The sequence below is a fragment of the Schistocerca piceifrons genome, chromosome 9 (assembly GCF_021461385.2).
Source record: "Schistocerca piceifrons isolate TAMUIC-IGC-003096 chromosome 9, iqSchPice1.1, whole genome shotgun sequence".
Classification (NCBI taxonomy): domain Eukaryota; kingdom Metazoa; phylum Arthropoda; class Insecta; order Orthoptera; family Acrididae; genus Schistocerca; species Schistocerca piceifrons.
Window position 1 is genome coordinate 97,470,212 of NC_060146.1, and position 144,179 is coordinate 97,614,390.

The window sequence follows — 144,179 nt, forward strand, 5'->3', positions numbered from 1 at the left end:
AGTGGTGGTGTGCAAACATGTAGTGTACGGAGAATTGCCCGAACACTGGACATACCCGCGACACGGTGCGTAAAATCCTACGAAACATCCTTCTATGCTATCCATTCAAAATTACCCATGTGCACGAGTTGCTTCCTGTTGATCTGCCACCAAGAGAGACCTTTGCTTTAGAATTCTTTGCTCGCATGGAAGTGGACAATGACACGCAAATCAGCCAGTGCCACTTCATCCTGTGTGGTGCGGGTTTACGGCATCATTTCTCATAGGGCCATATTTTTTAGAAGATACAGATGCTTCCGCTCCTGTTACCTGTACCGTCACTGGTAAGAACTATGAGTAACCACGTCTTTCCAGCTCTCCAACAGCGTAGATGGGATCGTTTTTATGCAAATTCAGTTAAGAAGCTGCTGAAGCGCCATTTCGGAAATGCTAGAATTATCAGGTGTCATCTCCCTACAGCCTGGCCATCCCGATCACCTGATGTTAATCCGTGTGACTTCTGGCTGTGGGGCTATCTGAAACATGTGTTCATGGTTCCGATTGTAAACTTAGCTGCATTGAAGGCACGCATTGCGCAACACTTTCTGAACGTGATCCCGAAACTCTTCGATCAGTTGTGGTACACGCTATTTCTCGATTTCAACTTGTAGAAAACGGTGGAGAGCACATTGAACATGTTTTGCGCCAATCACACGGACATTAATAATCCGATTTGATTTTGATTGGTGCTTTTTATGCGGTTTTTGACCTCAGGACAATTGAAAACCGATTTTTTCCATCTCATGTTATATGACCTTACCGTGGTGGATGGGCTTACGTAACTAACAGTACCACACCTGTACACCCATGCACACTGAGTGATACAGTTTGTTTAACGTCAAACGTACACCTTAGGCATTGCTGTATGATTCATTTGTCATTTGTAGTCGACCACTATTAAATTATGGTGCTTGCAGCTCCATATATTGCTTTATTTTGTAACTATTTATTTTTCTTCTACCATACATTTTCTCCCTTCTCTGATAACATACCGGTGCAATTTGACGCCACTCTGACCAGTGGAGTTATTTCCACAGTGGTTTGAAAGCTTAACTTTAATTATTATCACACTTCCCTGTGGTACTCCGAATATTACCTTTACATCTGTAGATTTTGTTCCGTTAAGAAGGACATGTTGAGCTCTATCTGCAAGAAAGTCTTCATTCTGTAACCGCCCTGTTAAATTTTTAAAAGCTTAGTCAGTGTCGTAATTTTAAAATGAGAGTTCGTATGGATGTCGCGTGATAAATATTTCGCATGAAGAACCGTTCCGACAGAGGCAATGATCAATTGTAGAAACTAGGTCACTGAATATTAAAAGTAATTTTACTAAGCAATACACCCAACTGACTACCCAAAATAAGAGGGCACGTACATTCGCGAGTGAGTGGTTCAAATAAGAATTAATACTGTGAGAGAAATGGGTTATACGTATAGTTACGTCGGTACACACTCGGTTGTACGCGAATGTACCATCACGATAGAGGAACGTACATTCTAAGTACCATCATTCCCCGTGGACTGGGTAAAAATAATTGTGGTTAAAATGCATTTACTCATCTCAGAAAGAAAATAATCGAACTTAGTAATTAAATGAAAAGAGAGACTGCAGGATCTGAATGTCGCCGCAGATAAGACCTAAATATTAAAATTGACGTACTTCCATTGTTGAGTAGCGCCGTCGTGAAGATCGTCGCCTCCATCTAAATTCTCCATAGTTCGTATGGAGCTGGGATCCATGGTATCGTAAATGAGAAAGTCCCTTTGTTTCAGAAGTTGCTTTCATTATTTAGCACAATATTACTAGTAATTACACAGCACGTCTTACCAACAGGACATGAGAGCAACAAAAGGTAACTATTACCAGAACCAATGAACGAAGAGCGCAAATCCTCTTTTGTCCGTCAGTGTTAAATACTTTTCAAATTAATCTTTGGTATGAGAGTCGAATTATTATGTATACATTTATCAATGAGAAAAAAATTGTTAAGTTCCTTTATATCACCCCCTTGGGCGAATTGTCTCAAGAAATGTCAACTTCTGGGCAATGAACAGTCCTTTCACTCCTTTACACACGTCATTGAAGTGTCTTTTAAGGGATTTCTTATCACCACTTTGCTTACACAGTTTTGGTACTGGCCCTGGCACGTAGCAATGAAAACAGAACATACACGCTAGGGTACACAAAATATACACTAACTTACATAGTATACACAAAAATTACTGCATCGTCCTATACGTCAAATACGTTATTATTACATTACATTATATACAAGTCCATTGTTCAGTTCTTTACGACTGTTCAAAAATTAAAATGGCTCTGAGCACTATGGCACTTAACATCTATGGTCATCAGTCCCCTAGAACTAAAAACTAATTAAACCTAACTAACCTAAGTACACCACACAACACCCAGTCATCACGAGGCAGAGAAAATCCCTGACCCCGCCGGAAATCGAATCCGGGAACCCGGGCGCGGGAAGCGAGAACTCTACCGCCTTCACGACTGTTTGCAGCGTCATTGTTAATGTGTACAAGTAACATTTTCCGTAGCACGTTGAAAACAAAATTACATTTTACAAGTCTTTTCTGTGATTCTACAATTACATTTTTCCTGAAAACAAAAGAAAGAAATTCACAAGAACGTCGCGTATTTTGGAGTGTCGATCCAGGGTATAGTGTTAGCAAGGGTATCTGGAGTGGTAAGTCTGATAAATTCTTCCTCAATCTAGGCGCGCAGTCCGGAACCGCGCGACTGCTACGGTCGCAGGTTCGAATCCTGCCTCGGGCATCAATGTGTGTGATGTCCTTAGGTTAGTTAGGTTTAAGTAGTTCTACGTTCTAGGGGACTGTTGACCAAAGCTGTTAAGTCCCATAGTGCTCAGAGCCATTTGAACCATCTTCCTCAAAATTGTTTATGCTCCCCACTACGTCCCTCTTTTATGCCAGTATCTATTTGATAGCGTCCCAGTATATGTCCTTTATGGCTTTTTATTGTTGTCTCATCACGGGCGAGATAAACATATACCAAATAAAATTCACAGATATTAGTACTTAGTCTAACTTAACCCTAACATATATTATACGTAAACATAGGTATTGTTCTGCCTTAAGTTCAGCGAACAACCAGCCGAAGTGGCCGAGCGGTACTAGACGCTACAGTCTGGAGCCGCGCGACCGCTACAGTTGCAGGTTCGAATCCCGCCTCGAGCATGGATGTGTGCGATGTCCTTAGGTTAGTTAGGTTTAAGCAGTTCTAAGTTGTAGAGGACTGATGACCTCAGAGCCACTCAACGAACGTGGGTGTGGTTTTTATTTCGTAACGTGGGACGTAGATCATGAGCTGTCGTGGTAAGAATTTATGAGGTGGGTCAGGAAATTGTGTCTCTAGATCTCTTTGCACTTTGGTGAGTGTCCATTTGAAGGCAAACTTCGCTTTCCGTTCAAATTGTCCTCCTGCTTCACGCCGTCAGTCAATAATAATAACCACACACGCAACAATGAGTTTGGCAGCACGCTACTCACCGTTTGGCGTCCGGTAGCCGTGCACTCACCTCAGGGTAGCGATGTCGCGCATGCCGGTCAATACATCTTTAAGAAGTGTTTTGTGCAGCGTTCGCAGCATTTGCGAAACTACTGCAACCGCTTTAACTCGTCGTACACATTATATGCGAGAAGGGACCACAGGGCACCTCCCACGTTCACTGCATGAAGGTAAGTACAGCACTTTATTGTTGTTTACCTTGCCAACGGCACACTGTCCTAAAGACAAACACACGTACCGTAGCAGGCTTCCTCGATTCACCAAGACTCCTTTATTTCCAAGCAGAAGGCTCGTGGTATAAAACTTGTTCTCACTTGCCTCCATGCGTATAAATGACTGTCACTGAATAACTCACTGTCACTGAATAACTATACAATGTACCATTCATTTTTACCGTTCAAAAAAACAGTAGCTCATGAGACCACTGGCTACTTTTTAGTAGTTTATGCCCACGTTCGTTATTTGCTCCTGTATTCTCTTTCAAAACTTTATCGGTGTATAAATTGCTCAAAATATTTCATTATACAATTTGGTAGGTGAATGTGTTCTCAGAAAATATATGGCTTTGGTAGTACAGTTCCTGATTGCGATCATATCTTACATCTCACAGGGCATAAGAGAACACATTTTCGAGAACAACAGCACTTCCCTAACTTATGATCGTGCTACAAATACACTTATACATCGAAACGACTAAAAAAATGAATGTACCAAAAGTGCTTCTAGAAATTGTCTCCAAATGAGGCAAAATCTGTGCATTAACCGCCCTCGAGTTACTGTGGGGTGGGATTCCATCTTTATATCACCCAACATTGTAACAACGCATAGTACACATATCAAAAACAAGGAGGATGAAATAATGGTTGAAATGGCTCTGAGCACTATGGGACTCAACATCTGAGGTCATCAGTCCCCTAGAACTTAGAACTACTTAAACCTAACTAACCTAAGGACATCACACACATCCATGCCAGAGGCAGGATTCGAACCTGCGACCGTAGCGGTCACGCGGTTCCAAACAAAATGAAATAAAAACATAAATAAACAAATCACTACACACACTTATATTCACACATTAATAGAAAATTGTCCGCCTCCGGTAGCTGAGTGGTCAGCGCGACAGAATGTCAAACCTAAGGGCACGGGTTCGATTCCCGGTTGGGTCAGAGATTTTCTCTGTTTAAGGACTTAGTGTTGTGTTGTCCTAATCATCATCATTTCATCCCCATCGCCGCGCAAGTCGCCGAAGTGGCATCAAATCAAAACACTTGCACCTGGCGAACGGTCTACCCGACAGGAGGCCGTAGTCACACGACGTTTACAATAGGAAACTAAAATGCTAGGTAATACGAACAAGAGACTGATAATGAAGTTTGGCTGCTGTACGCTGTATTGCTTCCTAAGTCTGTCTGTTTGTACATCTTTTCATGTTCGTGTGTTCATCATTGTATCACTGGTATGTGCACAATTCTTATTTTATATATACTGTTTTATACTGAACGTGATCTTAGTCACTCCCTACTTTACTTCTTCCACAAAATATCTTCAACTCCGATTGGATAAAATATTATAAACGCAAGAGAAAATCAGTGTACGTATTCTCCTAAAGTCAACATAGATTCCTAGTACTTTCATGCCGAAGAAAATCTCTGGTGTTACTGAGCTTCAGGTAGTGTACTTCTCAGTGATGTTAGAAATATTTTATAACGTAGATCGTAAATCGTAGTGCATTAGTGTAACTTAGTTGCTTCTCATCACCAGTTGAAGTCTCGTAGCATCTTGATGAACGCCACCTCTAAAGAATTGTATTTGTTTTGGCATTACCTAATGTCTTTGCCGGTCAGTTTCCTGTAACTTACATCGTACATATTCCTTTCTTTCTTTTTTTTTATTAGTATGAGAGACAGTGTTAAGTTTGCCTCAGATAACGTTTGCAAATCATACCTCAAAAGTGTATTGGCACTCTAACGAGTGTATAAAGTTAAAAAACTGTTTGTGTTTCAGTAAGATCACACTAGTTTTCATTCATAGGTTATATCTTTAGATGCACTTTGCTTAGATTAGCTTGTCATGCGTATGGTATATACCGCGCTGAACTTTCATTAGCAGCCAGAAATCATTTCATCATGGCAGCATTCAAAAAAAATTAATACCGTTTTTCACGATGTAGTCACAGATAATGCCTAGTGGTGTGGATACGTCAGAAAAAAATATTCTCTATCGGGACCATATACTTACGTAGTACCTTACGGAGTCCAATATTTTCTGTATCTTACCCTGTACTTTACAATCTTGATGCACAAGTGGCATAAAAAAACTTACAGCTACTTTGTTCTGAGGTCTGTGCCATTTGTTCGCTCTAGAATCCTTCGTACATAAACTTAAAACTAAAATAGCACTGTGATCATAAACTATTCAGTCAAACCTTGCAAGCACACCCTGTGCTTACATTGTTAGTCATCTATTGATGTGTATATCCTAGCTTGCTTGTGTATTGTGCATACAGTGACTGACAAATGTAAATAATGGTAGTGAAATGCTCTGATTCAGGTAGCTGCATAAAATAGACTTACTTTACCCTGATCGTATTTCTTCTTTTTTCCATAGGTTACTTATTTCACTTGTGTGCATAAATAGATGTGAAATGTGATACTTAAGCTTGGTAGAATTTCTTCAAGTCTCTGTGTGCGTAGAGTCCTTTGATTTTACCTTTGTGAGGATGTGCAAGTAAATAATGTCCGTCGTGCGGAATATGTACAATAATGTACGGACCAGTATACCTTATTTGCCACTTGGCGTTTTTCTTGGCTAAGAGAAGATTTCACATGGGTCTTAAGTAATACTTTTCCTCTAACCACAAATATAGCTGTTTGTCAAAGTGTTTCTTACGGCGTTGAGCTTGTTCTGTATTGGAAATCAATACCTGTCTTACCTTGGATCGCCCCCACGACTATCCGTAATCAACATTGGGGAGCATAATAAGATCACGTTTAGTTTAACGCCCCATTATTAGTGTTTGTAGGTGTTTCGTTTGTCATTTCTATAATATTCACTTCCGACGTGTTGTTCCTCTGTTGCACTTTCCGATCATGATTCTGCCCTGAGTTTATAGGCGTAATATTGTGACTGATAAGATTGATCACTAATTAGGTGCTGCCACTGCATATTTCTTGGGTCTTATCAATATGAGAAAAAATATAAGTTCCTTTATAAATCCAATTGGAAGTCTTCACCGATACCCCGTAAGCTCGTGTTTTTTTTTTTTTTTTTCATTAAACAGCAATGCGGGTCGGTGTCAAATGGCTTACTGAAAACAAGGAACACATCAACCTGAGCACTGTTGCCCACTGCGTTGTGGATCTCATGTAGGAACAGAGCGAGCTGAGCTTCGCAGGATCTCTGTTTGCGAAATCCTCTCTGATTTTTATAGAGGAGATATTCATTTTCCAAGAACGTCATAATACTTGAGCATAAAACATGTTCCATAATTCTACAACAGATTGACGTCAACGATATAGGTCTATAGTTGTGTGGATCTGTCTTACGGCCTTTCTTAAAAACGGAAATCACCTGCGCTTTTTTCCAGTCTTCAGGTACCATTTCGTTGCTCAAGCTATCTACGATAAATTACTGCTAGAAGGGGAACGAGTTCTTTCGCATAATCTTATAGGATCTTATAGGTATCTCATCTGGTCCTGACGCCTTTCCACTACTAAGTGATTGTAGCTGCTTTTCATTTCGGCATCGGTTCTCAATATCTGCCATTTCGAAGTTCGTACGACGATTGAAATGAGGGACAGTGTTACGATTTTTCGCGGTGAAACATCTTCGGAAGACCGAATTCAATATTTCGGCATTCTCTCTGTTATCTTCCGTTTCGTTGCAAATGTGGTCGCTGAGAGAATGAATAGATGATTTTGACCCACCTACTGGTTTTACATACGACCAAAATCTCTTAGGCTTTTTACTCAGGTCGGTTGACGTCTTACTTTCAAAATCATTGAACGCTTCTCTCATTGCTCTCCTTACGCTCATTTCCGCTTCGATCAGCTTTTGTTTGTCAGCTAGGTTTTTACTTCTCTTGAATTTGAGATGAAGTTCTCTTTGTGTACGTAGCGCTTTTCTAACACGGCTATTAAACCATGATGAATTTTCTCCATCCCTTAAAACCTTACCGGGATATACTTGTCTAGAGCATATTGAAGGACACCTTTGAATCATTTTCCGTTTGTTCTCCACATCTTCGTCCTCATCACAGAATATTTGATGCTGACTGCTGAGATATTCTGAAATTTGTATCCCATCCGTCATAGATATTGCCACAGCCTTACGAACACTGATACCTTCCTCTGTCTTAACTGATTCGATACGTTCAGGTCTGTTTGTTGCCAGGAGGTCTAAGACGTCACCCTCACGAGTTGGTTCTCTATCTGCTCAAGGTAATTTTCAGACAAGACATCCAGAACAATGCCAGACGAATCCCTGTCTCTGCCACCAGTTTTGAAGGTATAACACTCCCAATCTATACCTGGTATACCTATTACAACAACCTGATCAGGAAAATTACTAATGCTATTCTGCAAGTTCTGTCTGAAGCGCTCTACAGCTATACTACCTGACACTGGTGGTCTATAAAAGCATCCGATCACCATTTTTGACCGTCCTTTGATAATCAGTTTCAACCAGATTACATCAGATTCCGTATCCGTGATAATTTCGCTAGATTTTGTCGAATTTTTTACTGCAATAAACACACCGCCACCATTGGCGACTAACCTATTCTTACAATAAAAATTCCAATCGAAACTTAGAATTTCGTTGTCATTGACGTCTAGTTTCAACCATCTTTCTGTTCCCAATACTATCTGTGCATTATAACCGTCAGTAAGCGATGCTAATTCTGGGACCTTTCCTTGAATGCTCCTGCAGTTTACTAAAACCATAATAATCTTTTCTATCTCTGATCTGCGAGGACCAAGATTCTCTGAGGTCACTATGGGTGATTTAACAGGCAAATCGTCTTTGATCCCAAGGGAGGAGTTCTGTAACCTTTCATAAGCCACTTAAGGTCCACTCTAGACTACACCTAATGCAAAAGAAACAACTGATTTACTCAAATTGCCTGGACTGGATGATGTGTGCAATGTGTAAATTTTGACCTTGTACTACAGGACAGATACAGTAAACCCATTCTTCCAGTAGGTAGACAAATGATCATGATACCAAGGGCTATCTAAATTACTTAACTCATTATTTCTGTGATCAATAGAACCTGACATATGACGCTCTGCAAAATCTCGTTTTTGCTGGTGGCTTTTTGGAACACATTGATAACGTGTGCTGTTGTGCACCGACCGATGAAATAAATCACAGCAGTAAAAGGAAACCTGTAACAACCAGAGGTAGCACAACCTCGAAAAGAAGAATTTGGGGTAGAGTGTTCAGGAATGAGCAGTTATCCAGAAAGTAAAACCAAAGACGACATGAACTACTTGCTCATGCTGAAGAAGTGACTGTAATATGGGGGCAAGGAAAGGGCAAAAGTCAATGCAGTAAGGTCTAAACGTGAATAATAATAATGACAAAACTGTCTTCAGTCGTTACATGTTTATTGTTACCACTATTTAAAATGAGCTAAGCTACGTTTTCAGCTTTACTGTGTTCGTTCAGGTGAACTGGCTTTCGAACCTTCCACTAATTTAAAAATATAATAACTTTCGTCAAGGAATTCAAAGCTACCATTGGAGAATGACAGCTGATGGGTGTGGCCAAGGTTAGTTTACGGAACCGTAATTTCGCAATACTAAAAGGACCAACGAGCAACAGACAATGTAGTTTTCTACACTTGCACTGACAAGCCAATACGATTCTGATTGCTGACTGGTGGCGTTTTACAAATGAAACACAGTAAGGAAAGTATATGAGAAGAATAGTGACGAACGGGGATTCATTCCATCGATGAAAGCGATGGAATCTTCCCTCCAAAACGTCAACATTCACAACATTCACAACATTCACAACATTCTCTAACCACTGCAGCGCGATTTTTGCCTTGTGACATGAGATAATGAATGTTGACATTTTGGCCAACAAATTCGTTCACTCTGAAGTCGGTGGAACACATATGGGGTGCTATTGGACGCAAGCTCCACACCCACAGAGCACTGGCTCTTAATTTATGGCAATTCGTGACTAGATATTTGGTGCCACGTTGTTGTCGTTGTGATCTTTCTCCTGTAGCACCACTTTTCAAAAGCTCTCACTCCGTTCTCCTCTGAACTGCTTATCTAACAAGTTTCACTTCTGCACAAGGCTACAGTCCAGACAAATACCCTAAAAAAAGACTTCCTAACACTTATCCCTTTCAGACTCACTGATGCAATTGTGTAGATTAAATTTTACTGTCTCTTCGTTGCAACAGAATAATTTCTTTCCTACGTGGAAACCTCATGAACACTTTTGTGAATGTTCAGTCTCTTCATCATGTACAAGCACTGCCAACTATTGGTCTTCACTGTAAAAATCTCAACAACGCACCGTAGTAATGCACAGCAGCTTGTGGCCGCCAGAATACACAGACGTGTTTTGTTACTTGTGTTCTACAGTGTAAATGAATATTATTATTGTTATTTTGCATGGCAATTCTTGAATGATCAGTTTATTTATCAAAGCAGTGAATATTTCAAAATTAGTTATTTTAGTACATAAAAAGAAGAAATGACAAAGTACTTTTTGGAAGTGGGTACATAATTTTGTATAAATCTTGCATCTAAAATGACTGAAAGATCACCTAAGAGCGTTACAGCATAAAGAAAATTTTTCTTCGTCCAGAAGAAATAGAGGTGTGAAAGGTTTAAACTGATATTAGATGTTAATAAACTCCTCTTTTTTTTATAAATACTTCTCTTGCTATTGCCAGTCAACATTTTGTATCCTCTCTATTTCGGCCACCATCAGTTATGTTACGACCCATAGCGCAAAAATTCTTCTACTATTTCTAGCGTCTCATTTCGAAATCTCATTCCCTCACCATTCGACCACATTCCTTTACCCTTGTTTTGCTTTTATTGATGTTAATCTTATATCCTTTCAAGACACTGTGTATTCCGTTGAAATGCTCCTCCAAGCCCACTTCTGTCTCTGGCAGAATTCCGGTGTCATCGTCAAACGGCAGAGATTTCATTCCTTCTCCCTGAACTCTAATTCCCTTCCTGCATATCTCCTTGGTTTGCTTTACTGCTTGCTCGATGTGCAGACTGAATAATATTGGAGATACCTACGATCCTGTCTCACTCCCTTCTGAATCACTGTTTGCCTTTCATGCCCCTCACATCTTACAGATGCGGACGGCTTTCTGTGCAAGTTGTAGATACCATTTCACTCCCTGTATTTTATTCCTACTCTCTTCAAAATTTCAATAGGTCACTTAACGTTGACAAAAGCTTTCTCTAAATCTAGAAATGCTATAAACATAGGTTTTTCTTTCTTCAATCTATCTTCTTGGATAAGTGGTACGATCAGGCATCTGTGTTCCTGTATTTCTCCGAAACCCAAACTGATTTCCCACATTGTTGCCTTATACCAGTTCTTCCACTCTTGTGTAAATAACTAGTGTCAGTATTTTGCATTGATGACCTATTAAACTAATTCATAACTTAAGAGCGACTGCCTTATTTGGAATTGGAATTATTACATTTTTCTTAAGTGTGAGTGAGTGTATTTCCCCAGTATCGTATATCTTGCACACCAGATGCAATAATTTTGTCACAGCTAACTCTCACGCCGGCTGCAGTGGCCGAGCGGTTTTAGGCGCTTCAGTCTGGAACCACGCGACAGTTACGGTCGCATGTTCGAATCTTGCCTCGGGCATGGATGTGTGTGATGTCCTTAGGTTAGTTAGGTTTAATTAGTTCTAAGTTCTAGGGGACTGATGACCTCAGATGTTGAGTCGCATAGTCCTCAGAGCCATTTGAACAATTTTTTTAACTCTCACAAGGGTCTCAGTAATTCTCAGGGAATATGATCTATTGCAGGGACCTTGTTACCTTTCAGTGCTCTGTGAAATACTTCTCACAGTATCATATCTCCCTTATTATCTTCATCTCCTCCTTTTGCTCTCTCTACAACATTGACCTCAAGTTAGTTTCCCTTGTATAGACATTCTATATGTGCCGTCCGCCTTTCATTGTGTCCTTTGCTTAGTACTTGCAAAACTCTTGATATTCACACAGTCGCTTCTATTTTCTTCGAAGGTCTCATCTGTCCCCTAGTTCTGCATACCATTCGTGCTTACCTGTTCTGCACTTTCTGTCAATTCATATTTTACACGTTTGTATTCCCTTGCTGTATTTTTATATTTTCTCCTTTCATCATTTAAACTTAGTTATTCAGGGATTTCTACTCGGTCTTGCTTTTTTACCTATGTGATCGTGTGCTGCCTTTACTATTTCATCTCTGAAAGCTATGCATCCAACTTCAACCGTATTCCTTTCACCTGTTACAGTCCAGTGTTGCCCGATGTTCTCTCTGAAACTTTCCTTCAGCCACATTGTCTGGAAAACTACTAAACAATTATCGAACGCATGTCAAGCACATTCGCAGCTGTATTGTGAAAGGTGGCTACACTGAGTCACAGCGCCAGAGATTGCGCCAAAGAGTTTTATTCCGCCGCCTCCACTGGCAGTCCTAGTTGAGAAGTTGCCGTGGTTAGAGGTTGTTGAGAGGATGTCAATAGCAGTACTAGTTGTGAGCATGTCGTGTGCAGTTGTTCTAATGGGCTAGACACCCGATGCTGTTCGATTGGGGATGTTGTAATAACCACAGTGTATTTTTCGTCAATATATATGAGGTAATAAAAAAAAATTTGTATTTCAAATTTCCTAACTAACAATGTCTCTTGGTCACAGGTTCAGTCAACAATGCATCTGGCTTGTGTTCATGTATTAGAGTGTAATTCTGGTTTCTATGTGCAATCATAGTATTTCTGGTTTTTTTATTACTTCATTGTGAATGGCGTTTTGTCGAAGTGAGGAAGAACCGTGCCAGATGTCTACGTTGAATCACACTTCCACACACAGAACAGTTACACTTGTGCTTTGTTGTTTCGGAGTTTTTTGTTTCGTAGCTTTTATAGTTGCTGGAAATTTCCTTTCATTCTTTGTTGTTATTCCATGCAGTCAGATTGCGGAGTAATACTAGTCAGGGCCAACCGGTTACGAGACTGCGTAGCCTGACAGACAGCTACTAAAATTAAAATTATTTGCATTATATTTAATTAAGCCCCCATGCAATTGCGTTCCAATAGTGGAGGAACACGCTATTAAGCACATGGTAATTATGTTTTGGCTCAGCAATAAATAAATGCATTTGCTATAACAAAGCATTTCTGGGTTATCATCTGAGGCTGATTTCAATTGTTTTGATGGTGGCCAACGGTGGCTAATTGAATTTAATGGCCGGCCAGAGTGGCCGAGCGGTTCTAGGCGCTTCAGTCTGGAACCGCGCGACCGCTACGGTCGCAGGTTCGAATCCTGCCTCGGGCATGGATGTGGGTGATGTCCTTAGGTTAGTTGGGTTTAAGTAGTTCTACGTTCTAGGGGACTGATGACCCCAGAAGTTAAGTCCCAGAGTGCTGAGAGCCATTTCAACCTCTTTTTTCTTTCTTTCTTTTTTTTTTAATTTAATGATGCAAAATATTTTCTGAGATCGTATAAAAGAAATTTGTACAATTCAAAAAATTAACTCTTTCATACCCAGCAGCGAAGAACCTGTCCATAGCTACCAAGGTGTGCGTTTTGTGAGCCAGTCTTTGGTGAGTCTTAGTAGCAGAGAGAACCACCGTTCCCATTTCTGGAGGCTTCATCTTTGCTGAGTTACAGAACTCTATTTAACCCGAAAGAACAGCCACACTGCAATACTCACGTCTGGTGGTCACCATTCTTCACTCAGTCTCTTTCCTGGTGTATTCAACTACAAGTGTCCAACCATTGCTCCAGCCACTCGTCAAACACACACACTATTTGTTCATCCAAGACGTGAGGTCATCACACATATCTTACCAGATGGATCCTCACAGGTTACCTGCGCCCAACAAATGTTCCAACTCTCTGTAAATGTCGCCCAATATGTTCACATAATCCCTCTGATTACACAATAGGTAGAAATTCTCCACAAAGCTTATGTCCTCATGGACTGCCTTCCACACCTGTTCGTTTTTAGGGTTGAGCCTGTACAGGTCACCACCAGCCTCTAGCAGCTCCAGACCTGGGACACTGCCCACATCCTGGCGCTGAAACATGCTGTGGCTACTGTCATCGAGGCAGGCGTTCGTCAGCAAGACGCATGTGACTCTGCCCTTCACCAGTGACTTGCTAATTTCTCTGAAGGAAGTGCAGTACTTGCTGAGACTGAAGTCAGGCCTGGGAGACAGGGTCAGCCACATGCGGCTGGGGATGGTCTTCCTCCCAGAGGATTTGTGTTTGACCTGGACGAGCAGGGCGTGCGCCTCAGAATGTTCCTCGCGTCGCCACACCAGCACCACATCGTCGAACCTGCCTGCATCGCGATTGTTGGGAGACAACTGGAAGAGAAGCCCACGCCTCAGGCAGCGGAGGAGGACCAGGGCCAGCACACGCTTCTCGTACAATGCTCCAAATTCTGTAGTGAGTGCTCCCTTCTTGTACTCCATAGCAGCAGACCTACAACAAGCAGGATGATGATGATGATGATGATGATGATGATGATGACAGAGGTGGTGGTGATGTTGGTTTTAGGGTACTCAAGTGCGAGGGTAGCAGCACCGTTTCTGAATATGAATATACTTATTTAGTACGAAAGTAAGTCAAAAAGTATCTACACAACACCTTTCTAATATATTAGAACACCATTATGAAATCTGCAATGGCACAATTTCGCAACATAGACACCCAACCCTGCCTGCCAACATCTTCTGTCTATCGCTGTATCAGTTTTCCAGTACCTTTAGAAACAAGTTTCTCAGTCGAGCAGCATGGGATGTACTCGCCACTCCCTTCCAAAATCTCTTTCTTCACTGGAGGAGAACTGACAGCCTTTTAAATTAGAGGTGCTGTCTGGGCTCCAACAGGGAGGGCAGCTCCATCAAAAATTTAAAATTAATACCAATAGTTTGGTGTGGGGTTCCTTACAATCTTGCAAGACGAAGACGTAATTATTTTGAATGGACTGCTTGTGCTAAACACATTCACTTTTCAAACTTCGCTCTCCATCAGGACAAACTCCGAGTGGTTCCCAGACAAACGAATCGCACATGAATTAGCATAACCACAAGACTTTTAAAAGAAGTTTTAAAGGACTTTCATATGAGTTAGTATCCAGCGAAAGTCGATTTCTTCCATTCATCATTTCATCCCAAAATTGGCCCCATAAGGCATCAAACATTGTTCCCCTGATATCACTGCTGTGGAAGGACGTACTTGCCCCTTATAATCGCAAAGAACAGTGGAAAAATGTCATTTTCAAAACTGAAGTATATCAGAAGACGGATTCGAACCTTCCTATTATAACACAATGCTCAACGATTTGACACCATTAAGTAATGAAAGTGACGTCTTAAAACAAGTAAGTCAACAAGATATTATAAGAAGCTTGATGAGAACAACGAAGTAAAACAATCGATTCAGTGGTTTGTTAGAAAACATTCGACTTACTCGTATTTGGTTGTAGTTTGATGTATCGATTAAATCCTTCATTCATCCTTTTGAGTGAAACCAGTCTACGGAGACAACTGAAAGGAAATAATTGATTTAGCTAGCTGCTGTTTTATGGCCATTCATTTCTTTTGGGAGAAACCAGAAACCGAATGAAAACAGGGGGTACATTCTGTTGTAGTTATACACATTGACTAAGTTATTCGTTCTTTCTTTTCAAGTGAAACTATTCTGTAGTCTTTCTGTTGGCCACCCGTTAGATTAACTGTTGTTTACCTGTCCATTCTTTTGAGAGCAGTCAGTCTGTGGTACTTTTATTTGTTGAACCAAAGAACTGGTTTACATCGGGCATATCTGTGGTACGAAAACATCTCGGGGGGAGGGTGGGGGGGATGAATGCGGGGGGGGGGGGGGGGGGTACACCAAAGTTAAAATACGACATTGCAGTGCCCGTGGCGTTCAAAATTACGATCCATAGTTCCTTCAGACTTGCATGCATGATCGAAGGAACAGGTGCTGTAGCGACTACAGCCGTTATGAAAACCATCAGCTGTATATGGGAATGATGACAATGAAAATTTATGCAAGACCAGGACTCGAGCCCGAATTTCTCGTTTTATGTGTGTGGTCGCCTTAACTGCTTTAACTATCTGTGTACGACTCATGGTCAGAACCAAACTTCCATATGTTGTCGTTTCTGTCGCAAGTATATATTCATACACACATTATGTACTCCCATACAGGGGAGGACATTTTAATTGAAATTTGCTGCCTGGTATCGGTGGATAAACACACTATTGCGGTGTCTGTGTTGTCAAGAATGGCACATTCCTCCATTGGATATGCATGCATATTCAAGAAGCGATGGTAGAGAAGAGGAATAGAAAGGAATGACGAAGAACGGCAAGATCAAGGCATTTAGCGACAGAGATGTGACATGTGGCGAGAGCTGTAGAACCCCGCCACAAGAAGAAGAAGAAGAAGAAGAAATATTATGAGTGATGGATGAAAACGAGCTAAAAACGATACAAAGAATTTCAAAAATTCAAATCAAAAAGTAGTTGTTCATATATTCTAAGGGCAAATTTACAATGTAGAACCGCTTATCAAACTTTGACGTCAACCGAATATTTGTATGTAACGGCAGAAGTACAAAAAAATAGCTTTTGAGTAAATGAACAAGTGAAACAGTTTAGAACTGTAGCTTTTTTACATCTCTTTGAAATGAGATACATTACTTGTGCCTTAAAATTGTCATAATAATGTAGTAACGAGTACCTGGTGCCCTCGTCGCTATCCAGCCAGTGCTCATGCCACTTCGCTGCTTGCCCACAGCCACTGGAGCCTGCTGGAGACCCCACCTGATCCTCTGGCAGGGGTGTGGTGCACCCATCTGCAACGTCAGTGGCACGACAGAGGCTGCTGCTGCTGTAGCTGCCATTTCCTCTCTTCTCGCGAAGGTACCTCAAAACTCCTACTGTTCTGAAGTTGTGAGGGTCAATGAAAATGGGCACCTGAAAAATAACATCTGTCTTTAGAATATAATCGCAACAAAGTGATAATGTAGTAAGGGCAGTAACTGTTTTGTGCTGTCTGCAGTACTAGGCACCTATGCCTGGGGGCAAGGGGGATCGTGACCAACACCTAATTCTCGGGTAAAGGAGAAGTATTATAGTGTAGTCAGCTGGTTTTCTTTCGAGGAAACGATTTACATATCGGTATTACGGGGGTTTTTAACATAGTCGGAACTGGAACTTTTTTACGGCTATTTAAAGTTACCGTTCACCTTCCAAAATGCGCGTTAAGACAAAAAAAAGTACCACATAGGAACTTTCCGAATGGGATGGAAATGGGTAGTTGTGATGTGTATATATATCCAAACAAGTGATTGCAATTTCAGGGAAATTGGGTGATATATTCAAGAGAAAGATCTTCACAAATTGGGCAAGTCAGTAAATCGTTGGTCCACCTCTGACCCTTATGCAAGCAGCTTCTCGTCGTGGCTTTGGTTGACAGAGTTGTTGTATGCCCTCCTGACGGATACTGTCCCAAGTTCAGTCCAACTGGCGCTTTAGACACTCAAAATCCCGAGTTGGTTCCTTCCAGTAACGCTAATGTTCTCAATTAGGGAGAGATGTGGCGACCTTGTTGGCCATGATAGGGTTTGAAAGGCACGAAGAAAGGCAGTATAAACTCTCGCTGTGTGTGGTTAGTCATTATCTTGCTGAAATGTAAGCCCAGGATAGCTTGCTATGGAGGACAACAAACCTGGTCAAAGAACATCGTCGACATATCGACATACCGCTGTGCTTTAAAGGCAGCTCAGTTGACAACCAAAAAGGTTCCGCTATGAAATGAAATGCCATCCCAGATCATCACTCCCGGTTATTGGGTGACAGTCAGGTTGGTATCTCACCACTGTCTGGGGCGTTCAAATGGTTCAAATGGCTCTAAGCACTATGGGACTTAACATCTGAGGTCATCAGCCGAACTACTTAAACCTAACTAACCTAAGGACATCACACACATCCATGCCCGAAGCAGGATTCGAATCTGTGACCGTAGCAGCAGTGCGGTTCCAGACTGAAATGCCTAGAACCGCTCTGCCGCAGCGGCCGGCGTCTGGAGCGTCTCCGGACACGACTGCGCTGGTCATTGGGAGCAGCAAGGAGGAGGATTCATTACTGAAGACAATTTTACTCCAATCAATGAGATTTCGGGCCAAATGTTGCCGACACCACTGAAAACGGGCTTGTTCACTTGTGGATGTAGAGAGGTTCAAAAATGTTTCACATGGCTTTGAGCACTATGGGACTTAACATCTGTGGTCATCAGTCCCCTAGAACTTAGAACTACTTAAACCTAACTAACACAAGGACATCATACAGATCCATGCCCGAGGCAGGATTCGAACTTGCGACCATAGTGGCCACGCGGTTCCAGACTGAAGCGCCTAGAACCGCACGGCCACACCGGCCTGCTGTAGAGAGGTCAATGGTAGTTGGTGCAAGAGACGCCGTGAACTTAGTCCCCTTTTTGTGAGTGTATTAATGATCTCTGTGGGTACTCAAGCATCTGTTGCATGTATGATGGATGACAATGGTGAACACAGGGCTATGAGTACCTCTTGACGATTGCTTGGTCGACACGTTCTGTCATCTTTCTAGGTCGACCACTTTCTTCCTGGCATTATATTCGACCATAGTTCACTCATTCCTGCAAACGTCGTCGAATAGTGACATCAGTCCCATTCAAATGTCCAGCAAATTACCTATTACTCCAATTGGCTTCTTTGAACTCAACATCCTCTCTGAAACGCAGACATCTGTGCGTATTGCTCATGTATCTGTCTGTGGGGCATAATCACTGTGCATATGAATATACGGAACGAAATTTGGAAAAACTTTATGCCCTGGTATCGACACGACCGTTGTTTACTATCCTTGCCAGCTATGAGGTGAAACTGCTCTGCAACATCACACATCCATCCATCGGCCGCCAAAGTTTATAAATTTGATTTTCTGTCGATACCTTCATGATTTACAATTTGTGACCAACTTTCATAACTCTGTATCGTTTTCTTTTTCTTAAAAGTGTATTAAAAGTACTCCGTACCACCTGGTTATCCCCCCCCCCCCCCTACCCCTACAAAGTAACCCATGGGCACACTACAGTGCTATAACTCAAAAGTAAGTAATAAGTTTGCATAATCTATACACTAAGTGGTTATAGTTAAACTTACCCTACTTAACACGTTATAGGACAGACACTAATTAGCGTACAGGTACCAAACTTGGTAGCAATAATCTCCAGAGAATGAAGTTCACGATTTCCATGCATCACAGCGCCACCGTCCAGTTCCAACTATGGCCACCAGGTGTCATGATCAATCATTGTGATTCACAGTCTCACACACATGACCAGCCGCAGTGCACCTGACATGTCAACATGGTCTTGGACAAAAGGAGCAGGGCATTACTGGTGAAGCTCTGTTATCAAAACAACAGCAATGCTGCAGCTGCACTTCGGGAATATTGCTGGCTGAAAGGATTATGGAAGGGTCTTCTTTATCCACGTGCTGTGTGGAGCATTATGAAGAAGTTTGAATGAACTGGAGAACCGGGCGTCGCTATGGGAAGAGGCCAACGACCGCTTGCACTACAGGTTGTTGATGAAAGCGCTGTTGCTATGGCAGACAAGGCAGCTCAAAACTCCCGATTGTCAGGCAGTACACGTGCTGTTTCACGACAGTTGAACATCCCGTGTTCCACTGTGCGGAAGGCGCTTCGAATCATTCTCAAATGGTGTCCATACAAGATCCATATTGTACAGCAGCTTGCACCTCAGGACGAACAACAGCGTGCTGATGTCGCTCTCCACTTTCGCGTAAGGATTGAAGTTGACGAGGGCTCGCCCTGGACCATCTTATGGACAGACGAAGCTAATTTTTCTCTGACGGATGAGGCGAACACACAGAATTGCCGAGGGTGGGAATCTTCACCACAATTCATTGTGCAGGAAGTTCCTCTGTATGGTGAACGTGTCAGCACATGGTGTGGCTTCACAGCTACGTTCATCATTGGCCCATTCTTTTTTGAAGAGACTGGCGCTACAGGATGAAAGACGTGCAGTGTGACTGGCCAGCGTTACTGCAATATGCTTCTCCAGTATGTCATACCCGCTCTGCACTAGAGAGACGCCTTGAACTCAACAGTTTTCATGCAACATGTGACCCCACCGCACTTCGCTCGTGAAGTTCACCTGCTTTTCCGAAACACAGTTGGAAACGATCGAATTGTCAGCCCGTCGTTTCCAAAAGCTTGATCGGTACCATCACCTGCTCTCACTCCCTGTGACTTCTGGTTGTGGGTCTTATCTGTAGGACAGGGTTTACCAGGGGACCATTCACACATGTGTTGGTCTGAAATGCAGCATATCAAGAGAGGTAGCCACCATACCCACGGACATGCTTCGTTCTGCCGTGCAAAATGCAATCCTGCGCTTTCAGACTCTTCTGGACACTGATCGGCGCCATATTGAACAGCTTTTGTAGCAGTCATGATACTGGTTTGTAATGGCATGATGTACCGTAGCAGCGTATTAAAAGTGTTTCGATTGAATTGATTCTGCACTATTCCTTAACATTAATGCCACCAACTTCGGTGTTTGTAGGGTAATTAGTTTTCATGTTATAACGTGTTAGATATGGAAAGTTCAATTGTAACTATCCGGTATATAAAAAAGAGTGTTCGTTTGATTATTTATCTGTAATTCAAAAAAACTACAGTTTTATTCCGACCTTCATGATATTTTTCGTACTTTATCTTCAAGACAAGAGGACGATCATTTTCAACATAAGATTTCTGACTATAAATATATACATGTGTAATCTATAAAGAGGAAAGATGGTTACCAAAAATCTCTAAAACGTTTTTGGCCGATTTACTTCAAATTTCGTAACGATACTCTAGTGAACATGTGAGCGGACATAGGCTACATATTTTCTCTCCTCCGCCCCCCCCTCTCTCTCTCTCCATATGTATACAAGTTCAGTCAGGAGGTAAGGTACGTGCTTTGACGGGTGATACTACTGGTGATTCTGAATAAAAAGCTTCTAATAAATATATGGCCTTTTCTTAACCGTCTCTGGGTAAACCAATGTAAACAACTAGGAGCAGGAAAGGTGCAGGTGACGGAAAATTAAGATAATTTTATGTTATGGTTTGTTTAATTGTGTACATTTCCTCACAGAAGATGTTCAAACAGTCCATCGTCAAATTCGGTGCATGATGCTGCTCTTGTAGACAGGTGTTGCGTCGACGATCGGAGCTCAGTTTCGCATTCCTTTACCTGGGCACAAGCACGTAAAATACGAGCTAGAAGTTCCTCTCTTGTGTCCACTCTGCGCTTGTACACGTCGCTCTTCAGCCACTCCCATAAACAGTAATCCAATGGGGTAAGATCGGGCGACCTCGGTGGCCAAGCAATGACTCCCCGGTGACAGATCCAACGACCAGGATACGTTGTGTTGAGATACTGTGTCACTGGCCGTACGGAATGTGTAGGAGCTCCGTCATGCTGAAAGTACACATGGGCTCGTGCTGCCACAGGAATATCCTCCACGTATTCAGATAACACATTTTGAAGAAATTCAAGATACCGTGTCCCAGTAAGACAGTTTTCTAAAACAACTGAACCCATGAGTTGGTCATCAATAATACGGCATCACACGTTGACTGAGAAACGTCGTTGAAATTTCGTTTCCACAGTAGTGTGCAAATTTTAATTTGCCCATACATGAAAGTTGCGCGTGTTGCTGATTCCGTTGCGGGTAAATACTGACGTATCAGTGAACTGAATACGTGGAATTAATCGATCGTTGGCAATGATCCATTGACAGAATTCTTGCCGGGCGGCAGCATCATCTTCATGCAGATGTTGTACACTCTGCCGATGAAAGGGATACAGACTGTGCTCGTGTACTGTGCGTATCACTCGTGTCTGTGGAATACCAAGCTGGGCAGCAATTCTTATAGAGCTAGTAGTAGGGTTGCGTTCCACTAATGAAGAATGTTCTCAGCTACATCAAGAGTTTGTTGTACGGGACGTTCAGAGACAATATTTACGCTGGGAAGCGTACCACGCTCACGCAATCAGTGAAACACGCAGCTAAACCTCCTGCTATCTGCTTCGGAAATCGTTGTTGGTATTCTCGCACAGCACCTCTTTAATTCCCATTCCACAAACCATAGACAAACACCATGTCAGCATACTCTGCATGTGTGAAGATCCGTGGCATTTTCACCACACAAAACTGTATTCGTTGTTCGCGTAACAACACTGTAGTTCCTTGCACTACGACAAGCACTGTCGGATTGAGACTTGAGGTAAACAACTGCACCATGCGCAAGTGAAGTCGTACTGACATAGTAAGGACGCCGCTACACGTTTAGCTTTCCTAGTAGTTTTCATTGGTTTACTCGGAAACGATTACGAAAAGGGCATATGTTTATTAGGAGTTTTTTTGTTCAGAATCATCACTTGTACACCCCTCAAAGCATGTACCTTTTCTCCTGACTCACTCTGCATATACACACATCAAAAAAAGTTTTGAATCACCTCGGTTCCGAGAGTTCCGGAACCTGTACAGAAAATTGGAATAGAGACCCACATAAACATCATTGCATGCCTGTGGCATACTATCCACAAGTTCATCAAAGCACTTTTGGTCCAGATTGTCCCACTCCTCAACGGCGATTCGGCGTAGATCCCTCAGAGTGGTTGGTGGGTCACGTCATCCATAAACAGCCCTTTCCAATCTTTGCCAGGCATGTTCGATAGGGTTCATGTCTGGAGAACATGCCGGCCACTTTACTCGAGCGATGTCGTTATCCTAAAGGAAGTTATTCAGAAGATATTCAGGATGGGGGCGCGAATTGTTGCTCATGAAGAGTAATGCCTCACCAATATGCTGCCGATATGGTTGCACTATCGGTCGGAGGACGGCATTCACGTATTGTACAGCCGTTACGGCACCTTGCATGACCACCAGCGGCGTTTGTCGGCCCCACATAATGCCACCCCAAAACAGCAGGGAACCTCCACCTTGCTGCACTCACTGGACAGTGTGTTTAAGGCGTTCTGCCTGACCAGATTCCCTCCAAACACATCTCCGACGATAGTCTGGTTAAAGGCATATGCGACAGTCATCAGTGAAGATAACGTGATGCCAATCCTGAGCGGTCCATTCGGCACTACACAGCACTACGTGGTGTCGTGGTTGCAAAGATGGACCTCGCCATGGATGTCGGGAGTGCAGTTGCGCATCATGCAGCCTACTGCACAAAGTTTGAGTTGTAACACGAGTCACGTGGCTGCGCGAATAGCATTATTCAACTTGGTAGCATTGCTGTCAGGGTTCCTCCGAGCTATAATCCGTAGATCCACTGCAGTAGTAACCCCTGGGCGGCATGAGCGAGGAATGTCATCGACAGTTACTGTCTCTCTGTATCTCCTCCAAGTCTGAACAACATCGCTATGGTTCAGTCTGAGATGCCTCGACGCTTCCCTTGTTGAGAGCCCTTCCTGGCACAATAGTAACAATACGGACGCGATCGAACTTCGGTATTGACCATATAGGCATGGTTGAACTACAGACAAGACGAGCCGTGTACCTGCTTCCTGGTGGAATAACTGGAACTGATCGGCTGTCAGACCCCCTACATCTAATAGGCGCTGCTCATGCAAGGTTGTTTACATCTCTGGACAGGTTTAGTAACATCTCTGAATAGCCAACAGGACTGTGTTGTGATACAATATCAATAGTCAACGTCTATCTTCAGGAGAACGGGGGTGACGCAAAACTTTTTTTGATCTGCCAATTTACTTCAAATTTCTACATGCAGGTGAGATACATAATCTGATGATCACTCAACATGGCACAAGGCCAATCACTTTGTGTGGTAGTGATAACCGCACACGTATGAAGCCATCTCAAAGGACATTCTGAGGATGATTCCACATCGAAAATGATCATACTCCTTCAGCGCAGCACGACTTCAATATTCGCTCCTGCCAAGTTGTTCGAGGTGCCTGCAGGCAGACAACCCCTCGACACACCTTCTGTTTCATGTGCTTGCCTATAGGCGCCTAGGAATACTTGACAGGTTGAAACTTCCTGGCAGATTAAAACTGTGTGCCGGACCGAGACTCGGACTCGGGGCTTTGCCTTTAGCGGGCAAGTGCTCTACCATCTGAGCTACCCAAGCACGACTCACACCCCGTCTACACAGCTTTACTTCTGCCAGTACCTCATCTCCTACCTTCCTGCGAGTTCGAATCTCAGTCCGGCACACAGTTTTATTCTTCCAGGAAGTTTCATATCAGCGCACAGTCCGCTGCAAAGTGAAAATCTCATTCTGGATACTTGTTTCAGTACAGTTTCACGTTTAACGTTCTCGGTAAAAGATGGTAGGTGGATGTCACGAATGGTTTTCCTGAACCGAAGAGTCTTAGAGGAACCCTTTGCCACTTTGTTCACATGTGTGTCAATATTGCACCCCCTCATCACCAAGCTACAGGAGGATGCGAAACAGGAGGTTTAAAAATCATAAGCACCTTCTGCTGCTTCGAGTCACGTTCAGATTCCATCGAATGGTACTGAGGGGTCCCTAGTGGTACCAACCTCTAAACGAGAGTAAAATTGCCGATCGCGCTGCATGTCGAATGAATGCAATCACGTTCATTAGAGGTGCCACCCCCAGTGTCCTCAGGGAAGGCTTGAAACGTCGAAGGTTGTCAGTAGTGTCGAAGGCTGCGAATAACTTCGTCCTGTTGCTCATCGCATTGTGAACTGTACTTGTCCACAACGAAATGTGTGGATATCAACGCCCCAGGGAAAATGGTGGTTGCTTTTATGCAACCCCCCCCCCCCCGCCCCCTCCGTAGCCCTTCCGTGTGGATCCTGAGCGGCCGTGCGTGTGAAACGTTTTCCTCGGGCACCCGTAACCAAACCACGCGACTTCAACGCTGGCGTCGCGGTTCTGACCTCCACAGCAGAGGCGACAAGAGAAGTGGTGAAATGTGGGTAAGAGGGGTTACGACGACCTTCCCATCGTGTGACACGTCGACGGCGGCGTTGGGAAGAGTTGTAGTGAAATTTGGTGCCAATGTGACACCATTAACCCACCTTACACCTCACATGAAGTTCTGAGCTTTGGCCTTTTCTTCGCACGTGTCGACACGTTGCTGTTTGAAACGCCGCAAGGCAAAGGCTGTCATCGCAGGGCGCGACGCTTTTGCACCGTTGCCACGGAATTTTGTTGGCACCTTTTAGCCGAATTTCAACCCCGCCTCCGTAGCGCAGCGGTAGTGTTACCGCCTACAGCGCAAGGGGGCCCGGGTTCGATTCCCAGCAAGGGGATGGGTGTTTTATGTCCTTCACCATCATTTTCGTCATCACTGACACGCAAGTCGCCGAAATGGTGTCAACTACAAAGACTTGCAATACGGCGGCCGAACACCGAAGGGGATACCCCGGCCAATAAATGCCATACGCTCATCTCATTTTCAACCCTTTGCATCGCAATTGGGGATAACTGCGGAATAAGGGGATTTCGAAAAAAATAATCCTATAATTCTGTTGCGCAGCGCGCAATATTAGCTAGAGACCTTACCACTTGTAAATAGTTAGGTTAGTAAAAGCTAATTACAGTCCATTCGTCAGTATATTGTACACTATATTAGGCAACCTTCAATATCATTTTAAGACGGTCATTATTACTGTGGAATATGAAATATTGCGCAATATGAGACCCTACCACTTGTAAATAGTTAGGTCAGTAATAGCTAATTACAGTCCATTCGTCAGTATATTGTACACTATATTAGGCAACCTTCAATATCATCTTAAGACGGTCATTATTACTGTGCAATATGAAATATTGCGCAATATGATCGCCAGTCTATGGGCCACTTGAGGTACGTTTCACATGTCGCGTAGATGAGCTAAAGAGAGATTCCGTTGGCTAATTATGTGATTGTCTTGCAGTAATCGTATTAATTCAGTTAAGGACTTGGTGCGTCAACATTGATTGTTAGATCCACAGTAAAACAGTAGGTATTTCTAGGCAACCAGCGAATTCTCATGATCATATGTGCTTCTTCGACACTCTGGAGTCATTCATTGTGAGCTTAGAAGGGTTTCACTTACTGGCTAAGATAGTACATTTTTTCAGTGGATGGCTTTAGTCGTATCGAAAAAGTGACTCTTGTCGTATCGGGATACGTGACTGAATGCGAGTTCATTTCATCAGATAAAAAAATGGAAATGTCGTGTGGCTAGGGCCTCCCGTCGGGTAGACCGTTCGCCTGGTGCAGGTCTTTCGATTTGACGCCACTTCGGCGATCTGCGTGTCGATGGGGATGAAATGATGATGATTAGGACAACACAACACCCAGTCCCTGAGCGGAGAAAATTTCCGACCCAGCCGGGAATCGAACCCGGGCCCTCAGGATTGACAGTCTGTCACGCTGACCTCTTTTTTTTTTTTTTTTTTTTTTTTTTTTTTTTTTTTTTTTTTTTTTTTTTTTTTTAGGTCAGGGGGCAGAGTGGGCAGGGGTCGTACTTGGAGGCCTGGCCACGGTGTCCCCGTCCCCTGACAGGATAAGGGAGAGGCAGCAGGAAGGAAACATTGATATTGTAATTTTTTTGTTTTTTTTTTAGTAACAATAATATTTTATTTATTCATTTAATTTTAATGTCCCAAAAGAAAAATCATATCTAAAAAAGAAGGGAAATAAATATAGGGCCGAAGTGACATCCTCGTCACCTCACTGGGAGTAAATCCTATCCCTCGATCCAACGTAAACCTGGGACTCCCCACCGCTTCGGGGGGTTATGAAACATGCTGCCTAGAAAGTTCGCAAAATGCGTTTTATATTTAGAGTGGCGTCTGATGATTTCGTGTTGTTCTAGTAGATAATGCCAATAGTCCATGACCGATATCAAGGTCCGCGAGAGCACGTAGTGTGATGCGTGTCCTCCAATCCATCGGATTGCCGATGTTTTGTGTGAGGGGAAAAAGACAGGGTCAGGGAAAAATAAAGCGTCCGTCGTGATCGTGGATTCGTCGGTGCGTCGGAGGAGGGCCATGATGCGTTGCGTCAGCCGCCAAACATCCTTTGCCTCACCGCACTGCAGAGAATGTTCGTCGGTGTCCTGCATGCCACATATAAGGCAGAGCGGGGAATCTACCATGCGAATGTCGTACAATCGTTGGCGGTTGACTGTCTTGCGGTTGATTAGTGTATACCATGACGATCGCGCTGCTGTGGTGAGGAGAGGTGTGTGGACAGCTCGCCAAATCTGTCGCCAGTTTCGTGTTGGGTATTTAAGTTCGACAACATTGCTGCCATGATGACGCCGCAAGTATCGATATATCTCACGGGTAGTGGGGATTCTGGTAGAAGGTATCTGTAACTGAACATAACTAAAATCAACAAAAAATCGCGCGACGTGAGAAAACGAGGGCGAGATGGTGCCTACTGCTACCGGTGGTTCAAAGGACGTGGGAAGAAGCACATCCAGGATGGCCGACGTGATGGCGTGTTGCCGCTGGTTCCAAGTTCGTAGCGTCGCTCGCAGGTATAGAGCTAGAGCCTTGTTCCGCACATCCGTGAGGTTAAGTCCTCCAGAGTGGTATGGGAGAGTTAAAGTCTCGTATTTGATCTTAAACAACATTCCTTGGCTGACATAGTATCCAAAGGCCGCCATTAATCTGTCAGCGAGACCATGTGGCATTGGCAGTACCTGTGCCAAGTGCGGCAGTCGCGAGGCCAGGTGAACATTAGTGTAGTCCACCCTTTGGAGCAGGTCGTGCGTTCGGAGTGAATTGTTGCGTATGTGCAGTCGGACGTTCTGGAGGAGACGTCGATAGCTCGCCGCCGCTGATTGCCGTAGCGATCGGGTGAACAAGACACCTAAGCATCGCAAGATGTCCACCGTCGTAAACGGACTTCGCAGAGCGTCCAGCCCTCGACCGATGTGCATGATCTTGGTTTTATTCATGTTGACCCTGCTTCCCGCAGCTACCCCGTACGTAGTAAGAAGGGTAACCACCTGACTTACTTCGTTCTCCGACCGGACGAGTATCATCAAGTCGTCGGCATATGCACGACACGTGAAGGAGCTCGCACGGAGTCGGACGCCTGTTAGAGTCCGTCTAAGAGTCTGCATCAATGGTTCGAGCGCAATTGTAAACAGTATCATCGACAAGGGACATCCTTGCCTAACTGAGCTGCGAACAGGAATCGTTCCTACCTCCCTGCCATTGACTCTCACCGTCGAAGAAGCGCCGCGAAGGAGGCGCATGAGGACGGTAATAAAATCCTGTGGTATCGCCATGCGTCGCATGGTCGAGTCAAGGAAATCATGGTTGATCCTGTCAAAGGCTCGATCAAAATCCACCGATACGAACGCCGCTCGCATACGACAAGCGTCCGTCAGGGAAATTACGTCACGGTATTCGCCGAGGATAGAATGTATGTTGCTCCGAACCCCTAGACAAGCCTGGTCTGGTGGTATTGTTTTGGATATTACAATCTTGAGCCTTGCCGCCAACATTCGCGCAAAGATCTTATAGTCAGTATTGAGCATCGTGAGCGGTCTAAATTGATGGGCGCTGTCACTCGCTGTCGATTTCGGTATTGGTATAAGCAGTCCCGCCATGAACTGCGACGGAACATCCGTGTAAGGGCTCAATAACTCGTTATACATCAATACCAACTGAGACATCATTAAATCCGCAAATGCGCGGTAAAATTCGAGTGTCAACCCATCTGGCCCAGGGGATTTATGCACCGCACCCTTCGCGAGTGCGCCCCGGATGTCATCTTCCGTTAGGGGTGCCAATAGCACCTCTGCATCCGGACCATCCACCTCCGTTTGCATCTGTCGCAAAATTTCTTCTTCTGTCCGATTGTCCGTCGGCGTCCCAGTGAAAAGGAGGCGGTAATGCTCCAGAAACTCAGCAGCAATGGCCTGTTGTGACGTCAAGGGCCGACCATCGTCATCATGGAGGACTGTGATTAGGGATCGGCGATTACGCGCATGTCCCTTGGACACATGATGCATGCCAATACGTTCTCCATCGACGTTGTCCAAGCACCGAGCACGGATCGAAAGTCCCTCCAGTCGACGCCTCGTGATTGATAAAATGCAGGCCTGAATGCGATGGACTTCCGCTTGACGTTCGGGCGATGGGGCCCTGGAGGACAGGTCGCGGAGCACCATGTAGTAATAGTCAAGTGTATCTCGGAGCCATTTTGCTTTTTCCTTACCTTACGTTATGAGAGCTCTTCGTATCGCCGGTTTTGCGCACTGCAGCCACCACGAAAGAACCGTACGGTGCAGCGGCAGACGGCGAGTGCAAGTCTGCCATGTTTCTTCGATCCGCTGGCGACATTCGAGATCCACCAATAAGGAGGAATTAAGTTTCCAGGAACTACGACTCCGCCAGACCCGCTGCCGTGGGAGGGTTAACGTGCATAAATACGCAAGGTGATCCGTAAAAGCTGTGGGCCAACGTTCAGCAGCCAACACGTGATCTCTTAGTCCGTCAGAAACGTAAATCCGATCCAGCCTGCTCGCCGAGTGGCTAGTAAAATATGTGTAGCCCTCTCGCTGCCCATGGATCTTTTCCCACGTGTCCGTAAGGGCCATGTCCCGGCAGATCGTGTTCAATGCGTGGCAGGAGCTGAAATTAGGAGTTTGATCCTTCGGTGTGAGTACACAGTTAAAATCCCCCCCTACCAAGATGTGGTCATACCTCCCATGGAATAGGGGGGCAATCTCCTCCGAGTAGAAACGTGCACGCGCCTGTCGATTGTCAGATTCGGAGGGTGCATAGATGTTGACGATACGAACGCCGTTCACGGTCATAGCCAAACCCCGAGCCGAAGGAAGGTAATCGAGGTCACACATCGGAATCCCTTCCCGGACTAGTATCGCTGTGCCACGTCCTCCATCTGGAGTCGGCGCTAGATAAGTGTTGTATCCATGCACGTCGGGAAAAGCAGCATTGAAGGTTTCCTGCATCAGCAAAATATCAACGTCTGTGGCGTAAATCATGTCCCGGAGAAGTTGCATCTTTGCAAGCGAACGTGCGGTGTTAATGTTCACTGTGCCCACCTTATATGCTTGGTTCGTTGCCGTTGTCATGCTCGTGTCATGTCATTGAGAACTCCAAGGGCTTTAGTCCACTATTCGTGCTCAGAGGAGTGCCCGCCAACGGGCTGCCCTCCTTCGTTGTCGTTCCGTGGTGTGCATCCTGTAGGTGAGTGGTCATCATTTGGGGGTGGCAATTCCTGTAGGTCTTCGACTGGTTCCGCCCAGTCGCAGTGGTCATCCATCCGAGAAACGTCCTCTGATGTAGTTCGACGTGGCTGCCGGGACATTGGTGTCCCTGACTCCTTCGTCGGCAGCGCTGGGTCAGTCGGTGTCAATGAAGAGGGACCATCTAAAAGGCAGGACATCCGGTCACCATCGGACGGAATCCTGTCAGCGTCCTCTGAAGACACGTGTTCTGTGTCAGACAGTTCTTCGGCTAGGATACCTTCCGTGTCCCCTAGGCTAGGGGGGGACGTGTCACCCGAACTATGGCGACGCTTTTTGCGACGCTTCGGCGATCGCTGTTTGCGTGCCCTGCCCTCTGCTGCCTCACTGTGTTCGTCGGTCGTTCGCTGGTCCGTTGCCGGCGCCACCGTCTGGACATCCACTTCCACGTCTCTTGCTACATGTGAGTTTTCGGAAAGTTCCTCCCTCAACTGTCGTGACATGGGTGCAGGGACATTCTCCGAGTCACCTCCATGCTCCCGTAACTCGGTCTGCTCTTGCATAAACACGTCCTTGTCACGCTCCGAACTTGGCAACACATCCCGGCGGGCCACCGACACGTACGTCATCGGCAGTTGCGTGGGAACTTCTCGCTGTGACGCTTCTCCACGTGGCAGTTGCACGACGCGGCGTTGTATGCACTCCGAGCGTATATGTCCTTCTCCACCACAGCCAGAACAGGTGCGTGGCTGGCCATCGTAGATCACAATAGCTCGACATCCGCCAATGTATAAATAAGACGGGATATGTTTAGTAAGGACGATCCGCACCTGTCGCACGCCGTTTAGCACAGGATAGGTATTAAAACTAGCCCAGCGTTCAAGCGTATGACTAAGTACCGTTCCATATGGTCGCAGCGATTCAGTAACCATCGATTCTGGCACCTCAAACGGCAACTCAAAGATCCGAATGACCCTCACACCCAATCCTGAAGGAGCTACTGTTACATCGCTGATATGGCCATCAGAGTGTCGAAATTTAAAGCCTCTTTGAGCAGCGGAGAGAGTTCTTTCACACGCAGCTTCATCGGTCATCTTTACGTACATTGTACTGCTTACAATGGACAGGTGTATTCCAATGATGTCTGCAGCAGGTAAACGAACTTCTTCCCTCAAAAAACGCTCTATTTCGAAAGCTTTGGGTCTGGCAAATTCGTTGTCGAACGTAAATTGGAGCGTAGTCTTTCGAAAATTGTGTGCCATGGCGATCGAGTCAGACAACAACACGCGCGAGTACCGGTGGTGTAAACACTTCCTCGTTCACGCGCGCCCGCGGCCGGGACAGCAGGTCCGTGCCGCGCCACTGCCTAAAGCAGACTGTCCACTCAGCTACCGGGGCGGACATTTCATCAGATACTTACACATTTTTTTCGAATGCGCCCTCCTCAGCTGACATGGCCCTTCACTGCCCCAAAAATTTTGCCTACTATATTCCTGATGAATATTCTTCAGTCCCAATTTTCACATTCATATGCTGAGTATAAGTGATTTATAGATTGCCGGCCGAAGTGGCCGTGCGGTTAAAGGCGCTGCAGTCTGGAACCGCAAGACCGCTACGGTCGCAGGTTCGAATCCTGCCTCGGGCATGGATGTTTGTGATGTCCTTAGGTTAGTTAGGTTTAACTAGTTCTAAGTTCTAGGGGACTAATGACCTCAGCAGTTGAGTCCCATAGTGCTCAGAGCCATTTGAACCATTTGATTTATAGATCCCAGTTTTTGTTTTTCTATATATACATTTGCTCTTTAGGATACCACACAGGGCATAAAATATTTCATGTACGTTTTCAATCCTAATTTTACGTTGTGGGCTTCATTTACGACTCCTCCATCTCAGATATTAAATTTCATTAATTTCTTCAACTGTTTCTGTTTGAACGTTTATAATTCTTACTATCATTGGTAGTATAAGTGAGCACAGAATAATTTGTTTTGTTGCTGATATTGTTGAAGGTGAAGCTAAGAAACTGAAATTTGGATCTTCGGAAACACTTGAACATTTTAAGTGTCAAATTCCTTAAAAAAAACATAAATACAAGAGGAAGTCAGAAAGTAAAGAGATTTTTGAGAAAAAGAAGCCGGCCGAGCTAGCCGAGTGGCTCTAGGCGCGAAGTCCCGAACTGCGCGACTGCTACGGTCGCAGGCTCGAATCCGGCCTAGGGCATGGATGTGTGTGATGTCCTTGGGTTAGTTAGGTTTAAGTAGTTCTCAAGTTCTAGGGGACTGATGAGAAAAATTATTTATATTGATGACAGAAAATTGAAACACACATTTTTCTACACAACCTCCCTGGACTTCAACACACTTTGTCTAACGTTTCACAAGTTTTTTGATTCCGTCGGAAAAAAGCTTTCCGGTTGCGCCAGTAAACAATTTTGCACCGCATCAATGACTTCTACATCGGTTTGCGAATCTTCTTCCCCTGAGCGCTTCCTTCCCTGGTCCAAACATGGAAACCGGTTGGAGCCAGGCCTCGACTGTATGGCGGGTATTCCAGCAATTCGAATCCCAACTTCTTTACTGCTCCAGCCGTCCGTTTTGAAGAATGTGGCCGAGCGTTTTCTTGCTGCAGGGTAACAACTTTTCGCAGTTTTCCGCGACGTTTGGATCTGATTGTAAGTTTCAGTTTAGTTCGCAACACATCAAAGTAGCTCTCACTGTTCACAGTTTCGCGCCTTGGGGAGAATTGAAAGGCTGCAACACCTTCCATGTCCCACAACATTGTTAGCATAATCTTACCAGCTGATAGCTGACGTTTAAATTTCTTAACCTCTGGTGATGATGGGGGTTTCGAAACCATGCTCGCGCCCTTACTTCCCAGTTCGTTATGCGGCATCCACGTTTCGTCTACCGTAACGATTTGCTGTAAAAATCAATCTCCCTCGCGATGATAACGAGTCAAATTTTTACGAGGGATGGCCATCCCTTGCGTCTTACGCTACGCTGGAAGTTCGTCGGTACCCATCTTGCACATACTTTCCGAAAGTTTAGCTTGTCATATAAGATGGAATGTGCTGAACCATGGCTGATATGTAAAGTACTGGCGATTTCGTCCACTGTGTTTTCCATCACCACTCCCTCAACGACTTCCAAATTGTCCACAGTTGTTGACGTCGATGACGTGCCCGATCTTTCCTCGCCATTCCTTGTTTCAAGCGCTCTGTTCATTCGTAGATCTTGCTACGCTATAAATAGCTGTCACCGCACTGCACTTGCATTCGACGAATAATTTTCACAGGCTTAACATCTGCGAACAAAGACCGAAAGACTGCCCTTATTTCCTCCTTGGTGCAGATCGACAATGGAGCTGTCATGTTCCACGGTCTGCTAAAATACACAACTAGCGCGAGAATAAGACTGACACGTTGTGTAGAACTGTTCCAGACGACATATTTCAGCCCTGGATACTAGCAGTGTTACCAAACCCTTCGGTGGCAAACTGCAAAAGTCCCTTTACTTTTTGACTTCTCCTCCTTGTTGCCGAAAGATTTACAGTGAAGCGCCAAAGAAACTGGTGTAGGCATGCGTAATCAAATACGGAGATTTGTAAACAGGCAGCCGGCAACCCCTATATAAGACAACAAGTGTCTGGCGCAGTTGTTAGATCGGTTACTGCCGCTAAAATGGCAAGATATCAAGATTTAAGTGAGTTGAACGTGGTGTTATAGTCAGCGCACGAGGGATGAGACACAACATCTCCGAGGTGGCGATGAAGTGGGGATTTTCCCGTACGACCATTTCACGAATGGGCCTTTAAATAAGGAATCCGGGAAAACACCAAATCTCCGACATGGCTCGGTCGGAAAAAGATCCTGCAAGAACGGGACCAACGACGACAGAGGAGAATCGTTCAATGTGACAGAAGTGCAGCCCTTCCGCAAATTGCTGTAGATTTCAAACCCTGGGCCATCAACGAGTGTCAGTGTGCGAACCACTCAACGAAACATCATCGATATGGACTTTCGGAGCCGAAGGCCCACTCGCGTACTCTTCATGACTGCACGACACAAAGCTTTACGCCTTGCCTGGGCCCCTCGACACCAACATTGGACTGTTGATGACTGGAAACATGTTGCCTGGTCGGACAAGTCTCGTTTCAAATTGTATCAAGCGGATGGACGTGCACGGATATGGAGACAACCTCATGTATCCATGGACCCTGGATGTCAGCAGGAGACTGTACAAGCTGGTGGAGGCTCTGTATTGGTGTGAGGTGTGTGCAGTTGTATTGATATGGGACCCCTGATACGTCTAGATACGCCTCTGACATATGACATGTACGTAAGCACCCTGTTTCATCATCAGCATCCACTCGTCCATTGTGCGTTCCGACGGACTTGGGCAATTCCAGCAGGACAATGCGACACCCCACACCTCCAGAATTGCTACAGAATGGCTTTAGAAACACTCTTCTGAGTTTGAACACTTCCGCTGCCCACCAGACTCCCCAGACATGAACATTATTGACCATTTCTGGGGTGCCTTGCAACGTGTTGCTCAGAAGAAATGTCCACCCCTTGTTCTCTTACGGCTTTACGAACAGCCCTGCAGGATTCATGGTGTCAATTCCCTCCAGGACTATTTCAGACATCAGTCAAGTCCATGGCACGTCGTGTTATGGGACTTCTGTGCGCTCGCTGGGGCTGTACATGATATTACGCAGGTGCACCAGTTTCTTCAGCGTATTTTCGAAAGGAAATCTTATAGTTCTACTCAAACCAAATACTTAAGTTTGCAATAGGCGTGAACCACTGAACAATCGAATTACAATATCATAGTGCAATAACGCAATCAGAACACCTCCAAATATTTTCAGTCAGAAAAATTTCACAGACCTTAATGTGACACCTCCCTCATAGATAAAGCATCAGTTGTTATAAAAAAGTCATCATACTTACCCATACGTGTCCTTGCTCCCAGGCCTTTTCGGCGATGAGACTGAGACACTGTCTTGGTATATCTTCGTACATCAGGTTTACAGCAAACTGAAACGTGAGACTATGTCAGTAGGGATTCTATTTTTAATGGTCTTACTTGTGATAAAACAAAACAATAATCACTAAGAAGTTATTGAGTTTTTCGATATGGCTACATTTTGTGCCACACTGAAAATACTCTTTCGTCCCAATCTTGTCACAAAGCACTCTTGAACTATTAGTGTCGGCCGCGTTTGTACGGTAAACATCGTAGAGTTCTGGATAGTAAAGTGACCAGTGCGATTTTTTACATTAACTACAGCAGCGCAGATACATTCAAAATGATGCAACATATTCACATGTTAATCCTGTCAAAGTGTGTGTACTGTTCCATAGCTCTGTATTTTAATCACCTCACTCAAATTCCACATTTGCACTTCGATAGTGAATAAAGGAAGCACCTACAGAAACACATCACCTTCTGTTTTGGGAAACATGAGTCTATAAGCAAGTGGTAACATACAATGTTTCGAGCAAATGCTGGGCTTTTTGCCAAGTAATAACTCATTTATGACTCTTGTGAATCTGATGGATATAATAGTTATCCATTACACTGTAGTGTGTATTGTGTATTGAACCAGGGACCTACAAACGACGGAGAGGCTTCGTCTCGCCGTAGCTCTCAGTGGGCTACAACCCCACAACAGGCCACAGCAGTCCACATACCCCACCGCCGCCCCACACCGAACCCAGGTTTATTGTGCGGTTCGACCCCCAGTGGATCCCTCATGGAAACGTTTCATACCAGACGAGTGCAGCCCAGATGTTTGCGTGGTACAGTAATCATGGTGTACGCGTACGTGGAGACAGTGTTTGTGCAGCAATCACCGACGTAGTGTAACTGAGGCGGAATAAGGGGAACCAGCCCGCATTCGCAGAGGCAGATGGAAAACTGCCGAAAAACCATGCGCAGACTGGCCGGCACACCGGACCTCGACACTAATCCGCCGGTCGGATTTGTGCCAGGGACCGGCACGCCTTCCCGCTCGGGAAGCAGCGTGTTAGACTGCGTGGCTAGCCAGGCAGGCCAGCTACATGTGCTTCTGTAGTCTTTACGACCATTAAGAGAAATTTGTGGCACAACTTGACTAGAAGAAGGGATCGGTTGGTAGGGCATATACTGAGGCATCAAGGGATCACCAATTTAGTACTGGAGGGCAGCGTGGATGGTAAAAATCGTAGAGGGAGACCAAAAGATCAATACATTAAACTGATTCAGAAGGATGTAGGTTGCAGTAGGTACTTGGAGATGAAGAACCTTGCACAGGATAGAGTAGCATGGAGAGCTGCATCAAACCAGTCTCTGGACTGAAGACCACAACAACAGCAACCTCCACGCATCGATTGCACATATACACAGAGTTTGAAAGTTAAATGACATTGATAGGTCGCAGAACCGATTCGTCTTAGAATTTTAGAGGTACTTTTATTCGACTGCAGCCGTTCGTCACGGGGTTCTTCTCTTATTGTAAATAAAAGGCGGTCACGTGGAAAAGCGAAATACGTTTGTAGAAAATGAAAAACGTCGTTAAATGTTTTTTCTGATGAACGTACAATTTTCTCTCATCGAACGGCCATTATATTCCGAATATGCCTCGAATGTCACCAACAATACTGAAATGAAACTGCATACAAAAACCTAAAACTGCAAGGTATATTGTCCCCAGTGCTATATTACGAAAAGACTTAAAAAATGGCCGGCCGGTGTGGCCAAGCGGTTAAAGGCGCTACAGTCTGGAACCGCGTGACCGCTACGGTCGCAGGTTCGAATCCTGCCTCGGGCATGGATGTGTGTGATGTCCTTAGGTTAGTTAGGTTTAAGTAGTTCTAAGTTCTAGGGGACTGATGACCTTAGAAGTTAAGTCCCATAGTGCTCAGAGCCGTTTGAACCATTTTTGAACTTAAAAAATGGTATTTATAAAGAAGAGACATTTAAAACTTGAATGATACAGATTTTTTATAATGTACCCGTAAAATAATAATTTCTCTGTGTAAGTTTCGAGTGCAAAGAAATATAACAAAATGATCTAAAGAGACAACTAGATACGCTCTTTTGTTAATTTTTTAGTCGTTTCACTTCTTCTCTTGTCTCGGTTGCGTGTAGACGGACATCTTGCGAGTGCTGGCAAATGTAAGCATATTTGTATGAATTAAGCAGATAATATATTGATTTAATATTATTGTTCACTTTTAATTTGTAAGAGGTCATCCCGATTTCATGTCCGCCTTCCTTGAATTAACCTGCATTCAAGTAATTTACAGTTCAACAATCGCAGCGGCCGATGCAGCCAACGACGCCATTACGTGGCGATATTAAATAATAAAAAATTAGCGGAAGCGAAAAACTCGCCCGCCATTAACATAATATTCATTTTTCTCCACAGCCGCACGAAGTTGCAGAAATACGTAGCTTTAACGTTCTTATTTTCAGTACCACAGCCGAGAGCCAGAGCCAGGACTCCAATGCAATGGTTAACGGAGGTAAGAAAAAATACTCTCGCGCGTGTGTGGGCCGCAGTTGTAATTAATAACTAAACGTTTTTTGATTTAAAGTGAACTGACTAGCCGAGGAAATTAATATGAAAACTTTATTCCATTGTTCCACTTACATGCTCCTGTTTTAAGATTCAGTGAGTCTAACGTTCATTAACGTAGCAAATAATTTATACTGAAGATTAATATTGTTAAAAAGGAGAACTTCGCAAAAGCATTTAATCGTAAATCAAAATTGAATGAAATATCATTTTTATTAAGGCCCACCACGTAAGTCGGCAACAATCAAAATAAAAATAAAAATAATAATAATAATATATTAAATTACGATGGCCGACGGACGTGAGAAAGGCCCATACTATATTTCACTAGTCAAGGTAAGAACTGAAGTAAATTGCCACATTATTATGTAAATTAAAAAGGGAGTTAGACTATGAGCTACACAGGAATGGCATACCGTATCTGATAGTTAATGACATGTGCACATGCCGTTGTTAGGAGTCGTCAGTCGCGTTTTCTCTGGCATTCCGCTAGGTTTTTGCAATTTCTTTTTTTCCAATGTTTAGCTGGAGTCAGCACAGACAAATGCTGCTCATCACTTTTTTAAGCAACGCCAAACGTCAATGGAAAGCGTAAGTTTATTTTCCATTGCAAATAAAATTTTATGTGCCCAATCGGCAGAGCGGTCGCAAATTAGTCTAGTGCGATATTCCTTTTATCGATGTGTATTAACGGGGGCCGTAAAACACGAAGAATAGCCAGTACCCCAGCACCGCTCTGGCCCACTGCGTCTGCTCCCACGTGCAGCAGCACTTCTTAGTAGCAGCTGGAGTACTGGTTAATCTTCGTGTTTATAACTGTTGCTGTTACGAGAGTCACTCCAAAAGAAATATACACTATTTTTGTAAAAATATAGTTTTCATTCTGCACATCTGAAAGTTTCACAGTGTGTAGATACATCCTTCCCGCTTGTTTTCAAACTTAGTTCAACCTGCTCCCGTGAGTGGCGCCGTCACGGCATGCCTTCAAGATGGCTGCTACACTTGATGTTCGTCAGAAGCAACGTGCTGTCATAGAATTCCTGTGCAGTCAAAACGAGACAGTGGGAAACATCCACAAGAGATCGAAAAAGGTGTACGGAGATGCTTCTGTCGATCGCAGTACAGTTGGTCGGCGGGCAAGCAGCTTACGTGATGAAAGCGGGCACGGCAATATTGAGGATTGTCCTCGCAGTGGCAGGCCTCGTACTGCACACACTCCAGACAATGTGCAGAGAGTTAACGAATTGGTGACTGCTGACAGATGCATCACAGTCAACGAATTGTCACGCTACATTGGGATAGGGGAAGGAAATATTTGTAGAATACTGAAAGTGTTGGCGTTAAAAAAGATTTGTGCCAGGTGGGTTCCCAGGATCTTGATAGTGGCTCGCAAAGAAACAAGAAAAACGGTACGCAGCGAACTTTTGGAACAGTACGAGAATGGTGGACATGAATTTCTTGGAAGAATTGTGACAGGTGATGAAACATGGCTCCATTATTTTTCACCAGAGATGATGAGGCAATCAATGGAGTGGCATCATGCAAATTCGCCCAAGAAAAAAAAAATTCAAAACCACACCTTCTGCTGGAAAAGTTACGGCTACAGTGTTTCTCGATTCCGAAGGACTCTTGCTTGTGGATATCGTGCCAAGTGGAACCACCAAAAATTCTGATGCATACGTGACGACACTGAAGAAACCTCAAGCTCGACTGTGTCGTGTTCGACCACATCGGCAAAAGCAGGATGTTTTGCTGTTGCACGACAATGCACGGCCACATGTCAGTCAAAAAACTATGGAAGCGATCACAAAACTCGGATGGACAACACTGAAACAGCCGCCTTACAGTCCTGACCTGGCTCCATGTGACTATCATCTCTTTGGGAAACTGAAAGACTCTCTTCGTGGAACAAGATTTGAAGGTGATGACTCCCTTTCGCACACTGCCAAACAGTGGCTCCAACATGTTGGTCCAGAATTTTACCATGCGGGTATACAGACACTGGTTCCAAGATGGCGTAAGGTCGTTGAGAGGGACGGAAATTATGTGGAGAAATGAAAATATTGTTAGTAAAGTATGTATCTACACACTGTAAAACTTTCAAACATGTAGAGTAAAAGATGGATTTAAAAAAAAATAGTGTGCATTTATTTTGGAGTAACCATCGTAATATGCACGAATAAAGCACTAGACTACTCTATAGAGCACGTAAAATTCCATTTTAAAATCATTCCGTTTGTAACAGGAAACAAACCTACGCCCCCCGTCGACGCTGGCCATCGCGTGAGACACTTGATAAGCAGCATTTGTCTGGGCTCACTCCGGCTATACCTTGCAAAAACTAAACTTCAAATACCTGTTGCAACAAGAGAGAAATAGCGCCTGATGAACCAAGGGAGACACATCCAATATGCGGGGTGTAAACGATATAAGCTGCCAAAAAATCATGGCAGTAGATCACAAGTAATTAATTTAAAAGTCTAGTAACATGATTGTCCCTTTCCTGCGGTTGTCCCAGGTCACTGTTTTTGGACATGTTGACATTGGACAGCGCACCCGGATTAGATGTGACTTGTGGAAATAATTACGTACGGAGGTCCGCCTGTTTAGCTGGGTGGTAACGTGTCTGCCTCCCATGCAGCGGGCCCGCGTTCGATTCCCGAGCATGGTTGTAGATTTTTCTCCACTCGTGGACTGGGTGGTGTGTTGTCCTCACCATCGTTTCATCCTCATCACCGGCAGACAAGTTGCCCACTGTGGCGTCGCCTAAAATGAGATTTGCACTTCGCGGCTGAACTTCCCCGGTTGGGGCCTCCCGGCCAACAATGCCTTACGATCATTTCATTCGTTCTTTATGCACAACAGACTGGGAGAATTCATTAAACAGGATGAAACCTTTACGAGATTGCCTGCTGCACCCCCGGCTACAACACAGCCGCATCGGTTCGTGCGAAAGAACTTGCTCACCTTCTACCAGTAATTTATCGTAGATCACTTGAGCCATGAAAGGTTCGTAACGACTGGAAAAAAACGCAGGTCATTCCCGTTTTTAAGAAAGGCCGTAAGACAGATCCACATGACTATAGACCTATATCGCTGACGTCAATCTGTTGTAAAATTAGGGAAGAAAATTTATGCTCAAGAATTATGATGTTTTTGCAAAATGAACATCTCCTCTATAAAAATGAAAATGGATTCCGCAAACAGAGACCCTGCGAAACTAAGCTCGCTCTGTTCCTCCATGAGATCCACAGCGCAGTGGACAACGACGCTTAGGTTGAGGCCGTGTTCCTTTATTTCAGTAAGGCATTTGACACCGTACCGCATTGCCGTTTAATGAAAAAAATACGAGCTTACGGAGTATCGGAGCAGACCAGCGATTGGATTCAAGACTTTCTTGCAGATATAACTCAACACGTCGCTCTTAACGGAACTAAATGTACAGATTTAAAGGTAATATCCGGAGTACCACAGGGAGGTGTCATAGGACCGTTGCTGTTTACAATCTATATAAATGATCTAGTAGAAAGCGTCGGCTGCTCTTTAAGGCTATTCGTGGATGATGCAGTTGTCTATACCAAAGTAGCAACGCCAGAAGATACTAGGAATTTGCAGAATGACCTGCAAAGAATTGATGAATGGTGCAGGCTTTGGCAGTTGACCCTGAACGTAAATAAATGTAACATATTCCGCATACATAGGAAAAGAAATCCACGATTGTACAGCTACATTATTGATGATGAACAGCGGGGGTCAGCGTTTGCCGTAAAATATATAGGAGTAACTATCCAGAGCGACGTTAAGTGGAACGACCATATAAAACAAATAGTGGGAAAAGCAGACACCAGACTCAAATTCATAGGAAGAATCTTAAGGAAATGTAACTCATCCGCGAAAGAAGTGGCTTATAAGGCGCTTTTTCGCCCGAGTCTTGAGTATCGTTCATCTGTCTGGGACCCCTATCATGGAGGACTGATAGATGAGATACAGAAGATCCAGCGAAGAACGGCGCGTTTCGTCACGGGATCGTTTAGCTGGCGAGAGAGCGTTACGGAGATGCTAAGCAAACTCCACTGGCAGCCGTTACAAGAGAGGCGTTGTGCATCACGGAGAGATTTACTATTGAAATTTCGGGACAGAACTTTGCAGGAGGAGTCGGACAACATATTACTTCCCCTTACATACATCTCGCGTATTGACCACGAGGAGATAATTCGAGGAATTAGAGCTAATACAGAGGCTTACCGACAATCATTCTTCCTTCCCCCGCACTATTAGCGAGTGGTACAGTGTTGGAGGGATCAGATAGTGGTACCGAAAGCACCCTCTGCCACACACCATTAAGTGGCTCGCGGAGTATGATGTAGATGGAGATTTTCCGCTGCGGATATTGAAATCGCGAGCGTGAGTCGCAAACACGTAGGCAACGACGGCCTGCGTGGTTGAGTCACTGCAATGTTCCAATCCTGGGCAGTCGTCATGTCACCTGTGTTGACGTTATTTCAGCTCTGTTAAGGGGGAAAACCACATTAGTAGGTTAAAAATATGCGATTTTTTTAAATTGCAAAAATCGGTAGGTTAACTATCCAAGAACACCTGTCAAAATTTCAAAGCGAAATTCGCATTCGTTTAGATGTTATGAGCACATTAGGCCGGTTGTTCGTCACAGATTTTTTGGGATTTTTTTGGGTGGTAAGAATTAATTAGAATTTAATCAAATTTTGACATCATTTCATTCATATTTCGAACAGGTTATTGCGAATTTTTTCAATAATTTCAGCCAAAAATAACAAAGTTACGTTGTGATGTCCGCTGAAGGCTTTGAGTATAGTTCTTCAATTGCGTGCAGTATAGTCATTCCGATTTTCATCTGAAATCAAAAAGGTTTTGAGTTTACATTAATTACTTATTTTCTAAGAATATGAACCTCAATGCAGGTGAAAATAATGCAAATTAAGCATTTTGCAGGCGTTGGAACAATTTACTTCGATTTCACTATATTTTTTCTAATTATACAAATAAAAGTACCCTTAAAATCATGATATCATCTCAGATTTAGTTCATATAATTCGTAATTATGTAAAGAATCATAGTATCTTTTTTCATGATGATACGTTCTATACTTTTTGAGTTAGACTGCACTCAAATGTGAAAAAGTCATTTCGAGATAAGCGCGTTTGAAAAATAAATTCGCGGAAACTAGAAATTCAAAGAAGTTAACAATAGCGTAAAATGTTTATCGATTAATCTGCGAGTCCAGCATCATATACCAATCCTTCGTCTTCGTCATAGGCTTCGTTTTGCACTTGCAGCAATGCTTTCGAGCGTTCCGACCTTCCTTCGATTCCAGCTAACTACGTCGCTTCTGTCGGCTCACGCGCTGGTTACCCATTTGTTCGGCATAACTGAAGCTTCGTGTGCCTACTACAATTCCTGCCTCGTTCATCACCATCAGAAGGGATGAATTTCCTTCACTGAATAAGCCCGCTGCTAAATACGATGCCAATTCAACGACTTTCAGTCCGGAGTTCAAGTGTTTATGAGGTGGAATTAAAACTTTCATTCGCAGTTTAAGTGTGGCCACCTAAACATCTCTCCATTAATTCATCCCTTGCTAAATCTTAATATATTGGAAGAATTTCCTTCTGTACTATGAAGGCCGCTTTTTCGGGTCTGGAAAATTTTATTTTATTACTTAACTTCGAGTCCAGGCATATGCTCTTCCTAACGCTACAGTCGTGAAGATAGCCTAAGTGGAGGAAGTCGGGTACACCATCTGTGTGTGAAGCCTGTTAAGTCTCTTGTGTGTGTTCTCGTACGTTAACTGTGTGCATATCGTATACTTGGAGGTGCAGTTCGGGGAGCAGCGCAGCATTTGCGCAAACGACCGTGACAGTTGCGTAAAAGTCACACGCAGCGTGGCCGCTGTACCTTGTCACGTCCGCTACTGCGACGCGCATTCGATTCAGGTCGGACTCACCCCCCTGTCTAGCAGAATAACGCGCCACATGTTACGTTATTTGAGGTGGTCACTGTTATGTTCAGACTCATTATGTTAATTCATGTCAGACCACGGTGCTTCATGCTTGTTTTTTCGTGATAGCAGTGGAGACGGGTGTGAAACTGGGTTCTACCTTAAAGTCAGGTTTAGTGTAACCTAACAAGGCCTTCGCCTACTGCTAAAGATAATGTCTGTTTTCGATGGGATGACTTTATTCACATTGTGACAGTTCTTACTGCGGGATCGCACTTTGTAATAAACAGCGTAGATATAAACTGCACTATTATTGGCGCAGAAAATTACTTGCATCATTGCTAATTGTAAAGGTCTAGTAACATTCACACATGCAAGTGTTGAGAGAATATTAGTTATGTTTATTATGAGGAGTAGTCAATGAAAACCGGACACCTGCCGCAATGGGACATGGTATGGTTCCATTCAAAAGTAATCACCACATGCGTCAAGACATTTATCCCACTGGGAAACAAAACGATCAATTCCTGTTTCGTAGAATGCGTTTGGCTACTCGCGTTTCCACAACCACACCCACTCGTACACTTCCAGAACCCTTACACAATTGAAACCGACGTACATGCACGTCTTTCTTCAGGTCACCAAAGTTGTGAAAATCGCATGGTGAAATATCCAGGCTGTGCAGAGGGATCCCAACCAAATCGCTGGAGCGTAGCCTTCGTCCGATTGGCAGCGTCGAGGGTAGGCATTACAGTGCAACGGGACGATTTTATGCAACAGCATTCCAACAGCCGACCGTTGTGGCCGAGCGGTTCTAGGCGCTTCAGTCTGGAACCGCGCAGGTTCGAATCCTGCCTCGGGCATGGATGTGTGTGATGTCCTTAGGTTAGTTAGGTTTAAGTAGTTCTAAGTTTTAGGGGACTGATGACCTCAGATGTCAAGTCCCATAGTGCTCAGAGCCATTTGAACCATTTTGAGCATTCCAACAAGCCAAATGCAAACAGCAATGACGATAGTGGAAACATTCCACATCTACCGCACCAAACAAATCCAAAGCTGTTTGCAGAAGTTCCGCTATGGTCATGATGACCTGCTCTTTCAACCGCAGGGCCCCTCTACGCATCAGGTTCCTCGCGTGTGGTATCACAATTGATCTCCAATGCTCTGAAGACACTTGCAGAGAACCAGTGCGCCATAAAGTCAAAACGTTCAGGAATGCTGTCAGAGGGATTCATCCTGTTGCACGATAGCGCCCATCCCCATACTGCCAATCGGACAAAGACTACATTTCAATGATCTGATTAGGAAACACTCCAACATCCTCCGTACAGCCTGGATTTTTCACTGTGCGATTTTCAAGTCTTTGGTGACTTGAAGAAAGACGTGTGGATGTCTGTTTCAGCCAGACGAGGAAGTACAAGAGTGGGAAGTGTTGTAAATCTGTCATTCACTGATCACATTCTATGAAACTGAAATTCATCATCTTGTCTCCAAATGGGGTAATTGTCTTAATACATGTGATGATTACTTTTGAATGTGACCATTGCACGGTCCCATTGTGGAGGGAGCCTGCTTTTCATTTAATTGTCCCTCATAATTTCGTTCCATTGTGGAGTATGCACCTTTCTTGGCAAATGAAAACTGCGAGCCAGACCGGGCCTCAAGGCTGCAAGCTTTGCCTTTTGCAGACAAATACTCTTATGTACTGAGCTACCGAGGCACGACTTCCAAACCACTCTCACAACTACACTTCGTCTCTCCTACGTTCTCAGCTTCAGAGAAGACATTCTGCACAACTTTAGGAACTAGTGCTCCTGGAAGAAACGAAGGCAGAACACACTTCGCTGCATAGTGAAAATTCACGTTGGAAACAATCTCCTCAGCTGGGGTGTTGTGTACATAGTTCCGCATAGTCAGCAGGTACACAACTTTCCCAGTAGAGCGCGCCCCGCTAAGCACAACGGCGCAGGCGCAGCACTCATCCGTCTCTGCACCACAAGATGGCGCTGTCTTAGAGACAGACTAAATTCTGCTTCCGCCGATCCACGTATTAATATGTAACGCAGCCAATCAGATTGCTGCTAACGTAGAACCTTTTCTCCTTGCGGATTACACTCGCGCAGTGATACCTGAACGCTCGAGGTATTATAACGCGTGTATAGACCTCCGATTAGTCAGTCTGCATTAGTCTGTAGTCAAGTTTCAGTCTGCGCCTAATAAGATTATGATATTCCTGTACGTAGCCATGAAGACAAATGTATAGACACTTTGTCAAGTATCAGAGATATGTGAGAATAAGATTAACGTACAAAGACCAAAGGAACTTCAGATTGTCAATTGTAAACAGCATCCAGAATCAAGTTAAGTAATTTCTGTGCTTTTTATTATTTTAATAAATATGTGCGAAAATTAATCAAGTTCTGTTTACAGTTGGTCACCGTCAATCTGCTACTCTAAGCGTGCAAGTGGCATTTCTATCGTCTGACCTAAGGTCTTTCAGTACACACATCACATGGGGTAAGCCATTTTTTGGGAACATACTTTCTTCCGAGAGTACCGATCCCTGGTATGCTTCCAAACTTGAGTGGAGTTTGGAAAGTAGGGGAGAGTACTGTCGGAAGTAAAGCTGCAAGGGTGGGGCGCGAGTCATTCGTACCTGAGTCGGTAATAGTATTCGTCTGCAAAGGCCAAGATTCCAAATAAGGTTACCAGCCAGCAGCACTGGATTAGTTACATGTAATGCACGGTACATCTTAATTTACCTCTAATTCTTCTCGCACCATACAGATGTAGGTGTCATTCTGTACGCGACGTTTCACCTCCAGGATGTGCTGGTACAGGGCCCGGCATCCGCCCTGCTCGAATGCGGCCTGCAGTTGTACGGGGTCGTGCTGCCCTGCCTTCACGACCCCCAGGTGGCTGAATTCACTTCCCGCCATCAGCAGCACTTCCACAGCAGACCAGCATTTGCGCTCCCAGGCGTACCTCACCGGCGTCCACCCGAGCAGGCCGTCCTCTGCAGACAGTGTGCCCTCCCCCGCGCGTCTGCAGAGTCGCTGCAGCAGAGGGAGCGACCCGCGGGCCACCGCCAGGTGCAGCGCGTTGCGCCCACACGCGTCTGTCTGCCTCCAGTCGGCACCCCCGGCCAGCAGTGCCCTCATCTCACCCTCGTCGCCACCCGACAGGGCCTCCAGCACCGCCTCCAGCAGTGGCCGGCCCCTCACTGCCCTGCGGTCGAAGGACTCTCGAAAGAAATCCAGTCTCCCGTTGAGGTAGGCCTTACGGTACGCCACTGCACGGCTCCGATCTCCGTATCCGAGGAAGCACCACTTGCCGAGGAAGTGTTCGGCGAACGTCCTGTGCAGGAACTCTGGTTTCCTGTAGGAGAACTCGTACACGATTCCGGCTTTCACGAAGTCTCCCCTATCGGACGGTGACATTGCCGGTACGTCTGCGCTGTGCAACAGAACCGACGCCGCGAGGAGCATCAGCTGTTCTTCGTGCTTCTGCTGCGCCTTCTCGACCTCTCTCCTCTTCCCGGGAGCGGAAAAGTTGTCACCCCATTTTTCCTCGTACAGCCTTCTGAATTTATTTTGGAAGAAAGCTTCGTACAGAGTCACAATGTCATACGTCTCATCAATTTCCTGCGACAGATTTACAAACATTTCAGCAAACAGAGGGATCCTCAGAAGATTCCTCAAGTTCTTGTTGAGACCACTGATGGCTGGGATGTTTCCCTTCGAGGAATGGCTCGTGAAGAAATATTCTAGCTCCGATTCACTGAAAGGCTCCAGCGTGTGTGCCGACACTCTCATCTGAGCCTCTAAGAGCTTCACCGGTTCTGGCCTCGTCGTCACCAGGAGCTTTCCCTTGCGTGGAGACAGCAGAGGCAGCACCTCGAGACACTTGTCGACATAGTCGGGGCACACCTCGTCGAAGCCGTCCACGAGACAAACGACTTGCGTGGACTGCAGCAGGCAGTGTCTAAGCAGTGTGTACTCCAGTTCACCTAGAACGCCCTCGTTAAAAACTGTCCACCTCAAGATGTCTTCTGCAGCACTCACACCGTTCTTACTGTGGTCTAAAACTGTGTAAAACTTAAATAGATTAACTCGCAATAGCCAGCAGGAAGGGACCTTCTCTTTTATTTTTTCCGCCACGTGTGACAGCATCTTCGACTTGCCCACTCCGGGCTTCCCCTTCACAATTATTGTGTTGCTGCCGGTACCTTTGAAGTGCTCTTTCTCTCGCATCTTAACCAGAGTGGACAAAAACTCTCCCGTCAACACCCGCTGGTCCACGAGCTTCCTGGGCACGTAGTGCGCGGGCAGTGTTTCCAGCTCCTGGCCCATCCTCAGAGGCTGCGACAGCTGCGCCAGAGCCAGCAAGAGTGCCGGCTCACCGTCCAGCAGTGACTGGAGGGCGTCGACGTCCGCCACCAGGTCCTGCAGGCGGCATCCGTAGCGGTCCCCGTTTAACGCGACACTAATGTTCAGGAAGTCGTTCCAGCTGTCGCCGCTGATGTCAGCTGTGCGGCAAGTGTCGCTGAAGCAGTGCCTGCCCCTCCACGACACAACGACGAGGCGGCGTTGACTTCGGCGTTCACTTTGCATCTCGTTCGTAAGCTCATCCAGAATCGCAGAGCTATCTTCAGTCTCATCATCTACAATCACCTGAAGATAGTTGAAATAGATCAGTTAGACACAAGTATATTCAAAAATCGTTTTTTTTTTAAATACAGCTTGCTTAATTATTTCAGAATTTTCGCATATTGAAATTTACACTACTTATTCACAACATAAAACAGCTTTAAATGCCTTGTTTCTCTTCAGAAGAATCAATTAACACATTTTTGTTCTATCTCTGTATGATTCCATTTTCAATTCGTAGTAATTAAACTTGATAAGATCTATTGGCACTAAGAACCACCATTACTCCCAGTGAACTAATACACTATGTGGTCAAAAGTATACGGACAAAAACATAGGTTTTTCATGTTAGGTGCATTGGGCTGCCACCTGCTGCCAGGTACTCCATATCTGAGTCCTAAGTAGGCATTAGACATCGTCAGAGAGCCGAATGGGGCGCTCCGCGGAACTCACGAACTTTGAACGTGGTCAGGTGATTTTCACTTGTGTCAAACGTCTGTAAGCGAGATATCAACACTCCTTAACATCCCTAGGTCCACTGTCTGCGATGTCATACTGAAGTGGAGATGTTGTGTACATAGTTCCACATAGTCAGTGTGTACACAACTTTCCTACTAGAGTGCGCCCCGCTAAGCACAACAGCGCAGGCGCAACGCTCGTCCGTCTCCGCACTACATGATGGCGCTGCCATAGAGACAGACCAAATTCTGCTTCCACCAATTCGCGTACTAATATGTAACGCAGCCAATGAGATTGCTGCTAACGTAGAACCTTTTCCCCTCGCAGACCACACTCGCGCAGTGATACATGAATGCGTGAGATATTATAACGAGTGTACAGACCTCTGATTAGTCAGTCTGCATTTGTCTGCCCCAGTCTGTACCAGTCTGCATTAGTCTGTACCAGTCTATAGTCAAGTTTCAGTCTGCGCCTAATAAGATTACCATATTCCTGTACATAGCCATGAAGATAAATGTATAGACACTTTTGTCAAGTATCAGAGATATATGTGAGAATAAAATTAACATACCAATACCAAAGGAACTTCAGATTGTCAATTGTAAATAGCATCCAGAACCAAGTTAAGTAATTTTTATGCTTGTTATTATTTTAATAAATGTGTGTGAAAATTAATCAAGTTCTGTTTAAAGTTGGTCACCGTCAATCTGCTACTCTAAGCGTGCAAGTGGCATTTCTATCGTCTGACCTAACAGCAGAAGATAAACACGCACCGATAAGACCACGAGACATACTGCTGACACTCAGCTACTTCGTTAGAGCGACAAGTCAAATAATCTGATGGTGTGTGTAGTGAAGGCCTTACAATACGCACACCACAGGAGACGTGAAGGGACACGTACAGAACAAACGCGTATAGCCCACCTCATCTGTTGACTGACAGAGGCCGCCGACAATTCAAGAGGGTTGTAATGTGTAATAGGCAGATATCTATACAGACCATCACACAGGAGTTCCAAACTGCATCTGGATCCACTGCAAGTACTATGTCAGTCAGGCGGGAGGTGAGAAAACTTGTATTTCATGGTCGAGCGGCTGCTCTTATACCACACATCACACCGGTAAATGCCAAGCGACGCCTCGCTTGGTGTATGGAGCGTAAAACATTGGACTAATGAAAAGTGGAAAAACGTTGTGTGGAGAGACGAATCACGATGCACAATGTGGCGATCCGATGGCAGGGTGTGGGTATGGCGAATGCCCGGTGAACGTCATCTGCCAGCGTGTGTAGTGCCAACAGTAAAATTCGGAGGCGGTGATGTTATGGTGTGGTCGTGTTTTCCATGGAGGGGGCTTGTACCCCTTGTTGTTTTGCATGGCACTATCACAGCACAGGCCTACATTGATGTTTTAAACATCTTCTTGCTTCCCACTGTTCAAGAGCAATTCGGCGATGGCGATTGCATCCTTCAACACGATCGAGCACCTGTTTATAACGCACGGCCTGAGGCGGAGTGGTTACACGACAATAACATCCCCGTAATGGACTAGCCTGAACAGAGTCCTGACCTGAATACTATAGAACACCTTTGGAACGTTTCGGAACGGCGACTTCGTGTCAGGCCTCACTGACCGACATCGATACCTCTCCTCAGTGCAGTACTCCGTGAAGAATGGGCTGCCATTCCCCAAAAAACCTTCGAGCACCTGGTTGAACGTATGCCTACGAGAGTGGAAGCTGTCATCAAGGTTAAGCGTGGGCCAACACCAAACTGAATTCCAGCATTACCGATGGAGGCCGCCACGAACTTGTAAGTCATTTTTAGTCAGGTGTCCGGATACTTTTGATCACACAGTGTAGATTTTGTGGGGGACAAGAGCACTGAAATAGTCTGTGTTAGGCGAAACAGTTTATTGTAGAAATATTCCATTCAACACCTATTTTAGTAATACTGTATGTTTCTAGCACTAGTGCTCTTATAACACTCCATAAAATCAGTATCTTGTAAAAGTGATTTAAATGTTCAAGGAAGTCATATTTTGTGACTCAATAAACGACACAAAAATATCTTACAATGTTTCAGTGCTAACTACAATGATCGCTTCACTGTATAGTATTTAATAAAAGTAAACTAGAAAACAGTTCTGCTTAGTGGGCCATAGACAACTGTAATGCTAAAACAATTTCGGTAAATATGAAGCAGTTGGAGGTCAAAGGCATACTTGCCAGAATATGTTCGTTTCGAATCTATTACTCAGAAATAAAAAATGTATCCTAGGGGATAAGTTTTCACCTTCGTAGACTTTAAATAAGCTTATGACTCAGTGGACCGTAACAGCCCCTTCAAAAATCTAAAGGAGTTAGGCCTAGACCTCAAAGTCAGTGCACTTATTAGACAAACACTAGATTGTGCAAAATCTAACGTAAGGTTCAGGGAAAATTTTCAGCATACAGTAATGTGACAAGATGGTGGAGTGTCTCCATTAATTTCCGTCTGTCCCTCTCAAAACTTTTCGAAAACTTGAACAAATCAAAGGTTAAAATGTAACAAAGATTCAAGTTAAGAAGAGCCATTACCATGGTAGTCAGATTAGCTCTTGCATAATAACCTATTATTCTGATTTGGAACATTCCAACAGATCACAGCGAGTACATATTCTTAAAGAAACAAAAGAAAGGGAAAGAATTCGTACCTCGTCATAAAAGGAAACGTTAGTGTTTGGCATCCAAAAAAAGAGAGAGCTTCCCTATTTTTTGGCGAAATCATTTAAGACACTAGCATATAAAATATTGTTTATGAAATTCAGTACCACAAAAACTGAAACAGCAAGATATTTACGATAAAAGATGCATCAGAAAATGGACAAAGCTAAGAGGCTGTAATATGATAATCAAATACTATTGTTTTATGGAGCTGAAACGTTCATTTTAAACAGATGCCCTGAATAAATCCAAAAATATCTGGGGAAGCTGTGGAGTTCTGCAAAACTCCCAACAAAGCTAAAACTGGAACAATGTAATTGATCACTGTAGTAAAAGAGGCCTGTAAGAAGAAGAGGTGACACAACGGGAAAGAAAATTTTGTAGCAGAAAATTCATGGCCACGTAGTCAGATAGTCGTTAGGTGTTTATTGCCTAATTTTCAGCTTTCCCGTGTTTATTTCCAGATGAGCTGGCCTTTGGAGACCTTCAGTAATTTAAGACTGTAGTAATTTTCATTAAGGAATTCAGTGCTACAGATGGAGAGTTTGCTTAAGGAGCTGTAATGTGACAACATTATGAGGACCGATGAATTACAGACTATACAAGATGGTCAGAAAGAATCTGAGAAACTTTTCAGGGTGTTGCATGGTAAGGTGTGCTGAAAAATTATTGTTAAGAAAAAAATTCGATACATTGCGACGTTTCAGAATTAATTAGCATTTAAGTTAGCAACCCGTTGCTTGCGCAAAGCCAAACGACCCGCCATAGACGGTGTTGTCAAATGTGTTCTTCGTTTCGTTTCCTAAAACCAAACAAGAGAGCGATACAAAATTTGGACATGACGATATTAAGGGCCGAACCAGAGCCAAATGCTGAGCTATCGCGTGCGCTATCACCAACAATATGAGAATAACTGACACTAAGCGTATCTGACGGGGTGCGTGAACTTCCGCTCAGCGTTCTGGTTGGCTAACCTCAATGCTAATTGACTCGGATACGACGCGACGTATCCAAGTTTTTTCTTGGCAGTTATTTCGGATCGCACCTACCCTGCAGAACCCTTACAAGCTTTACAGACTTTTCCTGACCGCCCTCCATATGAGTCAAAACATTATGACCATTGCCCACAGCGAGACTGAACGCCGAATGATCACGCTGCAGTCATATGACAGGCTGAGCAAAGTATACTGGTGCAACAGAGACTAATGGGGAACTGTCATATCGACGATACAAACGGCAGTTGAGGTAATCCACAGATGTAAGCGACTCTGACAAATAGCATGTTACTATGGCCCAGCATCTGGGAACGCGTATCTCGGAAATAGCGAAACTTGGTAGGCTGTTCGTAACTGCATCTATGGAAAATGGTTAAACCATTGTGGAACCACAAGCAGGCGCCAAGCTGACTGACCTCCACGCCTCGTCACAGAACGTAGAGGGCAAAGGCTTGACCACCCAGGACAGAAATGATGACAGAGTACAAGGCTGGTGCAGGCACAAGTGTTTGGAAGCTCACCATTCAGCCACGTTTTTGCACACGGAGCTTCGCAGCACAGGACCCCTATGTGTTATCTGCATCTACACTACTGGCAATTAAAATTGCTACACCAAGAAGAAATGCAGACGATAAACGGTTATTCATTGGACAAATACATTACACTAGAACTGGCATGTGACTACATTTTCACGCAATTTGGGTGCATAGGCCTTGAGAAATCAGTACCCAGAACAACTACCTCTGGCCGTAATAACGGCCTTGATACGCATAAGCATTGAGTCAAACAGAGCTTGGATGGCGTGTACAGGTACAGCTGCCCACGCAGCGTCAACACGATACCACAGTTCATCGAGAGTAGTGACTGGCTTATTGTGACGAGCCAGTTGCTCGCCCACCATTAACCAGACGTTTTCAATTGATGAGAGATCTGGAGAATGTGCTGGCCAGGGCAGCAGTCGAACATTTTCTGTATCCAGAAAGGTCCGTATAGGATCTACATCATGCAGTCGTGCGTTATCCTGCTGAAATGTGGGGTTTCGAAGGAATCGAATGAAGAGTAGAGCTACGGGTCGTAACACATCTTAAATGTAACGTCCTATGTTCAAAGTGCCGTCAATATGAACAAGAGGTGACCGAGACGTGTAACCCATGGCACCCCATACCCTCACGCCGGGTGATACGCCAGTATGGCGATGACGAATACACGCTTCCAATGTGCGTTCACCGCGATGTCGCCAAACACGGATGCGACCATCATGATGCTGTGAACAGAACCTGGATTCATCCGAAAAAATGGCGTTTTGCCATTCGTGCACCTAGGTTCGTCGTTCAGTACACTATCTCAGGCGCTCCTGTCTGTGATGCAGCGTCAAGGGTAACCGCAGCCTTGGTCTCCGACCTGATAGTCCATGAAGCTGCAAACGTCGTCAAACTGTTCGTGTAGATGGTTGTTGTCTTGACTCAGGGATCGAGACGTGGCTGCACGATCCGTTACAGCCATGCGGATAAGATGCCTGTCATCTGGACTGCTAGTGATACGATGCCGTTGGGATCCAGCACGGCGTTCCTTATTACCCTCCTGAACCCACCGATTTCATATTCTGCTAACAGTCATTGGATGTCGACCAATGCGAGCAGCAATGTCGCGATACGATAAACCACAATCACGATAGGCTACAATCCGACTTTTATCAAAGTCGGAAACGTGATGGTACGCATTTCTCCTCCTTACACGAGGCATCACAACAACGGTTCTCCAGGCAACGCCCGGTCAACTTCTGTTTGTGTATGAGAAATCAGTTGGAAACTTCCCTCATGTCAGCACGTTGTAGGTGTCGCCGCCGGCGCCAGCCTTGCGTGAATGCTCTGAAAAGCTAATCATTTGCATATCACAGCATCTTTTTCCTGTCGGTTAAATTTCGCTTCTGTGGTGTAGCAATTTTAATGGCCAGTAGTGTATATCTACATGATACTCCACAATCCGCCATAATGCGTGTGGCAGAGGGTACCCCATACCACTACTAGTCACTTTCCTTCCTGTTTCACTCGCAAACAAAGGGAGGGAAAAACGAGTGTATATGTTTCCGTATCAGCCCTAATTACTCGCATCTCATCTTCGTGGTTCTTACACGCAATGTGTGCTGGAGGCGGGAGAATCTTTCTCCAGTTAGCTTCAAATGCCGGTTCTCTATTCTCAATAGTTCCTCATAAAGAATGTCCTTCCTTCCAGGGATTCCCATTGGAGTTCCCGAAGAACCTCCGTACATTTTCATGATGTTCGAATCTATCAGTCACAAATCTAGCAACTTACCTCTGAACTTATCTGATGTCCTGCTTTAGTCCGACCCGGTACGGATGCCGAACGCTCGAGGTCATCATGATGATTCAACGACATCATCAGTTATGATTCAGTGGTCACAGGATCATTGAGACTTGACCGTGGATCAGTCGAAACGTATCTCCTGGTCAAATGAATCTCGTTCCTCACTACACGCAATCGGCGGTCATGTCCAGAGTTGCCGTCATTCGAGCGAATGCCTGTGCGAAACATTCGCTGTGTCATGCTAGAACTCTGGTAGTGGCAGTATTGCGCTATGATGGAGGTTCCTCTGGACTTCCAAGGGACCTCTGGTGGTAATCCAAACCAGTATGAGACCTGTGGACTAGTTACTATTGTGGACCACCTGCATTCCTTCGTGCTACATGTCCTCCCCGAGGGCTGTGACATCTCCAGCAGAATATCAGTTCCTGTCACAAGGACAGAATTGTGCTGCAGTGGTATTAGGAGCGTGTTAGTTAACTCATGTAGATGTGTTGGCCACAAAATGCACCTGTTCTGAACTAAGTCGATGGGACACATACGGGACGCTATGGGGTGCCAATGTATATACATCAAAAAAGTTTTGCATCTCCTCGGTTCCGAGAGTTCCGGAACCTATACAGAAAATTGGAATAGAGATCAACATAAACATCATTGTCGCGCTATAGCGTCACCAGTGCCAAATTGTTTATCATTTAGCCGTAAAATAATAATTTCTCTGTGTAGGTTTCGATTGCAAAGAAATAATTTATGACAGAATGATCTAAAGACACGACAAGATACGCTCTTTTGTTAATTTTTTAGTCGACTTCACTTCTTCTTTTGTCTTGAATGTGTCTAGAGGGACATCTTGCGTGTGCTGACAAATGTACGCATATTTGTATGATTTAAGCATATAATATACCGATTTAATATTATTGTGCACTTTTAATTTGTAAGAGGTGATCCCGATTTCACGTCCGCCTTCCTTGAATTAACCTGCATTCAAGTAATTTACAGTTCAACAATCGCAGCGGCCGATGCAGCCAACGACGCCATTACGTGGCGAATTTAACTTATGAAAAATTAGCGGAAGCGGAAAACTCGCCCGCTATTAGCATAATATTAATTTTTCGCCACAGCCGCACGAAGTTGCCGAAATACTTAGCTTTAAGATTCTTATTTTCAGTACCATAGCCGAGGGCCAGAGCCAGAACTCCGACTACAATACAATGGTTGAAGGAGGTAAGAAAAATACTCTCGTGCGTGTGTGGGCCGCAATTTTAATTAATAACTAAAGATTTCTTGCTTTAAAGTGAACTGACTAGCCGAGGAAATTAATATGAAAAGTTTATTACATTGTTCAACTTAAATATCATTTTTATTAAGGCCCACCACGTAAGTCGGCAACAATCAAAAAATAATAATAACAATAATAATAGGTATATTAAATTACGACGGCCGACGGACACGAGATTGGCGCCGCAACTTTGGGGCCCGATTAATATGATTCTATTGTACTGAATGTAATTATGTATGTGTCTAATTGTTGTAAGATATTAATGCTTGTATGAATTCTTTTACATGTTCAACAACAAAACCGCACCCTGAGGAGATCTGGAGAGGAAAAAGTGTAGAAAAGAAAAAGGATTGCGAGAAAGAAAAATAAGTAAGGTAAGGCCTATTGTGCAAGCATCCTGTGTAGCTCTGTGCGGAATATCGAACCCATGTGCACATGAGATACTGGTGGTGGTTAGTGTTTAACGTCCCGTCGACAACGAGGTCATTAGAGACGGAGCGCAAGCTCGGGTTAGGGAAGGATTGGGAAGGAAATCGGCCGTGCCCTTTCAAAGGAACCATCTCGGCATTCGCCTGAAACGATTTAGGGAAATCACGGAAAACCTAAATCAGGATGGCCGGAGACGGGATTGAACCGTCGTCCTCCCGAATGCGAGTCCAGTGTGCTAACCACTGCGCCACCTCGCTCGGTCACATGAGATACCTTCGGTGTTTTGTTTATTTATATGTTTATTTTTGGAGGGGATAATTATTCGTTTTGTGTATTTATGTGTTTATTTTTGGAGGGGATAATTATTCGTGTGTGTATCAGTGTTAAAGATTTGTCAGTGGTTTAAAGTGAATTTAGTATGGGTAAGATAGGACAACCTAAAGCATCCGTACCAGAAGAACAAAATTCGGTTAATATGGAAAGTGAGGATAATTTGCAAAACGTAAACGAATCCCAAGCCACCGCCTCGGATAACATAATTTCCGGAGCGGGGGGCGAGGATCTGTGGACGGTGAATGACGCTCCACAGCAGAATGGGAATAGAGTAACAACTCCACTGCCTGGGCAGGGGGGCCAATCGAGTGCTAAATTAAGTGGGGCACCAGTATGCTCACCGATTGCAGACCCATTTGCAGAATTTCTGCGCAGGTTAGAAGAAAGAGATAGGGAAAGAGATCAGAAACTGGCTCAGATGCTCTATGAGCGAGAGCAACAAAGAGAACAGAAAGAAAGGGAAAGAGAAAGAATGTCAGAACAGAGGGAAAAACAAAGAGACGAAAAACTGGCTCAGATGCTACGTGAGCAAGAGCAGCGCAATGAAGCAAAACTAGATAGGATCCAAAGCGAACTAGCCGAGATGCGGGACGCGTGCAAAGAAATACCAGATCTTGTGCAAAGCTTAGCCGGCGAAATGCAAAAATTACAGATATCGCAGGCTAGGCTTGAAGATAATGTCCAGACTCTAACCAACCGCGTGGATAATGTGGAGATAGATGCACGGAAAAGTATTGACGCATATTTGGAAGTGCAAGTTCAAAAAGTAGAAAAAGAATTAAATGAATGGCTAGAAGTAAAGGATCGCGAAATATCTGCAAAGATTGAAAGCGATGTAAAAACAGCTGTAGAACAAGCGACTGCGGCCGCGAGTGTAAATATTGACGCTAGCGCTGCCGCACTACATGCCGAATTAGCACAGATCAAGTCCCGTGTGACAGCGGAGTTGCCAAATTGGCAACAGGAGGTCGCACGGAGACTGTCTGCGTTGGAAAGCAATGTAAATAGTGGCGGACAGATAATGAATCCGACTCCGCGTACTGATTACTGTAATAACGCTGAGGGTGCGAGTGCGCAACCGCAACCTAATGCGAATTATGAGCACGAACAACGTGCGATACCGTGCAGCGCACATCACGAAGTAATGAATGTCACAGAATGTAGCAGTCAGATGTGCAAAAAAGAGGACAATGTAATAAAACACAGGACATTCCAACCCTTCAATAGCGAAAACCGAAATGTTCACCCTGTTGTATTTATTAAGAGCTTCAGGAATGTGTTTCCCAGGGCATGGACGGAAAGACAAAGAATACAGTTCGTGGTCTCCTTTATTCAAGGTCACGCGGCACTGTGGGCCACCGACGTGTCCGAAAAATGTCTAACGATGCAACAGTTTGAAGGTGCATTCTTGCAAAAATTCTGGTCCGATAGCGTCCAAGAAAGACTACGAAAGGAGTTGTACAGTCCAGAAATGTACAATCCTAAGATGGGAACGTTACGCAAATATTTCGAAAAGTATATAAACAAAACCAGGTACTGGGACGAGCCAATGTCCGATCGTGACATAATCAGATTGATAAAAATGAAGTTGCCCAGTGAAATTAAAAGATATTTCATCAATGTGCCGGAATATGATATAGAACAATTCATGGAGATAGTGGATTCTGATGACTTATTGATCGAAGATATGAAAACCGAAAACAAGTGGAACCATGCAGGCTGTAATCAACAAAAAGCCGATTACAATAGCAGCCACAGTAATGGTAGTAACTTAGTACCAAATGGTAACGGGAATAGGCAAGAGCACCGGCAACAGAATCGAGGCACAAACAATGGCAATGGTTATAACGGCAACGGTTGTAATCGTCAAAATCGAAAGACACATCATGATGGACGCATGAGTAATGGATATAATGGTAACGGCAATCCGCAATGGCGAAACAACCGAAACCAGTGGCGTGGTTGTAATGAACCGACACCACAGTGGCAACAAAGCACAGCGCCACAATGGAACGCCAACCCAGGTCCGTCACAGAACATGTCAGGGAGTTACAATCGACCACCACAAAACCAGAGCCATACACAATATCAAAATACACCATCGGGGAGGCAGGGCGGCCAACCCAACAGTAGCAACAACCAGAACCACAATGTGAGGTTAGTGGAAGTGACAGACAACTGTCAACCCACTAAGGCTCATCCGTTAAACTAAAGACAGCCACAATACGCTCTCCGTTGTTGGCTGCAAGATGGTGTAGTGAGGGCACATTCACGGATGACAGCCATAAACTTTGTATGCTGAGATACAATGAAGGAACAAATATAGAAAAGGAACTTGTAGACATACCGCAGAAATGTAACCGAACCGACAAAAGTGTTGTGCAGGCTATATTGCAAGCAGATATGTACGGAGCACCAATACAGATAACAGTCGATACCGGTGCGTCAACCAATGTCATGAGTGCAGATTTTTACAAGTACTTGAGTCAAAATAATAGAATACCAGTATTGCCAGTGAAGAATTGCCGTGTTACAGGTGCAATAGGTGCACAATCTCATATCATAAAGCACCAGGTGCAAGTCGAGTTTACGGTAGGAAATGAAGCAATGAAAAGCTCGTTCCTAGTAGTTAACGGATTAGGTGTTGCTTGCATCCTGGGGATGGAATTTTTACGCCAGAGGGACGCAAAAATCGACCTCTTGTGCGGGGAAGTAAGCCTTATGAATGAGGGTACACGTGTAATTTTGCCATTGTTGAGGACACGGGAAGTGCACGGTAAATATTGCCGGAACTTTCAGTAGAGATTCGAAGGAATACAGGTAATGAATTTATATTCTGACTTAAGTACAAGACAAGCATATTATAAAGAATTCATTACTGAAGATAAAGAGGAAAAAAGGAAACTGATAGCCATGAAAGTTAGGGAGTCGGAACATTTGACTGAAGCACAACAAAACGAATTGACTCAGCTACTTACAGATTATGAGAATGTGTTTTCGGATCAAACCGGTGTTATCGAGGGCTACACCTATAACATCGAAGTGGTACCTCACGATACTTTCTGTCACGCAAACTACACCATCCCGTGGTCAAAGAAGGAGGCAATTACGAAGGAAACAAGAAAAATACTTACAAAGACTTAAAGAAGTTCGCTCAGTAGAGTAACTTTTACATTTGTGTGTAGTAGGTTAAGTTTAGAGTGTATTTTTTTCTGTGTGTAAATATTCAGATTTTAGTGTAACATTTAAAGACAATGAGGCGCACAAGATTAGTGCGATTCAATTTTGCAGATGTTAAGGAATAATAGTATTTTTAAGCAATTGCATTTTGAAGAAAAAAAATGAACGTAGGGTTAAGAATATTTTACAAATTTCATGTTAAAAAAAAAATTCAATAGCATGTAATGATGAAAGAATTTTTCATTAGTGTGTAGTAATGCAACTTATGAAATTCAATATTATAGTGTATATGTTATTCCATGTATTTATGTCTATACCGATCTTGAAATATGCTTAATCATAATTTACTGAACAACATGAGTGCAGGGTGTACATCACCCAAGGTACCTCATGTGTTGTGGTCAAGGTACAAAGCAAATCAGTAAACGTGACTACCGCTAAGCACTGTTAAAATATATTGCCATCTGCTAAGGCAGAGATTTGCACGAATTTGTAGTGTAAACAAAAGTCACAAATCTAACATTAATCTAGGAACTTGCACGCTAGGCCTAGATTATAAAATGTGTACGATAATGCGAGAGGCAAAGTTTTGTAAAGTCGAGCTTGGCTCTGGAGGGCAAGTACGCAATGAGTGGGCAGACATGACATGGGGACTTACCTCAGATGAGACGGAAATACAATTGTATAGTCAAAAAATCTGAAGGCAAGTACGACTCTAAGCGGAAAATGAAAAGAGATAATTAGTGCGAGAGACTGGTAAAATCCAGCACGAGCCAAAATCCAGTTCAGACTGAATGAAATACATTAGTGTTTGTGAACTAATCGAAACAGTTACTTTAAGCAGTGTGAAAAACTGTGAAGGTGAAACTGTGATATGGACAGTGAAGTGCTAGTATTGAACGTTCAACAGCGGTGAGGACGCCAAACGCCAATATTACGCACGAAAAACTGTGAATTTGCTTATAAATGTGAACTGTTAACGTGAAGTGAACCCACAGTCAATATTTTTGGGACAGACTGTAATTTCAGTGAGTACAACAATGCGAGATTGGAATGCGATGCGTGGACTGTTGCAAAACAGCGACCGCAGAAACGGCGAATGTTTGTGCTAAGCTCGTACTGGGACACTCACCAGTGCCTGCGAGTGCGGCGAAAACATAAATAATTTTGTCAAGACAATAACTGACGTGTAATGGAAACAGTATTGCATCAAAACTGCATTCACGGGAGAAGGTCCATGTCATGATTCTGCAAGACAGTGCTGGCTTGACACTCGGAAACTGGCGAAAGCTTAACAACAACTGCCGCACTAATAAATGCTTCTTTCCCACTAGCGTAACCATCTGCAGCGGGAAACAAATATTACGTTGGTTGTGTGTATGTTTCATGTACTACGTCGGAGATGCGTAGCAGAGCTGACTCCTGCCAACAAGCGCGGGAGGCGGATATCATCCCACTCCGCCACGCCTGGCCGAGACAGAAGCGCATCGCCAACCGTGCAGCCGATCAGCTGATTCTGACGTTCCGCGACGGCGAGACACACGCTGGCGTCGAGCGGGCGTTGACCTCTCCGCAGCCGCCGCGAACGCCGAGCACCGAACACACCAACCGACGCCGTCGCGAGCCAAACGTCGCGGCGTAGATCATCAACGACACCGCAATCAATTGTCATAATGACCTCATTTTTTGCATAGTGCAACAAAAATATTTGTATGCACATCCTGTACTCCAATGACATTCCAGACACAATTAAGTGAAACTGACCAAAGCAGTTAGTCTGTCGCTCCGCCGAGGTTTTCCCCAGGTTTCCCTACGGCCGCGCCAAATGGGGAGCCAACAGTTGACACCCCTGGGACTTCAAGTTTATGGACTAACTCGTGATTGTATACCTTTGAACACTGCAAAAGTTGCAACCCTAAGAAGAAGCAGCCAAAATAAAACTAGTTGTATTCTACACTCCTGGAAATGGAAAAAAGAACACATTGACACCGGTGTGTCAGACCCACCATACTTGCTCCGGACACTGCGAGAGGGCTGTACAAGCAATGATCACACGCACGGCACAGCGGAAACACCAGGAACCGCGGTGTTGGCCGTCGAATGGCGCTAGCTGCGCAGCATTTGTGCACCGCCGCCGTCAGTGTCAGCCAGTTTGCCGTGGCATACGGAGCTCAATCGCAGTCTTTAACACTGGTAGCATGCCGCGACAGTGTGGACGTGAACCGTATGTGCAGTTGACGGACTTTGAGCGAGGGCGTATAGTGGGCATGCGGGAGGCCGGGTGGACATACCGCCGAATTGCTCAACACGTGGGGCGTGAGGTCTCCACAGTACATCGATGTTGTCGCCAGTGGTCGGCGGAAGGTGCACGTGCCCGTCGACCTGGGACCGGACCGCAGCGACGCACGGATGCACGCCAAGACCGTAGGATCCTACGCAGTGCCGTAGGGGACCGCACCGCCACTTCCCAGCAAATTAGGGACACTTTTGCTCCTGGGGTATCGGCGAGGACCATTCGCAACCGTCTCCATGAAGCTGGGCTACGGTCCCGCACACCGTTAGGCCGTCTTCCGCTCACGCCCCAACATCGTGCAGCCCTCCTCCAGTGGTGTCGCGACAGGTGTGAATGGAGGGACGAATGGAGACGTGTCGTCTTCAGCGATGAGAGTCGCTTCTGCCTTGATGCCAATGATGGTCGTATGCGTGTTTGGCGCCGTGCAGGTGAGCGCCACAATCAGGACTGCATACGACCGAGGCACACAGGGCCAACACCCGGCATCATGGTGTGGGGAGCGATCTCCTACACTGGCCGTACACCACTGGTGATCGTCGAGGGGACACTGAATAGTGCACGGTACATCCAAACCGTCATCGAACCCATCGTTCTACCATTCCTAGACCGGCAAGGGAACTTGCTGTTCCAACAGGACAATGCGCGTCCGCATGTATCCCGTGCCACCCAACGTGCTCTAGAAGGTGTAAGTCAACTACCCTGGCCAGCAAGATCTCCGGATCTGTCCCCCATTGAGCATGTTTGGGACTGGATGAAGCGTCGTCTCACGCGGTCTGCACGTCCAGCACGAACGCTGGTCCAACTGAGGCGCCAGGTGGAAATGGCATGGCAAGCCGTTCCACAGGACTACATCCAGCATCTCTACGATCGTCTCCATGGGAGAATAGCAGCCTGCATTGCTGCGAAAGGTGGATATACACTGTACTAGTGCCGACATTGTGCATGCTCTGTTGCCTGTGTCTATGTGCCTGTGGTTCTGTCAGTGTGATCATGTGATGTATCTGACCCCAGGAATGTGTCAATAAAGTTTCCCCTTCCTGGGACAATGAATTCACGGTGTTCTTATTTCAATTTCCAGGAGTGTATGTCCTTTTGTACATGACTGTATACGTAACCAATTGTATATTATATTGTTATGTAGATAACTTCATCTGTATTACACTTTGTGTGCAACGCACCTCAGCAATTACAACATACGATGTGACATATGTAAACTGTGAAAGAAAAATCCGCGTGTGGACACTGTGGACATGAAAGTGGAAATCTTTATGTCAAAAAACACGAACATTTTTATGACATAAACATTTCGGGGGCCAATATAGCGTCCCCAGTGCCAAATTTTTTATCATGTAGCCGTAAAATAATAATTTCTCTGTGTAGGTTTCGATTGCAAAGAAATAATTTATGACAGAATGATCTAAAGAGACGACAAGATACGCTCTTTTGTTAATTTTTTAGTCGACTTCACTTCTTCTTTTGTCTTGAATGTGTCTAGAGGGACATCTTGCGTGTGCTGACAAATGTAAGCATATTTGTATGAGTTAAGCATATAATATACCGATTTAATATTATTGTGCACTTTTAATTTGTAAGAGGTGATCCCGATTTCATGTCCGCCTTCCTTGAATTAACCTGCATTCAAGTAAATTACAGCTCAACAATGCAGCGGCCGATGCAGCCAACGACGCCATTACGTGGCGAATTTAACTTATGAAAAATTAGCGGAAGCGGAAAACTCGCCCGCTATTAGCATAATATTAATTTTTCTCCACAGCCGTACGAAGTTGCAGAAATACTTAGCTTTAAGATTCTTATTTTCAGTACCATAGCCGAGAGCCAGAGCCAGGACTCCGACTACAATACAATGGTTGAAGGAGGTAAGAAAAATACTCTCGCGCGTGTGTGGGCCGCAATTTTAATTAATAACTAAAGATTTCTTGCTTTAAAGTGAACTGACTAGCCGAGGAAATTAATATGAAAAGTTTATTACATTGTTCAACTTAAATATCATTTTTATTAAGGCCCACCACGTAAGTCGGCAACAATCAAAAAATAATAATAACAATAATAATATATATATTAAATTACGACGGCCGACGGTCGCGAGAGCGCTTTTTATTGTTCATGAAAACCACACATTGAATGTTTTACCACCATACAGCGAGACCTTCTGAGGTGGTGGTCCAGATTGTTGTACACACCGGTACTTCTAATACCCAATAGCACGCCCTCTTGCATTGATGCACGCCTGTATTCGTTGTGGCGTACTATCCATAAGTTCATCAAAGCACTTTTGGTCCATATTGTCCCACTCCTCATCGGCGATTCGGCGTAGATCCCTCAGAGTGGTTGGTGGGTCACGTCATCCATAAACAGCCCTTTTCAGTCTTTCCCAGGCATGTTCGAAAGGGTTCATGTCTGGAGAACATGGTGGCCACTCTAGTTAAGCGATGTCGCTATCCGGAAGGAAGTCATTCACAAGATGTGCACGATGGGGGCGCGAATTGTTGCCCATGAAGACGAGTGCCTCGCCAATATGCTGCCGATATGGTTGCAATATCGGTCAGAGGATGTCATTCGCGTATCGTACAGCCGATATGGCACCTTCCATGACTACCAGCGGCGTACGTCGGCACCACATAATGCGACCCCGAAACAGCAGGGAACGTCCACCTTGCTGCACTCGCTGGGCAGTGTATCTAAGGCGTTCAGCCTGACTGTGTTGATTCCAAACACGTCTCCAACGATTGTCTGGTTGAAGGCATATGCGACAGTCATCAGTAAAGAGAACTTGATGCCAATACTGAGCGGTCCATTCGGCATGTTGTTGGGCCCATCTATACCGCAAAGATGGACCACGCCATGGACATCGGGAGTGAAGTTGCGCATCATGCAGCGTATTGCGCACAGTTTAAGTCGTAACACGGCGTCCTGTTGCTGCACGACAAGCATTATTCAACATGATGGCGTTGCTGTCAGGGTTCCTCCGAGCCATAAGCCGCAAGTAGCGGTCATCCACTGCAGTAGTAGCCCTTGGGCGGCTTGAACTACGAATGTAATTAACAGTTCCTGTCTCTCTGTATCTACTCCATGTCCGAGCAAAATCGCTTTGGTGCACTGCGAGATGCATGGACACTTCCCTTGTTGAGAGCCCTTCCTGGCACAAAGTAACAACACGGACGCGATCGAATCGCGGTAATGACCGTCTAGGCATGGTTGAACTACAGTCAACACGAGCCATGTACCTCCGTCCTGGTGGAATGGTTGGAACTGATTGGCTGTCGAACCCCCTCCGTCTAATAGGTGCTGCTGATGCATGGTTGTTTACATCTTTGGGCCGGTTTAGTGATATCTCTGAACAGTCATAGGAACTGTGTCTGTGATAAAATATCCAGAGTCAACGTCAATCTTTAGGAGTTCTGGGAACTGGGGTGATGCAAAACGTTTTTTGGTATAGAGAGGGAGAGAGACACACATACACACTCATAAGTCATGCTCAGCCTACAGGCGTCACTGGATGCGGATATGGAGGGGCTTGTGGTCAAAGCAACTTATCTTGATGGATTTCTCCATTTACAGCCCATATCTTTGCTAGGATGATCTCCTGTTACCAAGTCACGCGCTCGCAACACCACTAGGTGGCATCCTATGTCATGTGGTCAGCACACCGCTCTCCTGGCTGTATGTCAGTTTCCAAGACTGAAGCCACTACTTTTCTATCAAGTAGCACCTCAGTTTGCCTTACCAGGGCTGAGTGCACCCCGTTTGCCAATAGTGCATGGCAAACCGGATGGTCTGCCATCTAAGCTTCTTCCAAACTGTTGGATTGGATGCAGAGGACCTGCACCTTGGCTGGCCCATTCCATGGACTTGACGCCTGTAGACTTTATTCTGTGGGGAAAGCTGAAAGATGTAGTCTACAAGGACATAGCAACTACACCCGATGATATGCAATGATGTATTACTACAAGTCTGCTGGAATGCTAGCATGTGTGCAGACGTTTTTTCATACCAGACTGGAAGCAGTATTGCCACTGATATTGTCGTTTTGAACACAGCCTTTGATGGTCAATTGTCTCAATACTGGTCATAATCCACATAACTAGTGTACACACTTGTGTCGTTTAGTGTGTGCTACCACAGGTATCGTACAACTGTTGGTATAGGGACTTCGCAAAATACGATATCTCATAAAAGATTCTCACTAAAATCCTGCAACAAACACCACTGACATTCTGATTTAGACTACTTTTTGTTTGTTAATGTCAATAGGCACTGTTCCATTCAAAACGTATATGTTCGCACAAAAAATGTACTTTCTAAGTAACAGTAAAACCGCTTTACTGGCTAACAGTACAAGCCCCTGACTAGCAATACATTCTGTGAAAGCCACACATCAATAGCACTTTCCAGTTCCGCAATATTTGTGGTGCAAATTTTAGGTGATACATCCTGTATACAGGGTGTTACAAAAAGGTACGGCCAAACTTTCAGGAAACATTCCACACTCACAAAGATAGAAAATATGTTATGTGAACATGTGTCCGGAAACGCTTACTTTCCATGTTAGAGCTCATTTTATTACTTCTCTTCAAATCACATTAATCATGGAATAGAAACACACAGCAACAGAACGTACCAGCGTGACTTCAAACACTTTGTTACAGGAAATGTTCAAAATGTCCTCCGTTAACGAGGATACATGCATCCACCCTCCGTCGCATGGAATCCCTGATGCGCTGATGCAGCCCTGGAGAATGGCGTATTGTATCACAGCCGTCCACAATACGAGCACGGAGAGTCTCTACATTTGGTACAGGGGTTGCGTAGACAAGAGCTTTCAAATGCCCCCATAAATGCAAGTCAAGAGGGTTGAGGTCAGGAGAGCGTGGAGGCCATGGAATTGGTACGCCTCTACCTATCCATCGGTTACCGAATCTGTTGTTGAGAAGCGTACGAACACTTCGACTGAAATGTGCAGGAGCTCCATCGTGCATGAACCACATGTTGTGTCGTACTTGTAAAGACACGTGTTCTAGCAGCACAAGTAGAGTATCCCGTATGAACTCATGATAACGTGCTCCATTGAGCGTAGGTGGAAGATCATGGGGCCCAATCAAGACATCACCAACAATGCCTGCCCAAACTTTCACAGAAAATCTGTGTTGATGACGTGATTGCACATTTGAGTGCGGATTCTCGTCAGCCCACACATGTTGAGTGTGAAAATTTACAATTTGATCACGTTGGAATGAAGCCTCATCCGTAAAGAGAACATTTGCACTGAATTGAGGAATGACACATTGTTGGATGAACCATTCACAGAAGTGTACCCGTGGAGGCCAATCAGCTGCTGATAGTGCCTGCACACGCTGTACATGGTACGGGAAGAACTGGTTCTCCCGTAGCACTCTCCATACAGTGACGTGGTCAACGTTACCTTGTACAACAGCAACTTCTCTGACGCTGACATTAGGGTTATCGTCAACTGCACGAAGAATTGCCTCGTCCATTGCAAGTGTCCTCGTCGTTCTAGGTCTTCCCTAGTCGCGAGTCATAGGCTGGAATGTTCCGTGCTCCCTAAGACGCCGATCAATTGCTTCGAACGTCTTCCTGTCGGGACACCTTCGTTCTGGAAATCTGTCTCGATACAAACGTACCGCGCCACGGCTATTGCCCCGTGCTAATCCATATATCAAATGGGCATCTGCCAACTCCGCATTTGTAAACATTGCACTGACTGCAAAACCACGTTCTTAATGCACACTAACCTGTTGATGCTACGTACTGATGTGCTTGATGCTTGTACTGTAGAGCAATGAGTCGCATGTCAACACAAGCACCAAAGTCAACATTACCTTCCTTCAATTGGGCCAACTGGCGGTGAATCGAGAAAGTACAGTACATACTGACGAAACTAAAATGAGCTCTAACATGGAAATGAAGCGGTTCGGGACACATGTCCACATAACATCTTTCCTTTATTTGTGCGTGAGGACTGTTTCCTGAAAGTTTGGCCGTACCTTTTTGTAACACCCTGTATATGTATTTCATCTGATAAAGTATTAGTTGATTACCACCTCACACTATTTTCAATCTTTTTGATGATGACCAATAGTGGCTGACTGGTTAGCAAAATAAAATATTTTCTTTGATTGCATCAAATCTCAAGTTAAAATAACAATTTCTTACTAGCTTCCATCACTCTTAAACTTACCAGCCATCGGCAGTACGGTCCCCAACAGCGGAGAATCCGGTGTCGCAGCACTCTGAATCGGTCCACAGCCACCATGATGTGCGTTTCATTAGCCAGTGCCTGGTGAATCTTCGTAGCAGAGAGAGCCGCCATTTGCCTTTCTGGAGGCCTCAACCACGCTGGGTTACACGACTCCACGTAGCTCCGTACGTTTTCCACATTGCAGTACTCGAGTCTGGTGGTCACTGCTCCGCACTCGGTCACTTCCTTCCTGACGTATTCGTCCACGAGTGCCTGCCATATGCTCCAAGCACTCGTCAAACACGCACTTTGGTTGTTCATCCAGTCCCTGATGCTCTTGCACAAGCTGTCACACAAGGTTTCGCATAGGTCACCGGCGCCCAGCAATTCTTCCAGCTCCCTGCAAATGTCGCCTACAATGTTATTAGAACTGCTCTGCTGGCACAGCAGGTAGAAATTCTCCACAAAGCTGATGTCCTCATGGACTGCCTTCCAAACCTGTTCGTTGTTCGGTTTGAGCTTGTACAGGTGGCCACCAGCCTCTAGCAGCTCCAGACCTGGGAAGGTGCCCTCATACTGGCGCTCAAGTATGTCGAGGCCACTGTCGCCCAGACAGGCGTTCGTCAACAGGGCGAATGTGGCTCTGTTCGTATCCAGTGTCTGGCTAATTTCTCTGTAGGAGGTGCAGTACATGCTGAGCCCGAAGTCGCATTTCGTGGCCTCCGACAGCCACGCGCCACTGTGTACGGTCATGGCCGTCGGGGAGGTCTTGTGCTTGAGCTGGACGAGCAGGGTGTTCACCTCATTTTGTCCCTCAGGTCGCCATACCAACACCACGTCATCGAACTTCCCGGCATCGCCATTGTTGGCACACAACTGGAAGTGTAGCCCATACCGCAGGCAGCGGAGGTAGACCAGGGCCAGCATGCGCTCCTCGTACCGGTCCCCCTCTCCTGTAGAGTGTGGTCCTTTATTGTATTCCAGAGCAGCAGACCTACAACAAGCAAGGTCATAACGATGATGATGATGATTATGACGATGGTTTTCGTGTGCTCAAGGGCGAGGGTAAAACACCCTTGCTGTATATGAATGTATGCATATACGAGGGTAATCCCAAAAGTAAGGCCTCCTATTTTTTCATAAATACACAGACCTGTTTATTTCTACAATGGTTTACGTCAGTTTACAGCTTGGACATTTAGCTATTTTTCGACCTAATCAGCATTTCTGTCGATGCATTTTTGTAGACACTGTAACTAACCTGTTTCTACGGGTTATTACATTATTATTGGGAATGTAAATACTTATTGCTTGTGCAGTTAACGTGAGAAGATTAGGGTTGCCACCGACTCTAACCATACAACTAATCGAAGGTTTGGTTGAGTCGGAAAATAAATTAATTTGATCACAGACCAAAAACTCACAAAAATGCGTACGTTGTGATGTGGCTCATGGGGGATACGATGTAGTTAATAGTATTGCCCGTGCACTGTTCACGACAATCAAACATTTAAAATAAAATAGTACATGAATGAACACTATGCAGAAGATCAGCTCGCAGCAACACACCTGAAAATAAGACTTAATCTAAAGCATTTGTTAAAAACTACAAGGGGAGACTAATCACTGGACCTGTGCGTAAGGAAACGCGTTGGGTGTGCTAACGGGAAAGCTACGAGGTGAGTGGCTTAGGTGCAAAAAAGTAATCTCGGAACACAAGAGAAAATTGTAGATAAAATCATTTATTCCAAAGATAAGGATGTGAGGCATGTACACAATTCCTGATAACATTAATTCCTAAAACATTAAAGAAAAGCGTCGATACGTTCACCGCTATAATCTACAACTACAATCATTGGTGTGAATCATTCATACAACTGCTGTTGCCCGATAACTGATCGCAATAACTCGTGAAACGGTACACGTTTCGCAATACACCCGCGTGCCCACGTGGTTTGTGGAGACGCAATTTCTAGGTATCGTGGCCAAGCTGCAACAATATCACATCATACAATCATGAACAGTTAACGTTCTTTAAAACAAACATGATACCGGACAGTTAGTGATGACGGTAGCCCAACAAAACTTTAATGTTGAACCACGTGGTCGGCTCCCCACGGACGAAAGATACATAAAGCAAGGAAAATTTACGATAAAGCAAAGCTATTAATATTTATAAAAATGAAAGCTTATACAGGCACAGCTGAAGGCAAACAGACATTCATGCAGAAGCAAGTGCTCACTTCTTCTCGACACCTTTGTGTGGCGCTCTTCCGGTGGATCCACGTCTGCTACAGAAATTTACTAAAAGAAAAATCTGCCAAAGTTTTACATTCCTTGCTGCGACAAGGCAAAGCAATCTTTCAGAGTTGAAAAGCGAGACCAAAAGCTAACACCTCTCCTCTCTCCAAGTAACAACGCGCCACGCGGTCAGTCTAAAAGAAAAATCTGCCAAAGTTTTACATTCCTTGCTGCGACAAGGCAAAGCAATCTTTCAGAGTTGAAAAGCGAGACCAAAAGCTAACATCTCTCCTCTCTCCAAGTAACAACGCGCCACGCGGTCAGTCTAACACCCTTCTTCGACTGGAGCACAGCTGTGGACGCTTCCCGTACCGGCGGCAGACTGCCTTCCGCTTCTTCTCCAGCCTCTTCCACGCTTCGCGTGGCCCGGAAAACCCAAAGATGCCACTTCCTCCACCAACCTAACGCAGGTGGATTTCTCACAAGTAGCGAAAACCTGTTTGCCTACTTGACCACTACGAGAGTTGGCTATTCTGTTCAACTGCTGCTGAATCTGTACGACTATCGCAGACTTTCTGCAGCAGACTACGCCACCGTCTAGCAACGTGACACACAACCACATTCGTTCTATCACACCACTATGATAATTATGAAAAAAGAGAAACAAGGAAGGAAAGAGAAATACCAGTGAAAATGGGCTACCGGACTAACGGAAGGTGGCTACAGGACCCTTTCAGCAATGTAGCAGTTATTGTTTGCCCATGTCATACCTGCTCGCCGCCGTGCTGTTCAGAAAGTTATGAACCTTTCTTTCACCTCGTCGTCGGAGCTGAATCGCTGGGACCACAGTTAACGCTGACAGGTACTGTGAGACTCTGAAAAAACTCAAACGGGCAATTCAGAGCCCGAGAAGAGGAATGTTGAGCAAGGGCGTACACATTCTCCATGACAACACTCGCCCACACATCGCTCGCCAAACCGTTGCTCTCCTGCAACAGTTTCAGTGGAACATAATCCCCCACCCTGTAGTCCTGACTTGGCGCCAGTGAATATCACCTGTTCCCTAGGTTAAAAGAACATTTGGCCGGAAAGCGATTCAGCTCGGACGACGAGGTGAAAGAAGAGGTTCATAACTTTCTGAACAGCATGGCGGCGAGCTGGTATGACATGGGCATACAAAAACTGCCACAGCATCTACAACAATGCATCGACAGAAATGGTGATTATGTCGAATAGCTAAATGTTCAAGCTGTAAACTGATGCAAAACATTGTAGTAACAAACAGGTCTATGTACGTATAAAAAAATAGGAGACTTTACTTTTGGGATTACCCTCGTAGCACAAAGGAACATGAAACAATATAGTTTCCAGATTTATCATTACAGTATAAAATTTACAATGGTACCATTTTTCTAGATAGGAACCCTGCTTGTCAGTGCAATCGGTCGATCATTGCACAAGTTTTCCGATACCATTAGAAAATTAGAAACAAGTTTTTCATTTCAGCAGCAAATGATGTACGAACCACTCACTTGCTCCACCTCTCCCTTCACTGGAGGTAAATGGATGGCCTCTTAAATCACGGCTGCTATCTAGTTTGCAACCTAATGGCCAGCGCCATCAAAATTTAAAATTAAATATTCTGTTGTGTCATCTCCCTTACAGTCGTGCAAGACGGAGACTTAAATGGCTTGTTTGGGTGAATCACCTGATGGACAGCTGCGATGAGTTAAGGCAACATTCATCTCTCAGACTTCGATCTCTATCACATCAAACTCGCAGTAGGATCCATAGCAACGCGGGGTGCTTGAGTTGGCAAGACCGCAACAGTTTTAAAAGAATGGTTAACGGAATTTTGGCTGTTTCATATCAGTTCGATTCCACGAAAAGACAATTTTTACCGCACCTCACTTCATCCCAATCAGCACCAATAAGACATCAAACATTGTTTTCCTAATCCTGGACACACTCTAAGAACATCACTTATGATCACAAAGAACAATTGCAAAATGGCAGTTTCAAATTTGAAACTGAACATAAAATGGCTTTGAATCCTCTTCTTAGAAGACAAGTTTCAACGCTTTGGGATTGTTAATTATTGAAAGTGATGTTTGAGGGCAACTGAGTCAAGAAGATACTATGAATAACTTCCGGAGCTGCGTCACAGTCGCGAATTAAAACAGTGATCCAGGAAATGTAGAATAAATTTCTTTTTCATTTATTTTCGTCAATGATCACAAGACTTTTGCCCAGAAATGATCACTTTCATACCTTCAACAAAACATTGGAAATGAAGTACAACTAACAGATTACATCTTAAAACAATAAAATTTTCCATAATGAAAAATTATTACTTTCATACATGTGAAGACATGCGCTTAAAATATGACGAGACATACCTATTTTCTCACATATAGGCCTACTACTATAAAAAAGCCGTAAAATGTTCACAAAATCGGCTTAGCTTGTCACACATTTAAAATACGGTGTAAACCAAGCCACAGTTTCGGCGGAGTCATGCTACCAATAGCGCTGCTGTTCGTAACACACTGCAGTACAGAAGCACAACATATGTTTGTCCCATAAGCTCGTTAGCTGTCGCTTCTGTAAGTCTACAAAGTCTATAAAATTGTACAGAATGCAATAAGTAAATAGTGCAACAGGTAAAGTCTACAGCAGACTTGCCAACTGCGTAACTTATTAAAGTGATAAAATGTAATAATTAAAACATGAATAAAGGTAAATTTAAAATTGTTGAAAAGTAAATGGTTAATTAATAATATGCGATTCACAAACGATCTCATTGTCATTTTATAGACTTGTCTGGTGATTAGAGACTGTATACTGCCACCTCATCTTATTGGCCAAATGTTTACTATGGAGATTTCTTCCGCTACCAGTATTTGAATTGGCTCTCTCTGAGCCAAGTGTCACAGCACAACAGCGCCGTGCCAGCATTTTTCACAGGGGTAAGTATACAATTAGTGAAACTAGCATCCTCTTACCTTGTAGGTAATTCCCTCGTGTTGGTGTATCAAGACTGCCTGGCAATATCAATCAGCTGCTGTAGGTACAACAAACCTTTTGCAAATTCCATAAAGAATAAACAGAATACTCACCCTTCATGACCAGATGCCATTGCAGTTACTATGTCCTGTAGCGTAGGCATTCTGGAAAATAAAAAGAGGAATATGGAAACAGAAATGGCAAGCTGTATTAATTGCATCATGATTTTTTTCTTTTATTAAGAACTATAACCCCATAGCAATCATATTTTCTCACACTCTCTCCCAAACATGCATGTGCACACACGCAATATACGAGGGTGAGTCAAATGAAAACCTTAAATATTTTTTTAAATATTATTTATTGTGCAGAAGTGGTACAGAGCTGTATCACTTTTCAACACAATCTCACCCACGCCCAATGCAAGTCCCCCAGCGCTTACAAAGTGCATAAACTCCTTTAGAAAAAAATTCTTTTGGTAGTCCACGCAACCATTCGGGCACCACGTGGCGTACATCTTCATCCGAACGGAACTTCTTTCCTCCCATTGCGTCTTTGAGTGGTCCAAACATATGGAAATCACTTGGGGCATGGTCTGGTGAGTATGGTGGATGAGAAAGACACTCAAAATGCAGGTCTGTGATTATTGCAACTGTTGTACGGGCAGTGTGGGGCCTTGCATTGTCATGTTGTAAAAGGACACCTGCTGACAGCAATCCACGTCGCTTTGATCTAATTGCAGGCCGCAGATGATTTTTTAGGAGATCTTTGTATGATGCACTGATGACAGTGCATGTAATGCATGTAATGCTCAAAAATGACGCCTTTTTCGTCCCAAAAGAGAGTCAGCATAACCTTCCCTGCTGATGGTTCTGTTAGAAACTTCTTTGGTTTTGGTGATGAGGAATGGCGCCATTCCTTGCTCGCTCCCTTCGTTTCCGGTTGGTGTAAGTGAACCCAGGTTTCGTCCCCAGTAACGATTCTTGCAAGGAAGCCATCACCTTCTCGTTCAAGACGCCGAAAATGTTCTTCACAAACATCAACACGTCGTTCTCTCATTTCTGGAGTCAGTTGCCGTGACATCCATCCTGCAGACACTTTGTGAAACTGGAGCACATCTTGCACAATCCTACTCCATTCGTAGAATTGCTGCTGTGACAAACGTGCATCACCGTACTGAACCTTCATTCGTCGATGAATTTCAATAGGTTTCACACCTTCACTACGCAAAAACCGAATAACAGAACGCTGTTCTTCCCTGGTGCAAGTCGCAAGTGGGGCGGCCATCTTTATACTGATACTGCGGCGGTAGGTGTGCATCTGCACTATGATGCCACCTACAGGCCATTCTGCACGCTCTTTGTAGCAAGTTTACCAACTTACAGGATAACGGTGCGAAATTTTGATTTGTTATTACAAATTTAATGTTTTCATTTTACTCACCCTCGTATGTATATTCTTTCTCATTTCGTATATTTTCAAACAGAAACTGTCTAAACAACAATGTGCTGTCCTCTTTTCGTCCTCCCAGTCAGTTTTCAGAGGAAGTGGGAAAGTTCACTATGTAATCTGAATTTGCAAATAGCAAAAAACCAGGCTCAAGATTAGAGAGGAGGGAGGGGATATACATAGAGGAAGTGATGCACAGGGAGAGAGGAAGAGAAGATTAGAGAGAGAGAGGAGGGAGAAGGAGATGATCCACGTGAGGAGAACGAAGAGATGTACAGAGAGAAAATGGAGAAGGAGACTGGTACATACATCCAATTCCCATACATATTTAGCAATTGCAAAGCATTGGCAAGACCATTAAAACAACATGATAACAGTGCAAATGTCGACGGGCGACGGGGTGTGCTGTGCGCCTTGTTTGGAAAGAATATTGTTCCATTTACGCATGGAACTTCTTGACAACAGTAACGCCCACTTTTCTCCATGTCCTCAACCATGCATTCAGCACTTCTTGTTTTTGCTTAGGTTTATTTTCCAGCAGTGTAAAATGTGCATTAACGGTAATGGAAAGGTTTATTGATGGAGACTTAACTCACACGTAGGTTCTACCACGTGTACGAATTCATTGAGTGCACTGAAAGAGCGACACAACGAACTGTGGTGAAATTTTCCCACAGCGACGGCACCCACAGCACAGTACCATAGGGTCTGTCTGAGGGATATCGTATTACTCTCTTTCGCATTGTCCTGCTATGTGACGAGCCACAGGTCCCTTAATCCGAGGTACTCAGAAAATATCCCCTCAGAAACTTCGAAATTTTTGTCGGAGGAGTCGTATTTACGCTAAACGACCCCAAAACTGGAACAACGTTGTGATTATTCTCTTTTACAAGAAACTGAACAAGTAAGACACATGTCGACCTCATGTTCGTAATGTACACGATATCCATTGAAATTATCACGTCACACAGAACAGAACAAATTAAAAAGCTGTTTTGAGAAGCTGATATAACACAGAACGTCATTTGCACACCTAACATGGATACTCTGCAAATCACATTTAAGTGCCTGGCAGAGGGTTCATCGTACCCCCTTCACAATTCTCTATTATTCCAATCTCGTATAGCGCGCAAAGAATGAACACCTATATCTTTCCGTACGAGCTCTGATTTCCCTTATTTTATCGTGGTGATCGTTCCGCCCTATGTAGGTCGGTGTCAACAAAATATTTTCGCATTCGGAGGAGAAAGTTGGTGATTGGAATTTCGTGACAAGATTCCGTCGCAACGAAAAACGCCTTTCTTTTAACGATTTCCAGCCCAAATCCCGTGTCATTCCTGTGACACTCTCTCCCATATTTCTATATAATACAAAACGTGCTGCCTTTCTTTGAACCTTTTCGATGTCAAACATAGGTATTTAGTTGAATTTACGGCTTTTTGATTAGACTGATTTATTGTGTAACCGAAGTTTAACGAGTTCCTTTTAGTACTCATGTGGATGACCTCACACTTTTCGTTATTTAGGGTCAACTGCCACTTTTCGACCATTCAGATATTCTTTTATAAATCGTATTGCAGTTTGTTTTGATCTTCTGATGATTTTATTAGTCATTAAACGACAGCGTCATCTGCAAACAACCGAAGACGGCTGCTCAGATTGTCTCCCAAATCGTTTACATAGATAATGAACAGCAAAGGGCCTATAACACTACCTTGGGGAACACCTGAAATCACTTCTGTTTATTCGATGACTTTCCGTCAATTACTACGAACTGTGACCTCTCTCACAGGAAATCGCAAATCCAGTCACATAACTGAGACAATTTTCCATAAGCACGCAATTTTACTACGAACCGCTTGTGTGGTACAGTGTCAAAAGCCCTCCGGAAATCCAGGAATACCGAATCTATCTGATATCCGTTGTCAATAATACTCAGCATTTCATGTGGATAAAGAGCTAGTTGTGTTTCACAGGAACGATGTTTTCTAAACCGATGTTGACTGTGTATCAATAGACCGTTTCCTTCGAGGTAATTCATAATGTTCGAACACAATGTATGTTCTAAACTCCTGCTACATATCGACGTTAACGATATGGGCCCGTAATTTAGTGGATTACTCCTACTACCTTTCTTGAATATTGGTGTGACCTTTGCAACTTTCCAGTCTTTGGGTACGGATCTTTCGTCGAGCGAACGGTTGTTTATGATTGTTAAGTATGGAGCTAATGGATCAGCATACTCTGAAAGGAACCTAATTGGTATACAGTCTGCACTAGAAAACGTGCATTTATTAAGTGATTTGAGTTGCTTCACAACTCCGAGGGTATTTTCTTCTACGTTACTCATGTTGGCTGCTGTTCTCGATTCGAATCCTTGAATATTTACTTCGTCTTCTCTTCTTTTGTGAAGGCATTTCGGAAAGCTGTGTTTAGTAAATCTGCTTTGGCAGCACTGTCTTCGATAGTATCTCCATTGTTATCGCGCAGAGAAGGCATTGATTGTTTCTTCACATACGTCCAGAATCTCTTTGGATTTTCTGCCAGGTTTCGAGACAAAGTTTCGCTGTGGAAACTGGTATACGCGTCTCGCATTGAACTCCGCGCCAAGTTTCGAGCTTCTGTAAAGAATCGCCAATCTTGGGGATTTTGCGTCTGTTTAAATTTGGCATGTTTGTTTCGTTGTTTCTGTAACAGTGTTCTAACCTGTTTTGTGTACCAAGGAGGATCAGCTGCGTCGTTTGTTAGTTTATTTGGTATAAACTTCTCAATTGCTGCCGATACTATTTCTTTGAATTTAAGCCACATCTGGCCTACACTTATATCATTAATTTGGGATGAGTGGAGATTGTCTCTCAGGATGGCGTCAAGTGAATTTTTATCTGCTTTTTTGAATAGGTATATTTTTCGCTTATTTTTCGAGGATTTGGGGATAACAGTGTTCAATCTCGCCACGACAACCCTGTGTTCACTAACCCCTATATCGGTTTTGATGCTGGTTATTAACTCAGGATTATTTGTTGCTAAGGGATCAAGTGTGTTTTCACAACCGTTTACTATTCGCGTGGGCTCATGAAGTAACTGCTCGAAATAATTTTCAGAGAATGCGCTTAACACAATTTCGGATGATATTTTATGCGTACCTCCGGAATTAAACATGTATTTTCGCCAACATATCGAGGGTAAATTAAAGTCATCACCAACTATTATCGTATGAGTCACGTACGTGTTTGAAATCAGACACAAATTTTCTTTGTACCTTTCAGCAACTGAATCATCTGAACTGGGAGATCGGTAAAAGGATTCAATTATTTTATTCCGGTTGCCAACAATGACCTCTGCCCATACTGACTCACAGGAGTATCTACTTCAATTTCGCGACAAGTTAAACTACTTCTAACAGCAACAAACACGCTATCGCCAACCATGTTTGGCTTATCTTTTCGGAACACCGTTAGGTTCTTCGAAAAAATTTCGGCTGAACTTATATCTGGCTTTAGCCAGCTTTCAGTGCCTATAACGATTTGAGCATCCATGCTTTCTATTAGCGCTTGGAGCTCTGGTACTTTCCCAACACAGCTACGACAATTTACAACTGTTATACCAATGGTTCCTGTATCTACGTTTTTCCTGTGTTCAGCCTGCGCCCTTTGTGACTGAAGCCCTTCTTGTGTTTTCCCGGGACCTTCTAACCTAGAAAACCGCCCAATCCACGCCACACAGCCCCTGCTACCCGTGTAGCCGCCTCCTGCGTGTAGTGGACACCTGACCTATTCAGCAGAACCCGAAACCAACCACCCTTTGGCGCAAGTCGAGGAATCTGCAGCCTACACGGTCGCAGAAGCGTCTGAGCCTCTGATTCAGACCCTCCACTCGGCTCTGTACCAGAGGTCCGCAATCGGTCCTGTCGACTATGCTGCAAATGGTCGGCTCTGCTTTCATCTTGCAAGCAAGACCGGCAGCCTTTACCACTTCTGTTAGCCGCTCGAAATCAGAGAGAATCTCTTAATCCAAAGCGACACACATCATTGGAACCGACGTGAGCGACCACCTGCAGTTGTCTGCACCCTGTGCTCTTCATGGCATCCGAGAGGACCCTTTGCACATCTGGAATAACTCCACCCGGTATGCACACGGAGTGCACATTGGTTTTCTTTCCTTCCTTGTCAGCCAAGTCCATAAGGGGCCCCATAACGCGTCTAACGTTGGAGCTCCCAACTACCAATAGTCCCACCCTCTGCGATTGCCCGGATCTTGCAGGCTAAGTGGTTTCCTCTGAAACAGGACAGGCAAAGGCATCCGGCTCAGCGACAGTGTCAGCCACAGACAGTAGGTGGAACCTGTTTGCCAGACAAACCGGAGAGGCCTTACGTGCGGCCGCCTGGGAAGTCTTTCGCCGCCTGCTTCGCCCTGGAGCGACCTCCCACTCGACCGCTGGTGAGGGGTCAGCCTCAGTGCGAGCAGTAACTGGGTTGGCCACCGATGAGGGCCGATCGGAGGACTCTGACGCGCTGGACGTCCGTTGGATCCCCACGGCCGTTCCACAACAGTGGTGCCCATCCACTGCAGCCGAAGCTATCACAGCCTGAAGCTGAGAGCGAAGTGTCACCAACTAGGCTCGCATCCCCATACGACAATCGCAGTACCTGGCCATATCAAAGACCGTGGAAAACTAAACTATGCAGATAAACGGACTATCGACTCGAGCTACGGAAATCTACTGCAGACCCTGACGAAAACGCACGAACTGTGTCTAGTAAAACGCAGATATTCAAGAACCTAACTACCGAAGCACTCAGGTGAAACTAAATAATTTCCCCCTGACAAGGAACTTGTAATATATCACAAAATCGGTTTACTTTCTAACGCAAACGAAAACGCGAAAACTGTGGCTATTATATTTTAAATTGACGCACAGAAACTCAAGAAACTAAACTATTAAAGCACACAGACAATATAATAAAATTCGCTCCTGGTTAGGAACTCGTAAATGTCACAAAAGCGGTTTACTTAACTGTTGCTGTGTCTGTCGCGGTCGGCTACTACTGCCTGACTGTACATCATGAACGTAATTATTGAACAGAGCAATGAGTATGAAAGCCCTTCACTTAGTTCAACAAAATCTTTAATGACAACACTTGAGAGCACTGCGCCCGTGCAAGTATACTGACTAAATATTTAGGTTCATACGACGACTTCCATTATAATTGAACAGGGTAAGGAGGAAATCAAAACTGGAGACTGTGTCAAAAAAAACTGCATGTTCCCTAAACTGATCTTAGCGGCCCTAGAGGACGTAAGCAGATGTTTGAACTGTGAAAGCGGACACGTGATACCTGTTAATAGCACAGTTGAAGCACCCTCGGTTTGCTGATGAAGTATGAAAGTTATTAGGAACCTAGAAAGACGCTGTACGTTAAAAAGGAGGTTGTAGTTTTTGTGATACTTACGTCTTCGCCGCAAGGAGACTTGTAACTAAGCACATGAGTGAAGCAGATATCTTTTTATTCAAAGTTTATGTTGGTGTTAGCTAAAGTCACAACTAAGAATTATGTCGGTTGTACCTGACGTCAGTCTTCTTTCTCGCCAATTCTCGTGTAAATTCCTTTTTTGGCGAACTTAATGCGAGGAGGCTGTTTTTCAGCACACTGTCGCTGTCTGTTTATGTATGCTGCGATCGCTAATATCCCCTTAATAAGCATAGGGCAGATTATACATATTGTGAATATTTATATGGATTAGTAAATATGTGAATTCTATACAAATAGGATCATTGGACGTAGCTGAAACTTAGTTGTTGTTGTGATCTTCAGTCCACAGACTGATTTGATGCAGCTCTCCATGCTACTGTATCCTGTGCAAGCTTCTTCATCTCCCAGTACCTACTGCAACCTACATCCTTCTGAATCTGCTTAGGGTATTCATCTCTTGGTCTCCCTCTACAATTTTTACCCTCCACGCTGCCCTCCAATACTAAATTGGTGATCCCTATATGCCTCAGAACATGTCCTACCAACCGATCCCTTCTTCTAGTCCAGGTGTGCCACAAATTTCTCACCTCCCTAATTCTATTTAATACCTCCTCATTAGTTGTGTGATCTACCCATCTAATCTTCAGCATTCTTCTGTAGCACCACATTTCGAAAACTTCTATTCTCTTCTTGTCCAAACTATTTATCGTCCACGTTTCACTTCCATACATGGCCACACTCCATACAAATACTTTCATAAACGACTTACTGACACTCAAATCTATACTCGATGTTAACAAATTTCTCTTCTTCAGAAACGCTTTCCTTGCCATTGTGCTATTGCCAGTCTACATTTTATATCCTCTCTACTTCGACCATCATCGGTTATTTTGCTCCCCAAACAGCAAAACTCATTTGCTAACCTTATACCATCAGCAACACCCGATTTAATTCGACTACATTCCATCATCCTTGTTTTGTTGCTTTTGTTGATGTTCATCTTATATCCTCCTTTCAAGACACTGTCCATTCCGTTCAGCTGCTCTTCCAGGTCCTTTTCTGTCTCTGACAAAATTACAATGGCATGGATTTTAATTCCTACTCCGAATTTTTCTTTTGTTTCCTTTACTACTTGCTCAATATACAGATTGATTAACATCGGGGAAACTTAATACTTACCTATTTAATTACTATTCTGGCTCCAAATATGTAGACTTTTTCCATGCATATTTCCATATTTTGACCATATGGGGACAAATACCTGCATAATGTACATATAAAGCACTTTGCGCTTAACTGTGTGTATAATACACATATTTTCAGTTCAGATGCATATTTTAATGGTTTTGTGCAGACACTTCAGTTTTTATGATCCTGATATGCGCTTCATGAATCGGGCTTGAAGAAGGGTAAGGAGGGGGGGGGGGGAGGATAATACAAATAGAAAGTTAAGATTATCACAAGAGGAAGCAACCCTCTGCAGAACGTGTGTGATAAACAGCTCTATTTATCCACAACCACAGCCAGCAAGCCTTTCATTTCATGACAGTGTAAATATAACCTTCTAAGTGAGGTACCATGGCTGACATACAGTGACACAGTAGCAGAGTTGTCTTGTTGAATTTGAACAAACCCTGCCAGAGTGGCTGTCAAGAAATTGGTTGCCTCTAGGTCACACCCACTCCCTGTCAGGAAATTGGACACCTCAAGGTCACACCCACTCCCTGTCACGAAGTTGGACGCCTCAAGGTCACACCCACTCCCTGTCACGAAATTGGACAACTCAAGGTCACACCCACTCCCTGTCACGAAATTGGACATCTCAAAGTCACACACGCTCCCTGCAGTTGGCCGGGACTAAGAGCCGTGGTTCACGCACCCCATAGCTTAATTAAAGAAGTATGTGTAAAATTTACAAATATTTCAGTTTTAATGGTTCTAAATCTCTCAAAATAAATCAGTCACTTTAAAATAATATTCTGTTTTATACAGAGATTTTTAAAGCCACTGCTCGTGTAGCTCCTTACAAAGAGAGTCTGCCTGAGTAGCCGGCCGGTGTGACCGAGCGGTTTTAGGCACTACAGTCTGGAACCACGCGACCGCTACAGTCGCAGGTTCGAATCCTGCCTCGGGCATGGATGTGTGTGATGTCCTTAGGTTAGTTAGGTTTAAGTAGTTCTAAGTTCTAGGGGATTTATGACCTCAGAAGTTAAGTCTGATAGTGCTCAGAGCCTTTTGAACCATTTTCTGCCTGAGTTACTGTTACCCCATCAGCCCATCCTTATTAGATGGGGTACTTGATTGGGGGCGGCAATGTTTTATTCTTATAATTTTGGTGCCATTAAATCACTATGAAATAAAATGAATACTTGTATACTTAATTCTAAAGCAAATACTTCTTACATTGTAGGTTTACTCATCATATGATGCCGCACGTATCAGAGTCGAAAAGCAGCATTTGACTGCAAAAATGTGCAGCAGAATGTAATTAACATTTCGACAAACTACTCTAAATTGCCCTCTACAATGAGCCACGTGTCTCCCATAGGCAGACTCAGTACCTGTTGCTGAGGAATTTCAGAGATTCTTCAGTCGTGGCCTAGGGAAATGGGATGGTTTCATAATCAGTAACCTGCATTACTAACTCTTTTGTTTCATAAAGATGGTATTTTATGATGAAAGCGTAAAAAAGAACATGATCTGAAACTGTCACAAATATTTTCGCACAAATTTGCGCCTATACCTTCTTGTGATATAGGTAGTCATTTCCTGTCCACATAAATATGTTGACTGATAACTACAGGAACATCACAGGAAGAAATAGCAATGTTGCCAGTTATTAACCTCACAAAAAGGAGAAGTGAATTAATAAATTGGGAACAAAAATGGCATTGCATATTTTAATGTATTTCAACTTGATATGAAGAGCTACAGACGAGAAATTTAACTGACAGGAAGAAGATGCTGTGATATGCAAATGATTAGCTTTTCAGAGCATTCACACAAGGTTGGCACCGGTGGTGACACCCACAACGTTTCCAACCGATTTCTCATACACAAAGAGCAGTTGATCGGCGTTGCCTGGTGAAAAGTTGTTGTGATGCCCCGTGTAAGGAGGAGAAATGCGTACCGTCACGTTTCTGACTTTGATAAAGGTCGGATTGTAGCCTATCGCGATTGCGGTTTATCGTATCGCGACATTGCTGCTCGCGTTGGTCGAGATCCAATGACTTTTAGCAGAATATGGAATCGGTGGGTTCACGAGGGTAATACGGAACGCCGTGCTGGATCCCAACGGCCTCGTATCACTACCAGTCGAGATGACAGGCATCTTATTCGCGTGGCTGTAACGGATCGTGCAGCCACGTCTCGATCTCTGAGTCAACAGATGGGGACGTTTGCAAGACAACAACCATCTGCACGAACATTTTGACGACGTTTGCAGAAGCATAGACTATCAGCTCGGAGACCATGGCTGCGGTTACCCTTCACGCTGCATCACAGACAGGAGCGCCTGCGATAGTGTACTCAACGACAAACCTGGGTGCACGAATGGCAACGCACATTGGAAGCGTGTATTTGTCATCGCCATACTGGCATATCACCCGGCGTGATGGTGTGGGGTGCCATTGATTACACGTCTCGGTCACCTCTTGTTCGCATTGACGGCACTTTGAACAGTGGACGTTACATTTCAGCTGTGGTACGACCCGTGGCTCTGCCCTTCATTCGATCCCTGCGAAACCCTACACTTCAGCAGGATAATGCACGACTGCGTGTTACAGGTCCTGCACGGGCTTCTCTGGATACAGAATATGTTCTACTGCCGCCCTGGCCAGCACATTCTCCAGATCTCTCATCAATTGAAAACGTCTGGTCAATGGTGGCCGAGCAATTGGCTCGTCACAATAAGCCAGTCACTATTCTCGATGAACTGTGATATCGTCTTGACGCTGCATGGGCAGCTGTACCTGTACACGCCATCCAAGCTCTGTTTGACTCAATGCCCATGCGTATCAAGCCCGTATTTCGGCCAGAGGTGGTTGTTCTGGGTACTGATTTCTCAGGTACCTATGCACCCAAACTGCGTGAAAATGTAGTCACATGTCAGTTCTAGTATAATATATTTCTCCAATGAATACCCGTTTATCGTCTGCATTTCTTCTTGATGTAGCAATTCTAATGGCCAGTAGTGTTGTTCCATTTTATTAATAACGGAAATCTTTAATCGTCCAAGTTTTCTTAGTGAAAATACACTGATGAGCCAAAACATTAAGACTACCTGCTTAATAGCTTGTTTGTTCGTCTTTGGAACGAAATACATCACTGATTCTGCATATCAGGGATCTGACAGTGTTTTGGTAAGTTTGTGGAGGAATGTGGCGATAGATGTCTACGAACAGGTCATGGAGAAATCAGCAATTGCGGAGCCCAGCCTCACGAACAAACATAAAATATTGTTAAATTAAACAAAAAGTCTGTCCTATGCCTCCACGTACTGAAATTCTCTTATTAAGGAGGCTGTTGAAATAAGAATGTACCAAAAGAACTTTATCCGCGATAGCCCATACCATCTGAGCTGTGCATGGAAACGAGCGCTTGATGCAGAGAAGCAGCAGAGGCGTTCCTTCCAAGATTTTCATTCCAACGGAAGCTGTGGCCCCACCGGCGCACACAGTGACCCCGTCTGCGACAGCAGTACGTAACCGCCGACCAATCAGAAGCCGTCCACGGGCTATAAAGAAGCTACCACAGCAGCAGTGAAGACAGTCAGCTCCTGACGATGACGATGGAGGTAATCGTCGAAAGCTCGAGATTTTATCCAGAACTGACGCGGCAAGAATACCGAGAAAGTTCGGCAAGAATGGCGACAATGTTTTATATACAATTCCTTCATGGCGCGTCGTTTTTTTTATTTTTTTTTCTTACACGGAGAGCTCCCCAGCCGTGCGATCGACTTTTTTAAACTATTTGGCCGAGCGGTTCTAGGCGCTTCAGTCGGGAACCGCGCGTCCCTAGCCTGCCTCGGGCATGGATGTGTGTGATGTCCTTAGGTTAGTTAGGTTTAAGTGGTTCTAAGTTCTAGGGGACTGATGACCTCAGGTGTTAAGTCCCATAGTGCTCAGAGCGATTTGAACCATTTTTTAAAACTATCTGGTGGGCCCTCCTTTGCGAGTAATAAACAAAAAAAAATGGGAATTTTGTGTCAGTCAACAGCGTTAAAAAAGGTGCATTAGAGAGTCTGGTTGCATGGTGGAGTGGCTAGGATAAGAACCTCCCATGCAGGAGGCTATGGGTAATCAGGGGCAGTAATCCTTTTTTGTCATTGTTAAATCTTTATCAAAATGACTTTGACCATTTTTATTCACTTAATTGATTTAAATGTAATTTTTTAAATTCCATTCGTTTGTCACACAATTTTAATCATAATATCTACTTCTTCATTTGCTCCCATTTTTCTTCTTTCCTCACTTGAAATCTTTGTTCATGTGTTTTTAATTAATTTTATGTAATAATTTTGATTTAATTTCTTTTGTTTTACAACCCTCTTTTTTTCGTCCACATTATTGCGTACATTATATCTATTTGTCATTTTGCTCGGCTTTCGTTTCACTTACTAATCCGTCTCTCATTTAAATTTTCAACTGCGTTATTTTTTCCATGGCGCATTAGGTATTCAGGAAATGTTTTAAATATTTCTATGACAATTATCGTGCAAAAAAAATCGCACATCTGGTAACAAAAATACATTTTTCAGACCATTGCACAACATAAATAGATCATGTCCCCTTTTGTTTTTTAACTGACAGATTGGAACTTTCAAGCAATTGAATATTATAAGAGATAAATATAATTAAATTCATATTCACTACAATTGCGATTGGAAAAAGAACGGTTTAAAGAAAAAAATGAAACAAATGAAAAAGTTCATATGGTGACGAAAATCATATGACAAAAGAATAGAGATTACATTTAAACCATTTTATTGAATAAAAATAATGATCATAGTAATTTCGATAAAGATTTTAAAATAAAAAAAGTTACTTCATATGAGGAGAATTGTGGAGACAACCTCTTGCATGCAAAGCTATTATCCTATCAAGTATACCACACAGCCATACTACAGAATGGGACTACTTTAATGCTATTGTGCATTACACAAAATTCCGAATTTCTTTTTTCGTCCAGCTGTGCACCACTGAAGACCTCTCCTTGTTAGGGTGTATGAGAATAAGAGAACTTAGCGTCTCCCAAAAATAGCTTTGTCTCGGTTACATGCTTGAAGTCAAATGTTTAACACATTAACTCATATATAAAGTAAACAGACAACTGAAGCTGTTTTAGACACGGGAGCTAGATTTTTTAAACACTCGCGGTTTTAGTGGTATCTATGCACATATTTCAACATACACAAGACCATCTTTGGATATAAATGAAGATTCTTAAGAAGGACACCCTATACATGAATAAGAGTATTACACAGGGTCTATCAAAGGGTTCGAGGCAAATAGTAAATCTGTCCGTGGTTATAGCAACCTTCCTTTTGAAGACGGTAATCAAATACCTTGGTCTCTTCATCGACCATAAGCTAACCAGAGAGGCGCACACAAAATATGTAGCTAAGAAACGCGATATGGTTGTCAATGCAATCAGAGCTATGGCAGGACTCGGTAGGACTTTAACGTCTGCACCAAATTTACTGCACTATGGTATGTCCATTCACTGATTGTAGAAGTTGTTATGGATCTGCACTTGGCACTCAGCTCAACACAATTAATAAATGCCAATAGAAAGTGCTGAAAGCTTGTTAGGGTGCAATACGCTTCACCTCTGCCGATGCTATCTTGGTCGAAGTGCATGAACCTCCAATCTATCTGCGCTGGCCGTACATCTCCGCCACATTTCGCCTTAAAAGGAACCAATATGAATCTAATAACCTGAGACCGATCGCCACAAATCTAACCATGCAGTGCGCAACTGGATGTTTCTGGATCACTAGAGCTCTCTCCCCCCCCCCCCCCTCCCTCCCCCCTCCTTCCCCAGCAGCGCAAATGTATGTAGATAATTAGGATATTTCCGGAAATATCATTAGAGAACCTAGACTAAGTAGTTTTAGCATCCCATTTACGGCAAGAAAAAGAGGAATAAAAGTGAGATAGTGTTAATACTTTCATCCTTCCTTACCTCCTCTGCATTACTGCAGATGACGTGTCACTGAGCACATTTGTAGTGTGCATGCAGTACACGTGAGGTGCCTAATTGTTTCCACTGCCCTGTGTGGAATACGTAAGTTCTTGTACACTTCACTAACCCGCTGTCTTCATGATGATGATTTCCCCAGCGCAGAAAACAGCACTCAGGTCGTGGATTCTTTTTCTTGAGGCTGAAATTAACTTCGCAAGGAACTGCTACTACGAATAAACTATAACTCATTTGGGATGCCACTCGCGTTTTTATTGATGTAGACACGAGAAACTATTCTTGATCACAACGTATTGAACATAACTTTCCACAGTCATTATATCTGGCTAAAATAACATGAAATACATCCTGCCACAGACAACATGTCTGTCTACTGGAACCGTCAGAACTGGAGAATAAAATTACATGAATCAAATACTACTATTACAGACAACATGTCTGTACCTAGCGACGGTCGGAACTGTAGTAAATAAAATTGCATGAAATAATTTCTGCTATAACAGACAACATGCCAGACTACTGGAACGGTCAGAACTGGAGAGCAGGACTGCCCGAGACACTTCGCGCGCCAAGCCAGCAAGGCGTGACCCGAACGCCACCGAAGTGCATCGGCAGTAATATCGTCAGTCTTTTGTTTTAGTAATACTTTGATTATAATAATTTTTAAATGACCGATTGATAGCTGGCTGTTGAGAGATGTTTATTTAAAAAAATGAGGTAATTTTGATGGCAGGTTTAATTAATGACAGCAACTAAAGTTTAACGTTTTGGCGCCCTACCGCCGAACACAGCAGCCAATCACAGAGCAGCAGCATCATGCAGGCGGTCTTTCTCACGGGAATGGTACCGAATCTAACATCTGTCACCGCTACCTCATCCCACATTGCGTCATCTCTGTGCTTCTTGCATCTCCATTGCCCTGGGAATAGCTTCCTGGAGCCTAATATGATGGCTGAAAAAGCCAGATGTATTACACATTTCCAGTGAAACTGCCTAAAGTGAACATAATAACTGGCATTGCCTTTGAGAATGAGACTCACATTAACAATGAAATTCTGGCGGTGTTCTTATCACAGTATCCGAAAGCCATATATATCTACGCTGGCGCCACCAAAACCAGTGATTCTGTCGGAAGCGCCTACATGTTTGCAAAAGTCTGGGCTATTCAAATTACCAACAGAGGCAGTATCGTGATTGCGGCACTTGTTGCGTTGCTAGAAGCACTTCGCTTCCGTTCGCGGCTGCCCACTTCTCTGAATTGCCTACTGCCGTGGAGGAACGTAATGCGTTAGGATAACGCCATCCAGTCGTACAGGAGAATCACCATAGTTTCACCATACTGGGGCTCTGACGCACTTTCGACTTTTGCGGCGACCCATAACGACGCCATTTGTTGGATTGGCGTTTCAGTTTTGGCTCGCACGATGTGGCCCATGTCTCATCCAGTGTTACGATAAAGCCTCTCCTTCGCGCTCATAGCGTTCCAAGTGCGTCTGAGCAGCGTCGTAACGCATCCATTCCTGTATTTCCGTCAGTTCATGCGGAACACATCAAGATGCAATTTTTCGCATGCCCAGGCGTTCCTTCAGGATGCGAAGCACAGTCGTATGCGCTAATCCGGTTTCGTGGGTGAGCTCACGAATCGTTTGGTGTCGATCACTGTCCACTAACGCGGCAACAGCAGGCACTTCTTGTTCAGAGACGCTAGGTCGACCTGCCCGAGCATGCCTCCCACAGTCTGCCGACCTTCGTTGAAGGCTTTTACCCAGCGTGCCACTGTTCAGTACGCAATGCCGATTCCCCGCAAGCCTCTTGAAGACCTTGATGACACTGTCGCGCTGTACTAACTCTGGCACATTCAATCTTGATCCAACTCCGTTGTTCCTGTTTCGAGAACATAGTGGCACCGTTACGCTAGACCGCTCGCTCACAAGTGACTGTGTTTCCCTCGATTGTGCACACGCCGGCGACGTGGGATGGGCGAGTCTTTGCTGGACGTAAGGTAGATATGTCAACAACGTGTGCTATCAGCGACAATACTAGAATCCACTGCATGGTGTCTCCACAGAAGTGTTGCCATCATTTAAGTTCCATCCCTCGTAAAAGGATAAATTACCCTTCCATGTTGCACAGTGGTGATAAAGGGTCGATATAAATCCAGTAAATCGCTTCACTGACAAAGAAGTAAAAGTAAAGGTTTCTTTATTTACGCTTTCTTTTCTTATTACTGTGACATACAACACACTTTAGCCTGAAGCCCAGCCACGAATGTAAAATTGCAGTCTCACAATGTTATCATATGTTATTCGCAACACAGATTTAGTTGCACTGGTAAATGGAATAAGGGGCCAGTTAAATAGAGTCGTACCTATCCAGTGAAGACCAGAACTATATTTTTAGCAATATTTTTCTTTGTCTGACAGCTACTCACAGATACTGACATCTTTGTTACAGGACCTGCAGACTTTCAGATCAATTCCTAGTTACTCGCAATGCTTCAGGTAAAGCTTTCTACACAGCTTGCTCGCTATTAACAGTATATGGTCACCTCAGGGACAGAAAGTGTATGTAGTAGAGGTAAGAGGTATAAATACGAGATGATACTGCCCTAAATTTGTTTTACAGTAAAGTACGACCTATACAGGACGACTGAATGGAGAAGAAATTTTAACTTGCAGTTGTAGATGGACTGATCTTCTGCTGATGATTTTTTGGATGACGGTTAGACAACAACACGAGGGACCACACAAGTACAGGGACTAAGGTAAATAATCTGCAAACCTGGACTGCATGTGCAAGAGTAGTTAAATGCGGAAGTGAGAAACTGAGTGACAGGTAAGGGAACAACATTTGTAGTGGATGGACAGTGACTCAGTTGCTAGAATGCAGGGCAGTGACTAGCAGCCAAGTATTTGGAATAACTGAGCTCGAGAACTGTAACTTGTGTAAAGTAAATCCATGACTGGTTTCATGTAAAAATAGTAGAGTGGGATTTGTCTTGTAACCTGTAAGTGTATTTACTACGCTAAGGAGGTTATTGGTTTACTTCTGTGTGGATACTGTGGTGTCACCGCCAGACACCACACTTGCTAGGTGGTAGCCTTTAAATCGGCCGCGGTCCGTTAGTATACGTCGGACCCGCGTGTCGCCACTGTCAGTGATTGCAGACCGAGTGCCGCCACACGGCAGGTCTAGAGAGACTTCCTAGCACTCGCCCCAGTTGTACAGCCGACTTTGCTATCAATGGTTCACTGACAAATTACGCTCTCATTTGCCGAGATGATAGTTTAGCATAGCCTTCAGGTACGTCATTTGCTACGACCTAGCAAGGCACCATTATCAGTTACTATTGATACTGTGAATCATGTACCGTCCAGACCGACGTTCACCATTAATGGATTAAAGTTAAGTATTCCACCAGCTACGTCCTTTTTTCTACATTCTAATTTCCTTGTCCTGTTCCAGACCTCACGCCAGCCTGCGTGAGCTAAAACGTGTGTCTTTCGGCCTCCTCTAGTAACACGGTGTTGGCTCTCCTGCCAACCAAAACAGATACCTGGTGCAGTAATATAACAAACTTATCAGAATAAGGGAGGGGGAAGATGTGCCGATACTTTTTACTAAGTTTATGGTCAATCTGGAAAAACAGAAACAAGAAGAGAGAGAAATTAGAAAAAACCAAAAGGGAAGGAGACTTAACCTGATTCTTCAATTGCATGAGAGAGAAATATCAAAGCTGAACAATGATTAGAACATCTTCCTTCTAGTCTAATAGTTGGTTTGGTTCAATATGAAATACGGTGGAGGTGCAAGTGACAACTCTGGATGCTTCTGTCGCCTAGTTTATAGCAAAAGAGTAACAGAACTGTGATGAATTTCGCAAATTGCGAACTCTGTCCAAAGTGTTCGAGGAGGAGCCAGCATTATTGAAAAATGAGAGTCACTATCTCCAGCGTGGTTTAGCATCATTAAGCAAAAAGGTAGTCACAGACAGACGTTCAGATGAGGGATGTAGAAAGGCTGAGAGAGAGAATGACATGTAGGTCGATAGGTTAAACTGTTGTTGAATTAACAGAAGTAGCAGAAAGGCAACAAAAGATATCAACTAGTTTTCACTATGCCCCACCACAATATAAGGTACCAGACGGCAGTAGTGAATTTGTGGGCCTTGGAAAGAGTATACAAGCGAATACACAAGTAACAAATGGTTCAAATGGCGCTAAGCGCTATGGGACTTAACTGCTGAGGTCATCAGTCCCCTAGAACTTACAACTACTTAAACCTAACTAACCTAAGGACATCGCACACGTCCATGCCCGAGACAGGATTCGAAACTGCGACCGTAGCAGCAGCGCGGTTCCGGACTGAAGCCCCTTTCCAGAAAGCCTTATCAGTTCCCTTCTTATTTGCGGTTTGGCGTGTTCTACCCACCACTCAGTAGTAGAATTACACTCGGACTGGTGGCCGGGAGACCCCCCGCGCGGGTTCTTTAACGTCACTAGGCGACTTGAGAGTGAATGGGGTTAAAATGATGATGAAAGACACACGACATCCAGTCATCTCGAGGCAGAGAAAATCCCTGACCCCGCCGGGAATCGAACCTGGGACCCCGTGCGCGGGAAGCGAGAACGCTACCGCAAGACCACGAGCCGCGGACTTTCGGTATCTGGTTCAATATAATAAGAAACTGGACCGTGTGAATGGAGAGACTGTTGTTTGTGCAAGACGTTGTGGGGCGGTGGGTGGAAAATTTCTATATATTGTTGTTGCCATTCTCAACACAGGCTCTCTAACTACAATGTGGGCAACCAGAAAGTGATTAACAAAAACGTGATGCCTGTAAATAAAGTTCACTGTGCCCACACAATGGAATGCATATGAATTCTATATATCGTGAGTAGGCTGCTTCCATATAACGTGACTGACGTTTACTAAAGAACAGTACGAGGGGGTAACCAAGAAAAAAGCAGAACTATTTTTTGAAAGCTATATATTTTCAAATCGTTTACAAAACAATCTTATCGCCTTCAAAATACTCTCCATTACAACTAATACATTTCCCCCATGGGTCGTCATGTTTAGAAACGACTGAAAGCTCCTCCCTCGTTTATTTCTTGACTTCATCAGTGTTGTGTAATCGGTGTCCTTTCATGCCCATTTTTATGCGCGGAAATAAAAAGAAGTCACACGGAGCCAGGTCAGGCGAGTAAGATGCGTGGGTCAGCGGAACCATACCACTTTCAGCCAAAACCTGAGAGGGATCCTGTGTGTATAGGTGCGTTGTCGTGATGGAAGAACCAATCTCCTGTCTCTCACAAATCGGGTCTTTTTTTTAAGAACACGGAGCTCCAAGATAATCCACTAATCTCTGACAGTTTATCAATTATCTGTCGACAATCTATGATCACAAGCTCTCGAATTTTTTCAATGTTTTCGTCGATTCCGGAGTTGATGGACGTCCAGGTTTGCATTAATCGACAAGTCGCCATTTTTAGATCGAGCAAACCACTCGTAAAGTTGAGTTTCTCCAATAGAGTGATCTTGTTAAGTTGTTCTCAACATTAAAACAGTTTCAGCAGCATTTTTACCGAGTAGAAAACAAAATTTCACAGCTGCGCTTTGTTCACTTAAACTTGTCGTCATAAAAAAGCGAAAGAAGAAGAAAACAGTGCTAACAAAAACAGTCACTGCAGATGAACAGCACAAGCCCGGTGAACACAGGCGGAACTGAACTGGTATTCAGTTGCGCTACACACGCCTCGCGGCACGAATGTGTACTACACAAGCTCCGCCCACGGCAATGTTATTCCCGTTTTTTGGGTACCCCCTCGTTTAAGCATATATCGGCCGTGAGAGTATAAGGTGCTGAAAAGCTTGATTGGTGTAGTACATGAGAGAATCACGGGACCAGAGAAAGAAGTATGGGTGCCAGATTAGGTCAGTGTTCTAGGCTTCTAGGACAACTAAAGGTAAATGTCGTGTGACTAGGGCCTCCCGTCGGGTAGACCGTTCGCCAGGTGCAAGTCTTTCGATTTGACGCCACTTCGGCGACTTGGGCGTTGATGGGGATGAAACGATGATTAGGACAACACAACATCCAGTCTCTGAGGGGAGAAAATGTCCGATCCACCCGGCAATCGAACCCGGGCCCTTAAGACTGACATTCTGTCGCACTGATCACTCATTTACCTGGGACAACTGAGATAGGAACAGCTCCTGCGGTGAGCCAAGAGTGTGTGACGTAGATGATAATGTTTTCTGATGATGCAGTGGGAATTATTTGAGTACACATTGATGAGATGGGTAATTGAAGGGCAGGCAGAAGGCCATAAGAGTAAGTGAGTAACACGGAGGTTTATAGGAAGTACTTGGTATTACTTGGCTGGTAACTGCATTTCATTATTGCAGGCCCAGAGGAGCAACACATTTTTGTTTGCCGTTCCATGCTTAATGCTCTTCTGGGGTTAGTTTCTGTCACACTGTTGCAGACATTATATCAAAAAAGGATAAAATATGCATTAGGTACTGGCCAGAGAGCTAATATTAATCAGAGAAGGATAGCATTCTACCGCGGCAGTCCACAGTCTTTTTTTGTGGATGTCACCTGTTTTGACAGTATTAGCAGCCAAATAAAAGGAAAAAATCACCATTCTGCATGCACTGGAGGTGAAGAATCGATTTCAGTGCCATAAATCACTGCACTGGCAAAGAGGGAAGGCGCACTATCAGTTTTTTATAGCTTTTTTGTGTTGCTGGCCGAAGATAAACATGAAAACGTACAAAAACAGAGGTTTTTTTGCTATTCGACTAGCACTTAAAAGTTACTCTGGCCTGGAGAGGTGTCAAATGTGAAACAGCACACTGTTATCAAATGTTATTTGTAACATTACATCTAGTAGTTTTCTTAAATAATGATGTATGGGTCCGCCCACCCCCCCTCCCCACTTTGGAGGGGGGATGGGGGACAGAGAGTAATAGAAGGGGGGCGCTGGCTTTAATTGAAGTCTTTGCATTTCACATTACAACAGACATCCGACGAACAAATATTGCTAGCGTCAGATCCACCTTCCACGAACCAAGTTAGGAAGCTGCAGCATCGGTAAATAAATGTCGTGTGACGAGGGCCTCCCGTCGGGTAGACCGTTCGCCTGGTGCAAGTCTCTTGATTTCACGTCACTTTGGCGACGTGCGCGTCGATGGGGATGAAATGATTAGGACAACACAACACTCAGTCCCAGAGCGAAGAAAAATCTCCGAGCCAGTCGGGAATCGAACCGCGGCCCTTGGGATTGACAGTCTGTCGCGCTGAACACTCAGCAACCGGGGGCGGACACAGCATCAGTAATTCGCTGATTTATTTCGCAAGAACTGGTCAGTAGTTCCTGTCAGCAGGAAATCTGAGAATCAAACTACACGCAGAGGTTTAGTTGCTTACCAAGCATTTACCAATCACCGATGACAATAAACCACTGGACAATGTGACTGCCACTTCTTTACAGCGCTGACTTCAACAGCAGATTGTTAATCGTAGTCACTGTGACGGTCCACACGATTTCAGCCAAGCTTCCGAAACCAGTCGAAAGGTAGTACGTAGGCTGGAAGCTGAGTACTAGTGCATGTTCATTGGAAGCAGTCAATTGGATTTAAAATAAAGTAATCCAAGTTCCTCCATTGCCATGGATAAATGGAAGATTCGCAGTGGGGACAAGAGATCCCAGGGTAGGGATTTACCGAGTGCCTTCTCCTTCGAAATTATGCGATTCTAATGAGGAAAAAGATTCAAATTTAATCAATGTTGTGTGTCTTCCTCTGTTCTTATCAGCAATGTTAATTCTAAACCAAAGCGCGTAAACATCAAGTTGATAATCTGGCACTACAGTTTAGCAGCAACAGTTTGAGTAACGAGGAAGATTGTAATGTGTTTTTTATTTAGCCAACAATAGCTTGAAGAGTGTAAAACTAAGGAGACACCTGGAAAAAAAAACATCCAAATCGTATGAATGAAACCCTCGAATTTTTACAGCGTAATTAGCAACAACTAAAACGAAATTTCAGATTCCTCAAAAACCAGGTATTAGCTTCTACGAAAGCGCTACGAGCATTCAAGATTTATCATACTTAATTGCAATATGCAAATCAGCGCCCATTGTTTGTGAGAAATTACTTCTTCCCACAACCGTCGAAATACACGGAGAAAGGTTTGACGCGAGTCTGAAATCGATACCACTCTCAGATTATACCGTGATCGTCATATTAATGCTATAACGTGACATGAAAAAATAATTACTACCACATCTTCATGACAGCCCAAAATTCCCCCTGAGACTTTATGACTGTACTGATACCGGAAATCTTTCCCAGCTTCTTGTTTTTGTACGCTAGTGTTACGAACGCGAAATACACGAGGACGGTCTATTTTGTAAATCTCTGAAAGGGGGGACCGCAGGCGAAGATAATTTCTTTTCTGTAAATTACTTTTTTGCTGACAACAATCTGTGATGGACAAATTGTGTTGTTACACGTAACGATGGGATAGCAGCGTTTACTGGAACTGAAAAGGGTTTCAAGGAAGAGTGCGCCATTTCTACTTCTGTAAAATTCACACATTTCACGGTACACAAGGATGCATTGTCTTATAAAGTAGTACGAACGGAATTAATGAAGTGCTCAACGATGCAGTCAGTGTTGCAAATTTTGTGAAAGCTCGAGCTTTAAACAGTAGGCCATTTTCCGTCTTTGTGAGGAGATGGGTTCTAATCATGATCGCTTCTATCGCACGTGGAAGTACGTTGGTTGTCTCGTGATATAATTCTCCGTCGCGTTGTGGACCTGAAGGATGATGTTCGTCTTTTCCTGTTGAACAGCTGAGCCGACGTTTGTGAGAAACTGAACGATCTTGACGTATCAAATCAAGATCGAAATACTAATAATTTCCAAGAGAAGACCTAGACGTTTGAAAACACAGATGGAGAATAACAACTGCGAGATATTTTCTCTGAATTCGTGAAGAGGAAAGGACTTGCATCTAGACAAAATTAGTAGAATTGGCGTAGTATCTCAAACCTTCGTCAGCAATTCAAGGACAGATTTCCAGAACCTTCATTTGAGTACGACTGGATCCACAACCCGTCAGATCCTATCACACTACACCATTAACCACACTTAAAACAATAGAACATGAGGAGTTAACAGTACTCTGAAGTGATAAAAAATTTGGAAATAAATTTATAGCAAAGTTTCTTACAAACTTCTAAATGCAGATTCGGAATGATGAAGGACAGTGGACACGTTATTACTCTTCGCATGAGCTTACATGTGTGAGTCAACATTTTTCGCAATGGTATTAAGACGAAATACGGGCATCGAATGCGCCTGAAAGGGGATCTGAGAGTTTCTGTTTCAGAGATACACCAAAACTGGTTCTGCTTTCTTCACAAATTCACGTATACACATCACAGCAAACGTGCAAATTAAAGAAACAGCCCGAATTTTCATCGAGTGCATTTTTGCTCTTATTTCCTTTTTGGATGATCAGTTTGAATACAAGAGTGTTTTAATTGGCATTTAAATGTTGACTGTTCTATCGTCAATTGTACGTCGTAATATTTCACATAATAAAACGTTTTAAATACATTAGAAGCAATGTAGACGGAAAAAGCTAAGCATTAACTAACAAATTTGTAAAAAAAAAAAAAAAAAAATGCAGTGAAATGAAGACTTTGTTCAGATCTAATAACACACAGAGTCGTGGTTATAAACTAGAAGTAACCGTTAAGTTTCATCCCCTTTGAATAGCCCTAAATGTGATAATTAAAAAACAATGTTTGATATGTTTGAAGGGCAGTCTGTAATTTTTATTATTATTGTTGTAACTGTTAGTTGCAAAAATTAGAGTGAAGTAAGTGGACTACTTTTGTGCCAAGGACGAGAAGTGCTGAGGAGGATAGAGAAGTAGGAGGGAGAGGGCAAAATAATTTGCGTTTCAGAAGAAAAGCACGACGGAAAAAGTTTGAGAACTCCCGATTGAGCAGGCTAGTCTCAGAATATTGAAATCTGTACTGCCCTTAGCGAGTAATCTACGGTTATATGCAGGTATAGTTATATGCAGGCATAGAAGCACGTAGAAAGGCGTGAAAAATCGTAATCCACCCAGCGAACTTACGTTTGGAGATATCGGCTCTTGCCGCGTGACACTAACTGCGAACTCGCACAACGGCCGCCCCGCCCGAGTCTTCGTCAGCGGCACTCCGCGCATGCGCGGTGCGGTTTTCCTCTTCGATGCTCATTCCTGCTACTGCACGGCGCGAGGCAACAGCAGCGGCGTGCGTTTTTCCGCGGTGACGCGGCGGATCGCGGAATAGGCGTTCCCATCTGGAAGCGGCGGAAGTCAATGACGGACCGCCGCTGAGGTACGCGCCGTGCATTTGATTAACTGTACCGTGAATCTACAAGAAGAAAGACGAAGTTGGGCCAAGACACAGCAATTCTTCACTTTCTTTACGACGTACTCTTTCACACATTTCATTATTCGTGTTTCCTTATTTCACCATAAACAGATTTGATGATTAACGTTCATGATTCTTCACTATCTCATTTAGAAAACCAATCGCCCCAGTGTTGAGTGGTACTTAAGATAGGTAAATAAAGTAGTGAAATCAATGTGAAGTGAAGTAGAAATTAGAAAATAAATGAAAAACTTAGTTTAGTTTAGAAGAATTACACACTGGCAAACAGCGGACAGAGCAGCAGTGGCAACGTCCGGCGCTTGCAAGTCAGCACGTTGAAGAGAAGCCATCGCCCTCCCCACATAAGCGGACGCTGTCGAGTCAGCTGTTAGGGCATCGCCAGACCGGCTCACGTGTTTCTCAATTGTCACGTGTGATGACAGGCCCTCGCCTACATTCCAACAGTCAATGACCGACATTAAGAAGATTCTTCGAGAAGCTTTTCAACGTGACAGAAGAGGCAATGACCGGCTCACGTGTTTCTCAGTCGTCACATGTGATCAAAGGCCCTCGCCTACATTCCAAGAGCCAATGACCGACGTCAATGTGACAGAAGAGGCAATGACCCTGAAGTCGTTCACCTCCAGTGCACTGAAGAGAATAAATACGCAAGTGCAGTGGGCCCGACAAGATAGTTTTCAGTTCAGTTTCGGTGCTGAAGACCGTCATGTAGGAAGAGACTACATCGTACACAGAAGCACCAAGTCCGTCGCTGTGATGGAATAGCAAGGCACAGCCTCGCCGCCAGAAGACAGAAATTAAAAGGTATTTGAAGACTGATTTTTACGTACCCGGGTGACTCGTGAGGACGGGAAGGAGACGGCCTCACATCAGCAGTCACCTGTGAGCTGGAGATGAAGATCTGACAGCCGAAGACTGGCGAGCGGGAGTCCGTTGTTCGAGTCCGGGACGCTGGCGTTCCCCCGCCGCGCCGCTCCGCTGGCCGACGCACAACACTGACACATGTGGCCTCATAGAGAAGAGGAACACTGGACGCCACATCCAAGGTATCACCATCCGATTCACGACTTCGTTCTCAATAATTAAACGGGCCACAGCACGTGCGCGTCTCCAGTCAACTGGGCGAGACGGCGACATGAGATACACAGAGCCAGGCGTACACGCCGCCGCTCACGCAGCATGAAGGCTTCGCGAACGACACAGCTGCCGCTCTCCGAGCCAGAACAATCCAGTAAGAAAAGCGTTGTACAAATCTTCAATAAAAGTTATCTTATCTAAAAATGCTGTTTCATTCTACCTCATACTCGAGCCAAGGAAGAACCCACCCTGCCCACATGTTGTTAAGAGAGAAAAAGTAATTTATTTAGTGTTTTTCACCCTGACATAATGCTTTAGAATCAAATGCCCTTTGCAGTAATGCTTATCCTGACAATTGACTAGCATCAAAAGAGAAAACCCAGTTACACCAAAACAGAAACTTATTGTTTTTTTTTCATACTAGCTTTTAGTATTGGAAATTGCAGTCCTAGACGCAGTTTACTATAACGATAGCACTTTACCTGTTATGTGGTAGTCATGTATTTATAACTGAAAATATCTGACAGTTGATCCTCGGTATTTTCTATGTTAAGATCATGTATTTCAACCACTCTGTGAGTGTCAGCTATTGAAACTGCCAATGAAGTAGTATCACAAAACTCAGCTCCATCTCTAAACTGGCAATAACATTATCATTACCGAGACAGACATAACGCTAACATTCACACCACGGTGATACAAATGGTTCAAATGTCTCTGAGCACTATGAGACTTAACTTCTGAGGTCATCAGTCGCCGAGAACTTAAAACTAATTAAACCTAACTAACCTAAGGACGTCACACGCGTCCATGCCCGAGGGAGGATTCGAACCTGCGACCGTATCGGTCGCTCGACTCCAGACTGTAGCACCTAGAACCGCTCGCCCACTACGGCCGGCACGGTGATACAGGTTTACACGCTTACCTACACCACAGATGATGAACTGATTGGAGCAATGTACGATAAAAGAGATTATTCAGGAAGTTAAGCGAGACAAAAGTTTAAAATGCGATGAGAGAATGGAATTCGTTTGCAGATATAGGAAGAGAAAATAGTAGGAAAAGGTAGAGCTTGGGGAATGGATGAAAGGGGCAGCCTCCTGATTGAATTCTGCGCAGAGCACAATTTTATCATCGCCAACACTTCGCTTAAGAATCATGAAAGAAGGATGCATATTTGGAGCAGAATTTTCGAAACTCGATTTTAAATTGTAATCCATTTCCCATTGCAGACGCTGAACGAGGACATTTTATTGGCTATGAAATGCAGTTACAATTAGAGAGACCGTAAACGATAGAAAATTGAGGATATGGAACCTGAATAATTTAAGACCCAGCGTTTTTCGATAATCTTAAAGGGACCATTAGGCATCGACTAACTGAAACAGAGGAAGGAATCCACTACAGTACGATTGAATACCTTTGAGAGAGGAAGGAGTACTCGTATTTAGAGAGGGGAGGGAGAGGGCTTATACAAGCTAACATTAGCACAATGTCAGATTCCTGTGAAATTTCTGAACACGCGAGGCAATACTAATACTACAACTTAGCTAATTAAACAGACTGAAGAAAGGGAAGCCTTTGTTTATGGCATTTTTATATTCAGAGAAAGGTTATGACAGTCTTTACTGAAAGAAAATCTTAGAAACTCTGGTGGTATCAGCGGTAAAACACAGAGACACAAGATATCTGAAACTTGTACAGAAATCACACTGCAGTTGTATAACTTCAATGACTTTAAAGGGATACAGTAATTGAGAAGACAGAAGTAGGGGGGATACAAAATGCAGACTGCCAACAGCAAAATGAGCGTTTCTGAAAAAGAAAATTTTTTTACATCGTATAGATATTTAAATGGTTGGGTAGTAGTTTATGAAGGCATTTGTGTGGAGTGTAGCCTTGTGTGTAAGTGAAACTTGGCCAATGAACAGTTCTGTCAAGAAAACAATGGACGCATTCAAAACATGGTGATAAAGAATAATGCTGAATATTAGGTATGTAGATTGTATAACTAAATAGGTACTGAATTAAACTGCGGAGGAAAAGAAAATTGTGGCACAACTTGTCTAAAAGAGGGAATTGTTGACAGGCCATATTCTGGGGCATTAAATTGCAGAGAGAGAGACCAAGGCTGGCCAACGGTAAGCAGATTCGATTGGCTGCAGGATGCAGTAGTTAACGTAGAGACGAAGAGGCCTACACAAGGGAGAGTGTCGTGGGGGCACTGTATCAACACAGTCTTCAGGCTGAACCTCACAGCAAACGAAACAGTGAGACGAATCGTACTTCTTGTTAATGCAGCCCAGTAGCCGTATTTATTGCCAGAATATTCCTTTAATATAGCCCCTAGCACATATCACTTGTGATGTATTTATGTATGCACCTCTATTCCCCATTACAAACAGCTTTATGTTAGGGAAAAGTTACAACTTGAACGCAATTTTCTTATGGCGACTATCAACAAATGATAAAGTTGAATTACTGTTTTGGCCTCTCTGACCAACAACCAATGATCGGTTACGTATTATCCATGATTTTCGAATCCACGGGCAGTTCTCGAACTGTGTAGAAGTCATCGATGACAAATGTATCGTAATGCAGTACTGCATATGCCGCCATACGTTTTTTGTGAAGTGGAAAATTTTCCGCTGACTTCAAATATCATGTGACCATTCTCAGGCATATTAAAGGATGAATTAACGTTGTATAAAATTGTTTTTAATTGCCGTTTGCGTTGGTAAAGCAAGTTAATCAAAAAATAAATATGGCATTTTGGTAACCAAATATCGAATCGGAAATTTGATCGTAACATCTAAAGTAGTAACTATGAAACCAATTATTATTACTGCTCCTTCATAACTACTTGCAGGACCGGAATCAATGAGACTTTAAGGATACTGAAGACGACGCACAGAATATTATATTTGGTACTTTATACCAAGGTGTTTGACACAAAGATTCGATTAGGGATTTAAAACCGTTCGGAAAAAGAAATCAACAAATCAGAGGCAATATATTCTGTCTGTGAAGACTATTTCAGCCATGCTGGAAAGATTAATTGGCAATCTGGAGTTACTACTTCTAATCATGAAGTATTCTAAACGCTGCAAATAAACAAAATGTCTTAAGGTAAAACGAAATAATTAATAACAAGTTTGTTTGCGTGGCCATAGTCCGCAGCAACACACAGAACTATTCGCTTTGTAAATAATAGACGCTTCTTTCTTGCTGTAATATATTTTATTTGCTCCAGACGCTTTTGCCTATTACTTTATGGCATTTCCAGTGGTATCTTTGCGATATTTGCAGATTGTAAAGCAGTTCACGTCTTATTTTTGTACGTTAATAAGTGACTACGTACAGTTAATCGAGAGTTTGGCTGGCATCTGCGTTTCCTCTCATCTGGTCGGAGGCTGGAGGTCGCACTATAACTGCAATTACGGGACATAAGCACAGTTCCACGTTACAGACATTTTTCTCCCCATTTTCATGTTCTCTCCTGTAACTGGTGTGGAACACTGTTATTCTTCTGTCACTAGCTGAGGGTATTTTACCAAAAACTGATTTAAAGTCATAGCTACTGTGCCTTCGATTTATGTCTCTTCTTATTTGGTTTGTTTATGTACACATTGCCAACCTATGCCAACCTAAGGAAGAATATGCTGAAAACTAAAGTCTGTTCATTTCCGTTTTCGTTTCTACATCTGTGTTGATGTGTGTGTGTGTGTGTGTGTGTGTGTGTGTGTGTGTGTGTGTGTGTGTAGTTATCGAGAGTTGAAGAAAGTTGAATGTGAACGTAACAGGTCTCACATAGTGGTTGAAAGTTTTCGTGCTCAGCTGATTTGAGTTTTGGTTTAAATGTTTTGTGGAGGGGTTCATGTAAGATTGAGCAGAAAGGGGTTGGATGCTAATGTTCTGATAATAACCATCTTTTGAAGTGATATTCTATCATTTTATTTATTAATGTAAGCAATGAGTTTACTCTTACATGAACCTCCCCACACAAAAAAATATAAACCATAACTCAAGTCAGATGAACACCAAAACTTGCTGTCACATACAACTTTCTATATCTCTCACTGACTAGCCACACACACTTACAGATATGAGGAGAACAGAAATGAACAGATGTTACTTTTCAGCATGTAATTCGTTAGGTTGTAGGTTGGCAACATGTACATAAACAAACCAAATTGGAAGAGATATAAAGTCTACACACTGTGGTTACAACTTAAAATCGCAGTTTTCTGTAAAATGTATATGGCTAGTAAAGCAAGCACTCCGTCTTCAGGCCACAAGTGGCCAATCGGGACTATCCGACCACCGTGTGATCCTCAGCTGAAGATGCGGATAGGAGGGGCGTGTGGTCAGCACACCCCTCTCCCGGTCGTTATGATGGTTTTCTTTGGCCGGAACCGCTATTATTCGGTCGAGTAGCTCCTCAATTGCCATCACGAAGCTGAGTACACGCCTATATAGCTCGTGACAGACGAATAATAGCGCAAAGAACATGAAAAAATAGAACAAAAATTTCGAACCTAAAAACGTGCTTTCGTTTCGTGCACTCTGTGATCAAAAGTGTCCAGACACCCCCAGAAACATACGTTTTTTCATATTAGGTACATTGTGCTGCCACCTACCGCCAGGTACTCCAAGTCGGCGACCTCAGTAATCATGAGGCATCGTGAGAGAGCAGAATGGGAACTCACGGACTTCGAACGTGGTCAGGAAATTGGGTGTCACTTGCGTCATACGTCTGTACCGAGATTTCCACACACCTACTGTCTCCGATGTGATAAGTGGAAACGTGAAGGGACACGTACAGCACAAAAGCTTACAAGGCGACCTCGTCTGTTGACTGACAGAGACCGTCGTCAGTGGAGAGGGTCGTAATGTGTAATAGGCAGACGTCTAAACTGCATCAGGATCCACTGCAAGTACTACGATATTTAGGCGGGAGGTGAGAAAACTTGGATTTCATCGTCGAGCGGCTGTTCATAAGCCACACATCACGCCGGTAAATACCAAACGACGCCTCGCTTGCTGTAAAGAGTGTAAACATTGGACGATTGAAAGTGGAAAAACGTTGTGTGGAGTGACGAATCACGGTACACAACGTGGCGATCCGATGGCAGGGTGTGGGTATGCCTAGTGCCCGTTGAAAGTCATCTGCAAGCGTGTGTAGTGCCAACAGTAAAATTCGGAGGCGGTGGTGTTATGGTGTGGTCGTGTTTTTCATGGAGGGGGCTTGCACCCCTTGTTGTTTTGCGTCTCACTATCACAGAACAGGCCTACATTGATGTTTTAAGCACCTTCTTGCTTCCCACTGTTGAAGAGCAATTCAGGGATGGCGATTGCATCTTTCAACACGATCGAGCACCTGTTCATTATGCAGGGCCTGTGGCGGAGTGGTTACACGACAGTAACATCCCTGTAATGGACTGGCCTGCACAGGATTCTGACCTGAATCCTATAGAATATCTTTGCGATGTTTTGGAACACCGACTTCGTACCCGACCTCACCGACCGACATCGATACCTCTCCTTAGTGCAGCACTACGTGAAGAATGGGCTGCCATTCCCCAAGAAACCTTCCAGTACCTGATTGAACGTATGACTACGAAAGTGGTAGCTGTCATGAAGCCTAAAGGTGGGCCAACACCATTCTGAATTCCAGCATTACCGATGGAGGGCGCCACGAACTTGTAAATCATTTTCAACCAGGTGTCCGGATACTTTTGCAGGGTGTCTACGACCCGGGACAACCGGGAGATCCGGAAAAAACCCGGTAATTTTTTCATCCGGGAGAAAACCGGGAAAAACCTGGGATTTTTTTAAATTCTGGATAATTTTTCATTGTTTTTGTTCTCAGTTAAATTTTTGTAATTTTGACTGGTAAGAACCAATACTCTGACAAAGGATATTACTGTATCCTGCTACTGCAGAATAATCTACAGCAATAAAACATGAACGAGAGAAAAAACTGAAATAAAACTTAAATTGCAAAGGAAATGCGCCATATACAGCAACTAAACACAGTGCTCATACGAGCGTCTGCCAACAGCAAAATGTGTCAAAGGCTTTAGGAAGACTATGCAATGCTTCGTAACAACAAATTTCCTCCGACGAGCATGACGTCACAACTGTTTGTTAACATTAGATTTGTTTTAGCAGTTACGAGTGGGATCATGCGATCATGCGCATGCGCAGTTGCGTAGTACCTTCTTCCGCTTGTGGCTACAAAAACGTGGCTGTTGGCTCTGTAAGCAGTCGCAGGGAAAAAAAAAAAAAAAAAAAAAAAAAAAAAAGCAGTTAGCTGCTACCGTGAAAAATTTTACTGGCGCGCCCAAGCTCACAGATTGCGCAGCAGCCCTGGATCTAGGAGTGAGTGTGTGTGTGTGTGTGTGGGGGGGGGGGGGGCAATCTATCGATTATTCGTATGATTTTGAAACGTGTTTTTGAACAATGTTGAACACATTCTAAGTTAATTTCTGACTGAATCATTAGTTGATTTGTGAATGCGTGCAGGTCTATTCTGGAAGTAGCGCGGAAAACGCGTTGTACGAACACGTAATAACGCCTAACCCGAGAATAACTGCGGGATAACTAAACTGCTTGAGAAACTGGAGCGTATGAATGAAGTGTAAAACTATTCAGTAACGTAAAGCTTTTTGCTTGTAGTAGGCCTAATATGCATTTGATATTGGTAGTCTCGTTAAGTTGGCGTGTGTTACAATTGATGCAGTATTATAAAGGCCTATTTTGTTTTATCCCGCAGACTGTGACAAAATATAGGTAATCAGGTCGAGAAACCACACCAGTCTTAGACAACGACATTTCGATTTTTCATATAGCAAAACGTTTGACGAACTTTGATGAGGTAACAGATCCTTTCGCAGAAAGGAAAGCACGCCATGTAAAGCTGTAGCAAGATTAGAGAGAGGAAAATTCTAGGAGCTAAGGATTGAAGAAATGTGTACTGTCTTGCTTGTCTCTTCTCTTTACTGGTTTTAAGTATCCTATACTTAATTTTATGTCACACAAAGAAGCAAGTTGTTAGCTAATAGGGAATAAAGAGTGCAAATTGTTTGAAGAGTTGTTGTTGTTGTTTTTTTTTAAAAAAAAAAAAAAAAAAAAGAGGAGCAGGATGTCAAACCGACCGACTGGAAGCAGGAGAGGCACCACAGGACATTTTAATTTCCACTGTCCTGAATATAGTTTGATGGCTTCCAGTACAACATATACACGTTTCAATTCCACAGACCGAAATACAGTGACGTGCGATAGAAGAATGCTGTGTGAAGAGGAGTGGCGCTGCACTTTGGCACACTTAAGATCAAATAACATGTCTTACAATTCCTCGGACACGTATGTTTTATGTATCAGAGTCTTCAGAAAGATGTGCGCTACAAAATGAACGTATTTTTGAAAATTCGACTTTTTTTAATTTTTGATGTCCTTTCTCAAACGCTCGAGGGACGCCATTATCTACTATTGCCCCAGTTCGGAAATATCGTAGATACGGGTCTGATGCACAGAGCAGTCTGAGTTATAATAGAGAAGCGGGTAGTCTCCACGTGACCCGTGTTTACATTTAATGATTTTGCTGTTTCCTCTTTGTCTACTGCACTCACGTCAAATGAAAACAAAATTGATTTCTTTGGCCGGGAGCTATCATGTGAATTAAAATACATTCACATCATTACGGAAGGCTAAAATTCGTTATTAGTTTCAGATTTTATTTTATTTCCACCTTTCTGACAGTCAAGCATTAACTGCCATGCAGAACAAAGAAGTTATTTTTATCGGTTTGCTGAAGAAATTTTGTTTTATTAATCTTTTCCGCTGAGGCAGTCAATATATTTGAAACAAAGGGTTTAATTTCAAACTATTGGCTAGTTTCAACTGTTCACTGAGTTTCAAGTGTACGTTTTCATCTTCTAGCACGTATGGCATAATGCCATAACAAAGAACCAGACATGACATAACAAAGTACTGGTACCCAAGGAAATTTACATCCCGAAACCACATTGAAAAGTTAAATATCAGGTCGATGCCTACTTCACTGGGAAACTGGGACTCATTTAAAAATCAGCTCTTTGATGACGAAAGAATTTATAGCCCAGAAGATCACTCTTTTATGTCGTTATTAAAAATTTACTGGCATATTTGTGTGATATATCTTAAAATGTTATACGTGCATAAAAGACCAACATTGTAAGTAAAATCTTAGCTTCTCTTGCAGCGTATTGGCCGTAGAGACCAATATTATATGTGAAAGTTTTGTTTTCCTTGTAGCAACATTGTTGTTGTTGTGGTCTTCAGTCCTGAGACTGGTTTGATGCAGCTCTCCATGCTACTCTATCCTGTGCAAGCTTCTTCATCTCCCAGTACCTACTGCAACCTACATCCTTCTGAATCTGCTTAGTGTATGCATCTCTTGGTCTCCCTCTACGATTTTTACCCTCCACGGTGCCCTCCAATGCTAAATTTGTGATCCCTTGATGCCTCAAAGCATGTCCTACCAACCGATCCCTTCTTCTAGTCAAGTTGTGCCACAAACTTCTCTTCTCCCCAATCCTATTCAATACCTCCTCATTAGTTACGTGATCTACCCACCTTATCTTCAGCATTCTTCTGTAGCACCACATTTCGAAAGCTTCTATTCTCTTCTTGTCCAAACTAGTTATCGTCCATGTTTCACTTCCATACATGGCTACACTCCATACAAATACTTTCAGAAACGACTTCCTGACACTTAAATCTATACTCGATGTTAACATATTTCTCTTCTTCAGAAAAGCTTTCCTTGCCATTGCCAGTCTACATTTTATATCCTCTCTACTTCGACCATCATCAGTTATTTTACTCCGTAAATAGCAAAACTTTACTTTACTACTTTAAGTGTTTCATTTCCTAATCTAATTCCCTCAGCATCACCCGATTTAATTTGACTAAATTCCATTATCCTCGTTTTGCTTTTGTTGATGTTCATCTTAAATCCTCCTTTCAAGACACTGTCCATTCCGTTCAACTGCTCTTCCAAGTCCTTTGCTGTCTCTGACAGAATTACAGTGTCATCGGCGAACGTCAAAGTTTTTATTTCTTGTCCATGGATTTAAATTCCTACTCCGAATTTTTCTTTTGTTTCCTTTACTGCTTGCTCAATATACAGATTGAATAACATCGGGGAGAGGCTACAACCCTGTCTCACTCCTTTCCCAACCACTGCTTCCCTTTCATGCCCCTCGACTCTTATAACTGCCGTCTGGTTTCTGTACAAATTGTAAATAGCCTTTCGCTCCCTGTATTTTACCCCTGCCACCTTCAGAATTTGAAAGAGAGTATTCCAGTTAACATTGTCAAAAGCTTTCTCTAAGTCTACAAATGCTAGAAACGTAGGTTTGCCTTTTCTTAATCTTTCTTCTAAGATAAGTCGTAAGGTCAGTATTGCCTCACGTGTTCCAACATTTCTGCGGAATCCAAACTGATCTTCCCCGAGGTCGGCTTCTACCAGTTTTTCCATTCGTCTGTAAAGAATTCGCGTTAGTATTTTGCAGCTGTGACTTATTAAACTGATAGTTCGGTAATTTTCACATCTGTCAACACCTGCTTTCTTTGGGATTGGAATTATTATATTCTTCTTGAAGTCTGAGGGTATTTCGCCTGTCTCATACATCGTGCTCACCAGATGGTAGAGTTTTGTCATGACTGGCTCTCCCGAGGCCATCAGTAGTTCTAATGGAATGTTGTCTACTCCCGGGGCCTTGTTTCGACTTAGGTCTTTCAATGCTCTGTCAAACTCTTCACGCAGTATCTTATCTCCCATTTCGTCTTCATTTACATCCTCTTCCATTTCCATAATACTGTCCTCAAGTACATCGCCCTTGTATAGACCCTCTATATACTCCTTCCACCTTTCTGCCTTCCCTTCTTTGCTTAGAACTGGGTTGCCATCTGAGCTCTTGATATTCATAGAAGTGGTTCTCTTCTCTGCAAAGGTCTCTTTAATTTTCCTGTAGGCAGTAGCTATCTTACCCCTAGTGAGACAAGCCTCTACATCCTTACATTTGTCCTCTAGCCATCCCTGCTTAGCCATTTTGCACTTCCTGTCGATCTCATTTTTGAGACGTTTCTATTCCTTTTTGCCTGCTTCAGTTACTGCATTTTTATATTTTCTCCTTTCATCAATTAAATTCAATATTTCTTCTGTTACCCAAGGATTTCTATTAGCCCTCGTCCTTTTAGCTACTTGATCGTCTGCTGCCTTCACTACTTCATCCCTCAGAGCTACCCATTCTTCTTCTACTGTATTTCTTTCCCCCATTCCTGTCAATTGTTCCCTTATACTCTCCCTGAAACTCTGAACAACCTCTGGTTCTTTCAGTTTATCCAGGTCCCATCTCCTTAAATTCCCACCTTTTTGCAGTTTCTTCAGTTTCAATCTGCAGTTCATAACCAATAGATTGTGGTCAAAATCCACATCTGCCCCAGGAAATGTCTTGCAATTTAAAACCTGGTTCCTAAATCTCTGTCTTACCATTATATAATCTATCTGAAACCTGTCAGTATCTCCAGGCTTCTTCCATGTATACAACCTTCTTTTATGATTCTTGAACCAAGTGTTAGCTATGATTAAGTTATGCTCTGTGCAAAATTCTACAAGGCGGCTTCCTCTTTCATTTCTTCCCCCCAATCCATATTCACCTACTATGTTTCCTTCCCTCCCTTTTCCTACTGACGAATTCCAGTCACCCATCTATTTCTTCATCATCTGCAGAGCTAGTTGGCATATAAACTTGTACTACTGTAGTAGGCATGGGCTTTGTGTCTATCTTGGCCACAATAATGCGTTCACTATGCTGTTTGTAGTAGCTTACCCGCACTCCTATTTTTTTATTCATTATTAAACCTACTCCTGCATTACCCCTATTTGATTTTGTATTTATAACCCTGTAATCACCTGACCAAAAGTCTTGTTCCTCCTGCCACCGAACTTCACTAATTCCCACTATATCTAACTTTAACCTAGTCATTTCCCTTTTTAAATTTTCTAACCTACCTGCCCGATTAAGGGATCTGACATTCCATGCTCCGATCCGTAGAACGCCAGTTTTCTTTCTCCTGATAACGACGTCCTCCTGAGTAGTCCCCGCCCGGAGATCCGAATGGGGGACTATTTTACCTCCGGAATATTTTACCCAAGAGGACGCCATCATCATTTAATCATACAGTAGAGCTGCATGTCCTCGGGAAAAATTACGGCTGTAGTTTCCCCTTGCTTTCAGCCGTTCGCAGTACCAGCACAGCAAGGCCGTTTTGGTTAATGTTACAAGGCCAGATCAGTCAATCATCCAGACTGTTGCCCCTGCAACTACTGAAAAGGCTCCTGCCCCTCTTCAGGAACCACATGTTTGTCTGGCCTCTCAACAGATACCACTCCGTTGTGGTTGCACCTACGGTACGGCCATCTGTATCGCTGAGGCACGCAAGCCTCCCCACCAACGGCAAGGTCCATGGTTCATGGGGGGGGAGGGGGGGTAGCAACATTATATATATTAATTTAAACCATTAACTTTTCCTGTTCGTGTGTTTGCGCTACTTGACAGTGATGTTGCTATTGGTTGACTACACCACGTGTCCGAAGCTCTGAATATTCGCTGTCATCGGCTGGCGAGATCACGTGACATGAGCTATGACTGGATTACGAATACGCATCGCAATCTCGATTTCATGGCTTCGGAAAGTAACATGCGGTGTTTGGTGGAATTCGAATTTATACTTCCGTAATACGAAAATATGAAGCGTACATGTTACTCCACATCAAACATCTTTCCAAAAGGTGTTTCGTTTTCTAAAGCACCGGGAAATTCTACGCCCGTGTATAAAACCATAACCATTCAAAGGATTGATAAGTTATACAATTCCGAGAGAAAATATACTGTCAATTAACAGGGAAAAACTATGTTTCCACCCGGGAGAAAGTGTATTTTCAAGCGGGAAATACGGGAGAAATCCGGGAATTTTTTTCATTGTCCACGTATACACCCCGTTTTGATCACATAGTGTAAGTTAAGTTTTAGTGCGATCTCCAGCATGTGACCAGATGAGAGAAACGCAGAGGTCAGCCAAAAACTCGATTAACTGTAAGTAATTACTGATTTACATAAAAAAAGAAGATGCGAACTGCTTTATAATCTACAACTATCGCATATCAAAGCAAAATTGAAACATTGTAGACAGAACTGAATACAGTAGAGCGTCGATTATCCGAACGTCGGTCAACCGAACGACCGCCTAACCGAACTGTGTACTCGCTCGCACCTGTTACCCTCCCACCCTACCGTCCATCATCCCCTCACTTCCAAACCAAGCAATAGATTGCCACGAATGTGATGAAGAAGGCGTTCATGAATGGATGAATATCGATGATGCAGATCCAGGAAACCAAATCATGCAGGACAGCGAGATTGTAAACGTCGCCACTGATAAAGATGACGCCGCCAGCATCTCATCAATCAGTGCTCCAGAAAGTCAAGATGAAAGTATACCAACAGCTTCTGAGGCGTTCACTTGTTTAGATACTGCCTCGCGATGGTTTGAAGCCCAAGATGAAAGTGACCAGTTTCAGATATCTGTAATGAAAAAAGTACGTGACTTAGCTGCTCGTAAGCGTGTAGGCTTGCTTAGACAGACCAAAATAAAGGATTTTTTACGCGTTAATTTTGTATACTGTGTGTATTGTTCATGCAAAATGCGTATGTAATAGGTATATATTTTGTTTGATAAACTGTGCCACATACTATATATTCCTACTGAAGTTGCCTTTGTATGTTACTTTGTAATACTAAAAGAGATGCCTGTTTTTATGAATAAATTTACTGTACAGTACTTCTTTTTGGCAAATAAACCAGTTTTCCGAACACCCATGTCCCCCAATTACTGTAATAATGATAATGAGCCTATGGCATTGGTGGCCGGGAGACCCCTCGCGGGGTGATTACGCCAATTAATATCTTGTGAGGCTCTCGACTGAAATTCTCTTCGCCTTTGCGCGTTATTTGACATATGTGCGTTACTTTGCTGGCCGAATTCCGCTGTCTATGGATTATTCGACTCACTGGTATTTTTTTGTGTTTATCAAGCGATCGGCTGGTTATTGCCGGTAGCCTGTGTCTGTACATATTGTACTTGCTGGCCATACGCTAATTGCCCGTTGTAGTTGTTTTTGTTAAATTTTTGCCCATTTCTTTTATATCCGCCCTTGAATTTACGGCGTTCTCCAGTGCCGTTGTGAATACCGCTACCGTTACCATAGGTCTGTGTGAGGTAAGGTTGCCATCGGTGTTGTAGTACTAATCCGTTTTCACTTGGTCCGTAAATCTCTGTGGCAGTATCTGCGTGTTAACAGGCTTGGGTTGTACTAGTCTGTCTTCAGATATCAAATCTACTGAGTCCAGTACAGATAGAAAGTATTCTGTGTCGTATTCCGAAATGTTAATGAGTTTTTCCCTAAAGTGGGAAGGATGGCGGCTCTTTGCAATTTTCAGCACGTCTGCTTGAGATGCCGAGCTCGTCCTGTATCTGGTTTTATTAAAATATTTTTCAAAATAGCCCCTTAAGCTTCCATGTCTGGTATCTAATAGGGCTGGGTTGAATACTTTAAGTCTGAGCTTCTCTTGTGCGGCCTCAGACCAATATTTACCCAGAAAAGCTCTCAAACTGTTCATACGAGTGGCAACGTTCCGCTATGTCCATAGCCCATAACAGAACGTCACACAGTGTGTGTTTCCAAGAACGAATCTAATTTTCTGGGCTTTGGTCCAGGTACGAGGTAAAACATTTCGAAATGCTCTGATAAAAACAACGGGGTTTATTCTTTTCCCCTCGGAGGTAAATACCGGAAACTGTCGATGCCTTAGTAATCCTTCATCTCCAAGTAATGTTGAGAAACTCGCCGCGCTGTCAGTGACAGGGGTGTTTATGGCCGTTTATGGTGTAGCGCACGGCAACTGCGCGTGCTCGACACTTAGAGCTGCCGCAAGTGTTGCTGCATTCTGCAACATTCGCTGTTTTCCTTCGACGGGCAACCCACGTATTGTGTGTAACCAGTGAAAGTATCTAACCTCTCTAAAAGCATGGCTTTGTTTTCTGTCAAATGCTTTGAAATGTCAGTAGTTTTCGCAGTAATGCCACGTAACCTTTCCTCTGCTTCCTTTAAACCTGAATCTATTTTTGTGGTGTCACCGCCAGACACCACACTTGCTAGGTGGTAGCCTTTAAATCGGCCGCGGTCCATTAGTATGCGTCGGACCCGCGTGTCGCCACTGTCAGTGATCGCAGACCGAGCGCCACCACACGGCAGGTCTAGAGAGACTTCCTAGCACTCGCCCCAGTTGTACAGCCGACTTTGCTAGGAAAGGTTCACTCACACCTACGCTCTCATTTGCCGAGACGACAGTTAGCATAGCCTTCAGCTACGTCATTTGCTACGACCTAGCAAGGCGCCGTATTCAATTGATATTTATTATGTGAAGCATGTATCATCAAGAGAGATGTTCCACAATTGTGGATTAAAGTTAAGTATTACATCATCTACGTACTTTATTTGCAATTCTCAAGATCTTGTCCTGTTTCAGACCTCACGCCAGTCAGCGTGTAATTAAACGCGTGCATTTCGGCCTCCTCTAGAAACACAGTGTTGGCTCTTCTGCCAACACTACAATTTTAGCTAGAAATTGACTTTCTTTCTCTTTTAGACCTTCTTCTACAGTATCTACATAAATTTTGCAGTCTGACCCTACCTTTTCAGCAAGGGTGCTGCCCTTATCCAGCATCCCAACTTCAGCTTTTTCAGTTATTTCCTTTACATCGTCACATATCTTATCTCTCTGTTTTTGCCAAATTTTGATTCTAAAGTTGACTGGCCTATTCTCACACTTAACTTCTGTACTTTTGTAGTTAAATTTTGGCACACGTTTTGCAGCTCGCTGACTGCGTCCATCACAATTTTTTTCGACCCATCCACTTGGGACTGCGTCTCCTGAATTTGAGACTGTGCTTCACTAAGATTTTCTAACTCTCCTGCAAGTTATTCCTGCTTATTGTCCAAGGATGATACTTTTTCAATATTATGAAAAGGAAAGTTGCTACTCACCATATAGTTCGTCAGATAATTCAGAGTGTATAGCTTTGCTTACCTCACTTAACTGTTGACTAATACTATTCTTGAAATCGCTAAATGAATAATTTTGCTGTGTAAGCTATTGTCCTATATTTTCCTGGTGTGTCATGTCCTTAAGTTATTGTGTTACACTTTCCTGAAATACCTGTTGTTTTGTGAACTGTTGTGTTATTTGTTGCATGAATTGTATCAAATTGTGTGTCTCAATGGTATTTACAGTGTTTTCACGAACTGTTTCCTGTTCTTACGTTTGCTACGTCGTGAACATTTGTTCACGTCGTTTAACAATATTCTGCTACAGTAGTCACGAGGGCGTCATGCATTGCTCCCTTGACAAGTGAACTTTTTTTTTCACCATCTTCCTATCTATAGGCCTATGTTTTGTTTTACACCTATTATGCAGTAATCCCTGTTTTTTTACAGTGACTGTATGCGATGGTGGTTCCCTCAGATTATGAACTGTTCTAGTGGGTACATATCTACCCAGTGCATGGTCAACTATTCTTTTAAATTGGAGCTAGAGTTCCTCTAAATGCTCCTGATCTATGCCGGAAGTTTCGTGATGAGGTATGACATCACTGAGTTTTTATCTAGATTACTGAAGATATACATGTTTGTGCTTGCTTTAGTTGCCCTTTGTACTTTTGTAATCATTGTTGCCACAGCCACATCATGGTCACTGATACCAGTTTCGATGTACACACCCTCAGAGAAGTCATATTTCCATCATGAGTTGGGTTTCTAACTATCTGTTCTAGGTAGTTTTCAGAGAAAGCATTTAGTAAAGTTTCACAGGATGTCTTATCACACCCACCACTATCAAAAGGGTCAAGCCATATGAACTGATCCCATGAGGGTTACTTGACCATTTTTAAATATTTTAATTTTTTATATGTGATTACCACATAACTAAGAAGTTTAAAACAGTTTTTAAGAAAATTTTGTCTTACACCCTTCCTGAATGGCAGCCACATTTATTTGTAAGCGCACGACGGTTATTCAATTTGGAGACAATTGTGTTAATTTGAATATCTCTGCACTGGGTTAAGTTACAACTGACAAGACCGTTTTTAGAAAAGCCTCTTCTACAACATAGTTTATTACCCAAAATACCCTAAATTCAAAAATAACCAGTCAAAATGACCTCCAAAGTTTGGTACTGAAAATTTAGAAAACCTGCTTTTCAGACCCAAAAATACTAACCAAGGAGTGATTAATCAAAGTGTATTTTTTCCTCTAGTTAGATATCATAAATTACTAGCCTTATATAGAGTTAGAACATGGACAAATATTTCCTTAATTTGTTACAAATTTTTGAAATTTGAAAAATCTAAATTTTTTGTAAAGTTTGGAGCTAGTTATGGTGTTGCTGAATATAAAAATTCCATTTTTGCACATTTTCTACACCTATATGACAGCAAAGTACTGGAAAAATTTCAAAATTGATATTTAACTGTGAACAAAAAGATATGAGTTTTTGAAAATAACGAAGTCACTCACATTACACTGCAATTGATCTTATGGTTATTGCCTATTGAATTGGTTTATTGTTTCACAGTAATAAAATTTAGCTGTAACCTATATTTAGTTAATACTACGACCCTATATTTAGCTAGTAATATTTATCTTAATAATAAAATAACAAACAATAGGAACTTACACTTAATGATATATTAAAAATTGACCTTTACATCTTGGCTTATTCTCAGTTAAGTAGCACTTTATTACAAGTTACAAACGATAAAAGTAAAATAAAAAGCATGTGAAGTATCTCTACTGTTGAGAAGAATATCTGACATGCTCTGCACGTTCGGAAAGACTCCCGAGCGTGCTATTCCACGCTGTGACGTCAGAAACTCGGCACGCTCAACGCTCAACGTTCGGATGCGCGGTCCGTGTGCCGACGGCTTAAGGCTTTGCCACACAGAACGCGGTCTGCCCGCGAGATCTGTGACCTGCGTCGTTGAAATGCGCGTCGTTGCATCGTGTCTATCACACACAGAGGGCTGTCTTCCTGCCGCGGGGACCGGCCAGCCGAAGGCGCGAGCGCGTCTGTCTCAAAATACAGATTCGCCGCCGCGGATGGCGGCTGTGAGCGCCCACAGGCGCATTTTTTGCCGTGTTCTCACACCGACGGCTGCGGCTGAGTCAGCAGCGGCTGCAGGCAGATCCTTGCTATCAGTGAGCGTGTGGAAATGATGCAAACAAACTTATCGAACAGTCGAGGAAGTACACCTTCGTCTACGGTACAGAGGATGCAGATTATAAGAGAATTCTGAAGGCCGATGCTAGTAGGAATGTGACTGATAAACTGGTTCAAAATGGCAAACATTTTTGCAAAAAGGTTAAATTTTCACACATCAGTATGTTACACAAAATTAAGTACAGTATAGTGCTATGTACTGGAAGTTATATAGTGTATATTACATCTTAAAGCATCTGAAAGATATTACGGCAAGCAGGCAAGCAACCATGTGATCAAAACGGAAAGCACCACTTAGAAAATCGAACTTCATGTAAGAAAAAGCCGGTCGCTGTGGCCGAGCGGTTCTCGTCGCTTCAGTCCGGAACCACGCGGCTGCTACGGTCGCAGGTACGAATCCTGCCTCGGGCGTGGATGTGTGTGATGTCCGTAGGTTAGTTAGGTTTAACTAGTTCTGAGTCTAGGGGACTGATGACCTCAGATGTTAAGTCCCATAGTGATTAGAGCTAGTTGAACCATTTTTAGACATTCTACAGTATATATTCACTGGTTTCTAGTCTTCAGCAAGTAAAAACAGAATAACAGAACGTTGTTCGACTAATGTGGACGTTTGAAGCAGACTTGCCATCTTGAAATGTATTTTTGAGGTTATAAACAGAACACTGTTGATACATCAGCTGATCAGGGCTCATCCCAGTGATGCCAACTGAAAGCGATATAAGTACCAAACTTGCCCTAGTAACGGTTCTTTCCACGGACCAATTTGTCTCTTTAATTACTGAATGACCCTCGTACAATTTAAAGCAATGGCTCCTGTCCTACGAGAAATTGTATACTTAACGTATGCAGTCAGTAAAGAGTTTCTCTACTCTTTAAAATTGAACAAAGCCCCAGGGCCCGATGGAAACCATCAGATTTTATATTGCAGTATAATTACCCCCTTTTAAATGTAATCTGTCGTAGATCCCTCTAACAAAAAACCGTGCCCAGTAATTGGAAGGAAGCATAAGGTCACATCCATCCACAAGAAGGTTAGGAGAAGTCAGCCACAAAGCTAGTAACTAATATTCTTCACGTGAATTTGTTGTGTCATGGAACACATCCTGAGCTCAAACATAAGAGGTATCGGGAAGGGAATGACCTTCTCCATGCCAAAAAGCACGGATTTCGATCATGTGAAACCTAACTCACACTTTTCTGATATGCCATACTGAAAGCCAAAAATAAAGCAGTCAGGTAGGTGTAGTATTTCTTGATTTCCGACTAGCATTTGACTCGGTACCACACCTACGCTTATTATCAAAAGTATGATCGTATGGGCCGGGCAGAGTGGCTGTGCGGTTCTAGGCACTACAGTCTGGAACCGCGAGACCGCTACGGTCGCAGGTTCGAATCCTGCCTGGGGCATGAATGTGTGTGTTGTCCTTAGGTTAGTTAGTTTTAAGTAGTTCTAAGTTCTACGGGACTGATGTCCTCAGAAGTTGAGCCCCATAGTGCTCAGAGCCATTTGAACCATTATGATCGTATGGGATATCAAGTGAAATTTGTGACTGGATTGAGGAGTTTTTGCTAGCGGAGATGCAGCAAGCTGTCTTGGATGGAGAATCATCAAGAGATGTTGACGTTAATTCGGGTGTATCCCAGGTAGTGTTTCGAGACCCTGTTCATGTTTGTTTTTGTTACCTTGCCAACAATATGAATAGTAATATCATTTTTGCAGGTGGTGCAGGTATCTGTAATGAAGTACTATCTGAAAGAAGCTGCCTAATTATTCATTAAGGTATTGCTAAAATTTAGATGTGATGCACATTTTCAGAAATGTAAAACTGTGCCCTTCACAAACGTCCGAAGAACGATGTCCCGTGACAAACCTGGCGCCTCGCCACGAGACGACAAGTAAGTACAGTCGCTGCCAGATGCAATGACGAACGAGAGACACCGGCTTAGACACACCCTCAAGAGTTCCATACGTCGCTTCTATAGAATGCTGGGCCCAACGAGGTATAGGGGCCATGTGACGTACGGAACTCTGGCAGTAGAGGTCTTATGATTTGCAGGGACCGCCTACAGCGGGAAGCGAGTTACCATTTCAGACGACTTTGATACTTCGTGGCTGCGTGTTTAAATAGACTCATGCTTTCGATGCCATACGACGTATTGATTTCCAGCTTGGCCCCAGACGTTTTTCGAGAGGCTGTACGCGAGAAGACTGATGCGTCACGTCACCCAGGAGGGCATCATCCCTGACGAGCAGTTCGGGTTCCGAGAAGAACATGCCACTTCGCACCAGCTCTTGCGGGTGGTAGAACCGGCGATGAGGGCACTGGAAACAAGGGAATTCTTTAGGGCAGTATTCCTCGACGTCACCCGAGCGTTTGACTCAGTGTGGCACGACGGTCTCGAGTTCAAACTTGTTGAACAAGGGATACCGACGTCCCACATGACGCTGCTGCGGTCGTACCTGTCTGAACGAACCTTCCACGTGAGGGCTGACGACGGTACGTCCACAGACCGGCAGACACGTGCAGGGGTGCCGCAGGGGTCGGTTCTCGGCCCCTCGCTGTACTCCCTGTACACTGCCGACGCTCCGAGAGTTGCAGGAGTCGAACTGGCGCTGTACGCTGATGATACAGCCCTGTTCACTCGCGGCATGAACGCCCAAGTGCTGAGAAACCGCCTCCAACGCGGGTGCGACGCCTTGGGCTCATGGGAACAAAGTGCGGGTGAAATTCAACGCCACAAAGAGCCAGGCAGCCGTCTTCACCCGGAGACTTCTGCCGCCAAGGCTTACGTCGGTCGAAATCCTGGGAGAACCCATCCCATGGAGTGGGACGACGAAATACCTAGGATTTACCCTAGACCGCAGCCTCACCTGGAAGCATCACATCCGCGATGTGAAAGGGAGAGCAATAGGACGCCTCCGCGCCCTGTATCCGCTGCTAAACCCGCAGTCGTCATTGCCACCGCAACACGGCATCACGCTTTACCTAACACTGGTTCACCCACCGTTAGAGTATTCGGCCGTGGTCTGGGGGAAAGCCGCAGATGCTCACATTGTGACTCTGCAGCGGATACAGAACCGCGCCCTGAATACTGCTATGCATCTTCCGAGGCGCTTCTCGACCCGCCAATTCCACGAGGACACCGGGATCCTGCCTCTCCGAGACAGGTTTCGCGCCATATCCGGGAAGTTCTACGAGAAGACGGGACGCTTCCGCAACCGGCTCATCCGTGGACTGGGTCAACAACCTCACCACAGGCCAACGACGCGTTGGCCTGACCTGCTGAGGGGTTAAGTTTTACTAATCCCTCAAAAGAGTGTGTCTCTCTTTTTTTTCAGGTTACACCAGTTAGGAACAATCAACAAGAGTGGTAATATATCTTTCTCTCTTTTACAGGAACCGCAGGAATGACAAATCTTGTCTAAACTGCAACACTTCGAGCCAAGGATACGCTCGTCTTTTCAGCGTTAGCGTCAGCGTCAGCGGCCTCAGACGCAACCGAGCGTTCACGATCTACACTCTAAGACAAAAAGAATGGCACACCACGGGGGAATTATCCGAGTAGGACGAAGATCATGCACAGAGAAGCGAATGATAATTTCAGAAAAATTGGACGATTTATTCGAGAGAAAAAGCTTCACAAATTGATAAGTCAGTAACACGTTTGTCCACCTCTGACCATTGTGCAAGAGGTTATTCGGCTTAGCATTGATTGGCAGACTTGTTGGATGTCCCCCTGAGGGACATTGTGCCTAATTCTGTCCAACTGAAGCGTCGGATCGTTAAAGTCCTGACACAGTTGGATGGCCCCACCCTTAATGCTCCAAACATTCTCAGTTGGTGAGAGATCCGGCGACCTCTCTGGCCAAGGTATGGTTTGGAAAACACAAAGATAAGCAGTAGAAACTCTCACCCTGTGCGAGCGACGATTATCTTACTGAAATGTAAGACAAGCGTGGCTTCCCACGAAGGGCAACAAAGAGCCGTGTAGGATGTCGTCGACATACCACTGTACTATAAAGGTGTTGTGGACGAGAACAAAATAGGCCCCAGCCTGAATGTCGCCCGCTGTACGGAAGGGAGACTGATATTAACGTCTCGTTGACATTAAGTCCATTAGAGATGGAGCACATAGAAATCGGCTATGCCCTTGCACGGGAACTATCCAGGAATTTGCCAGGAGCAATTTACGAAAATCAGGGAAAACCTAAATCTGGATCGCCGGATAGAGATTTGAACTGTCATCCTCCCAAATGTGAGTCCGTTTTGTAACCACTGTGACATCTCAATCGGTCCCACCATGCAGTCTGACAAACAGGAGTGATGATATGGACTGCCATTTCATTTCATGGCAGCATGCTTTTGGTGGCCGACAGCCCACTGGTACGTCGACGATATACTGTCCCCATTTTGTTGTTCTTCATGGCAGGCCCTCCTGGGTTTACATTTGTTGTGTACATAGTTCCGCGTAGTCAGCGCGTACACAACTTTCCCACTAGAGCGCGCCCCGCTAAGCACAACAGCGCAGACACAGCGCTCGTCCGTCTCCGCACTACGAGATGGCGCTGCCATAAAGACGGACCAAATTCTGCTTCCGCCGAACAGCGTATTGATATGTAACGCAGCCAATGAGATTGCTGCTAACGTAGAACCTTTTCTCCTCGCGGATCACACTCGCGCAGTGATACATGAATGCGCGAGGTATTATAACGAGTGTACAGACCTCCGATTAGTCAGTCTGCATTTGTCTGCACCAGTCTGTACCAGTCTGCATTAGTCTGTACCAGTCCATAGTCAAGTTTCAGTCTGCACCTAATAAGATTACCATATTCCTGTACATAGCCATGAAGATAAATGTATAGACACTTTGTCAAGTATCAGAGATATGTGTGAGAATAAGATTAACGTACCAATACCAAAGGAACTTCAGATTGTCAATTGTAAATAGCATCCAGAACCAAGTTAAGTAATTTTTATGCTTGTTATTATTTTAATAAATGTGTGTGAAAATAAATCAAGTTCTGTTTAAAGTTGGTCACCGTCAATCTGCTACTCTAAGCGTGCAAGTGGCATTTCTATCGTCTGACCTAACGGCAGAAGATAAACACGCCACGATAAGTCCACGATACATATTGCTGACACTCGCCTACTTCGTTAGAGCGAGAAGTCAAATAATCTGATGGTGTGTGTAGTGAAGGTCTTACAGAACGCTCACCACAACATTCCAGCAAGGTAGTGCCTGCCGACACACGGTGAGAGTTTATACTGCTTATCTACGCGCTTTCCAAAATCCTACCTTGGCCAATGAGGTCGCCACATCTCTCCCCAGCTGAGAATGTTTGAGGCATCAAGGGCAGAGACTTCCAACTATCTTAGAATTTTAACTATCTAACGCACCAGTTGGACTTAGATTGACACGATATTCCTCAGGAGGACATCCAACAACTCTGAATGAAATTTTCACTCTGCAGTGGAGTGTGCACAGGAATCAAACTTCGTGGCAGATTAAAACTGTGTGCCGGACTGAGACTCGAACCCGGGACCTTTGCCTTTCGCGGGCATGTTCTCTACCACCTGAGCCACCCAAGCACGGCTCACGACCCGTCCTCACAGCTATAATTCCGCCAGTACCTCGTCTCCTGCCTTCCAAACTTCACAAAGCTCTTCTGCGAACCTTGCAGAACTAGCACTTCTGGAAGAAAGGAGGTACTGGCGGGATTAAAGCTGTGAGGACGCGTCGTGAGTCGTGCTTGGGTAGCTCAGTTGGTAGAGCACCTGCCCGCAAAAAGGCAAAGGTCCCGAGTTCGAGCCTCGGTCTGGCACACAGTTTTAATCTGCCCGTAAGTTTCATCCAACAACTCTGTCAACGACTGCCAAGCCGAATAAATTCTAGCATGAGGGCAAGAGGTGGACCAACGCATTATTGACTTGCTCAATTTCTGACGCTGTTTCTCTCGAATAAATCATCCACTTTTTCTACAACTGTAATTATTTATTTGTCTCTACACATACATCACATCTACTGCTTTCCATCCCATGCTGGTAATTTCTGAGTGATGTAACCTTTTTTTTTTTTTTTTTTTTGTCTTTGAGTGGTAATCGGTCAAATCAGCTAGTATGACGTCAAAAGTTCGTTGCGGGGGCCCATATTTCCCGGGGGCACCATGAAAACGCTTACTTACAACACAGTGGAGGCCACTCACACCCCACTCTGCACACATCGTCTCACTACAGATGCCAGAGTTCCATTAGTCAGAAGTATGTAGCAGAGTTTATAGTCAACTGTACTTTAAGAGAAGAGACAATTATCTTGTTCTGCATCAGATGATACTATCGTATTCAGTGACATTTGCAAATAAGTTTGACATTCCAGTAACCATAGATTGTTTCAAACATAAGTATTGCATATTTTCGAAGTTATTATAAAGTGATCTAATATTTTGTATGTGCTGCAGTAACAACTGGGACACCTTCAGAAGTAAATCTAAGAACCCATCACAGCGCCAACGATTGTTTTGTCGTCCAGAAGAACAGATATGACGAAAACTTGTAGCACTATTTCGCTGACTTCTCCATTTTCAGTTACATTCTGTAGAAAATGTAACAAAATATGCTTCAGTAATTACAACAGACACACTATGAGCTACGGTACATACCAAGAGTATGGCAGAAAGAGTTGTACTAAAATGTGCTCACGATCGGTTTCTACGTTCTCAGTCTATGCAATGTGAGTTATGACTTGCTACATCAGCCGGCGAAAATTCAGGCCAGGCGCGATCCTTAACGTCAGATCTCGGGCGTGTCAGACGGTTTGAAGCGGATATGATTAAAGACTTGGTGGTGCAATAAGAGAGCTGCCATGCTGATAGCATTTATCTTATCCGCACAGGCCTCTGGCCGCAGCCCTGCTAATTGTAGCTCAACTAACTTTCCGGAAAATTATTTTTAACACAGAATTTCATGTAACTAACCAATACCCCTTGCCAAGGACCACAAAACCAGAGTAGAACTGATATTTACATTGTTTGTAGATGAAGCACTCCACGCATATGATGCGTTCTCGCAGAGCTTTTTTTTATGTAGTTACTGGAGAGGACATCGGTTCGATCATGAAATTTGAAATTTCACTCTCCTTTTTCTCTTCTAGCATGAAAAATTGTATTTTCTTTTTACAATCTTTTTTTTAGTGGCTCTTGCAACCTACGTCCGCAATTATTAGCTGGATGTATTCCAATCTCTGTCTTTCTCTACAGTTTTTGCTCTCTACAGCTCCCTCTAGTACCATGGAAGTCTATCCCTGATGTCTTAACAGATGTCCAACAATCACACTGTCGCTTCTCCTTGTCTGTGTTTTCCACATTTTCCTTTCCTCTCCGATTCTGCACAGAACCTCCTCATTCCTTACATTATCAGTCCACCTAATTTTCAACATTTCTCTGTAGCACCATGTCTCAAATCCTTCCATTCTCTTCTGTTCCGGTTTTCCCACAGTCCATGTTTCGCTACCTTACAATGCTGTGCTCCAAAAGTTCGATCTCGGAAATTTCTTCCTCAAATTAAGACCTATGTATGATACTGGTAGAATTCTCCTGTCCAGCAATGCCCTTTTTGCTAGTGCTAGTCTGCTTTTGATGTCCTCCTTACTCCGTCCATCATTGGTTATTTTGCTCCCTACGTAGTACAACTCCTTACTTCATCTACTTCGTGACCATCAATCCTGATGTTAAGTTTCCCGCTGTTCTCATTTCTACTACTTCTCATTACCATCGTCTTTCTCCGAATTACTCTCAAACCATACTGTGTACTCATTAGACTGTTCATTCCGTTCAGCAGATCATTTAATTCTTCTTCACTTTCACTCAGGATAGCAATGTCATCAGCGAATCGTATCATCCTTTCATCTTGAATTTTAATTCCACTCCTGAACCTTTCTTTTATTTCCGTTATTGCTCCTTCGATGTACAAATTGAACAGTAGGGGCGGAAGACTACATCTCTGTCTTACACCCTGTTTAATCCGAGCACTTCATTCTTGGTCGTCCACTCTTATTATTCCCTCTTGGCTCTTGTACATATTGTATATTACCCGTCTGCCCCTGTAAATTACCCCTATTTTTCTCAGAATTTCGAACATCCTGCACGATTTTACATTGTCGAACGCTTTTTCCAGGTCGACAGATCCTATGACCGTGTCTTGATTTTTCTTTAGCCTTGCTTCCATTATCAACCGCAGCGTCAGAATTGCCTCTCTGTCGCCTTTATCTTTCCTAAAGCCAAACTGATCGTCATATAACACATCCTCATGTCTCTTTTCCATTCTTCTGTGTATTATTCTTGTCAGCAACTTGAATGCGTGAGCTTTTTAGCTGATTGTGCGATACTTCTTGCACTTGTCAGCTCTTGCACTCTTCTGAATTGTGTGAATGATATTTTTCTAGAAATCATATGGTATGTCGCCAGACTCATACATTCTGCACACCAACGTGAATAGTCATTTTGTTGCCAATCCCCCCAATGATTTTAGAAATTCTGACCGAATGTTATCTATCCTTTCTACCTTATTTGATTTTAGGTCCTCCAAAACTCTCTTCAGTTTTGATTCTAGTATTGGATTCCCGTTCTCTTCTAAATCGATTACTGTTTCTTCTTCTGTCACCTCAGACAGATCTTCTGCCTCACAGAGGCCTTCAATGTACTCTTTCCACCTATGCGCTCTCTCCTCAGCATTTAACAGTGGAATTCCCGTTGCGCTCTTAATGTTACTGTTGTGACTTGGCAAGACAGCCAAGCCACTAGGAGGTGAAGCCGAAAGGCACGCGTTTAAGCTCACGCAGGCTGGCGTGAGGTCTGGAACAGTTAAAGGATTTGAGTCTAGCAAATAAAGTACGTAGCTGTTGGAATACTTAACTTTAATCCATAATTGGTGAACATCGGTCTGACGGTACATGCATCACAAGATAAATAGCAAATGATAATGGCGCCTTGCTAGGTCGTAGCAAATGACGTAGCTGGAGGCTATGCTAACTATCGTCTCGGCAAATGAGAGCGCAATTTGTCAGTGAACCATCGCTAGCAAAGTCGGTTGTACAACTGGGGCGAGTGCTAGGAAGTCTCTCTAGACCTGCCGTGTGGCGGCGCTCTGTCTGCAATCACTGACAGTGGCGACACGCGGGTCCGACGTATACTACCGGACCGCGGCCGATTTAAAGGCTACCACCTAGCAAGCGTGGTGTCTGGCGGTGACACCACAGTTACCACCCTTGCTTTTAATTTCATCGTAGGTTATTTTGACTTTCCTGTATGCTGAGTCAGTCCGACAGTCACATCTTTTTCGATTTCTTCACATTTTTCAAGCAGCCATTTCGCCTTAGCTTCCCTGCATTTCTTATTTATTTCATTCCTCAGCGACTTGTATTTCTCTACTACTGAATCTCTGTGAACATTTTTATACTTCCTTCTGTAAACGATCAACTGAGGTATTTCTTCTGTTACCCATGGTTGCTTTGCAATTATCTTCTTTGTACTTACGTTTTTCTTTCCAGCTTCTGTAGTTGCCTTTATAGACATGCCCAGTCCTCTTCAGCTGTACTGCTTACTGAGCAGTTCGTTATTACTATATCTACAGCCTTAGAGAACTTAAAGCATATCTCATCATTCGTTAGTACTTCCGTATCCAACTTCTTTGCGTATTGATCCTTTCCTGACTAATCTCTTGAATTTCAGCCTACTCTTCATCACTACCACATTGTAATCAAGTCTGTATTTGCTCCTGGGTACGACTTAGAATACAGTGTGTGATTTCGGAATCTCTGTCTGATCATGACAGCCTTTTCCAAGTAGTTAGTCTTCCTCCTCTCTCAATCCTTGTCCCAAGCCCATATCCTCCTGTAACCTTTTCTTTTGCTCCTTCCTCTACAACTGCATTCCATCCCCCATGACTATTAGACTTTCATCTCCCTTTATATACTGTATTACCCTTTCAATATCCTCATTTGCTTTCTCTATCTGTTCATCCTGAACTATCATTGCCGGTGTTGATTTTCCATCGATTCTGATAGGAACAGTCGTATAACTGAACTCTTGACAGCTGCACACTCTCTGCCCTACCTTTCTATTTATAGTGAATCCTACTCACGTTATACCATTTTCTGCTGCTGTTGATATTACCCAATACTCGTTTGACCAGAAATCCTTGTCTTCCTTCCATTTCACTTCACTTACCCCTACTACGAGCGTGGTTTGAAAATTTCTCGAAATCACCACGAGAGGTCAGCGCCAGTGCAATGAATTGTTCACGTGACATTCATTGGACTGTTGTCTGTAATCAAATGTCACGTCAGTGCTCTTGGAAGAGAGGTGTGGCAGTGACGTGGCTCTGTTGTTCCCTCCTAGTGATTTGCGAAGATGGAAAAAAATCGAGATTGGAGCGGCTTACATTAGATTAGATTTGTTTTTCGTTCCATAGATCCGTGCTGAGGAGATCCTCGTGGATATGGAACATGTCAATTTTTTTTAAGCTGAAATAACAATACTAATAGTATGAATATATACAATTCATCATTTGTTCCTATTAAAAAATTCGTCAATGGAGTAGAAGGAGTTGGCCACTAGTAAGCTTTTCAGGCTCCTTTTAAACTGATCTTTATTTGTAACTAAATTTTTTATGTTTACTGGCAAATTATTGAAGATGAGTGTTCCTGAGTAGTGGACCCCTTTTTGAACTAAAGTAAGTGCTTTTAAGTCCTTGTGCAGATCATTTTTGTTACTGGTATTGTATGTATGAACTGAGCTGTTTGTTGGAAAAAGGGATATAGTATTTAGGACAAATTTCATTAAGGAGTAAATATACTGAGAAGCAGTAGTTAGTATACCCAGTTCTTTGAAGAGGTTTCTACAGTACGTCCATGAATTTACTCCACAAATAATACGTATTACACACTTTTGGACTCTGAAAACTTTTGTTTGACTTGAAGAGTTACCCCAAAATATTATACCATATGACATTATGGAATGAAAGTGGGCAAAGTATGCAAGCTTTTTCATTTTTATGTCGCCTATGTCTGGTAACACTCGAATTGCAAATACAGATTTGTAAAGGCGTTTCTGCAGTTCTGTGGTGTGCTCCTCCCAACTGCATTTATTATCAAGTTGTAATCCCAGGAATTTAAGACTGACAACCTCTTCTATCTGCTCTTCTTTGTACTTTATGCGTATGCTGGGTGGAAACCTCTTACAGGTTCTGAATTGCATATAGTGAGTCTTTTCGAAGTTTAATGTCAGTGGGTTGTCTTTGAACCATTTATTAATAACCATGAAAATATCATTAGCAGATCTTTCTAGAACTACACTCGACATATTATTTATTGCAATACTTGTGTCATCTGCAAACAAAACGAACTCTGATTCTGACAGTGTAACTGATGAGAGATCATTAATGTGCACAAGAAAAAGCAGTGGCCCTAAGATGAATTCTTGTGGGACACCACATGTAATTTCTTCCCATTCTGATGATGACTGATGACTTAATTCATTAGTCCCTTGTACTGACACCCTTTGTTCCCTGTTAGTGAGATATGACTTGAACCATTTGTATGTAGGCTGTTTAGGATTTTTTATTGGTAACCCCACCTCTGTATGAAAATCACTGGCTGTGCTGTGTGCAGTCTGTGGCTGCTTTGCATTGTTGTAATACTCGCCATTGTAGTGTTAGGCAGCTGGCTGTGAACAGCGCGTAGCGTTGCGCAGTTGGAGGTGAGCCGCCAGCAGTGGTGGATGTGGGGACAGAGATGGCGGAGTTTTGAAATTTGTCATGAACTGCTATATATATTATGACTATTAAGGTAAATACATTGTTTGTTCTCTATTAAAATCTTTCATTTGCTAACTATGCCTATCAGTAGTTAGTACCTTCAGTAGTTTGAATCTTTTATTTAGCTGGTAGTAGTGTCGCATGCTTTATTGCAGTAGCTCGAGTAACCAAGATTTTTGTGAGGTAAGTGATTTGTGAAACGTATAGGTTAATGTTAGTCAGGGCCATTCTTTTGTAGGGATTTTTGAAAGTCAGATTGCGTTGCGCTAAAAATATTGTGTTTCAGAATAAGCACAGTCTTGTATAATTGTTTAAAGGGGACGTTTCATATGTCGACCCTTAGCCTAGGATACCTCACTGGAATCTTCTGATTTTTTTCCTTGTAGTTTGTGTAATTAGTGTAGCTTTTGTTTATTGCTAGCGCGTAATTGTAGAGAAAATCTCCTTTGTAGTTGCAGTCTTTCATTGTTGTACAGTAAAACAGTTGTGGCATGCATGTAGATTTGCAGCTGCAATTAACTAGATATTATTTTCAGTGTTATGTTAATGTGGTCTCTTATTTTTGCTCTTCAAATTGTGTTTTTCTGTGTTGTCGTGTGAAATACTGTGACAATAATGGCGTGTGAAAAACGTAATACTAGGCTCCAAAATAAACTGAGAAATGACAGTGAAAACGAAAGCAGTGTGTTAGCGCCACCGAGTAATGAATTAACTGATGTTCAAAGTAGTAATTTGGTAATTGTGCATAGGGAAATGGAGCGGGCGGCAAACAATGGCGTGGACAGTGAAACAATTAGTGAAGAGGGAAGCATTATCGATCGATCGGTCGGCAACAGCTCGCCTCAGGAATCGGGAATGACAGGACACAATTTTGCAAATATTGTAGACTCAGGTTTTGGGTTCTCACCGTTTTCTCAAATGAGTCAAGAAACATTTTCCACTTGTCAAAATGTGAATGTTGCCGGTGCAAATTCACTGCCGAAAAGCACTGAGGAACATGTTTCAGACACCAGTGCATTGTTATTACAATTAATGCAACAAATGGGACAAAAGCTTGAAAAATTAGACACAATGGAACAAAATCAGAGACAAACACAGCAAAAGCTTCAAAAATTAGACACAATGGAACAAAATCAGAGACAAACACAGCAAAAGTTAGACACAATGGAACAAAATCTTCAAAAGTTAGACACAATGGAACAAAATCAGAGACAAACACAGCAAAAGCTTCAAAAGTTAGACACCACACTTGAACAAACACGTGAAGATTTAACTACTGAGTTACATAACATTGAATCGAAATGTCAAAAAGTCTGTAATGACGTAAAAACACAGATTTGTGAGCATTTCCAACCTATTTTCTCGCGTCATGAAAATGCATTACAGAATCACGAAGCAGCCATAAAAGAACTGCAGACTATTGTTCATGAAAATCACGACACCTTGCAAGCTAAAGTTGACTCAGTTGCATCTACCGATTCGGTTACGCAACTTGCAAAAACTCAGGAAAACTTAAAAGACACAGTAGATACGATTTGAACACAAATGGACACTCTGAAACTTGGTTCAAAAAAACACACAGAGGAGATAATTTCACTATCGGATAAAGTAGCCGAACTTTCAGATCAGTTCACTAACTTATCTACAAAGGTAGGTGATGATCTGAATGACACAAGACCTGTAGCCTTCACGGACACTGAAGAGTATGAACAAATTAGAAAATTCAAACAAAATCAAAATCAAATCACAGTACAAAAGAGAAATCCGGGAAGTACAAGATCATTTGGCACAAGTAATACAAGAATTACATATTTCAGAGGACACTCGCGCTCCAGTACGGGAAGAGGGACATAGAAATATGGAACAGCCACAAAATAATAACACAGCGCATTTCGGAAATTATGAAAGAAATTGGCAAGGCACACCGAATTTTGAGATGGAACCGCCGAAACGACGTAATAATGACCGACATGCGACTCGCCGACATGATGATTTTGACTATAAGCTGTTCATTACTACACGTAAATTCAAAACATTTAAGAATTCCGGCAACGACATTCATCCACAAGCGTGGCTTCATCAATTCTCTCATTGTTTTCCTCCCAACTGGTCATTAGAGCACAGATTAGAATTTATGTGTGGCTACTTAGAGAATGAACCAGCTGTAAGAATGCGGTCGATCATTCACGATTGCCACAGTGAAGGAGAGTTTTATCATGCCTTCCTCTCAGCATATTGGTCTCAAGCCACACAAGACCGAGTAAAACATAGCATCATAATGATGAAACGTTTCGAACAATCTGAATTTTCTAGTCTTATGAAATATTTTGAAGACATGTTGCATAAGAATCAGTATCTTTCAAACCCATACAGCTCCTCACAACTCATCCGCATTTGCTTAACCAAATTGCCTGAACATTTACAACATATTATTTTGGCAGGACGTTGCAAAGGCGACATTGAAGCTTTTCAGGGACTCTTACAAGAATTAGAAATTGACACAGACAGTCGCCGGATGCGAAAACAGGAAAACAATCACTACAGGTCACATACGTCACAGTTTCGTGACGACAGAAACAATAACTGGACACGACAAGGCTATTCTTACAACACAAATCGTGACCAAAACAGACACCACCCATATGACAACCACTGGCAGAGTAGTAATAATTACAGGGAAAGATCACCTCTCCGCGGTAATGACTATCACAGAGACAATCAGACAAACAGACAATATGGGAACCAAAACAATTATTATTACGAGAGACAGAATAACTTTAGACGCAACGGTCCAGCGCGCACTTACGATTCAGGGAGAAATTCTCCACCACTTAACCGACAAGAAAGAAACCACAGGAACTACCGACATGACGATAGACGATATGATCGTAACGACAGACCTGAATTGCATCAGAACTGGCGGGATTCAAACAGAGCAGGGCCTTCTCGTCAGAGTGAATTTGTAGAAGTTAGGTCTCCTAATCCCAGTAACGGCGCGCGCCAACAAAGAGACAGACAATGACTCGCACAGCAGGCAGCCGCATGCGCCCGCTGGCTCCGAGAAAAATAACATAAGACGCTAGCCTTGAGAAAAAATTTTAGCATTCTTTACCGATGTATACAACATGATAATTGCTTTGAAGTTGAAACTCTGCGTACTAGGAAGAGCAAAGGGTTACACCATATTTCACATGTAAAACCATTTATTGAGAGGTAATCTGCTTTTTAACTTAGTCTTTACTATAAAATTTTTCGCTTCACGTTACTAGTACTCTTTTTAAATCTTAGAAACTGTTAACATGCAACAATGTTTGATGTTAAATATCCAGCCTAGAACCTAGGGAACATTTTTAAACAGAAATTACGAATGCATTGTTATAGTGAACAGACGACACAGTGTTGTATTTGTACATTCTTGCTTGTTAGTTGCACGATTCGTAACGACTATCAGGCTTACATACTTAGGACACATACTGGTACTGCTAATGAGATTTTAATGCAACATTTTGGTTTACTTGAAAATACATTCTGGGTTTAAAGTACTTTCTGTGAGATACCAGACGACACAGTGGTTAGTTTATGTGACAGCTACACGATTTTATCACGACGCTACTAATGAGTGACAATTTACAATGTTGCTTTTGCAGTATTTCTGTTTTATATCTGCACAGTTTTCTTTTATTCTGGAAAGTAAAACATGTTTTAGTAGTAACTTTTGTGGTATAGCTACAAGGAGACATCCTTTTCTGTAGCACAACAATACGTTACAGCACAGTACTTTCTTCATCACGATTGTCCATCCAAAGGGCCCGGGTTCGTTTCCCGGCTGGGTCGGAGATTTTCTCCGCTCAGGGACTGGGTGTTGTGTTGTCCTAATCATCATCATTTCATCCTCATCGACGCGCAGGTCGCCGAAGTGGCGTCAAATCGAAAGACCTGCACCAGGCGAACGGTCTACCCGACGGGAGGCCCTAGCCACACGACATTTTTTTTTTCATCATGGTAATAAGAGTAATAACTAAGATATCTATACGCAAAGCATTTCACTTTTGTTTATCATGAGGTAAGTACATTGACTTCTGCAGAACTTAGCTTTCGGAGGACGATAACTACGAGAATTCCACAGAGATTACATTACAACATGACGTACAGTTTAGCGCTACAGTACACGTATTTGAGTGATTAATTTCGCACTTAAAACATTTTTTTTAAGATATTTGAAGTGCAATGATACAAGGGTTTTCCGTGATACATTTCATTCCATTGCTGTAACCTGTAACACCTGAGGGTATAATTACATTAATCCTCAGGGGGGTACACACTTACTTTGTGTATCATGTGTGTGGCAAGCACAAGGAGCCCTAGCTAATATGGTATTTGCTTATACAACTTTACACATCGGTACCATATTTCTCCAACACAGTATTACACAGCTATCAGATGATTTAACTGAGAGACAAACATTTTTTTTACTACGTCAGTGACATGTTTACGCAATTACACAGTTGGATAACTTCACACTTATGAAACTGTATTTTGTCTGTACTTTGTAAACTGTTCATATTTTTTCGGAACCATTGTGATACTATGAGAGCTTTGAATGATGTATTTAGTATGGGATCATGATTTTTAAAGTACATTTGAGGCAGATGACACTTTTGACATGAGTAGAGAATTTTTTTTTTAGGTTTTGAAATTATTGGAGGAAGCTACGACGATTTGGAGAGTTGACTGAGGTGTTATGATGTTATTATTACGATGACTATGTGTATTCTGCTGTTGCGGTATGTTTATGATCAGTAAGCTGATGCTATATGAGTTATTTGATTATGCTACATATTTATTATCATGAAATATTGAAGAAGCGTCGACGAATATGTATATGTGTAATAAGGTAAGGAGTAATGAATAGTGGTTAGGGACTCTGACTTGTGAAAAAGGATGTTGGAAACCAAGAATCGTACTTTAAGAGTTATGAAATGTGTGTAAATGCGTGAATGTATCACAATGCCCACGAAAATTTTTTGGACGCTTTTATATATACAGGATTTTGTTTCTACATTTGTAACGCAAATTCTCGATCTGTGAAATTTTTTATATGAGACTGTCACCGTAGCGGAAACTGGTGTCGTAAATATTTCGTTGAGAAAGGTAAGTGACCTTGACGTAATGCGTTTTTGGCGCCCAGCTGAGAGGTAGTCGTCTGACAAAAGAAAGCCATTAGGTGGAGAAAAAAAAGAGGCCATTATCCTCGCCATTGACATTCCTTTAGAGAAAGCATCGCAAATACGACACGCTCATTACTTGGAAAGATACATCTGCACACCTGATTATGACAAGCATCTTTCTACGAGAGTTGAGAGAATTTCTTCTAACTTATGAAATGTCACATGACTATTGAATGATATTTTTATGCTTTGCTTTTCATAGTTGCTTATTTCATTTGATATCTAGTTTCCAGCTGTCTTGCAGCATTGGTTTCATAAAATAAAATTAAATGCATTTGCTAATGTGAACACTTTCTGTCAACAGATCTATTAAATAATTACTTTATGATCCATATTCTTCGAAAAAGGAGCTCTTGGAATGGAGAGAACAATAAGAAAAGACTAATAACAGTAACTGCAAATATAATTTTCTTTTCAAGTACTTGGTAATTTTTATGGTAGAGTAAGTTGTGGTGCACCACTTTAATTACATAGACATTAAGATGTGAATATACATTTCCCTTGTCTGCATTGTTGTCTTTACTGTAATATTTTTCTGCTTGAGCTTTGTCATGTTTAGATATAATTTATTACCTTTGCTTCTGCTGTTTGCCAGGCATAGTGCTACTAAATTTCACTTTGTATTATTCTCTTAAGCCAGTTTTACTACTGATTTATTTTTCTTGTTTGCTGCTCATTGCCTTATATTAGTTGTAATTTATGCTGCTTGCTTTGCCTTTTGTATATTTTTGTCATTGCTATTTGTATTAATTGTTTTATGCTGCTGCATTGCCTCATCCCTTAGTTTAGCATCTGAGCTCAGTAGATTTAAGTTAGCTTAAGAGGGGGTAGACTTTATAAGAGAATGAGTTGCGATGAATTGGAAGAAATGCATTGAGAAGTTATACGAAAAAAGTACAGAAAGCAGGTATAGAGAGGACTTTTTGGGAATAATGATGAATGAAGGGAGATCTCCAAGAAGTAAAGAAAGTTTTGTTTGCAAAATACTGCAGTAAAACGAATCCTGTCCTTTCCTTTAATGTTATTCCGCTAAATGTTTGTGTACCCTTGTGTATTTATGTTCTTCCTGTCTTTATATGTTTATCTGATAAGACTTATGTTGTAGAATTTTTCTAATACTCAGCTACATGAACTATGATGAGGAATACTGTTATCCTCAAATATAATTTGCATTAATAATATGTTATTTACTTTGTAAAGATGTTAGACATTATTTATCTGTTCTGTTTTGTTGCTCATGTGTGAAGTTGATGTTTCAAAAGTTATTCTGATCTTTTATGTATGTACTTATGTCATTATTTTTGTAACACTGATGTATATACTGTATTTTGATTGTTTTGTAAAGCCTGTACTACAAATGTTATCTGTATTGTTATGTTCTTTAATGATGTATTTTGTACCTTTGTAATTGTATTCTTATGTTATAAAATTGTAATTGACACCAGTTCATCAAATTATGTAACTTGTAAGTTACATTTCACTGCACACGTTTCTGTTGGTCATAGTATATGGACAATATGTGAGAAGTAGGGACTGTTAGTGGTTGCACATGTGTTTATAATTCAGCAAGGGAGTGTATAACAGCATTGCTGGTTCTAAGGACAATTCCAAAAACTTTGTGAGTGCACAAGTGGTGGTTATGGACTTGCTATATTATCCGCAAGACTCTTCAATTGTGATTGTGCACCTGCACAGTCACAACAGATGGCTGCTGGCCAGCTCTACAAGGACTACAGTGGGTCTGCATCTTTGATGACCCACCAGTACCATTATCTCTACAAGGACTACAGTGGGTCTGCATCTTTGATGACTCACCAGTACCATTATTTCTGCAAGGACTGCAGTGGGTCTGCGCCTCTGGTGGCCCACCAATACCGTAATCTCTACCAGGACTGCAGTGGGTCTTCTCTGTGATGACCTACCAAACGATATTCTTCAAAACTTCGATTGACTCCGCTGTGGGTTTACTCTGTTGTGGCCCATTACCTGTCAGCATGTCAAGAGTCAGCACTGTCTTTCCGTTGGAAGGACAACACTACTTCTTCACAATAAAGGATGGCAGCCAAAAACAATTGCGGGTTAGAATTTTTTTATTAAAATTCTTGACCAAGGTTTCGGTACATATAAATATACCTTCATCAGAAGTACATTTCCTGGATAGAAAGACACATTCATTAGAAAAGCCATATCAACGAAAGTGAGAAACAGAAGCTTAAATAACGGTGAAATTGCTAAAGTAATACAGGCACACAATCTTTAGTACTTACTAAAATTACATCATGCACTATTTATATGTACCGAAACCTTGGTCAAGAATTTTAATAAAAAAATTCTAACCTGCAATTGTTTTTGGCTGCCATCCTTTATTGTGAAGAATTTTAACAGTTGCTGCTGCAGCCATGTTTAAAATCTTGAAACACTACTTCTTCAAGACTGCATGGAAATCCACTACTTCTGTGTGCAATTTCTTTTACTATTGAGACTTTGTGAAAAAAAAACTGTAATTACTATTATGATGAATGATCAGGACTATCTTTATGGACTGTGAGAAAATTTTAGCTTTTGACCAACATTGTATCAATAAGTGTGTGCATTTGATTTCTTTGTTATTGTAATTACGATTATGAAAAATTTTAACAAATATGTATTGCCCAGTGCCCAAAACAATTTGTAAAATTTTTTGTGGGGAGCCTATGTAAGTAGGCTGTTTAGGTTTTTTTATTGGTAACGCCACCTCTGTATGAAAATCACTGGCTGTGCTGTGTGCTGTCTGTGGCTGCTTTGCATTGTTGTAATACTCGCCATTGTAGTGTTAGGCAGCTGGCTGTGAACAGCGCGTAGCGTTGCGCAGTTGGAGGTGAGCCGCCAGCAGTGATGGATGTGGGGAGAGAGATGGCGGAGTTTTGAAATTTGTCATGAACTGCTATATACACTCCTGGAAATTGAAATAAGAACACCGTGAATTCATTGTCCCAGGAAGGGGAAACATTATTGAAACATTCCTGGGGTCATATACATCACATGATCACACTGACAGAACCACAGGCACATAGACACAGGCAACAGAGCATGCACAATGTCGGCACTAGTACAGTGTATATCCACCTTTCGCAGCAATGCAGGCTGCTATTCTCCCATGGAGGCGATCGTAGAGATGCTGGATGTAGTCCTGTGGAACGGCTTGCCATGCCATTTCCACCTGGCGCCTCAGTTGGACCAGCGTTCGTGCTGGACGTGCAGACCGCGTGACACGACGCTTCATCCAGTCCCAAACATGCTCAATGGGGGACAGATCCGGAGATCTTGCTGGCCAGGGTAGTTGACTTACACCTTCTAGAGCACGTTGGGTGGCACGGGATACATGCGGATGTGCATTGTCCTGTTGGAACAGCAAGTTCCCCTTGCCGGTCTAGGAATGGTAGAACGATGGGTTCGATGACGGTTTGGATGTACCGTGCACTATTCAGTGTCCCCTCGACGATCACCAGTGGTGTACGGCCAGTGTAGGAGATCGCTCCCCACACCATGATGCCGGGTGTTGGCCCTGTGTGCCTCGGTCGTATGCAGTCCTGATTGTGGCGCTCACCTGCACGGCGCCAAGCACGCATACGACCATCATTGGCACCAAGGCAGAAGCGACTCTCATCGCTGAAGACGACACGTCTCCATTCGTCCCTCCATTCACGCCTGTCGCGACACCACTGGAGGCGGGCTGCACGATGTTGGGGCGTGAATGGTCCTCGTCGATACCACAGGAGCAACAGTGTCCCTTATTTGCTGGGAAGTGGCGGTGTGGTCCCCTACGGCACTGCGTAGGATCCTACGGTCTTGGCGTGCATCCGTGCGTCGCTGCAGTCCGGTCCCAGGTCGACGGGCACGTGCACCTTCCGCCGACCACTGGCGACAACATCGATGTACTGTGGAGACCTCACGCCCCACGTGTTGAGCAATTCGGCGGTACGTCCACCCGGCCTCCCGCATGCCCACTATACGCCCTCGCTCAAAGTCCGTCAACTGCACATACGGTTCACGTCCACGCTGTCGCGGCATGCTACCAGTGTTAAAGACTGCGATGGAGCTCCATATGCCACGGCAAACTGGCTGACACTGACGGCGGCGGTGCACAAATGCTGCGCAGCTAGCGCCATTCGACGGCCAACACCGCGGTTCCTGGTGTGTCCGCTGTGCCGTGCGTGTGATCATTGCTTGTACAGCCCTCTCGCAGTGTCCGGAGCAAGTATGGTGGGTCTGACACACCGGTGTCAATGTGTTCTTTTTTCCATTTCCAGGAGTGTATATTATGACTATTAAGGTAAATACATTGTTTGTTCTTTATTAAAATCTTTCATTTGCTAACTATGCCTATCAGTAGTTAGTGCCTTCAGTAGTTTGAATCTTTTATTTAGCTGGCAGTAGTGGCGCTCTCTTTATTGCAGTAGCTCGAGTAACCAAGATTTTTGTGAGGTAAGTGATTTGTGAAACGTATAGGTTAATGTTAGTCAGGGCCATTCTTTTGTAGGGATTTTTGAAAGTCAGATTGCGTTGCGCTAAAAATATAAGCACAGTCTTGTATAATTGTTTAAAGGGGACGCTTCACATTTTGCAGCACTGCCCGTGACACCACAGAATTCTAATTTACTTAAATGATGTTGTGGTTCACACAATCAAATGCCTTTGACAAATCACAGAAAATACCTGCTGCTTGTGATTAAGTACTTCACAAAGAAAGGTATGAAAGCAAAGCACATTCATGCCTTTTTCCAGAATACACTGCAGGACTCTGCTCCTTCACATTCAACTGTTGCCAAGTGGGCAAACAAATTTAAATTTGGTCGGGAGAGCTTAGATGATGAAGCTGTGTCACTACACCAGAAATCACTGCAAAAGTGCACAAAATGGTCATGGAGGATGGCCAATTGAAAGTGTGTGAAATTGCTCACTCTTGCCATATGTCATCTGAAAGTGTGTATCACATTTTAACTGAAGAATTAGAAATGAAAAAATTATCTGCAAGATGGATACCGCGACTCCTGATGCTGCATCAAAAACGCAGGAGAATGGTCACATCTGAACAATGTTTGGTCCGTTTTAGAAGAAATGAACAAGATTTTTTGCGCCGGCTTGTGACCACAGATGACACTTGGGTGCAATACTGTACCCCAGAGACTGAACAACAGTCAGAGCAGTGGAAACATGCTGATTCTCTGCCACCAAAGAAAGCAAAGACAGACAATTCCTTTGCTGGGAAAAGTCATGGCATCAGTATTCTGGGGTGCGAAGGGGATTCTGTTTGATTATCTCCCCAGTGGGCAAACAGTTACTGGATAATACTATGCTAACCTCCTGGACAAATTTCAACAAGAGATACGCGAAAAAAGGCCAAGTTTAACAAGAAAGAAAGTCATCTAACATCAAGACAATGCGCGCCCGCACACATGTACCGTCGCCATGGCAAAATTACACGAACTAAGGTATGAATTGTTGCCACACCCGCCTTATTCACCTGATATGGCTCCGTCAGACTTCCATCTGTTACCAAAACTGAAAATTTTTCTTGGTGAACGAAGATTCACTTCAAATGAAGAGTTGATGCCAGAGTTGACAACTATTCTGCAGGCCTGGAGGAAACTCATTTTAGAGATGGGATCAAGGCACTGGAACATCGTTGGACCAAGTGCATTAATCTACAAGGAGACTACATTGAAAAATAAAAAAGTTTCAGTGTTGTAAGTATTTTTTTCTATTCCGTTCCGAGAACTTTTCAAACCACCCTCGTATATCTAGACTGAGCCTTTGCATTTCCCTTTTCAGATTTCTTAGCTTCCCTACCATGTTCAAACTTCTGACGTTCCATGCCTCTACACGTTGAACATTATTCTTTCGTTGGTTATTCAGTTTTTTCCTCACAGTCACCTCCTCCTTGGCAGTCCCCTTTCGGAGATCCGAATGGGGGACTTTTCCGAAATTTTTTGCTACTGGCGATATCATCATGACACTTTCTCAGTTACAAGTCCTATGGATACACGGTAAGTGTCTTTAATGCAGTGGTCTCCATTGCCCTCTGTATTGCTGATTCTTACGCATTTAGGGGCAGTTTCCGACCCCTAGGACAAGAGTGCCCTGAACCTCTGTCCGCTCCTCCGCCCTCTTTGGCAGGGGCAGAATGAGGGTGGCTTCTTATGCCGGAAGTCCTCAGCCGCCAGTATTGATTATTAATCAAAATTTAATAGGTAGCGGGTTTCGATCCCGGGATCTAGGACGTTTTAATTTGTAACCAAAGACGTTTCCCCTTTCTTAACTTTATTTATTCACACCAACGATATTACAGAGCTTGACCACCTTAACAACGTTACAACTCATACCATTAAAGTGAAAGTCGTACAAGAGTGGCCAACAGCAGACTACCTACACTTTTGAAGACGTACATGACATTCTGTGGTGTCACCGCCAGACACCACACTTGCTCGGTGGCAGCCTTTAAATCGGCCGCGGTCCGTTAGTATACGTCGGACCCGCGTGTCGCCACTATCAGTGATTGCAGACCGAGCGCTGCCACACTGCAGGTCTAGTCTAGAGACACTCCCTAGCACTCGCCCCAGTTGTACAGCCGACTTTCCTAGCGATGGTTCACTGCCTACATACGCTCTCATTTGCAGAGAAGACAGTTTAGCATAGCCTTCAGCTACGTCATTGGCTACGACCTAGCAAGGCGACATTATCAGTTACTACGAATGTATTCTGAACAGATAATATTGTGAATCGTGTACCGTCAAGAGCCACGTTCATCATTAATGGATTACAGTTAAGTATCAAATTAATCACGTTCGCTTTCTGAATTCTAATTCCTTGTCATGTTCCAGACCTCACGTCAGTATAGTCCTTCCCTCCTCACGCCAGCCTGCGTGAGCTAGAACGCTTGCATTTCGACCTCCTCTAGTAACACGGTGTTGCCAACACAACACATTCATTATTCATTCTATTATTTCATAGTAAGATCGTAAGCGCTGCAGGAGATGTACAGTTTCAGGCAGCTTCTTACGGGCAGCCGTCGATCGGGTAGGTATTGTATCCGTGTGAACTGTAGCCGCGGCCCTCTACGCGCGCCTTCGCTGCACGAGAAATCCCAGCTCAGTGACTGCTTCACGCTGGTCTTCTCGAAGGGTAGTTTCTTGGTTTTCCTTTGGTGTCAGGTATGTATCCACATCCTGGTTTCCAGAATTTGGGTTTTTCTGTTTATCTTCTCTGAACTCTCAGCGTCGCGCTCTGAAAGATCCTTTGTCCCAGCTTGGGTGTATCAGAATATGAGGAGGGTGTCACATTAATGCAGTGGATTTGTTCTTTTAATATCCTAATGAATGTTGCGCATGAATGCTATTCACAACAAACAAAAGTACAGAAAAGGAAGGAAAGTTGCTTCTTCTGTGATGGTAGCTTCTGACCATTTGGAAATGCAATTTACTTCGCAGCAATATGTAACCGTGAGTTTAAAATAAAGAAAATAAAAGCAAAGAAAAGATTTGACCATGGATGCATCCCTATACAGCCCTATCGTCGGAAAAAAACCTATGTAATTACCGTCTGTCAAGAGCAATACGTCTTATTGAATGTATATATGAAATATCTGCAGTTTCACCCATTACTCACCCTGTATAACATGCACACAGCAAGTTCACGATTACACGGCTGAACAAGAAAATATTTTATTTTTTCAGTTACGAGAACATTACGTACTGTCTCTGTGAGACAATCTCCACCTGCACCAGTTTCAGAGTTCCTGTACTGGGCGCGACGAGGCGGCCGTTACTTCGAATAATGTTGGTATAGCAATTCGCTCTCTGTCACGTGGACGCTAAAAAACAGAAATGTAAAAAAACTATCACTGGCAATATGAAGATAGTAAATGTTATCTAGAATAAATGATAATTAATTGAAACCCTCAGCTGCTGACAGGTGTTGTTGACATACCTCTTCCAGAGAAGCTGCACGGTCATCAGTGGTACCTGTTCTTTCGAGAACATTTACTATCTTCATATACCGGGTGATCAAAAAGTCAGTATAAATTTGAAAACTGAATAAATCACGGAATAATGTAGATAGAGAGGTACAAATTGACACACATGCTTGGAATGACATGGGGTTTTATTAGACCAACAAAATACAAAAGTTCAAAAAATGTCCGACAGATGGCGCTTCATCTGATCAGAATAGCAATAATTAGCCTAACAAAGTAAGAAAAGCAAAGATGATGTTCTTTACAGGAAATGCTCAATATGACCACCATCATTCCTCAACAATAGCTGCAGTCGAGGAATAATGTTGTGAACAGCACTGTAAAGCATGTCCGGAGTTAGTGACGCATTGGCGTCGGTTGTTATCTTTCAGCATCCCTAAATATGTCGGTCGATCACGATACACTTGCGACTTCAGGTAACCCCAAAGCCAATAATCGCACGGATTGAGGTCTGGGGACCTGGGAGGCCAAGCATGACGAAAGTGGCGGCTGAGCACACGATCATCACCAAACGACGCGCGCAAGTGATCTTTCACGAGTATAGCAACATGGGGTGGAGCACCATCCTGCATAAACACCGTACGTTCCAGCAGGTGTTTATCAGCCAGGCTAGGGATGATGCGATTCTGTAACATATCGGCGTACCTCTCACCCGTCACGGTAGCAGTTACAAAACCAGAAACCCGCATTTCCTCGAAGAAAAAAGGCCCGATAACGGTAGATGTGGTAGATTCAACCCATGCCGTGACTTTCTCGTCGTGCAATGGAGTTTCCACGACAGTTCTAGGATTTTTGGTAGCTCAAATTCTGCAGTTGTGGGCATTGACAGACGCTAGGAGCGTGAAATGAGCTTCGTCGGTCCACAACACGTTACTCAACCAATCGTAATCTTCCTCCATCTTTTGAAACGCCAACACCGCAAATGCCCTCCGTTTCACTAAATCGCCAGGTAACAGTTCATGATGTCGATGGATTTTGTACGGATGCATCGGAGGGTACGCCTAAGTACCAACCAAACAGTAGTGTATGGAATGCCAGTGCAACGAGCGACAGCACGAGCGCTGACTTCCCCGTGCATAGACGAACCTGCTACAGCCTCCATTTCTTCATGAACTGTCTCAGCAGCATTACGCCTTGTGCTCGGTCGGCCACTACGGGGTCTATCATTTAAACAACCCGTGGCTTCGAACTTCGAAGTCATTCTCGCCACAGCTGCATTTGCAACGGACCTTTACCCGTTCGAATCCCCTTCCTATGGTGATCGGACCGTAACGCTGAACTAGCACATTTCCCATTCTGATAATATACACTCCTGGAAATGGAAAAAAGAACACATTGACACCGGTGTGTCAGACCCACCATACTTGCTCCGGACACTGCGAGAGGGCTGTACAAGTAATGATCACACGCACGGCACAGCGGACACACCAGGAACCGCGGTGTTGGCCGTCGAATGGCGCTAGCTGCGCAGCATTTGTGCACCGCCACTGTCAGTGTCAGCCAGTTTGCCGTGGCATACGGAGCTCCATCGCAGTCTTTAACACTGGTAGCATGCCGCGACAGCGTGGACGTGAACTGTATGTGCAGTTGACGGACTTTGAGCGAGGGCGTATAGTGGGCATGCGGGAGGCCGGGTGGACGTACCGCCGAATTGCTCAACACGTGGGGCGTGATGTCTCCACAGTACATCGATGTTGTCGCCAATGGTCGGCGGAAGGTGCACGTGCCCGTCGACCTGGGACCGGACCGCAGCGACGCACGGATGCACGCCAAGACCGTAGGATCCTACGCAGTGCCGTAGGGGACCGCACCGCCACTTCCCAGTAAACTAAGGACACTGTTGCTCCTGGGGTATCGGCGAGGACCATTCGCAACCATCTCCATGAAGCTGGGCTACGGTCCCGCACACCGTTAGGCCGTCTTCCACTCACGCCCCAACATGGTGCAGCCCGCCTCCAGTGGTGTCGCGACAGGCGTGAATGGAGGGACGAATGGAGACGTGTCGTCTTCAGCGATGAGAGTCGCTTCTGCCTTGGTGCCAATGATGGTCGTATGCGTGTTTGGCGCCGTGCAGGTGAGCGCCACAATCAGGACTGCATACGACCGAGGCACACAGGGCCAACACCCGGCATCTTGGTGTGGGGAGCGATCTCCTACACTGGCCGTACACCACTGGTGATCGTCGAGGGGACACTGAATAGTGCACGGTACATCCAAACCGTCATCGAACCCATCGTTCTACCATTCCTAGACTGGCAAGGGAACTTGCTGTTCCAACAGGACAATGCACGTCCGCATGTATCCCGTGCCACCCAACGTGCTCTAGA

General features: G+C 43.6%; 1 protein-coding gene across 1 annotated transcript; it reads right to left on the minus strand.

The window, feature by feature from the left end:
• Positions 1 to 13,268: 13,268 nt before the first annotated feature.
• LOC124716728 lies at positions 13,269 to 98,102 on the minus strand. Its single transcript, XM_047243271.1, has 7 exons — positions 98,036 to 98,102; positions 73,864 to 73,914; positions 68,504 to 69,497; positions 46,406 to 48,316; positions 35,058 to 35,144; positions 16,549 to 16,784; positions 13,269 to 14,280 (listed from the first exon to the last, which is right to left on the minus strand). Exons 2-7 carry the CDS (start codon positions 73,911 to 73,913, stop codon positions 13,653 to 13,655), a joined length of 3,906 nt encoding a protein of 1,301 aa, XP_047099227.1. The 5' UTR covers position 73,914; positions 98,036 to 98,102; the 3' UTR covers positions 13,269 to 13,652.
• Between the last annotated feature and the right edge of the window lie 46,077 nt (positions 98,103 to 144,179).

Coding starts and splice junctions, on each gene's coding strand:
- LOC124716728 (XM_047243271.1), bottom strand. CDS start 73,913: ATGCCTACGCTACAGGACATAGTAACTGCAATGGCATCTGGTCATGAA. Junction 69,498..73,863: donor ATGGCATCTGGTCATGAAGG/GTGAGTATTCTG, acceptor TGCTTGTTGTAG/GTCTGCTGCTCTGGAATACA. Junction 14,281..16,548: donor GATAGCGACGAGGGCACCAG/GTACTCGTTACT, acceptor TGCTTGTTGTAG/GTCTGCTGCTATGGAGTACA.